Source organism: Microcaecilia unicolor, chromosome 14 (assembly GCF_901765095.1).
Source record: "Microcaecilia unicolor chromosome 14, aMicUni1.1, whole genome shotgun sequence".
Lineage (NCBI taxonomy): Eukaryota > Metazoa > Chordata > Amphibia > Gymnophiona > Siphonopidae > Microcaecilia > Microcaecilia unicolor.
Genome location: NC_044044.1, coordinates 30,764,836 through 30,868,523, shown reverse-complemented (window position 1 = coordinate 30,868,523; position 103,688 = coordinate 30,764,836). Strand labels below are relative to the sequence as shown.

The 103,688-nt window shown below is 45.4% G+C and overlaps 2 protein-coding genes across 2 annotated transcripts; one reads left to right on the top strand and one right to left on the bottom strand.

The window, feature by feature from the left end:
- Window positions 1–10,019: 10,019 nt before the first annotated feature.
- Window positions 10,020–48,288, bottom strand: THTPA (thiamine triphosphatase). Its single transcript, XM_030186753.1, is given in 6 exon segments — window positions 10,020–10,120; window positions 14,690–14,694; window positions 16,673–17,056; window positions 17,058–17,164; window positions 42,291–42,384; window positions 48,173–48,288. Coding segments are annotated over 6 exon segments (807 nt in total).
- A 232-nt stretch (window positions 48,289–48,520) lies between these two features.
- On the top strand, window positions 48,521–82,338 carry ZFHX2 (zinc finger homeobox 2). The gene is given in 9 exon segments (XM_030186752.1): window positions 48,521–50,255; window positions 50,705–51,201; window positions 51,504–51,771; window positions 64,345–64,416; window positions 64,830–64,885; window positions 66,671–66,871; window positions 69,351–69,474; window positions 69,757–74,592; window positions 80,767–82,338. Coding segments are annotated over 9 exon segments (8,787 nt in total). The 3' UTR covers window positions 81,765–82,338.
- Window positions 82,339–103,688: the final 21,350 nt, after the last annotated feature.

The following is a 103,688-nucleotide window of genomic DNA, read 5'->3' as shown; positions in this document are numbered from 1 at the left end:
CAGGGCACAGACTGTACAAATCTGCCTAACTTCAGAAGTTGTCATCAAAGCCCCTGTAAAGCTCCCCTCCTACCCAGCCAAATCTATTCAGCCACTATCAGGGCACAGACTGTAGAAGTCTGCCCAGCACTGGCTTTGCTTCCCAATTACTGGTGTTACTAGGTATAAAAAAAAGATTTGGACAAATTCCTGGAGGAAAAGGCCATAATCTGCTATTAAGATAGACATGGGGAAAGCCACTGCTTATCCCTGGGATTGACAGCATGGAATCTTGCTACTCTTCGGGATTCTGAGTGGAATCTTGCTACTCTGAGATTCTGGAATACATAGTAACATGGAGGGGCATAATCGAATGGCGCCGGCTATCTCCATGGGTGGCCATCTCCAGGGCCGGCTCCGTAAGTGGGCGGAGCCAACCGTATTTTCGAAAAAGATGGCCGGCCATCTTTCCTTTCGCTAATACGGTTGGGGCCGCTTAAATCTCAACATTTAGGTCAAATGTTGAGATCGCTGGGTTTAGAGATGGCCGGCTTCGGTTTTCGGCCATAATGGAAACCGGGCCTGGCCATCTCAAATCCAGAAAAATGCAAGGTATTTGGTCGTGGGAGGAGCCAGCATTTGTAGTGCACTGGTCCCCCTCACATGCTAGGACACCAACCGGGCACCCTAGGGGGCACTGCAGTGGACTTCGGAAATTGCTCCCAGGTGCATAGCTCCCTTACCTTGGGTGCTGAGCCCCCCAAATCTCCCCCCAAAACCCAATACCCGTAACTCTACACCACTACCATAGCCCTAAGGGGTGAAGGGGGGCACCTACATGTGGATACAGTGGGTTTTGGGGGGGTTTGGAGGGCTCCCATTTACCACCACAAGTGTAACAGGTAGAGAGGGATGGGCCTGGGTCCGCCTGCCTGAAGTGCACTGCACCCACTAAAAACTGCTCCAGGTACCTGCATACTGCTGTCATGGAGCTTGGTATGACATTTGAGGCTGGCATAGAGGCTGGAAAAAAATGTTTAAATATTTTTTTTGGGTGGGAGGGGGTTGTTGACCATTGGGGGAGTAAGGGGAGGTGATCACCGATTCCCTCCAGTGGTCATCTGGTCAATTGGGGCACTTTTTTGAGCATTGGTCGTAAAAATAAATGGACCAAGTGAAGCTGGCGAAATGCTCGTCAGACCCGGCCATCTTTTTTCCATTATCGGGCGAAGACGGCCATCTCTTAACCACGCCCCCGTCCTGCCTTCTGTACCCTGCCGGCACGCCCCTTGAAGTCTGTCCGGCTCCGCGACGGAAAGCAATTGGCGCCGGCCAAAATTGGCTTTCCATTATATCGATTTGGCTGGATTCAGATCGCCGGCCATCTCCCGATTTGTGTCGGAAGATGGGTAGCGATCTCTTTCGAAAATACGCTGGATAGTAACATAGTAGATGATGGCAGAAAAAGACCTGCATGGTCCATCCAGTCTGCCCAACAAGATAAATTCATATGTGCTACTTTTTGTGTATACCTTACCTTGATTTGTATCTGCCATTTTCAGGGCACAGACCATAGAAGTCTTGCCCAGCACTAGCCCCGCCTCCTCCCACCGGCTCTGCCACCCAATCTCCGCTAAGCTTCTGAGGATCCCTTCCTTCTGAACAGGATTCCTTTATGTTTATCCCACGCATGTACTGTTTCAGATTTTGCCAGGTACTTGTGACCTGGACTGGTCACTGTTGAAAACAGGATACTGGGCTAGAGGGAACCTTTGGTCCGACAACCCTTATGTTCTGTTCTTGGATGTCCTGTTCTATAATGAATTCTAGGTGCCCAGATGCCATTATTGAATAGGGCTCTGGCCGAGCAGTATCCAGGCACCAAAAAGAGGTCAAAAATCACTGAAAGAAAGAATTAGGAGTGAGACAGTGAAACATATATAAGGACACTATGGTTACCCTATGGCAGGGGTTCTCAACCCAGTCCCCGAAACGCACCTAGCTAGTCAGGTTTTCAGGATAGCCACAATGAATATGTATGAGAGAGATTTGCATGCACTACCTCAATCGTATGCAGATCTTATCTCATGCATATTTATTGGCTAGATGTGTTCTGAAGATTGGGTTGCAACCCCCTCCCCCCCCCCCCCCCCCCCCCCCCCCCCCACCGCCCTATGCAATAAAACCAGAACACGATATTGTATAGAAATTTATATTAAGTGAAGAAAAGGATCCTCAGACAGGATCCCTTTTTCTTATCTTGAGTGTACAGTTCAGTAATAGCAGTGCTCTGATTTTATAACTCGCTAGGGAATAAAATGCATACAGAAGTTCTGATTTATTCTTTCAGGTAGATTAGTTATATCTTTTGTTGATTTCATTCTAGGTTTCCATATTGTTTATCTTTGTAAGTCGCTTTGTTTCAATCCTCTTTGTAAGGGTAGATATAAAAACAAATATGGAATCGTCCCTGCTAGACTGATACACTCAGATGTCTCAGGGCAGCTGTGTTGTTCCGTTAAACCCTCAGTAATCTCCCAGCCCCCCAGACAGCAAGTCGTGTGGCCATGGACTTAAAATATCTACGCCCCATTACTTCCCCGTCCATAAAAAGAGAAAAGGCCAGATTCTTGGACATCGGGGCCTCCAGGGAGTGACTCATCCATCACGGTCCTGTCAAGAGGGGTCGTAATCACCAGAGAAGAGCCCTCGGTGCATGTCACCAAGAAGACCGAGAGAAAGACAGGACTGGACTGAAGGGGAAAGGGATGGCGGCAGATACATACAGGGGATGAGAAGGGGACACACGCACTGCAATGACACATCAGTAGCAAAAAGAAAAGGTCAAAGGTTAGGGAGGGGAAATGTGAAGACCAGACTGACAGGGGGCACAGCCTAGGGTGCAAGTTCACCACACTGCACAGAGATAACATACCATCAATGCAAAGACACTTTATGAGCTGCTATTCCTTCATCTGCCCTGAGGGACCAGAACTGCACCATCCACCGCCCACTCCAAGGTGTAACAAGCCCTGACCTGAGGGAACAGAGAAATCAGCAGCAGCAGCAACACTGCTTGACCAGCAGGAGGCGACACGACAGACAGCAAAACTACAAGAAGGGTAGTAGGTCTTACATATCAAAGTCCAGTGTAGTTCATTCAGAACACAGCATTTTCAGCCCCTGCGCTCTATTTTGCTGGAGTCTCCTCTGGTATTTTCAGCCACTGTGTGCTCTGCACGGAACTGCACCTCATTTTTATTGTTCTGTTTTCATTTTACTGGAGCCTCTTCTAATATTTTCAGTCCTTGCACTCTCTGCATTTTGCTGGAGTCTCTGCTGGTATTTTCAGCCCCTGCGCTCTATTTTGCTGGAGTCTCCTCTGGTATTTTCAGCCACTGTGTGCTCTGCACGGAGCTGCACCTCATTTTTATTGTTCTGTTTTCATTTTACTGGAGCCTCTTCTAATATTTTCAGTCCTTGCACTCTCTGCATTTTGCTAGAGTCTCTGCTGGTATTTTCAGCCCCTGCACTCTATTTTGCTGGAGTCTCCTCTGGTATTTTCAGCCACTGTGTGCTCTGCACGGAGCTGCACCTCATTTTTATTGTTCTGTTTTCATTTTACTGGAGCCTCTTCTAATATTTTCAGTCCTTGCACTCTCTGCATTTTGCTAGAGTCTCTGCTGGTATTTTCAGCCCCTGCGCTCTATTTTGCTGGAGTCTCCTCTGGTATTTTCAGCCACTGTGTGCTCTGCACGGAGCTGCACCTCATTTTTATTGTTCTGTTTTCATTTTACTGGAGCCTCTTCTAATATTTTCAGTCCTTGCACTCTCTGCATTTTGCTAGAGTCTCTGCTGGTATTTTCAGCCCCTGCGCTCTATTTTGCTGGAGTCTCCTCTGGTATTTTCAGCCACTGTGTGCTCTGCACGGAGCTGCACCTCATTTTTATTGTTCTGTTTTCATTTTACTGGAGCCTCTTCTAATATTTTCAGTCCTTGCACTCTCTGCATTTTGCTAGAGTCTCTGCTGGTATTTTCAGCCCCTGCGCTCTATTTTGCTGGAGTCTCCTCTGGTATTTTCAGCCACTGTGTGCTCTGCACGGAGCTGCACCTCATTTTTATCGTTCTGTTTTCATTTTACTGGAGCCTCTTCTAATATTTTCAGTCCTTGCACTCTCTGCATTTTGCTAGAGTCTCTCTGCTGATATTTTCAGCCCCTGCGCTCTATTTTGCTGGAGTCTCCTCTGGTATTTTCAGCCACTGTGTGCTCTGCACGGAGCTGCACCTCATTTTTATTGTTCTGTTTTCATTTTACTGGAGCCTCTTCTAATATTTTCAGTCCTTGCACTCTCTGCATTTTGCTAAAGTCTCTGCTGGTATTTTCAGCCCCTGCGCTCTATTTTGCTGGAGTCTCCTCTGGTATTTTCAGCCACTGTGTGCTCTGCACGGAGCTGCACCTCATTTTTATTGTTCTGTTTTCATTTTACTGGAGCCTCTTCTAATATTTTCAGTCCTTGCACTCTCTGCATTTTGCTAGAGTGTCTGCTGGTATTTTCAGCCCCTGCGCTCTATTTTGCTGGAGTCTCCTCTGGTATTTTCAGCCACTGTGTGCTGTGCACGGAACTGCACCTCATTTTTATTGTTCTGTTTTCATTTTACTGGAGCCTCTTCTAATATTTTCAGTCCTTGCACTCTCTGCATTTTGCTAGAGTCTCTGCTGGTATTTTCAGCCCCTGCGCTCTATTTTGCTGGAGTCTCCTCTGGTATTTTCAGCCACTGTGTGCTCTGCACGGAGCTGCACCTCATTTTTATTGTTCTGTTTTCATTTTACTGGAGCCTCTTCTAATATTTTCAGTCCTTGCACTCTCTGCATTTTGCTAGAGTCTCTGCTGATATTTTCAGCCCCTGCGCTCTATTTTGCTGGAGTCTCCTCTGGTATTTTCAGCCACTGTGTGCTCTGCACGGAGCAGCACCTCATTTTTATCGTTCTGTTTTCATTTTACTGGAGCCTCTTCTAATATTTTCAGTCCTTGCACTCTCTGCATTTTGCTAGAGTCTCTCTGCTGATATTTTCAGCCCCTGCGCTCTATTTTGCTGGAGTCTCCTCTGGTATTTTCAGCCACTGTGTGCTCTGCACGGAGCTGCACCTCATTTTTATTGTTCTGTTTTCATTTTACTGGAGCCTAATATTTTCAGTCCTTGCACTCTCTGCATTTTGCTAAAGTCTCTGCTGGTATTTTCAGCCCCTGCGCTCTATTTTGCTGGAGTCTCCTCTGGTATTTTCAGCCACTGTGTGCTCTGCACGGAGCTGCACCTCATTTTTATTGTTCTGTTTTCATTTTACTGGAGCCTCTTCTAATATTTTCAGTCCTTGCACTCTCTGCATTTTGCTAGAGTGTCTGCTGGTATTTTCAGCCCCTGCGCTCTATTTTGCTGGAGTCTCCTCTGGTATTTTCAGCCACTGTGTGCTCTGCACGGAGCTGCACCTCATTTTTATTGTTCTGTTTTCATTTTACTGGAGCCTCTTCTAATATTTTCAGTCCTTGCACTCTCTGCATTTTGCTAGAGTCTCTGCTGGTATTTTCAGCCCCTGCGCTCTATTTTGCTGGAGTCTCCTCTGGTATTTTCAGCCACTGTGTGCTCTGCACGGAGCTGCACCTCATTTTTATTGTTCTGTTTTCATTTTACTGGAGCCTCTTCTAATATTTTCAGTCCTTGCACTCTCTGCATTTTGCTAGAGTCTCTGCTGGTATTTTCAGCCCCTGCGCTCTATTTTGCTGGAGTCTCCTCTGGTATTTTCAGCCACTGTGTGCTCTGCACGGAGCTGCACCTCATTTTTATTGTTCTGTTTTCATTTTACTGGAGCCTCTTCTAATATTTTCAGTCCTTGCACTCTCTGCATTTTGCTAGAGTCTCTGCTGATATTTTCAGCCCCTGCGCTCTATTTTGCTGGAGTCTCCTCTGGTATTTTCAGCCACTGTGTGCTCTGCACGGAGCTGCACCTCATTTTTATTGTTCTGTTTTCATTTTACTGGAGCCTCTTCTAATATTTTCAGTCCTTGCACTCTCTGCATTTTGCTAGAGTCTCTGCTGATATTTTCAGCCCCTGCGCTCTATTTTGCTGGAGTCTCCTCTGGTATTTTCAGCCACTGTGTGCTCTGCACGGAGCTGCACCTCATTTTTATTGTTCTGTTTTCATTTTACTGGAGCCTCTTCTAATATTTCCAGTCCTTGCACTCTCTGCATTTTGATAGAGTCTCTGCTGGAATTTTCAGCCCCTGTGCTCTCTGCACGTTGCTGCAGTCTCTTCTGGTATTTTCAGTCCTGGCTGCAGAGCTGGGATGACCACCTTCATCCTACGGGAGCCAGCCCTGCGAGAGAAACCCCGCTTTCTACTCCTAGCCTCCCAGGTGCTGGCTGACGCAGTCTTCCTAGCTGCCTCCACAGCAAACGGACCGGGTGTTTTCTCCAGTGCCCCTGGTTTTCTGTGCCCTGAACTTTCTGCTAGAGGGTGCTCTCCCTGCAGGCCGTCTGGGTCACGTTAGGTGCTGTGGTTTTGGACTGTTGGCCTTTGCGCTTCCCAGTTCTTACTGCTCCCCACCGAGTGGCCACAACCATCCTAGGGGCTTGGGGCACAGTGGGGCTTCTGGTGCGTCACTTTTCTCCCACCAGCACCGGAGCTTTCTGCTGGTTGTAAAGAACTGCTCCTGGCCAGATGGCACCTCCGAGTCCTTCACCTTTCGCAAGGTCCTGGTGGGGCTTTATTTTCTCCCTTGCTGAGCTCTAAGCAGGTGTGACAGTAGGGAATGAAAATTAGCTTTGTATTGAAAATTTCACTAAAGCTCTAAATCTAGGGGTGGGTGGCAACAGGAGCGGGATTTAGGATGGGGGAAAAAAGTTAGGAGCTTAGCGGTGATTTTCAGCACTAGGCTCATAAAGCAGTAAATGAACGGCAGGCTTACGTTTTTTATAAGCATAATAACTTTTAAGCTCCTAAAATGAAGATGAATTTTGCAGCCGAAAAGATATGCTCCTAAGTTTGACTGAAAATAGGATGTAAATTTAGCAGCCTATTGGAGTTCAGCTTTTCCTGAATATCAGACGTACTGTAAACATTGCAGGGAAAGTCAATCTAACAAGAAGAACTTTTAATTAAATACATTTAAACGGACTTGCGGAGTTCTAAACATGTGAAGGAGCAACGTCAGCTAAGTGGGTGGTGTGTAGCAACCTCTCCCTGTTCTTAATTTATATGTGGTGGTGGTGGGAGGGGGGGGGGGTCATTTCTCTCTGACCTGCAGGTGGAGGAACAGCCCAGAACCAGGGAAGCCAGGGTTCAAGTCCGGCTTCTCCTGCTGACATCCCTGGTGACCTGGGGCAGCTCCCTGCATCCATCACCCTGGGTGCCAGTTTTACTTGTAATCCATTGGGGAAGGGGCTTCCCCACTCCGCCTGCATTGTAGTTTTCCTTGGCCTGCCCTGTGCTTGAAAAGGAGAAGTGACAAGATCAAGTGTATGTCTTCTGTTCGATTCTGGCAATGGTAGGGCAGGAGAGTACTGGGAAGGTGATGCCAGGCTCGCCCATGGGGCTGCTGTGCAATTTCCTTCACTTGCAGCAGGTGGCAGTCTGTATCCACCAGCCAATGCTTTCCTATCTGTCAGCATGTGGGTGAGAGAATCTTATTCTAGGGAATGTTCCAGTCCACAAGGAGACCTGCCTGTGTCTCTCTGGCATAGGACTGGGTCTTACTGTTTAGCCTTGTGTGTATGAGGAAGTCTTCCTGGGGCAGGGTTAGGTCTTTTATTGTGGAACTTTGTGAGTTTGTGGGTGAGTGCATTATATGAGAGAGGGGGAGGTAGGGGTGTGGGGGGAGCTGTTGGTCTCTGGAGTAGAGCTGGGTCCCATTGCTGGAGCGTTGTGTCTGTGTTTATATGAGAGGGTCTGTGTACGGTAGGGATAGGTCCCCTTGTATATGGTGATATTGGGGAGACCTCTGTAGGGTAGGGATGAATCCCATATGTGTAGCAAGTGTTGGTGTGTCTCTGTTTCCAGTGTTAAGAGTTGAATTTAATCTCTGAAGCATTCTGAGACCGGTATACAAGGGAGTCATTGCTGAAAATGTTTTGTGTGTGAGTGTGTTTCTAGGTTAGGGTCAGATCCCATTTCTGGTGTGTCTGTAGGGTACAGCTGGATCCCGTTTCTGCTGTGTGCATAAGGTGTGGCTGGATCCCGTTTCTGCTGTGTGACTAGGGTACAGTTGGATCCCATTTCCTTAACCCTGTGTATGTGTGTCTATTGAGGGTGAAGCTGGATCCAATTTCTGAACATTAGATGTGTGTGTGTGTGTGTCTGTCTCTGTCTTTGGGACAGAACTGGCCCCGTCTCATGGACACTGTCAGGGGCAGGGGTTGGGTCCCCGTTGCTCTTTTTGATGTGTGTACACTTGGTTTTTCTCTCCTGTTCTCTATTACAGAAAACTGGCTTTGCAGCTTCTTTCCCTGGCCACCTCCACCTCCTGTCTGACAAGGATTCCCTGTGATTTTTGGAGCCTTTTAACACTGTTGTAACACTATTAGGGAAAGTGGAGGGAATCGATGCCATTGATCCCACTGAAAACGTTGTGGGATTTGAAAGTACTTAAACACTGATCAGGACTAAGTAGAAATCCTATAAACATGGGCTGAAAATCAATGGAGTGTGGTTAGCTGCTGAGCGTGAGAGAGAGAGAGGGAGAGGGAAGAGGCAGCGGGATTGCTAGTGACGGATAGGATCGGAGAATTAATAGGGTGGCGGGAGAGCGAAAGAGGAAGAGAAGGATTGCTCATGAGAGCTGATAGGAGGAGGCAGCAGGGTGGCTAGGTAGGAGGGCAAATTGTGTTTGAAATGAATTTCTCTGCTATGTTACATGTTCAGCTACACAAGCTCTTTCACTGCTCAAATTGGCTTTATACTAGTCTAGTTGTAAAATGCAGGGGGGGGTGGGGTGGGATTTGAACCCTGACTTACCTGCTTTGCAACCCACTTGTCTCCCCAGAAAGCAGAACTAGGTAGCTGTTCACTGCCTCAATTTGCTTTTCTATGGAGAGACAAGAGAATGGACAGAGCTGAAAGTAAGGGACGACAGGGAGAGATACAGGACTGAAAACCAACGAAACAAAGGTTAATAAAAACATATAAGTATACTGCAATACCTTAGGATTAGACTGACATAATTCATCGTTTAACCAGCTGTCAGGAGCTAAACCCCTTAGATTCCTTCCTGAAGTCAGGAAGGGGCATTTTAGCTCTTGAAAGCTAACCTATCCAGTTGGCTGGATATTCTGTTTTTTATTGCTTAACCTTTATTTGTACATATGTACGTGTGTTAACACGGCAGCTGCACTACTTTATCGAGTGAGATGGGCACCGAGAGAGATTCAACGGGCATTTTCCTGGTGCTGGCGACTTCTGCGTAATTCTTGGCAGTGCCGTTCCCATGCTGGTTGAGTTTTATATGCTTGGTTTTTATAGCTGATTTTTGTTTGTTTTATGTTTTCACTGCTGAGATTTGTACACAGTGTGGGTTACAACTGCTTTTAAATAAATACATTTATCCCCCAGGCATAGGGCTTCAAGAGAACCACACACACCTTTTCTCAGGCACCCGGGCAATCATTTTTTGAAGAATTTTAGGAGGGAGCATTAAATAGGAAGCGTTCATTGATTGTTTTCATTAAACGAGTGCAGCATCTTATAAGTCTCACGATTACAAGATGCAGGGCTGTAGCTGGCACCTCTCAGGCTGCACACAGAGAGGTACAGTGTGGATCTAAAGGTCGTCTGTTAAGTTGGTAATGACGGGATTAGTGTCAGTCAGAGGGTGGCAGAAGCAGGCCTTGGAAGGTGGGCTCTGAATAAATTTGGAACAGCAGTGGGATTAAAAGCTGGAGTCTTGGGGTCTCACACAGATTGGAAGCTGGGTTTAATCATGGCTCCCGGTTTGGATGGTTCTAACTCTGGTCTTTCCGATAACTCTTTCCTTTGTATCATAAGACTCATTTCAAAGCACACCTGCCTCTTTAAGCTTCTAGTAATGCTCTGCTCAGTACTGGTGCAGGTAGACGGTCATTTTGCCGGGAATCGTTTTCACACTGAGCACCCCTGTGGAAAGAAGATGCCATTGAAAGTTTGGTGCAGGCTCCCTGCAAAAGAAATGGCCCCTAGCAAACCTTCAGGGCCTTCCAACCAGCCTGATATCTCACCTAGACAGATACACCCAAGGGCTTCCTCCTCGCCTGGGACACTTACCTGTCCAGGTACACTTCGGGGTCATCCTTCTTGCCAGGGATGTCACCTAGACAGATATACACTAAGGGGCATTCCTCCTTGCCTGGGACCTTCACCTCCCTAGGTGCACCTCAGGGACATCCTTCCTGCCTGGGGTGCTCACTTAAAATGAGCTATTAATCCCGAAATGTTCTAACAATGCTACACAGTGGACAGCCTTCATATCTCTTGTTCTTTCTGCTTGTGTGCGTCTGTATGCAGGGCCATAAAAAATGGAAAAGAATCATTTAATTCCTTCCCTCCCAGCACCAAGGAGTATGGGGTCAGATGATCAGGCTTGTGGTGGTGGTGGTTGGGGGGGGGAGTTAGACAGGACGAGGACACTCGTTAAGCTGACGGAAGGAGGAGGTGCACTTGTACGCTTTCTGAATATTCATTCGGTTATTGCTTGTTTGACGTGATGAACAGTTCCCCCCCCCCCAACACACATACTGCCCAGCACTGCCAAACCTCATTACCACAGTAATGAAGGCACCCCGCCATGGAATTAACCTCCTAGTTGCTTGTCAGGGCTACTGGAGGTCTGCTGCAGGAGAAATTCTGCTTAAAGACAGTGAGGGGAATATGGTGGTGATATAGTAGGGGGAGGGAGTGAACTGACAAGACCCCCCCCCCCCAAAAAAAAATCCTTTCACAGACTAGCTGTTTCCTTGCTCAGCGGTGACTCTCTCTATTGACTGTCCCTACTTTCCCCCTTCCTGCATGGATCATTCTTTCATGTTCCCTAAGTCTTGGACTCCTCTTCTCATATCCTTTCCCCTGGGGGAGAAAGGGATAATTTGTATTTATACAAGCGAAGCTCAGCCCCCACCCCCACCCCAGGGAGCTGCTGGGAGTGTTAATATCAGACCTAGAGTGAAAACTCATTAACTCTAATTATAACTATGGTGTTGGGTGGGGGGAGATGGATAGAGGGGCAAGGAGAAGGTGAGGGAAGAGGGGAACCAAAGAAGGGGCAGAGGAGAGAAGGAGGGAGTAGACGGAGAGAGGGGGAAGGAATGAGAAGATGCTGACATGAATTTTGCAGGATGGTGGGAAGGGGGTTAGGGAGAAAGAGTGTGTGTGGTGTTCAGCAATATAATTCCATCAGCCAGTGGATTCACCCCCCTCCTCCCCATTCTCTCTCTTCTCTCCTTAAGCCATCACAGAATGCCAGAGACAACACCCCGCCTCCCACTCCCTCCCAGCCCCCGCAGTGCACATTATTGCAAACAATATAACACAATATACAGGCTGCCACAAGCAACACCGGCAAAAAGCAAACTGATACAGTCTAGGGAAGGGCTGTCTTCCACCAGAATCCCTGCTCTTACAGGGGCACTGGGTCCTTGGGCTGAGGCCTCCATTTAAACAGAAAGATAAAGTGACCACTGGTGTCAGATCAAGGACCTCAAGGCCCATCCCTTCTGCCCAATTTACAATGCTTCATCTCTAGCTTTGTTTTCACAACCAGAGACCCTCTTTCTTGCGTTCTGTTACTGTTCCCCGCTCCATCTCTCCACTGCTCTTTCCTTGGAGAAAGATTTTCCCATGTTGCTTCTGAATCCTTATACTGTGACATCTTGTAGAGCTTTCTTTCCTCTGGAAGAGATTCACATCTTGGGTATTAATTTATACTGCTGTGGTATTTGGATGTTTCCTATCTCTGTGGTGTCTCCTGTAACATATACATGTTTAGACCCTCAAGTCTTATTTCATTTAGCTTTTGGTGAAACCTTGGTTGCCTTCCCTGGACCATCCTCGTCTTCCTAAGTCTCTCCGAGGTATGGCTTCTAGAACTGGATGCAGTTCTCCAAATCAAGGTCTAATCAACGCATCACCTCTCCAGGTGCATCCTAACATCTCTATAGCTTTGGTTATCACCTTATCAACCTGTTCAGCTACCCAGATATCACCGGACATTATCACTGCCAAGTCACTCTTGGGGTACCATCTCCAAATGGGTTAGTTTTGCACATTAATCCTAATTCTACACACTACCTAAAATCCATAAAACTGGAAACCCTGGCAGACCAATCATATCTGGCATTGGCACATTTCTAGAGGAAATACCTAGACTAAACCTTTTGTACACAACAGTGGCGATCCTAGGTCGTCTGCCACCCGGGGTGGATCATCACTGCATACCCCCCCCCCCCCCCGGGTGCAGCGGCATCCGTCCCCCCAGGGTGCAGCACGATACCCCCCCCCCAGCGCAAAGACACCCCCCCTCCCCGGTGCATCAAGCCCCCCCCTCCCAGCTGTTTGTCTTGTGTACAAGTGGCGTAGCAAGGGCGGGGCGGTGGGGGCGATCCGCCCCGGGTGCACGCTGCTGGAGGGTGCAGAGAGTAACCTGTTCCGGGGCTGAGGGAGCAGGGAGCCAGTGGAGCTGACAGGTGCACGGCTGCTCTCTGCACCCTCCAGCAGCGTGCACCTGGGGCGGACCGCCCCCACCGCCCCGCTTTTGCTACGCCACTGGTATCACAAGACAAACAGCTTCATACAAGACACCACAGATTTTCTAAACAAACTTAAAAACATCAAGCAGTTACCACCGGGTGCTTGGCCTTCCGACAGCCACTTTTAATTTGAAACAGAAATTAGTGAAAAGTGAACTCCCAAGAGAAGCTCAAGAAGAGGAGAATGGCACACGTCCACGCAATATTCCCAGCTGCAAACTGTGCCAACACATCCTACAGTCACTCACAGAATATGGGGATCATTCACAGGCTCATCCTCTAATGTGGTATACATCGTTCAATGTAAAAAGTGTGAAGAAGGGAAGAAACAAGCCAGATGCTAAAGACATGGCTCAATTTACACTGACACAATATTAAACACTCCAGTGCCAACCAGGATGCCACCTCTGTGGGACAGCACTTTAGAAAACCAGAACATTTCATCAATGATCTTAAGGTAAGAACACTAAAAGGAAATTTTAAGACAATCTAGGAACGTAAGACGTTTGAAGTCAAAATGATGAAATATTTTGACACCCACCAGACAGGACTTAAAAAGATCTGGGCTTTCAATCCCACTATAAGCCATAAAATTCTACTGCTTTGTCACCCTCTTATCAATCATCCATTTCTCCCTGACTCTCATCCACCCAGTCTTTTCTGTTGCTCACCTAACCTACCCCTTCCTTGTTCTGTGAGTTTGTCATTGGAGTGCCTTTGTGTTTCACTTTATGTTCTGATATTTGTCAACATTTGCTGATTTCCAGTCTGAAGAAGGCCTACCTTCGAAAGCTAATGAAAAGATGCATTAAGTTAATCTAATAACAAAGGTTTCATCTTATTTTCTTTTTTCTGTTTTGATTTATTTCCATTTACGACCTTTAAAAGGTGGACTAACACGGCTACCACACCACTTTGCACATTAAACCAAAACTGGAAGAAGTTCATGTGCTGATACTAATATTAAGAAGGGAAAAGCCTCAGAATGCTTGGGTGTACTCCACACCTCTTATGCTTAAGCCAATCACAGGCAAAAGACCTCATTTAAACGTGAATTCTTAAATGAGTGGTGCAAAAAAGCATATTTTAAAGAGTGTCGAGCATCAAACTGTTGTCTAGGTCCAACGGTGGCCAGCGTTTCGCCAATCTGCTTCAGGGAGCACAAAATGATCACTCTACAAGTGCCTATTGGCTATCAACGTTTGCACCTGTAGAGTCATCATTTCTTGGTCCCTGAAGCAGATTGACGAAACGCTGGCCACCGTTGGACCTAGACAACAGTCTTCAAGTGTTCTTATTTACAATGTACAATCTTGGCATACATATATTCATCCTCCCCCTCCCTGAAGCCATCTGTGCCTGCTGCACTGCTTCGGCTGCAAACGATATTTGGGGCCATTCTGGACTGGATGACAAGCAACTTGCTGCAGTTGACTATCTCTAAAACAGAGGTTTTGTTGGTTGCACCTAATCCCGCCCGGCAGACATCTTGCTCTTTGGTACATTATTGCAATTTCAAGTACAGTTCACACTCTAGGTATCCTTTTGGATCTCAGATTCAGCAAGTGATTTAGAACTTATATTTTAAGTTAAGCTTGTTAAGCAAATTACGTCCTTTGTTGCTGTGTACTGATTTTCAGAAAGTGTTACAAGCCGTGATTTTGAGTCGTCTAGACTACTGCAATACTTGGGTTTATCAGCCTCTTGTCTACAACCTTTGCAAGTAGTGCAGAATTCTGCTGTCCGGCTTTTTTATGGACTGTCAACTTCTGAACATGTGTCCCTTTTATACTGGTTACCTGTGATGTACAGAATAAAATTTAAACTGCTTCTGCTTGCCCATTTGAGTTTGTATCAGGATTCGTCTTTTTACTTGAGGAGCAACCTGCATTGGTATGTAACCTTCTAGACCTTTCTGATCTTTACACACTTGCACATGAAGTACCTAATCTGCGACGTGGACAAACAAGGAATGGCACATTTTCAATTACTGGCCCTTGTGAATGGAATATGCTGCCTTTGGAACTGAGACTGCAAAGGAACATATCTTCTTTCAAATTGATGTTGAAGCACTACTTACTTGGCCAGGCCTATGACTTGCCTTGATATCTGGACTAATTCTGCAGTTTTTGTCTTTGTAATTTTGTAACATATGTTTTTAAATATGTGTGTCAGGTTCCCTGCCTTGGATAAAGGCAGGTTACAAATAGATATATTTAAAACAAACAAACAAACAAACATTGGTTCTTATAGAGAACCTGGTAGGCAGGGAGGAGTTTCCTTGATCTTTCATCCAACTTCTCAAGATTTTGGGGGGGACTATAATTCTAAAAACTGCAAGGATTGCAGGTTGATTGATAACTTGTATCTTATTCCATTCTGTTAAAATGCTTTCCAATATTAGTTTGTATTCTTTGCTGATTATTTCTTTCCTGATTTGTGCTTATTTTACTCCTTGTTATGGATATACACCTTCCTGCTCAAGTTTCTTTATGTTACAATCTTCAGTCAGAATGGTAGTTTCAGTTTTGCTTAGTTTCCCTTTGAGGAGGGTTCCCTTGGCACATTTATCCAGGCCAAATGTCATCCTGATGTCATCTGAGAAGTTCCTCTGAAGTCATTCAGCTAAGTCACAGGAATGGTAAAGCTTCAAGTTATCTACAAATAGTGGGTGGGATGTTACCATTCTCTAGCATTAAGACTAAATCCAGAGCCCAAGGGGTTTACCACTGCTCCCCTGGCACCTGAAGTCACAAACAAAGAGCCACTGAGCTTGGAACTCAGCACTGAGGCACAGAGAGATAATATTACCTCCTCCCCCCCCCCCCCCCCCCCCCCCCCGTTCCCCTCTAAACTGCACCAGTGGTGTAGCCAGACAGCCAGTTTTGGATGGGCCTGAGCCCAAAGTAGGTGGGCACAAAATTTTCTCTGCTTTGTTTTGAGTGAACTGAAATGACGGCTGCACGGGGGGGGGGGGGGGGGGGGGGGGGGAGGAGGGGGGTGGAAAGTGGAAACAGATTACAAATTGGCTTCCACTCTGGTCTTGGGCAGCACTTTCTCCCTTCTCCATCCCCTCCCGAGTTTTGCATTTCTCCCTCTCTTCTGCCCGCTCTCCCTGTCCACGTGGTATGGTCATTTTTACTGCCCTGAAGCGCCGTTCTCCCTCCAGCACCGGCGATTCCCATAGCCAGCCTTCTGCCAGTGTGCGTCATCGGGGCCTCTTCTCAGGCATGTGTCCCACCTTTGCGGAAAACAAGAAGTTGCAGAGTAGGCGGGACGTGCCTAAGGAGAGGCCCCAACGACGCACACTGGCAGAAGGCTGGCTATGGGAATCGCCGGTGCTGGAGGGAGAACGGATCAGGGCAGTAAAAGTGAGCAGACGACGGGGAGAGTGGGCAGAAGAGGCAGGAAAAGATTGGAGCCTTGCTTGGGAGAGCTACGCCACTGGTTGGGTTGGGGCTAGTTAGGGTGGGCCTGGGCCCGTCCAGGCCCGCCCGTGGCTAAGCCCCTGCACTGGAGTATTCACATCATGTTTTTAATCATGAGGGTCAGTCAGGACCCCTGGAATCCCACAGAACCTGTCTGATCCTCACTTTTGAAACTACCCCAGCTGGCAGGAATGCAGTTGGAGGACACCTTTGCTAGAGGAAATGTCCTCCCCCCTCCCCCCCAAGGGTCATATATTTAGAGCATCAGTGAAAAAACCTGGGGTTAAAACCACAGCCCAGGGAGGTGAAGTGACTCCCCCAGAGTCATAGAGAGTCCGTGACAGAGCCGGGGACTAAGAAATAAGGCACAGGGAAAAAAAAAGTATCTCACTCTGGGTTACACACAGTGAGTCAGTGGCACAGCCGGGGATTGGAACTGTGTCTCGCTCAGGATCACACACAGAGAAAAGCAGAATCAGGAATTAGAAACTCACCTTAACTGTGCACAGAAGTGGATGATCCTTTCCAGCCCTTCAGGTATCTCCTCCGCCATGGCTACAACCTTCTCCACCTCCCCAACAGCCAAACCAAAGTCAGCCTCATTGAAGTCCACATGAAGCCCTTCTCTTGCCACCACAGAGCTTCTTCAGTCTGTTACGTAAGAGGCAGAGGCCTGCAGTTCTAACTCTGCCTTCACTGCGTGGTGTGCCCCCAGCAACTCCTCAAGGGCTCCTATGATCTCTCCCTCCCACGTTAGCTCCTGATATTGGGTGACCAGAGTACTGGATCTACCACCTTCATGCAGGGAGAAGGGGAATTTGAGCTCTCAGGATCCTTGACAGTCACAGAGCCAGTGGTCAGGTACAGGTTCATTGTTGTCATTAAGTGTCACAGGAAGGAATGGCTCCTTCAGCTTGGCTTCCCAGGGCTTGCAGCACATCCTCTGTGTCTGACTTGTAGGTGACCTTCCGCTCCACCTCGAGGACTCGTTGCTATCACTGATACTTCAGAGAGAGGGGAGAGAAAGACCATCATCAGAGAAGACGAAAATAACAGCCATTCCTCTCCCTCCCTCCTACATGAACTTGATCTTACCACAACATCACCCTGTATTTGTTCACACCGGAGCCTGCAAAGGCCTCTCCGGTACTATGTAAGCCAAATTGAGCCTACAAATAGGTGGGAAAATGTGGGATACAAATGTAACAAATAAATAAATATATCTCATTCCCCAGTATCTCACTGTCCCCTTGTTTACCTTTCTTTCCCTTTTTTGTTCTAGTTACAACTAATAAATATTTATATAGTGCTATGAGGCATATTTAGTGGTTCTTTAGTCTCCCTGTCTCTCTTTCTGCAGTGACATGCTGCGTCCAGGACCACTCAAGAACCCATTGTTAAATTTATTTATGATAACAAGGGTGCAGCCAGGAGTGAAGTAAAGCTGGTGTGTTGCCACCGTTAGCCTCCTGTTGCACCCACTTCACACCCTGTTGTCCCTTCTAGAACTCTTGGCCCAGTGCCTTCGTAGATATTGCTCGTCTGTTTCCTTTCGGATAAATGAAGACGTGAGCAGAACAGCCAAATAAAATCAAACTTGTAGCTATATTCAAAACACGAGGGCTATGCCATCCCCTTCTCCTCTATCTCCCTAGAAAGGCGGGAAGAAAAACTCATATCACATGCCAGTCATTCCTCTCTGAACCTGGCCTGTTCTGCAGGCCAGAGCCTGGACTCTGGACTACAACTCCCAGCATTCCGTAGAGCCCATTGACAGGTCTTCTAGCTGAATTAACAGGACCATGCAGAAAAACAAACAGTCGAACACCAAGCATATCCCCGAGTACAACTAACAAAATATTCTCCATCAAAACATTGTTTTTAAATTAACTCCATTGGGTGTTGTCTCTGTTGGTTATGAATTTTGGGAGTTGTAGTTTTTTTCCCCTCCCCAAGTTAAGTCTGCGGCAGTGCTGTTAGGCCCAGACAAGCTAGGTTGCTATGGAGACCAATACATTGCAACATCAGCACAGAGCAACGAAACAGGCCGATCTTGACCTGGTTTTCTCCCATGACTCAGTCTGTTTTGTAGACCTGGGTCCAGGGATGAGGCTGCAACCCTAACTGCAGTTTTTGCTCCAGATTGACAGAGGAATGAAAATAGAGAATGAGACACAGCAGGAACCACTCTGCTTTCTTTCAGTTCAAATCTTTTTATTAATTTAAAAAGTAACAGTACGTTTGTAAAAAAAAAAAAAAATGATGCAACGACAGAGAAAGAAGTACAATGCAAAACCAAATAAAATAAAAACAACCATGAAATTAAAAGGAAGATACTATATAAGTAAGAAATAAAATGGATAAGCTTCTGTGAATATCAGAGAGGGTAGGAGAAGATCATCAGTCACAGATATCTTGTTGATCATTTGCAAATCCTGTTTTAAATAAATTTCCAAAGGTTTCCAAGTCTGAATGATGGCTTGCAAGTTATTTATTTATCTTTTTCCCAGCAGATTTTAGCTCAAATTCAGATATCATACTGATAAGAGGTCTTGGACGTTTTGACTGTGTATCCTCTATTTTAGAGATTTTCATTGGCTAACGGTACATACATGTATTGATTTTAATATTTAAATTAAATTTTGGTTTAAATTGGAAAGAATAATCCGAATCATAGCTACCTGATGCTAGGGTCCACCTTAGGGGGGTCAGCGCTCAAGAAAAAGATCTGGGTGTCGTTGTAGATAATACGCTGAAATCTTCTGCTCAGTGTGTGGCGGCAGCCAAAAAAGCAAACAGGATGCTAGGAATTATTAGGAAAGGGATGGTGAATAAGACCGAAAATATTATAATGCCTTTGTATCGCTCCATGGTGCATCCACAACTTGAGTACTGCATTCAGTTCTGGTCGCCGTATCTCAAAAAAGATATAGCGGAATTAGAAAAGGTTCAAAGAAGAGCGACCAAAATGATAAAGGGGATGGGACTCCATTCGTATCAGTAAAGGCTAAAGAGGTTAGGGCTCTTCAGCTTGGAAAAGAGACGGATGAGGGGAAATGTGATTGAGGTCTACAAAATCCTGAGTGGTGTAGATCGAGTAGAAGTAAATCGATTTTTTACTCGTTCCAAAAGTACAAAGACTAGGGGACACTCGAGGAAGTTACATGGAGATACTTTTAAAACAAATAGGAGGAAATATTTTTTCACTCAATGAATAATACAGCGTGGCTTAGTAAACAGGGCCCTAGGTTTTTCTTCTCTAAAAAATATTTGGTTCAAATCTATCTTTTTGGGGGCCAGATTATGGATTAAATTATCTTTGAAATTGAAGTTAGCGTCTTCCTATTTCATTTTTAGGGAAATCTTAACAACCTATTTGTTTGAACTATTTTTAATGATTTCTGTTTTTAATTTTAATCTAATTTGCTATTTTTTATAACTATTATTGGTATAGTCTTATAATTGTTAATTCCTCATTATTGTTGGAGTTTTTCTTACATTGTGAACCGCTGTGAACCTTTTTGGAAAACTAGCTGTATATAAAACTCCGATAGTATCGTACAGTATTCCACCAGAATGTAACATCCACCATATTTACATTTTTCCAGTTACCTAAAATCATCTGCAGGGCAATGGAGATGAATAGATCAAAAAGCCTGAGATCTTTCTCAAACACACTGCGTTGAGGGTGTGCTGATCTTAGAACAGTTATATCAATACATAAATTAGTATTATAGTGAAATATGGCCTGGATGTATTTCCAGATTTGCAACCAAAATGATTTAATCATTGGACAGAAATATAACATCTGAATACTTGTACAATGCCAGCAAGAGTTGCTTGGGGAAAGACCTGCTTTCCATTTTTTTCACAGGGGTTCAAAGTGCCCTGTGCAATAAGAAGTAAAGTGATCGAGTCATACTGGTGGAGTGAGTTGGCCTAAACTTTACACCAAAATAGAGACCGTTCAATATTATCGAATTGTACATCCAGACCCTTAAGCCAAATAGCTTGAATACCTACTGAATGTGGAAAAGAGAATAAATTCAAAACTTTATAAAATAAATGACATTAATTTAGTAGCACAAAAATCGTGTAGATCAGATGACTGTGACACAGAAGTTAAATCCACTCTTGCTTCTTTTTAAATGTCTGACGGCACGAGGGAACAGTCTTCTTAAACCACGGATCAGCTTATACTGTTCTTCTTAGCCAGGGGGTCCTTTATGTAGGTGCACTGGCGTTTTTAGCGTGCGTTAAAAATAGGCGTGCGCTAAATGCTAAAGACACCCATAGGAATACATTGGCGTCTTTAAAATGCCAGTTCATCTACATAAAAGACCCTTTAAGTTTTTAAGGCAACTTATTCAAGGGTGTCAGTGACAGACTTTAAAAAAAAAAGAGACTTTTGTATCAGAGTTGCAAAATTACCCTGTTTCAGTAGAGACATTCCCCTCCCTCCCCCGGATTCTATATTGCGCGATTTAAATTGCCTGTGTAAATCCAGTCATATTCTGGATTTTCACGTGCAACTTAATTAGCTAAGAAGCCAATCAGCCAATAATGGACACTTAATCAATTATTGCCACTAATTTGCATGAATTAGAATTTACACGCAGAACTGTCTAAGTGTTTTCTATAACTTGTTGCATGTAAATTCTAAGTTGCATAGTTGAAAAGGGCATGCGGGAGTGGAATGGGCGGGTTGTGGACGTTTCTAAAATCTATGCACGTGGTTATAGAATACACTCAGTCCGTGCATAATTCAGGCGTCGGCATTTACTCCAAGTTTTACTTTGGCATAACTGCCCACGACTAAATTTAGTCAGGTGGATGGGCGCTCGGCATAGTCTATAAATCGCACAGAAATGTAGGTGATCTGCATCTACTGTCTCACCCTGTCATCCCAATACAGCGCAGACAACCCCACAAGTATCAACACCCCAGACTACACCCTCCCTATCTCAGACAGCCCGTCAATCATCGGTGTTACAATGGACCATAACAACATTAGAGAGCCAAGTGAAATTATTATTATTAGCATGGAAACTCAAACGCGTGAAACCATTCTTCCCGAGGGAAACATTTCGCAGCCTGATACAATCAATGGTACTAAGCCACGTAGACTACTGCAATGGAATCTATGCGGGATGCAAAGAACAAACCTTAAAGAAACTGCAGACCGCACAAAACACGGCAGCCAGGCTTATATTTGGGAAAACGCGATTTGAAAGCGCAAAACCCCTCTGTGAAAAACTACACTGGCTCCCAATCAAAGAACGTATTGCCTTCAAAATCTGTACCCTGGTTCACAAAATTATCTATGGTGAAGCCCCGAGATACATAACAGACCTGATCGACCTACCAACTAGCAACACATCCGAATCAACACTAATGTACCTAAATCTGCACTACCCAAGTTGCAAAGGACTTAAATACAAATCAACTTACGTATCCAGTTTTTCCTACATAAGCCTACAACTGTGGAACGCATTACCAAAAGCCTTGAAAACTACGAACGACCCCACCTAAACTTCCGGAAAAAACTAAAAACTAACCTGTTTAAAACGGCATACCCTACCGATCCAACATAAATGCCTGATCTCTGCAAAACAACAAAAGTAAAGTACGTAATGGACATAACACAACTCTTCCATTATATGATTCCCTAATGTGGCTGTGCCACATGAACTTTATCTTACCACAACATCAGTTTGTATTTGTTCACACCGGAGTCTGCGAACACCTCTCTGGTACTATGTAAGCCACATTGAGCCTACAAATAGGTGGGAAAATGTGGGATACAAATGTAACAAATAAATAAATTAAATGCAAATCTCTTTCATTCACATTCATTATGGATATCCTGAAAATCTGACTGCCAAGGGGTACTCCAGGACAGGACTTGGGAAACACTGCAGTAAGGTGCGCTAACGTTTTTAGCGCATGTTAAAAATTTGCAAATGCTAACCGTGTAGGCGCCCAGAGGAATATTATGGGAGTCTACACGCTTTAGTAGCGTGCGCTAAAAACGCTAACGCACCTCTAGCGTGGTTTAGTAAACAGGGCCTTAAGTAATCAGGAACAGACTAAACCAGGCCTAGTTATGCCCTATTGCATGCTGGACCTTGTAGTTCTGATTTTGTTAGGAAAACCAATGAGGCAATCAGAATTACAAATCCTTGCATATAGGAATGGGATATTGGAAAATTGGGGGTGGGGGAGGTGATGGAAACCAGAACTGGTTCAGGATGGACCTCATGAGCTGGAGCCATTTGGTAACCCTAATTTACCAGTATCTCTTCTAGAATTTTCCTCTCCTGTGCTTTCTGAATTTTGCTGGACATTAGGGACGCAAACAAACTGGGCAACATGATAATAATGGGTGATTTCAAATGCTAGGGGTGGGGAGATCACTAAATATATTCAGCGTATTAAAAAAGGAGGACGGAAGACCAAACGACAGCTGGCATGGTGAAAAAGTGAGGTGAAGGAAATTATTACAGCTAAAAGAAAATCCTTCAGAAAATGGAAGCAGGAACCGAATGAAAATAATAAAAAAACAACATAAGGCATGTCAAGTCAAATGCAAAGCGCTGATAAGGAAGGCTAAGAGGGACTTCAAAAAAAGATTGCGTTGGAGGAAAAAACACATAGTAAAAATTTTTTTTAGGTATATTAAAAGCAGGAAGCCGGCAAAAGAATTGGTTGGACCGCTAGATGACTGAGGAGTAAAAGGGGTGATCAGGGAAGACAAAGCCGTAGCGGAGAGATTAAATGAATTCTTTGCTTCGGTCTTCTCCGAGGAAGATTTGGGTGGGATACCGGTGCCAGAAATGGTATTCGAAGCTGACGAGTCGGAGAAACTTAATGAACTCTCTGTAAACCTGCAGGATGTAATGGGGCAGTTCTACAAACTGAAGAGTAGCAAATCTCCTGGACCGGATGGTATTCATCCCAGAGTACTGATAGAACTGAAAAATGAGCTTGCGGAGCTATTGTTAGTAATATGTAATTTATCCTTAAAATCGAGCGTGGTACCAGAAGATTGGAGGGTGGCCAATGTAACGCCAATTTTTAAAAAAGGTTCCAGAGGAGATCTGGGAAATTATAGACTGGTGAGTCTGACATTGGCAAAATGGTAAAGACTATTATTAAGAACAAAATTACAGAGCATATTCAAAAGTATGGATTAATGAGACAAAGTCAACATGGATTTAGTGAAGTGAAATCTTGCCTTACCAATCTACTATATTTCTTTGAAGGGGTGAACAAACATGTGGATAAAGGTGAGCTGGTTGATATTGTGTATCTGGATTTTCAGAAGGCATTTGACAAAGTACCTCATGAAAGACTCCAGAGGAAATTGGAGAGTCATGGAATAGGAGGTAATGTTCTATTGTGGATTAAAAACTGGTTAAAAGATAGAAAACAGAGAGTAGGGTTAAATGGTCAGTATTCTCAATGGAGAAGGGTAGATAGTGGGGTTCCTCAGGGGTCTGTTTTGGGACCGCTGCTTTTTAACATATTTATAAATGACCTAGAGATGGGAGTAACTAGCGAGGTAATTAAATTTGCTGATGACACAAAGTTATTCAAAGTTGTTCAATCACGGGAGGATTGTATAAATTACAAGAGGACCTTATGAGACTGGGAGACTGGGTGTCTAAACGGCAGATGACGTTTAATGTGAGCAAGTGCAAAGTGATGCATGCAGGAAAGAGGAACTCGAATTTTAGCTACGCCATGCAAGGTTCCACGTTAGGAGTCACAGATGATGATACGTTGATGATACGTTGAAACCTTCTGCTCAGTGTGCTGCTGCGGCTAAGAAACCAAAGAGAATGTTAGGTATTATTAGGAAAGGAATGGAAAACAAAAATGAGGATGTTATAATGCCTTTGTATCGCTCCATGGTGTGACCGCACCTCGAATATTGTGTTCAATTCTGGTCGCTGCATCTCAAAAGAGATATAGTGGAATTAGAAAAGGTGCAGAGAAGGGCGATGAAAATGATAAAGAGGATGGGACGACTTCCTTATGAGGAAAGGCTAAAGTGGCGAGGGCTCTGCAGCTTGGAGAAAAGATGGCTGTTCAAAATTCTGCTACATGACTAATATTCCGCCAGTGTCGTTATGCTCATATTAGCCCTATCCGTTTCCGCTTACAGTTCAAACTCCTCTTATTGACCTATAAGTGCATTCACTCTGCAGCTCCTCAGTACCTCTCCACTCTCATCTCTCCCTACATTCCTCCCCGGGAACTCCGTTCACTGGGTAAATCTCTCTTATCTGCACCCTTCTCCTCTACCGCTAACTCCAGACTCCGTTCCTTTTATCTTGCTGCACCATATGCCTGGAATAGACTTCCTGAACCGGTACGTCAAGCTCCATCTCTGGCCGTCTTCAAATCTAAGCTAAAAGCCCACCTTTTTGATGCTGCTTTTAACTCCTGACCCTTATTCACTTGTTCAGAACCCTTATTTTATCATCCTCACTTTAATATTCCCTTATCTCTTGTTTGTCCTAATTAGATTTTAAGCTCTGTCGTGCAGGGACTGTCTCTTCATGTTCAAGTGTACAGCGCTGCATGCGTCTAGTAGCGCTTTAGAAATTATAAGTAGTAGTAGTAATTCAACTCTGGAATTCGTTGCCAGAGAATGTGGTAAAGAGGTTAGCTTAGCGGAGTTTAAAAAAGGTTTGGGCAGCTTCCTAAAGGAAAAGTCCATAGACCATTATTAAATGGACTTGGGGAAAATCCACTATTTCTGGGATAAGCAGTATACAATGTTTTGTACTTTTTTGGGATCTTGCCGGGTATTTGTGACCTGGATTGGCCACTGTTGGAAACAGGATGCTGGGCTCGATGGACCTTTGGTCTTTCCCAGTATGGCAATACTTATGTACTTATATTTGGTATCTTCAGCCCCAGTGCACTCAACATTTTTCTGAGGTTTTCCCTGGTGTTTACAAACCTGTGTGGGCTGCATTTTGATCACTTCTCCGCTGATATTTTCAGACTTTGCACTCTGCATTTTTCTGGATTCTTGTCTTGTATTTTCAGCCCTCGTGCTCTCTGCATTTTGCTGGTTTATTCTGTGGTATTTTCAGCCCTTGCACTCTCTGCATTTTGCTGGGCTTTCCTCTTCTATTTTCAGTCCCTGCACTCTGCATTTTGCTGGGGCCTCTTGTGCTATCTTCAGCCCTTGTGCTCTCTGCATTTTATTGGGGTCTCTTCCGGTATTTTCAGTCCCTGTGCACTCTGTATTTTCTGGGGGCTCTTCTGGTATTTTCAGTGCTTGCATTCTGCATTTTGTTGTTTTCTTTGGTTGTACTTTCAGCCCTTGCACTCTGCATTTTGCGCGTTCTCCTGTGATATTTTCAGCCCCTGCATTCTGCTGGGGTCTCTGGTGGTATTTTCAGCCCATGCACTATCTGCATTTTGCTGAGTTTTCCTCTTGTATTTTCAGCCCCTGCATTCTGCATTTTACCAGGGCTTCCTGTGGAATCTCCAAGCCTTGTGCTCTCTGCATTTTGATGGGTCCTCCCCTGGTAATTTCAGCCCCTTTGGCTTTGCACTTTCTGGGTGTGTGTGTGTGGGGGGGGGGGGGCTCTTCTAATAGTCCCCTTATTCCTGTCTGGGAAGACTGAATGGCCCACCCTCTCTACATTACTTTCCCTTAGCCCTTTTCAAGTTCACACTTCCTCTTATTTTCCTTCCCTTTGCCTCCTTCACAGCATCTTCCTTAGACCTTTCTTTCCACTATGCTCTCTTCTGCAGCCCTCCTTTCTCCACGGACGGTGGAGGAATGCAAGCTGGGGAATTATGCGTGTAAAGTTAGAATCATTTGATATCGATGTATATAAAATGAAAACTTCATATCCCAAGCTTCCTGTTGTTGCACCTGCTCGCCTGCTTCTGGAGCTGTACATGCGCGTTTCTGTGTATGTGTGTGTGTGTGTGTGTGAGAGAGAGAGAGAGCGAATGAATGTGTGTGTGTGTGTGTGTGTGCGCGCAAGAGAGGGAGAGGGAGAGAGAGAGAGAGAGAGTGTGTGTGTATGTATATATTGATTATTCTATTGTGCTGGAGAGGGAGAGAGAGAGGGGGGCAGGCTGTGAATGAATCCCGGAGAGGGAAAGAGAGAGGGAGACAGAATCTTGTATTGTAAATCAATGGCAAGCAGCTTTCTCCTCGAACTGGGAAATACCTCGGCACCGACCCAGAGCCATCGATTTTTGGCAAGGTTTTCCGATTTCTTCTTCATCTTCCTTCTCTAAAAGGAAAGGGGGAGGGGGGGAAAAGGGACAGGGGGAGAGAAAGAGAGAGAGCGACCCTGGCTGCTTCCTCCTCCTCCTCCTCCTCCTCCTCCCGTCGCTCTCAGCCATTCTCCGCTCAGCGCTTCTAACTCCGGCCAAGCTGTAAGTAACATTGATTTTTCAATCTTAGCCGGGGCTTTTTTTTTTAATACTCTTTCTGTCTCTCTCTCTCTCTGTGGTTTCTGGATGAGGGAGAGAGAGAGAGAGAGAAAGGAGTGAGACAGAGGGGAGAAAGAGAGAGAAGAGCAGAGGGAGTCCCTTCTGCAGACTTGTTATAGGAAGGTGGAATAAAAATATATAAATATGTATATATATATATATACACCTGTAAGCAACATTATTGCTCAGCTGTCCGCTCTGTCCTTCTGACTGCTCTACCCTATTACTCTTCATACTTGCCTCTGTCTCTCTTGCTTTGTCTGTCATTCATCCTCCAATCTCCTAAACTAGGAAGCTTTGGTACCCAAGCCCTGGTGTACTGCAGATGCAGCCTGTCACCCTATCCCCCATCTCTGGTGTTGGGGATTGGGGGTGTGGATGAGAGAGGGAGGAAGGTGGGGAATGGGGTACACTAGGAGGATGGGTGGGTGGGTGTGTGTGTGTGTGGGGGGGGGGGGTCCAAAACCTTCTGTGATATTGGAAAATCAGAATTCAGCAGAGAAGTGTATGGCAAAAATTTGTGGGGAAGGGGCGAGGGGGGATGTTTAGACCCAGCTTCTCCCCCACCCCTTACCCTCTGATGCACTGTTTCTTATTTTATATCATTTTAATGTCCTGAATTGATGTATTTGTGTTTATGATATTGGGGGATGGGGGAGAGCAGGAAATCTCAGGATCCTGATGGCAGCTCTAATGGGGTGTTGGAAAAATCATGGGGCTGGGAGGGGGCTGATGGCACAGCGCAGAAGGGACAGGCGAAGTGTAAGCTGCACATCTTGGATTTCACCCCCACCACAGCCCTTTGTAAACCAGTATGATATTTCGGATGGAGCACTTTGGGCTAAAATACCTGAAATATACCATTTAATAGGAAAATGACCTTCGCTATCCCCCTCCCCTTTCTAAAGCACATCCATACTTTTACTGTCCCCCTCCCTTTCTCTGTGCCTCCCAAGGCCTTCTATCCTCTCGCTGATATAAGGCTCATGTCTCCTACCTCGGTCCCTCCCCCCCCCCCAATTGTAATTTGCCTCTGATACACTCCTGTGATATCTTCCTCCTGCTATTACCCTGTAAAGAGGGGGATGGGCTGTGTGGAGGAATGGGAGAGTCAATGTTGTAGGGTGAGGGACTGGATGTATGGGGAGCAGTTACAGGACAGTGACAGAAGAACAAGTGAGAGAGGGCTGTACAGAGGGAAGGAGAGGGGTCGGGGTCAAAGGAGACAGGGTTGTGGGGTGGGGAAGAAGAGGAACGGAGGAGGATGACAGAGAGTCAGAGCTGTGAGGGAAGAGATGCGGGGAGACAGGGCTGTAGGGAGATGGATGGGTGATTCAGTGCTTAATGGAGAGAGGTGGGGGATGGGGGAGCCAGTGATGTAAGGAGGGGCTTTGGGGGAATAATTGTGGGATGGAAGGACTCAGTACTGTAAAGACGGAAGATAAAAGCCGCAACCCAATGATAGTAGATTGTGTCATCTGGGCCCCTATAGCCCATTTTCTATCCCAGCGGTAGGTCTCAGTCTCTCTCATTCCAGGTTTACCCCGGACACCCCATCTCTTAGCATCTTCTGTGGTGGTCCAAGGCTTTACCCCTCTCTCCCTCACTAGTGAGCATCCTCTGTGCCTGTCCCAGATTTTACCTCTCGCTCCCCCACCACTGAGGATCCTCTGTGCCTGTCCCAGGCTTTACCCCTCACTCCCCCACCACTGAGGATCCTTTGTGCCTGTCCCAGGCGTTACCCCTTACTCCCTCATCACTGAGGATCTTCTGTGTCTCTTTTACTCTTTTAGCCTTTACCCACCCCCCCATGCAAGTCCATCTGGATTTATTAGCCACCTTTATGAAGAGATTTGCCCAAGGTGGTTCCATGTGTCTACTAGCCTTTCTGTTAAATATTTCCTTATCTTACTCCTGATTCTACCTTTCTCTCTTCCTCATATCCTAATTTGGAGCTTCCATTCCACAGCAAAATGCTTCTTGTCCATTATTTCTATCTTTGAGTTATTTGAATGTCTTGATCGTATTCTTGCCTATTCTCCTGATTCTGCTCTTTGCTAGGGTACACATGTTCATAGAACTTCTGGTGTAAACCCTGTCCCATTTTGGTTGCTTCCGTCTAGACTGTATTCTTTTGGAGACCTGGAACTCCAGGTGAGGTCTCACTAGCCCCCTGTACAGCCATTATCATCTCCTTTTTATCGCCGCCCTCGCCATACACCCTGGCATCCCTCTGGCTCTGGCTGTCTCCTTGAGGTTCCTCCAATCTCTGGTGGGAGATAGTGCAAGAGACAGAAAGAGGAAGAGAAAAATGGCTGGAGACAAAAGAGAGGTTCTTTTTTTTTTTCCAGTTTCCTCTTTCTGTCTATGATTTTCTTATTCCTCGCTCTCTCTCCCCCCGTCTCTGTCAGTCTCATTCTCAGTGTGAATAGCTCTGTCTTTCTGTGATTCTTGGTGCATGCAGCTTTCTCCATCTCTCTGTCTCCTTCAGTTGATGCCTACCTCTCTCTCTTTTTATTTCTGCCGCTAGGCCTAGGAAGCTGACAGCGGCTGGAAGTGTATTTGGGAAGCTCATATTTTCTAGGCTGAGACAGGCTGTCGACATTTCACTCTCTTAACACACCGTTAGAAACCCATTGTATTGATTTTACAATCCTTCTTCGCTCCCCCTCTCTCCCCTCCCCTTCTCTGTCACTGCTGCTTCTTCTCTAGCACAGCTGCCTATGGATAGAGGGCCAGTCATGTGTGTGTACGCGTGTATACGATTCTGTAATAACATTTGTGTAGAATGGTACATATGCGCTCTGTGTATTTGTGTATGCAATGATGTATGTATGTCCTTTCTACATACATGTGAACAGGAGTATGTGTGTTCTGTGTATTCAGTATCTGCCTTTGTGTGTATTTGTGTGCAGAGAGGTGTATGTTTCCTGTACAGGTATGTGTGTGTCTGTACATGTGTGATTGTGTGTGAATGCACAGGTGAATATGTATGAGGTTTCTGTACCTGCACAAGTGTGTGCATTTCCTGTATCTGTGTGTGCACATAGGTTTAAGTGTATCCTGCATGTGTGTTTGTGTGCATGCCATAAGAACATAAGAATAGTCATATTGGGTCAGACCAGTGGTCCATCCAGCCTAGTATCCTGCTCACAAGTACCTGGCAGAACCCCAATTACTAGCAAGATTCCAGAATCTCAAAGAGTAACAAGATTCCATGCAGAATTCCAAAGAGTAAAAAGATTCTGGAATCCCAAAGAGTAACAAGATTCCATGCAGAATCCCAAAGAGTAACAAGATTCCGGAATCCCAAAGAGTAACAAGATTCCATGCAGAATCTCATAGATTAGAAAGATTCCGGAATCTCAAAGAGTGGATTCCATGCAGAATCTCATCATAGATTAGCAAGATTCCGGAATCTCAGAGATTAGCAAGATTCTATGCTACCGATCCAGGGCAAAGAGTGGCTCCCCCTATGTCTATCTCAATAGCAGACTATGGACTTTTTCTCCAAGGACCTGTCTAAACTTTTTTAAACCCACCAGTTTGAGTGTGTGTCTTGTATTTATGTACACCAAGATGTATGTGTGTTCTGCATATATGTGTGTGGGCACATGCATGCAGGGGATGTATGTCTTGTATAGATGTGTGTGCTTGCATCCTGAATATGTATTGTGTATACACAGGTGTATGTGTATTCTTTATGTGGGTGTGTTTGAACATTGGGTTGTTTTGTAGTTAAAAACAGTAGAAAAGGGAGACAAGAAAATAAAAATATAAATACAAATTCTTTAAAAAATAATAAATAGAAATAAAACAAAACAAAAAAAGGAAATAAAATGATACCTTTTTATTGGACTAGAAATACATTTTTTGACAAGTTTTAAAATACCTTCTTCTTCAGGTCAGAAATAAGCAAAACATTTGTCATCTAGTCAAAAAATGTATTAAGTTAATCCAATAAAAAAGGTATAATTTTATTTTATTTTTGTTTTGTTTTATCTCTGTTTATTTACTTTAAAAGTGGACTAACGTGGCACCCACACCAATTTATTTTAAAAATTCAGATTATGAAGCCATTTTGCTGTCCTAAGGTATCCAGATACTTCTTTGGGTACCAGCGCTGAGTTTTGGCAGTACCCAGAGTGCTAGTTATCTGAATATCAAGTCATATAATTCTTTTAAAGAATTAGTTTTATGTATAAGCGTGTTTATAGATTTGTGTTTTTCTATGGTTTGTGGTCTCTTTTTGCTCTGTAGTGTAGTTCACCCTTTTTCTAGTTGTAGTTAAAGGTGAGTTACATTGAAGTACACTAGGATAATAATTATTAAGGGCAGGACTAACCTAATGCTTAATGCAGTGGCCTGAGAATTGAGAGGGGGGGGGGAGCAAATTGAATTACCACAGCAGCTCATTGTGATGGTGGACAAGTCACTTAACCCTCCATTGCCCCAGGTACAAATGAGTACCTGTATATACTATGTAAACCTCTTTGAATGTAGTTGCAAAAAACACAGAAAGGCAGTATATCAAGTCCCATTAACAAGATTCCAGGCACAATAAAGAGTAGCAACATTCCATGTAGAACCCCAAAGAATAGCAAGATTCCGGAATCCCAAGGAGTGGAAGAGTAGCCTAGTGGTTGCTACTATTGAGATTCTACATGAAATGTTGCTACTATTGGAGATTCTGTTGCTATTGTTGGAGATTTTACATGGAATGTTGTTAGTGGAGGAGTAGCCTAGTGGTTAGTGTAATGGACTTTGATCTTGCAGAACTGGGTTCAATTCCCACTGTAGTTCCTTGTGACTCTGGGCAAGTCACTTAACCCTCAGTTGCCCCCCAGATACAAATAAGTACCTGTATATAAAAGTAAACCGCTTTGAATGTAGTTGCAAAACCCACAGAAAGGCAGTATATCAAGTCCCATTTCCCCTTCCCTATTTGAGATTCTACATGGAATGTTGCTACTATTTGAGATTCTGTTGCTACTATTTAATGGAATGTTGCTAGTGGAGGAGTAGCCTAGTGGTTACTGCAGTAGACTTTGATCCTGCGGAACTGGGTTTGGTTCCCATTGCAGCAACTAGTGACTCTGGGCAAGTCACTTAACCGTCCATTGCTTCAGGTACAAAATAAGAAAGGTGGTATATCAAATGCCATCCCCTTTAACTCTCTATAGGTGGCCTAAAGTTAAGTGTCAACCCAATGTGGGTTAAGTGCAAATTGGATAACAGTAACTATGCACATACCTGCTATTACAGATTCCTAGCTTCAGTCCATGGTTAGGTGTGAGCGCTTACACTAGCTCAGTCTGGTCTAATTGCTTGTGCCTAACTGCCTTGCGGTTGTACACAGATTACTGAATAATGGCACACGCTAAAAACGCTAGTGTGCCTTAGTAAAAGACCCCCTCTTAGTCAGGTGTACGGTCGCCACTCACTGAGCGCCTATTCTGTAACAACGTCTGTACACCAGGAAGCCATTTCTGGAATACTAGCACGTCGGCATTGGTCGATCATTTACACCGGGTGAATGGATGGCGTTGATAGTATTCTGTAAGTTGTGCGCATAAATTAGAGACATGTCAGTGCCCCTTCCACCATGTACAGCCCTTGCAGCTAGGCACGATGAGGCCGATTTTCAAACTGCTAACTCCCGCAGTCAGCCCCGAGTCCGGATATTCAATGCCCGACTTAGCCGGTTATCTTGAAACTCGCCATATTCTACGGTTTCACATGGCCAAATATGGCCGCTAAACTCGCTTTAAAAATTGGCGGGTAGCTGGTTATATCGCGTGATATAATTGGCTAGCTTCTAGCCACTAAGTGGATTCAGCAGGGTTATCCGCTGCTTCATATTGGCGGATAGCCGGTTAAGCGCTGTTTAACTGGTCTGCAGCCATTTTGGCTGGTTAAATTGCACTGACTATCGGGGGCTGTGTTATAGAGTGAGTGTAAGTGGTGCTATTCAGCGCTTACGCGTACAAGGCATACGGTACTGTATGGCATCCAATTATACAATCACCGTTCACTTTTCTGCCCGAATCAGTGGAAGGTTAAGGGTCCAATTCAGTAGACGTCATTTTGATCCCGCATTAAGATGGGTGCAGTGCGCAGAATGGCCTTTACAGAGTACTACCTTGGTTCACGTCTTGCGTCTATGTTTGGGCGTCAGCACTGACACCCAACTGATGTATAAGATTGCGCCTAATGCCCCAGAATTGACCCTGTCCCTCCCATGGCCATGCCCCCTTTGGAGTCATGCGCTATGAAATTTAGGTGCACATGTTATAGAGTCCGCACATAACTCCTAATTACTGCCAGTTAAGTGCTTGTTAGCACCTAATTGACTAACTATATGCACAGATCTGGGATCCGCGCCCAAATTTGTGTGACCCATACAGGAAATTTTTCTTCACTCAATGCTTAGTTAAACTCTGGAATTCGCTGCCAGAAAAGGTGGTTAAGGCGGTTAACTTAGTGGATTTCAAAAAAGGGTTGGGCGGCTTCCTGGAGGAAAAAGCCATAGAATGTTATTGAATGGACGAGGGAATAATACAGTATTTCTAGGATGGGTGGGACAAATTACTTGTTCTTTTGGCCGCTGTCGGTGACAGGGTGCTGGGCTCGATGAACCCTTGGTCTGTCCCAGCATGGCGATGCTTATGTACTTAATTCGGGGATAAGTGACTTCCCATGATCAAAAGAAACATGAGTGGGATTTGAACTGGGTTTCAGCCCCTAGGTAACTCCTCTACCTTGGATAAATATATTCCTCTACCTTCAGCTATTTCAGAATAAGAATGTAAAGTTATACATCTTAGCATTCCAGTAGCAGGAATGTATGTTTACATGTAAGTTACACGGCTAGCTCCGGAACACAGAGTTCTTTATTTGCGTCATGAGACCGAAAATCCGCTTAAGCACATTCAGCCAACCTACACAAGTAACTCCTCAGTTCAAATGCGTAAGTCTTGACTACGCTTTTAAAAATGTGTCGTTCCCCCCCCCCCCCCCCCAATGCATCTGTGCGTGGGTAGGAAGGAGACTCAGTGTGGAGTAAATTAATGGATTCCTACTAAATGTAAGCTAACAGGACCCATGGCGGAGGACACAGAGGGTCCTTGGAAGAGAGGAAATGAAGGGAGGCAGGCTCTCTTTCTTCAGCCTTTCTTGCTGTCTTCAGCACTTTGGCTGTCTTGGGTTCCTTTCGTACATGCTGTATTTTTGGGGCATTTCATCAAACCCTGTGAGGTCTCCATTGAGCCTCCATTCTGTATTCATCCTTTGCTTATCTCAGTGTGCTGCCATCTCCTCTCTTCAGGTTTCTGTTCAGCTGTCCATGCTGTGTTTATGCTCAGGGCACCTTAGGGGGCTGTTTCCTCCATTGAGGTCTCTCTGCAGCTGTCCATGCTGTAGTCACTGTGCTAATTTTGTCAGCTGCTGTTATTGTATTCATGGGATCATAGGCACAAACTTTTCAAAATGATTGGGGATGCTAAACCCCATGAAAATTACCCTTCCCCGGACACAAAAGCACCCACAGAGCTGGCTCCTGTGTATGGGATGTTGCCAATAACAGTAAAAGTGGGTAGAATTCCCTTGTCCAGCTGTGCTACACGCTGCCTTCCATCCTGCGGAGAATACCCCTGTCAGCAGGAGCTCTCCATGCCCAGCACTCATCCCAGGAGCTCCTCACCTTGGCTTTAAGCTAAAATAATGACCATCAGGAGGCAACATAATTCAGCTCCAAAGAGTTTGTCTTCCCACATATATGTATCTTACCCCAGAATTCTATATAAAGCGTTAAAAATCGCTTGTGCAAATTAATTGAATAATTAGCTAAAATTAAAATGTACGCGCTTACATTTTACATGCAAGCCAAAAAAGGGGGGTTTGGAAATGGGCGGGTCGGGGGGGGGGGCGTGCCCTTCAGTTATGTGCATAGTTACAGAATAAGGAGGGATCTGCGCTTAATTTTTGGTGTGAGCGTGTACACTACATTTCCACTGGTGTAAACGGTCACGCCTAAACGTCTCGGTTCCCAGGCATAAACGCTATTCTATAAACTGCGCCTAACTTTAAGCGTGGTTTATAGAAATGCGTTGAGCATTCTTTTTTAATCACCATATGTAGAATTTAGTCCTTAGCGTGTACGTTCTCCGACACCAAAGGTGTGTGCATTTGTGGTTATGAGTCTTCCTGTGTCTCTGTCTACCTTGCAGTGCATGAATGTAATCCTGCTTGGAGTAACACATACACTCAGTATATATATAACCATCCCATGTCTGGTTCCGTACCCACGAATAGCACCATATGGCCCTGTGCATACCGTAAGACCCATATAAACCCAATGCCTTGCACAGCTTGCACAGCGCTCGAACAAAACTGTATAAATATGATAATGCCTCATACAGCAGCCCTGCGTACCCCATCAGAACTGTATAAATATTATAGCACTTTATTCTGCTTTAAGCACACTGTCAGCATCCTATAAACATAATCATGCCTCATACAGCAGAGCTGTATAGATATTATACCACTTCCTGTATAAATATTAAAGACTTCAGCCTGCTCTGAGTGCACTGTCAGCATCCTATAAATAAATATAATAATAATGTCTCTTGTGGTACCACACGCACCATCAGCACTGTATAAATATAACAACATGTCGTATGTCCTCATGCACACTGTCAGTACTGTATAAATATAATGACAACTCAAATGTCCCTGTGCACACTGTCAGCACTACCTTGAATGGCACTATATAAATACAGTAACACCTCATACATCCTCACGCACACTGTCAGCACTGTATAAATAATATAATAGCTTGAATGGCCCATTGCACACCATCAGTACTATATAACACTTCATGCATCCTCATGCACACTGTCAGCACTGTATAAATATAATGACAACTCAAATGTCCCTGTGCACACTGTCAGCACTACCTTGAATGGCACTATATAAATACAGTAACATCTCATACATCCTCACGCACACTGTCAGCACTGTATAAATCTAACAGCACCTGGTATAGCCCTGTATACACTGTCAGCATTGTATAAATACAACCTCCTGTATGTGCCCATTGTAGCATCAGCGTGCACAAGAGGAGCAAGAAGAAAGAAGAGCAGGGGGCAGGCAGCAAACGTGGCTGTGCAGGAGGCTGCGCTGAAGAAGGCTTTGGCTGGTGGGGACCCCCGCCAGCCAAATCAGGGGCCCGGATGGAATTTGCAGGGGCCCAGGCCCCTGTGGCCCCCCCTATAGCTACGTTCCTGGTACCATCATATCAATATAAACATAATAATACCTCTTATATGGCCCTAGAAATTCTATGAGCCCCATAGAATTATAATATCCTCCTATAAAAATAATATCACTTTATAGGCTTCTGTGTACGCCATCATAATCTAATAACGACCCCCTAATTTTATCACTGATCCTCACGATTGATATAATGCATTGCCAGTCGCACACAACACAAGACAAATTGTGGACATCCCCTACTCACTGGAGCTTACAAACTAGTGAAAACAGCAGGACACAGCGAAAAGTGACTAAGAGGATAGTGAGGTTCAATGGAGGACTTTCACTGAGCATGTTCGGCTACGATCTTGGCGTTGTGAACATTTACGGAGGAGAGTTCTGGTTGGACTGATCGGTCTATTGTTATTTACCGCAATAAAGGTTGAACAACGTAGCCGTAGCTCAGACCTGCTAACACAAAAATAAAACCAGGCTGTTTCTAAATGCATAGCCCAGTACCATGAATAACCAACACCAAGCCAGATTTGGGTTAAACAGGATTCTTGATTACACCCTCCATATTGTAAAAATTTAGGAAGGCATTAAACCAGATGGGATTAACTGGAGGAGGGAGGGCAGCTTTACTGAATACAACAGTAAGAATTTAAAGTGATAATTTGCCCAAAAAGTTAAATCTTAGCACATGAACAGTGGGGGAGGGGGGGGGGGAGGGCTAAGGTGAGTGGGCATCCCAGAGAAGCAGGGGGCCTGCAGTCCTGATTTTCAAAGGGTTTATGCTTTTAACTTTGAGAGCTGTGCTCATGAATTGGCCTCTTTGCATGTATTATTACTCAAAATTTCACTGAACTCTTAAATTTAAAAATGGGTGGTACCAGGGGCGAATGTAAGGTGGGGGAAAGGAGTTTAGCACTGATTTTCAGTACTGGGCTCATAAATCTAAGCAAACGAACAGCAGTCCTAAATTTCAGAACACAAAATAGAGAGGCTTTCCGATCCGCACCAAAATGGATGCAACAAACAGCAGGTCAAGAAGTAATCTCAATATAAATATCTTTATTAAAATATCACCCGACGTGGTCCACGTTTCACCCGTATAAGGGTCGCTTCAGGGGTACAATACTATAAAGAAATATGAAATCATATCTAAATAAAATATATAACATGTAAAGTGCCAGGGATTCAGTACTATGTGCGGGAATTGTTAGAGTTTCATGAATGGTCTGGATGAATTTTATTAAAGATATCATTTCTTGATATTTGAGTTATTAATAAGAACGGTAGACTGACCTGCTGTTCATTGCGTGCAGGCCTAAATTTGTGAGCATAACTTTTATGCTCCTAATTTAAGAGGAATTTTCAGCTCAAAATTTAGGCTCCTAACTTTGAATATCAGGCCCTGTGTTTCTAAGCCTATGTCAAACACCTTTCTTGTTTCTGGAACACAGAAGCCCAGAAGGTAGCAAAGAGTTACATGAAATGTGTATAGGCTGCCCAATTTACACAAATCACCCAAAGCAATTTAGAAAAGAAAGTAAAAATACAATACATAAAATGAAAACACACACAGATACTGCAGTACCCACTAAGCCAGCACATCCTACTTCAACCTGACACCACTGGGCCAATCCTGCCCATCCACTTCAGCAAGACCACGTCGTCAGTCTCTTGCAATCTGCAATCGCAGCTCCCCTGGAAGATTATTTAAAAACACTCATCTGACATCTGGTGGCCCCTCATATACCATCATCACCCTGTAGAGGCCTTCTCAACCCAGTCCTATCAGGTTTTATTGGATATCCACAGTAAATATGGATGAGATAGATTTGCATGCCAACCTATCTCATGCATATTTATTGTGGATATCCAGAAAAGCCGATGGGACTTGGATTTGGACCCCGGGAACTGGGTTGAGAAGCCCTGCTACAGACGGATTAGCCTCGTGAGTAGAGCTTGGGCAAATCATGTTACCCTCTGAGGTCTCAGGTACTGACTCAAATTGTGAACCTTCTTGGGAAAGAAAATACCTAGTGTAGGGGAATGTAACTCATCTTGAATTAGCAATAATGGGTGTGTATTTAATATAAATACCACAGCTTCCCCTCCTTGCACACCTGTAGTACTGTGTACATTTACCAACACCTTGGGGTACCATGCAGCGTTGCCAGGGCAGTATAAATATTATAATGCCTTGGATGGCTATCAGGTTCTGTACAAATAACTTGTTATATGGCCCCACATGTGCTGACTCCCTGAACATTCCTGCATAATGCTATGAGAGAGTCTTGCCTATATTGATTGGCATTCTTTTCTTTTTTTATTTAATTGTGAATTGAAGAGTGTTATATTTGGTACTGAGGATAGATCAACGACTGTTGGTAGAACCATGGTCTCGGTCCAGCTGGTTGGGTTTCCAGGATATCCATCTTGAGTAGAGAGGTGTGGTAGCTGTGTTAGTCCACTTTTAAAGGTAATCAATAGAAATCAAACAAAATAAAGCATGGAAAAGAAAATATGATGATACCTTTTTATTGGACATAACTTAATACATTTCTTGATTAGCTTTCAAAGGTTGCCCATCCACAATGAGGTAGATTTGCATGCAAGGGAGGTTAGTGCATGGAAATCTATCTCATGCATATTCACTGTGGATATCCTGAAAATCTGACTGGCTAGATGAGCCCCGAGGACTGGGTTGAAAACCTATGGTTTAGTAAAATTTAGTTGGGGGAATGGAGGGAGAGTAGGCTGTGAGAGTGGGGGTGAAGGGATGGTCCAAGTGGACAGTGGATGTGGAGTAGGGAGTTACAGTACGTTTACTGTCTAGGCCAAGGGTTCTCAACCCAACCCTTGGGACACACCCAGCCAGTCAGGTTTTCAGGATATCCACATTGAATATGCATGAGAGAGATTTGCATACACTACCTGCATCGTATGCATATTCATTGTGGGTATCCTGAAAAACTGACTGGCTAAGTGTATCCTGAGGATTGGGTTAAGAACCATTGTTCTAGGCCCCAGTCCTTTGGACACACCCAACCAGCCAGGTTTTCAGGATGTCCACAATGAATATGTATACACTCTCTCCAGAACCTACCTCATGCTGATTCATTGTGGAGATACTGAAAACCCAACTGGTTGAATGTGACCCGAGGAAGTGGCCAAACAAATAAAAAATATGATATGCCATGCTAGGTCAGAGCACAACTCCATCAATGTCAGCATCCTGAAAGCGGCCAGTCTGGATGGCTAGGAAGTACCTAGCGGATCCCAAGGAGTAGATCCAGTCCTTGCAGCTAATAAATACTGTATTTGTGGACCTTTCTTCAGGGAGCTTGTACATCCAGCTAATCTGGAGATGCCTTGACCACATCCTCTGTCTACAGCTAGATTGTTCTTTGAGTGGAAAAAGGTGTCCTCCATGAAAACAAATATGGGTTGTCATCTGGTCTTAGCACTGTTTGAAAAGGTAAACAAGGGTTTCCTATTTACCTCGTCCATCCCACTCGTGATTGCAAAAACTTCTATCATATCCCCTCAGTTGTCTCTTCTCCAAGCTGAAAAGCCCCAACCTGTTTAGCACTTTTCATGAGGGAATCTTTCTATCTCCTTTGTCATTTTTGTCACCCTTTCCTCAACCATTTTCCATTTCTTCTTCTTCTGTTTTTTAATGAGATGGGTGACCAGAATTGCACACAATACTCAAAGTGCGATTGCACCATAGGTCCACATGTTTAATATTATCTAGATATAAACGCTGCATCTTTGCAGTCACATCTGAAGAAAAGACTGCAGAGATCTTGTCCTACAACTGCTTCTCATGTTGGTGTAATAAAAGGTATGGAACCTCTTTGACCAGTATGGCTCCCAGACCCCCTGCAGTTCTGTAATTAATGCTCTAATAGTGAATCCAGGGAGTTGTTGTGAGTGTTTCTAAGCCTCTTGTTAATCTGTCCTGGCTGCGGACAGGAAACCTTCCTTAGCCCCTCTCATGTCTCTAACTCGGCGCTGCTGTCTGATGTGAAAGGCTCACCCAAGGTCATACAGAGAAAGTCAGCGGCAGAGCCAGGGATTAGAACCCTAGAGTGTGAGATATGGAAAGAAAACAAGGGGAGTGGAAGGGTGGGAAACCAGAAACCACAATTTGTTTTGGACAGGAGTGGGCAACCAGGGCAATTGACCTGGGCTCCCATCTCATAGGGGGCCTCTAAGCCTGAAGTTGAAGGTGGTACAGCCTGCAGACGAGCTTTGGGGCTCTCTCAGAGGTTAATTCTATTACAGCACAGGCATTTTATAAGGGAAAGTAGGCATATCCTTTACAGAGCAGGTATATGTGCTTAGGTGTGAGTGCTCACGTCAGCCATAGGTCTGGTGGAAATGCTTGTGCCTATGTTCTGGAGATGCAGGAGTAAAAGTTACATTTTATATGTGGAAAAATTAGCACCTACTTTATAGAATTATCCCCATATGTCTGACACCTGCCTTCTTACCCTACCATACCCAGTTCTCACATTTTCTCTTATCTCCACGTCTATCCTGAATTATTCTGTCCCTTCATGTTCCCCTCTCCCACTGCCCTGTCTTAGCCCTGCTCCTGTTCTGCTTTCTTCTCTCTGTCTGTTCCTTTGTCTCCCTCTCTTATTCCCTCTCTTTGCCTTTTCTTACCAGTGGTTCCCACTGCCCTCCCCTTCATCTAATAAATCTCCGTTTTATCTAATTACAAATCCATCACCTCCCCCCTTCCCTTTTCTACCTCGTATGCTATTATGCTTCCAATAACCTTATCTTCAAGGGAAAGAGGGAGGGAGGCCAGGCAGAGGGTGTGAAAATTCCCCCCCCCCCAGTCCAATTAAATTGGTGTGTGTGTGCGTGCGTGTGTAGAGTTACAGATGAATTTGTGTCCATGTAAATGTGTATATATGTGAGACCCTGTGTATAGACAGAGAGAGAAAGAGAATGAGATTAGTTCAATAAATGTCTCCAAATTGGGGCATGATCCAGAGATGCGCACGCAACTTCATTGGTTACCATTAGCACTCAACAGTTGGGTGCTAGCAAGTAATTATTGATGCTAATTGGCTCCAGTTAAGGGTTTGCACACGCATCTATATCGATGAGCACCCAACTTTCATAGTGCATATCCCCAAATGAGCATGGCCATGGGAGCGGCATGGGCAGTATTATGGAATACAGGGAAATGCATGCCAGGATTTTCATCAGAGTGCTCTTTATAAGAACAGCGCCGAGTGCGGATTTTTCCACACCATTTACACCCACAGTGCATGTGTCTTCTTCTCTGTAATAGCGAGAGAGATCAGCCGCAGGACATAGAGGAATACTCAATCCCTACGGACGACGTACACACAAACCAAAGAGTAGAGGGTAGGTAGGCTCTTCCAAAGGACACAAGGGAGATGCCGAGATTCTTATATGTGAGGAAATACACCAATATGACTCGACACAGCAGTTGGGTTTCAGTGCACAGGCACCTGCCTGAGGTGTCTAAAAAGAGATACACATGAATAAAACACTATATAAGAACATCAGATATAAAAAATATATAAAGTGACATCTCAAATAATAAATCTTGATAAAAATAAACAATCTAAAAAAGACGATGAAGACTAAAAAATGGGGACAACCATAGATAATGCAATGTAAAGATTTATTATATATTTTATGCTACTCTCAACAATTCATTGTTTATCTGTGGTTGAAACTTTGTAGACAGTGTAAAGGCCCTTATTAGGATGGTTATTGATAGGAGAACTGTGCATTGCTGTAAATTTAGTGACATGTTAGTGGATAACCGTGACATATGTAGCTGTCAGTAGTTTCTAGTGGGCACAGGATTGCGAGGGGTTTAATTGGATGCGGGAACCAAAAATAGTTAAGAACCCCTGACTTATAATATTGAGAAACCATTTCCAAGTCTCCCAGCCCTGTAGCTATGCAATGTAGCCAGAGGTGGCCAGGCATCAGGCCGGCCTGATGGGTTTCTACAAGTTCAGGGCGAGGTTCTTGCTCTCTTTGAGTCTCAGAGTCACACCCAAGATAAGTGGATGCAACCCTATGATCACCTTTGCTAGGGCTTTTCTTAGTTTCTTCAACTAGTTAGGGTGTTTTTGTTTATGGGCTCTTCCTGTCAAACATTTTTTTCATCTGTTGAGTACAGGTTGCCCAACTCCCAGTTCAAGTTGGGTTTTTTTCTGAGCTCCCAAGGTACTAATAAAGGCTTTCAGTTCTAGTCATTACAGTAAATTTAATCAGATGTAGACTTGTGGACCTCAGCATCAGGTATATCTAGACAGCTCAGTGCCAGACACATCTGGACTCTGAAGCAGGTATATCCACACAGCTGTAACTCACTGCCAGGCACATCTGGACTCTGGAGCAAGTATATCCAGACAGCTCAGCGCCAGACACATCTGGACTCTGGAGCATAGTGCCAGGCACATCTGGACTGTGAAACAGATATATCCAGATGGTTGGAACTCAGTGCCAGGTACATCTGGACTGTGGAGCAGGAATATCCAGATATCTGGACTCTGGAGCAGGTATATCCAAACAGCTGGCGCTCAATGCCAAGTATATCTGGACTCTGGAGCAAGTATATCCAGACAGGCCAGCGCTAGGCACATCTGGACTCTGGAGCAAGTATATCCAGACAGCTAGAGCACATTTCTAGGCATATCCAGACCCCTGCAGCTCAGTACCAGGCATTTCTGTATTTGAAGCCTAGAGGCAATATTATCCAGACTGCTCCCTGGAAATCCTCACTCTCCTCTTTCTCACCATCCTGGCAGCCCTCACTCTTAATTGTCTTTCCTGAGCCTACTTGTGTGTCTCTATCTTGTACTTATGAGTGAGTGGTTCACTCAGTATGCAGACCGATACATGTACAATGGAAATAGATTACATCTATAACCCTAGAGCCATGTTTCAGGATGTTGGCGTGTGCTGTTTAAGTCGAGGGTCTTCCTTTGCTGGCACAGAGCATTGCCTCATGGCCTCTGTCCTCTGTTTTTAGGAGAAGGTGAAGCTTTCCATTTTTCTGTCAGAGAGCAGGGCCCCCCTGTGGCATCTCTCATCTGATTAAAGGAGAGGGACATAGGTCGAGGGTTTTCCTTTTGCTGTCAATGCACTGGCCCCTGACCTGTGTCCTATGTTTTCAGGAAGACCTGTTTAGTTGAGTGTCTTCCTTTCACTGTGATAAAACAATGTCCCTGTGGAGGGGAGGTGGGGGGCATAGGTCAAGAGGTTTCTTAAAGTCCCATTCCTCCTTTTTGGGGAGGGAGCGTGAAGGCTCAGAGCCTTCCTTTTGCAGGCAGATAGTGGTTTGGGAAGGCAGGGGCTGAGGCTGTAATTCAGCTGTTGTGGGATTTGATTGATTTCTGCTATCTTCCTCTGTTGGGTGGGTGGAGGGAGGGAGGGAGCAGAGAGTGGGGCATGGGAAGGGTGGGGGTGGGGGGGGAGGCAGTTATGTGCTCTGCTACAGGCGAACTGTTTGCCAAACCTATTGATTTTAACTTAAAATTAAGAGGGGGGGGGAATAATGGATCCTTCTCAGCTGCAATGGCATGCATGCGTGTTGCGAAGACATGCACTTCTTTGTCTCTGTTTGCATGCATCTGTACATGTATGCATGGAGGCATGGCTTTGATGAGCTGGTTTGGGTATTTCTGTCTTCATGTGTGCATGTGTTGGATGTGATCATGCAGGTATGCACACGCAGGCCTCTATGAGCTGTGTGATCCTTTCCGCTCTGCATCTCATCAACTGTGTAGAGCAGGGCACCTTTCTCTGGCCTCCCCGTCCCCTTATTCCTCCCACCTGACACTCCTCATTAATGCTTCCCATACTCATTAACATTCATTAACCCGCTTTGCTCCCTCTCTGATCATCTCAGCTTCTCGCCTTGTAGGAGAAAAGGGGGGGGGGGGTATCGCGAATCGCGTAACAGAAAAAGAACAGGGAGCGTGCCTGACAAAGCTCTTTTGCCCCAGCAAGGGGTAAGAGGAACACAGAACCTCGAGAACAAGAGAGTGAGACAGACAGAGAGAAAGATTGGTGGTGGAGGAGGAAGGAAGGGCGAGACTGTACCCAGTTTCTCCTCGTTGAGTATAGATGAGTGGGGATGAGTATATGACTTTTGGCAAGGCAGTTGCGTTCCCAGGTCGGCCCCCCAGACACATTTTTCTGGGGCCATGTGAGAGAGAAAGTGGCTTCCTGGTCAGAGCAGTGGGCTGAGAAACCTGGGAATTCAAGCCTTGATTCCTGCCTCTGTCGCTAATGTTCCTTGAAACCTTGGGCGAGTCACTTTCCCCCGGATACTACATAGGCGTGTGTCCAAGATGCCCTTGTAAATTAATTGAGTCACGAGCCTTCAACTACCAATATTTGGGTGCTAAGAATTAATTATTGAGGTTAATTGGCACCACTAAGGATTAGCCTGCGCATCTGGCTGCACGCATTCTATTGGGCAGGGCGCAACTGAAAAGGGGGTGTGGCCATTGGTATGACAGGGGTGTTTGCAGAGTTACAGAATGCTGCCTCAGCACATCTAACCTGGGGGCCAATGTTCAGACCAGAGTTCAGCAGGAGTAAGTCTGGTGCCCTACAGTTAGGCGCAGGAATCAGCGCTAATCGCTATCGTATAGTGGGCAAACACCCTTTTTCGAATGGTGCTTAGCGTTGGTTTTTCAGCACCATTTACAGAATTTCTCTCTTCTATCTCCCACCAAGGTTGTAAGATCGCTGGAGAAGGAAATACCTGAACGGAGTCTGATTCCATCCCCTTGAAGTCCCCGTATCATCCGTTCTGGAACTTTCCCACTGCTGAAAATGATTTCCCACTTGTGCAATATCTATATTTTTGAAATATTTCTCTCTCATAGCCCCCCCCCCTCCCATCTCTCCTCTAGGGTATACCTAGTATTTATGGAATGGTTGATAGGAAAAGGATTCTTTTTTTTTTTTTTGCAGAGGACACAAACATTTGCAACAGAGTTAATAGCTTGGAGGGAGCAGACAGGTGGAGGGTAATTGTCACATGAGTCTAGCCAGCTAAGAAGCAGCGAGACCCCATGGGGGATGCACAGGAGCACACTGTGGGGTCTCACTTGGAGAAATATTTGCATAAATCACTAGGGTCTGCATGCAAGACATACAATTACTCATGCACGGGGCCAGACTGGATGCACTGGGGTGACAGTCTACCCCTTCTGGTCTGCTGTTAAATATATCTTAAAATGAGTGTCCTGGGAGGTGTGTTGAGGTCAGGGGAGAAATCTAAATATGTATTTGACAAAGTCCATCATTAGTATCGCAGTCTTGCATGTGTGTGTATCAATATTTTTGTATTTTGCTTATGTTTTATGTAAACTGGTTAGAATGAATTTTTCTTATATTGCATTATATACATTTTCTTAAATAAAATAAGCTAAATAAGACATTGTAGGAGAGGAGCGGAATGGACACGTATTTATTTGTTGAAACCATTTATAATCCGCTGTTCCTAGTTCACCAGATGGTATAAAAATTAATAATGATGAACCCAAGGCTTGGTAATTGGTTAAAAAGTTAGGAAACAGAGTTGGACTAAATGATCAGTAGTTTTTCCAGTGGAGAGAGGTAAATAGTGGAGTGCCCCCAGGGATCTATGCTGGGATCAGTGCTTGACATTCATTAGGATCTGAAAAAAGTGCAACCAGTGAAGTGATCTAATTTGCAGATAACACAAAAATGTTCTGTGGAAGCTCAAGAATGAAGAGGTGCAGGATGGAGGTGAAAAGGGACAGACTTAGGAGCTATCTAGGGGAAAACTTCTTTATGTGGTGGAGACCAAGACTGAATCTGAATTCAAGAAAGCTTGGGACAAATCTGAATTCAAGAAAGCTTGGACGAGCACAGAGGATCTCTAAGGGACAGGAAGGAATAGTAGAAGGCATGGATGGACAGACCGGATAGGCCATATGATCTATGTACCATCATTTTCTCTATTTCTATGTTACTAAACCATGGAGACATTGTGGGGAACTGCAGAAGGACCTGGCAAGATTGGGGGATTGGGCATTTAAATAAGAGATGAAATTTAATGTTCACAAGTGCAAAGAGATGCACAGGGGCAGAGTTGCAGATCCAGAGTCATACCACCTAGGAAAATTATTTTGGAAACAATCAGGTCGATATGCTAAAAACGCAATCATGTCGATTCAATACTTGTTTTCCGGGTGACTATTTAGCTGTAGTGATAAAGCCACTGGCGGCCACACATTGAATTAGACCTGGATATTCAATACTGGGTTATAATCTGGACACTGGCATTGGATATCCGAGTCTGGCTGACCCAGAAGTTATATGGGTTCTATCCAGTATTCAGTACCGACACCCGTATGCATAACCAGGCTGAGAAAGGACTGGTTTTTTTTTTAATGTGGTCCTATCTGGTTAGGTTCACAGGCAGTTGCACTGAAAATTGCTGGTACCAATGTATCTACAGCAGATTTTCACCAGCATTTAAGCGGCTATGGGTTACTGCGTAAAGACAGGACTGACTTTTATGTGGTCCTATTTATGTGGTTAACCTGGCCAGTTAAGTCCAGAATATTAGCACTTAACCGGCCAAGTGCTGGCTCCACCTCCACTCCCCCACAAGAACAGCCCCAAAATAGCTGGTTTTCACTTAGGCGCTAACCGCAAATTTTCAGCAGGCTAGAGCCAGTTGTGCTGCTGAAAATTAGTCCAGAACAACCATAAGTACATAAATATTGCCATACTGGGAAAGAGCAAAGGTCCATCGAGCCCAGCATCCTGTTTCCAACAGTGGCCAATCCAGATCACAAATACCTGGCAAGATCCCACAAATGTACAAAACATTTTATACTGCTTATCACAGAAATAGTGGATTCCCCCCCCCCCCCCCCAAGTCCATTTAATAACAGTCTATGGACTTTTCCTTTAGGAAGCCGTCCAAACCTTTTTTAAAACTCCGCTAAGCTAACTGCCTTTACCACATTCTCTAGCAACGAATTCCAGAGTTTAATTACACATTGAGTGAAGAAACATTTTCTCCAATTTGTTTTAAATGTACTACATTGTAGCTTCATCACATGCCCCCTAGTCCTAGTATTTTTGGAAAGCGTGAACAGACGCTTCACATCTACCCATTCAACTCCACTCATTATTTTATAGACCTCTATCATATCTCCCCTCAGCCGCCTTTTCTCCAAGCTGAAGAGCCCTAGCCACTTTAGCCTTTCCTCAATTTATCTGGTCAGCGGCCTTTTCAGACCAGTTAAATCGCCTTGAATAGCGACCCATTTGTGTCAAGCTGTACACTGCCTTGGGTGAATCTCTTCATAAAGCTGGTTAATAAATCCCAAGAAATAAATAAAATAAAATAAATGTGTGATCATCTCATGGTGGTAAAATGGTGCTGGGATGCTCAAGGACAGGTGTAATGAGGTAAAAGGATGTTGGTGACACCTCAGATTATTGTGTCCAGTTTTGGAGGCCGTATCCCAAAAGGACATAGGAAGAGTAGCAGAAATCTGGAACTTTTGTACCAAAATAGTACAGAGTCTGCAGCATAAGTCCTATTACAACCTGCTGTAGGAGGACATCTCTGAGGCTCTCCACTCATCCTTCTTCCTCAGATTAAACTTCATTTACCATAATCCAGTCCACTGCTTTGGAACCCAGTCTCAGGCTGGTCAGTGTATTTATGAGTTTCCTACGTGGGATCTCAAATTATCGTTATCTTTTTCTCTTTTTTCTCTACCTGCAGGGTCTGGGCGGTGAAGCTGAGATGACCGCCTCATGCCCTTCTCCCCATCATGGACACCCTTAAATCCCTTTCTGTTGCTGGACATGATGAGTGCTTTGCCTCCTTCTGGCCTGAGGATTCCTCCCTCCATTTTCACGATCCACTCACCAAAGATACCCCCGATCCACTTCCCCCCTCCTCCTCCTCCACCTCAGCGAACAGCATGAGACCCTCCACGGAGCTCTGCCGTTCTCATCCTGGCCCTGAGGCTGCCAGCTGTGGGAGTAATGCTGTGGAGCTCACATATGGCCTGGGCTTGGCCTCCTGCCCCCCTCCACCAAAGGAGATTCCTGACCCTACACTCCAAAGCCAGAAAGGGACAGAGAAGGAAGATGAAGAAGACCAAGATGACAAAAACAATGCTGAAGAAGATGCACAAGATCTCCAAGACTGTGTTTACTTCTCCCCAGATGGTTCTGCTTACCTCCTGGACCATGCTGATAGAAGCGGAATGGCTGGCTTGCCAGGACTCTTCAACCAATGTCTACCAAAGGGCTCGCCCAGAGGAGACCTAGAGCTTGCTGTGCCACCAGCTGCCATCTCTACTCTCCATGTCCACCAAGGCTTTATTACTGACCAAAAATCCCATCATACCTCAGCCAGGGGAGGAGGCCCACCCGCCTTCTACACCCTCCATGTGACCAGCGTCCAACTCCGAAGCAAAGAAAACTACCTAAAGCAAAGCAAGGCTGCCAAAAACCAAGACGATCCCAAAGAAAACCATGAGGAGGAGGAGGAGGAAGAGGAGGAGGAGGAAGAGGAGGAGGATGATATGCAGGAAGAACAAGACCAACAGTTGACTCTTTGTGGGGGGAATGTGCTTCCCCGTGGGCTGAAGCCCCTCTGGATCTGCCTGCTGTGCAAACTCTCCTTCCACCACGGTGGTTCACTGGCCACCCATGCTACACGCCTTCACCGGCTAGAGGTGTTGGAGGAAGAGCAGGAGGTCCTGGAGTCTGGGCAGACCTCGGCCATGGTGCAGAGCCTCGGGAATGGGAGGGGGCCTCTCCTTAGCTTTCTTCTACCAAAAACAAGCAGCCTCAGCCCCCACTCTGCTGAAGCTGTCTGGGAGCTACCAGGCTCCACCGGAAACCTCAGTGACGTAGCAGCCGAAATGTTCAACAGATCGGTGAATGTAGTTGATGCCAGTGCACCTGGCAAGATGCCGGCTAACCAGACCTCCTCCAGTTTGGAGTTAGGGGTCCTCAGTGGCCTCCTGGCTGAGGAGGACCAGGATGGGAGTGCAGGAAGCCCTGCAACCCTTTTTGGGGAGCTGCTCCCGAGGACTGCACCAGACACCCACCTTGACCCGAATCCCCGGAGCCCCAAAGGATCTGGTGACCCAACTGAAGCCAAAGATTTGACGGTTGGTGAACTGGACTGGATTCCTCCCTTCGATGGGGCTAGCCTCTGGGGAGAGATGGGAGAGGAGGAGACGGTGGAGCCCGAGGGGGCTCCAGTCCCTGAGCAACTTCTTACAAACCAAAGTGTGTGTGAAAGTCCAGTGTTACCTGTGCAGGCTCACTCCCATCCAAAGGAAGATCACCCTGTTCTCCCTGCCTATTCTCACCATGGTGACGAGACAGAGGACCAAAGCAACAGCCCCAAGTCTGTCAGCCACCCCAGTGCGAGGGAGAAATTGTTAGCAGTCGAAGACCCCACCAAAAGTTATAGCCCATCCGAGAGGACCGGGGCACTTGGGGGCCCTTCCGGCTTCAGCATCTTAACCAATGATGACTACATCCCGACCTCAGGACCCAACGCCTTCCAAAGTCTCTCCCTCTCCAACCAGATGTCCATGCTGCACTCTCGCAACTCCTGCAAGACGCTCAAATGCCCCCGCTGCAACTGGCATTACAAGTATCAGCAAACCCTAGATGTGCACATGAAAGAGAAGCATCCAGAAGCGGGGAGGAACCACTGCACCTACTGCAACTCGGGCCAACCTCATCCACGCCTGGCCCGGGGTGAGAGCTACAACTGTGGCTACAAGCCCTACCGCTGTGAGGCCTGCAATTACTCCACCACCACCAAGGGCAACCTCAGCATCCACATGCAGTCTGACAAGCACCTGGCCAACTTGCAGGGCTTCCAAGGCCCCGGGGCCGGCCAAGGGCCTGCTGTATCCAACACTGGGGGCAATGGCAGTGGGACTGGGAGTGTCAGCCCCCCTGAAAGCAGCCTTCCCTCACCCCAGGACAAGCAACCCAAGCAGAAAGCTTGCTGGCAGTGTAAAGTGTGCAACTATGAAACAAGCATCTCCCGGAACTTGCGGATCCACATGACGAGTGAGAAGCACATGCAGAATACACTGTTAAGGCACCAGGGCATGCCTCTTGGCCTACCAGGGCTTCTGCAGCCAGGGCCTGACCTCTATCAGTACTATGGCCCCCAGGGGCTGCGTCAAGAGAAAGCCTCCATGGATTCCCACCTTCTTCTCAATGGATTCCATCTAAGCACTGCCAACAGGAAAGGGACAGCTGCAGTCGCAACCACCAGCCCCCCAGGTGAGATTCTACCACAGCATCTACCATCACAGCCAGCCCCCCAGGTAGGACTCTACCACTGCAGCTGCTACCACCATCACTCCACAGGTAAGATATTGCCACTGCAGCCACCTGCTCCCCCCTTGAGTAAGGTTCTGCTATAGCCATCAGTTCCAAATTCCAGGGAAGATTTTGTCACTGGAGCCACTCCCACCAGCATTTCCACCTAGTAAGATTCTACCACTGCAGCCACTACTGTTAGGACCCCCTGGGTAACATTCACCCATTGCAATCAGCACTATCAGCACCCCCAGCTCCCCTTCCCCTAGCTAAGCTTATATTACTACAGTGCTCCAAAGTGAGGGCCTACCTTGTGTATGTGAATTTGTATCTATATCGCTGCTTCACTCTCTCTCTCTATGTCTCCTCAGGCTGCAGCACTTCATCCCTCGAGACACGCTCCTCAACAGGGCAGCACCTACCCAGCATACCTTCCTCTGCTGGCCCTCCTCCGCCATCACAGGAAACCTCCTCTTCACCTCCACCCCCAGAGGACCCCTCCCTCAGAGTCTTCCGCTGCCTGGTGTGCCAGGCCTTTACCACAGACAACCTGGAGCTGCTGCTCTATCACAGCAGTCTGGCTCGGAGCCTGCCAGAGCATGAGTGGAAGGAGGTGTCTGGAGATACGCACCGTTGCAGGCTCTGCTCTTACGGCACTCAGTTGAAGGCCAACTTCCAGCTCCACCTCAAAACCGACAAGCATGCCCAGAAGTACCAGTTGGCAGCCCATCTCCATGAGGGGGGCGTGGCTAGTGCCACTGCTGACCTGCAGCTGGCCGGTCTGAGCCCGGCCACTCTACCACTCCACTTGCGCTGCAACCTCTGTGACTTTGAATCCAACAGCAAGGAGAAGATGCGAATCCATGTCCGAAGCGGGGATCATGAGGAGAACTTCCACATCTACAAGGTACTTGGCGTGGTAGGGATGCAGGAGACTTCCAAGACCTTCCTTCTACAGCCTACATGCTCAAACTTTGCAGCCAGTGCTATTCTGCTGTACACCCTAGCATATTAATGAAGGAGCAGGTCTCATAGGTCCCTTTCCTCTACAACTCCTGCCGCGTCTCCTCTCGACAGCTGTGCAGAAGGGCTTCAAACCCACTGTCTCCCCTTGCCCATTGGGTTCTCGTATGTGTGACAAGGTGATAGGGCTTTGGAAAGCTGTTCTTGGCTTCTTGTCACTTTTCCTTGTCTTTGTCTCTTCTGCAGTTCCTGATGGATCTAGAGGGGGCCTCCTGTGGAGAGCCTAGCCAATACCGCTGCGCACTCTGTGACTTCCAGAGTGGTTCCAGGCTAGGCGTGCTTCAGCACCTACGTAGTCCCGTGCACCGTGAGAACCAGGCACAATGGAAACTTAAACTGCTGCACAGTGGGAGAGTGGCTGAGGAGGGACTGGCTGCCCTTGAACGAATCATCAGCATTGCTGACCCTGCCCCGAAGGAACCTGGTAAGCTTTCAGATGCTCTGCAGTAGCTCTGTCTTTTTTCCCATCCATGTCTTTGTCCGTTTCCACCTCTTCACTTCCTTTTCTCTTTCTCTATTGCTAAGGTGTGGAGTTAGGATAAGTTAGGCTTAAAAACCAAACAAGTGGAACTAAAGTCACCTATGACCCTGTTCAAGAAGGCTTACCTTGCAGACTCAACCTAAATTACTTCTTCTTTGTTACAGCAAAATTCATGGACTTTATCATCTTTAATTATCTTTTATTATCTTTGTTGTCTTATACGTTGCATATTCGATTACTATCTTATTATTACATTGTTAAATTGTATTTTACTAACTGTAGCCTACACTACGGTATTGTGTAAGCTACATTGAGCCTACAACTAGTGGGAAAATGTGGGGTATAAATGTGTTAAATAAATAAAAAAAATATGAAAAAATTGCAAAAGCAATGACCAAAATTACCTTCTCAGTGTTCCTCACTATAATTCTGTTTTCTTCTTATTTTACTTTTTTTTTATGTTTTTTATTTAATTTTTTGATAGAACAATATAAATGATATAAGGAGGAAAAGAGCCTCAGCAGTCACAAGCTTATGCCCTGGAAACAATATCAAGTCACTATGACAGAAATACCACAGCAGCCTGTTGACTACGACCAATCATTGGCAACAACCTCCCAAGAACATTTCATCACAAAAATTTTTTTTTAATGTATTTTGCAAATATGATATTGTTTTCCAGGGCATAAGCTTGTGACTGCTGAGGCTTTTTTCCTCCTTATAGCATTTATACTGTTGTATCAAAACATTAAATAAAAAACATAAAAAAAGTAAAATAATAAGAAAACAGAATTATAGTGAAGAGCGTTGAGAAGGTAACTTTGGTGATTGCTTTTGCAATTTTTTCATAGGTGACTTTAGTTCCACTCGTTTGGTTTTTAAGCGTTGCTTGATTAGTGGAATTGTTCTATGGATTTTGTTAGGATAAGTTAGCACATACCTGTAGGTAAGTAGCTTAACCTTAGCTGGTAGTTTTCAGGAAGATAGGTTAATGTTAATTGGCCATGTCCTGCAGGTTCCATTTTGCCAGTAGCTGATGAGGTTTCATGAGTGTTAGATTTAGTTTAACTGGCCAGGTCTTGCAGAACTTAGCTAAGCCTTGTTTTCTTTTCAGCCTGGCTGTTTTCTCCTTAAAACCTTAGCAAAACTCTCCAGGAATTGTTCCCCCTATGTCATAAACCCTCTCACTAAAATGACAGCCTTTGGCTGAGGACCACTCGAGGGTTCCTTTTGAAACCCTGCCATCATGGGCCTTAAATCTGGCCTCCAGGTGTTGCTGTTGCACAGTGACCGAGACTCTCTAAGCTTCTGCAGCATCACTCGTCCCAGCCAGCCCAGGGAGTGGAAGACCCAACCAGGCAATCAAACCAAGGTTCTCTGCATGAAGCCACTTGGCTAAAGCTTGTCAAGAGTTAGGTGAACATTAACTAGTTCAGTATTGTAGGAGCTAACATTAGCTGGTTAAGTCTTTTGAAAATAAGGTTAACATTAGCTAAATCTTATGGGAGTTAAGCTAGTGCTCTTTTGGGAGTTAGGTTAACATTAACTAGTTAAGCCTGGTGGAAGTGATAACTGATCCTTGCCTTCTCTTGGCTGCTCTCCTCCTGTCAGACTGTGTAATTTTATTCTAATTAAAGATTATAATTGCTGGAAATATTACCATGGCCTCAGATTGATGGAGCTGTCATGGATGACTGGAGACCCCATCTGCACATGGACATACATTAATGAATATGAGATGAGATCTGGGAGTGGTGGAGCACTTCTGCAGGGAAACATGACCGTCTCTGTGCATGTATGTCTGAGGAAGAGGCAGCATGTACATATGTGTGCAAAATAACAAAGGAAACTGACAGATTCTCATCCATCTATCACACCATAGCTTGCATCCTCCCTCTCACCCCCTCCATCTTTCCCTTTCTCTTCATTCCTCCTTCCTATCCCTCACGTCCTTGCTGTCTCCCTCTCCCCCTCCCTCCCTCCCTCCCTCCCTTCCCCCCTCCATTCTGCGGACTCCGTGTTTAATTTTCACAGCTCAGGGTGGATAAATTGAAACTCAGTTCCCTGCAGGAGGACAGGCCTTGCGCCTGCAGAATGGATTGTGACAGAAACACCCAACACGTCTCTTAGCAACCTGGGAGACAGCCGGGGAAAGAGAGTGAGCGAGACAGAGAGAGGCCGACATGGAGAAACAGAGTAGAAATGGCAACAGAAAGAGACATGTGCAAAAGAATTTTAGTATTTTTATGGGAAGAAGCTCAGTATGCTTGGTTTAAAGAGAGAACAAGAGAGGTGGAGGGGGGGTGAGAAGAAGAGAGAAAAGGAGAGGTGGAGGGCAGAAGAGAGATAGAGAGAAGTGTACAATGAGAGAGCTGAAGGCAGGTCAGACAAAGAGCTGTTTTTTCCTGTGACAGAGACACATGTGCAGCGTGAAACTGGGTTATGAATGTGGTAACAAAAGGCCCCCCCCCCAAGCTCAGCATTTAAATCTGCAGGCATCTGCTAGGGGAAGGCTGCTTGGCTATGTGTGGTGAATGGGAGTGTGTAACCCTGTTCTGTGAGCATGTGGTTCTTCATGTCTGCCGCTGCTGAGTATGTTGTATTTGCTGTGTTGTGTATATTGATGTGTTGACGCTTATCTCTTTGTACTGGGTATGTGTTGATATGTGGATGTTAGTTTGTCTCAGCTGTGGGTCATTTTCTTTGTGTCTGTGTTTAAGAGAATGGGGGGGGGGGAAGAGATAGGACAAACACAAGATCGAAAGGCGCAGAAGGATGAACAGAGAGATAGCATGAAAGATGGCTGCACAGGTGAAAGGAAGGAGAACTAGAAAAATAAGGATTGCTTGATGGAGGTCTTGTACCTCATTTTGATGGATGGGTTAATATTTAGAGGACAGCTCTGAAGGCGATTTATGCAAATGAAAAAAATGCTTCGCCTGTATTAATTGCTGTCGTAAAAGTGCTAAAAGTCTGCGCATAATTTTGCTTTGTGAATTGGTGCGACGTCCACAGGTAAAAAGTATACCTGCCTGTTTGCCCCCAAAGTGGACAGTTTGAAAATTGCTTCCTTATCGGGTAGGTCAATGGATGGATGGAAAGAAGAGGAAATGGAGAGGTGGATGAAGATTGACTAGATGGAGGAATGGATAGCTGTAGGGGTGTTGCATAGACAGGAGGCTGGGGGAATTGGTAGCTAGAGGTTGAGTAAAACGATGGATGTAGTTTAGGGCAACGGATAGCTGTAGGCGAGGGCAATGTGTGGCTAACGTGACAACATGACATAGAAGTCTGGAGTAAAAGATGGATATTGGCTAGGGGAATGGATAGCTACACATTACGGGAATGTATGGTTAGAAGGCTGGAGAAACAGATGGATAGAGCCTGGGTAAATGGATCATTGCAATCTAGGGGAATAGATAGCTACATGCCACACTGCGCCTTTCACGCCAAGAGAACTCTGAAAATTTACCTGACTAGAAGGATGTCTTTTCATCTGAGTCTGGGGGGAAAAAAACAGGTATATGGCTTCCAAGCCCACACTATGGAGGGGGCTAAGGGAGGTCTCTTCAGCAGCAAGTCTGTGCCATCCTATTCTGGAGGGAGATGATAACTTCATGGGTACAGTCAACTTCTATTTTTTCTCTGAAGGGCTTCTATACAGACCCATTCCAAAGGTATTATCGTCAGATGTGATCTTTGACAGGAGACTCCATCCCCTGCAGCTCCCCGTGCCTTGGCTAGTGGTTCTCAACCTAGTCCCTGGGACATGCCCAGCCATTTGGGTTTTCAGGATATGCACAATGAATGTCTTTAAATAGGAGGTTGGGATATATATAGATAGATAGAGGTAAAGTAAGTAGATGGACACAGGCTATAGGCTTGGATAAATGGGGAAAAGTGGGTGGGAATGAATATATATAGAGAGGTTGGATGGATAGGAGATTGTAGGAATAGATAGTTAGAAAATATATTCATAAGAGGTTGGAGGAATGGATACATAGGAGGATAGGAGGATGGATGGAAAGAAGCTGAATGTTGGAGAAACAAAGATGGATAAATGGATATGTGGGAAGCCAGGTGAAAAGATGATCGAGTTGGACGACGGGAAGCCAGGTGGCAAGTTGATTGAGTTGGATGGAGGTATGTTGATGCATCTTTGCTCAGATTCTGGTTTTTTTGCTACTGGTAATAAATAGATAGCAAGTGGATGGATTAGCATCTAAAGTGATGAAGGATGAGCTTATGGACAGATAAACTGGTGAATTAAATTCATGGGCCAATGGACTGATGGTCAGATAGACTGAAGAATGATTGGATGGACAAATAGCTGAATAAATAAAATGAAGAAAAGACCGATGGACAGACTGATAGATATTTAGAAGGGCCAGTGGATAAATGAACTGATGATAAGATGATTGGATAGATGATCAATGCTTGGGTGGATGGATAGATGAATGGATGAACTGATGGATGGATTATGGATGCTGAAAAGACAAGGAATAAGCTGGTGGATGGATTGACAGAAGGAAAGTCAATAAGATTAAGTTATGGACAGGTGGATAGACAATGGCTAGAACGATTGTTGGATAAATAGGTGAGTAGTTGGAAAGAAAAATGAACCAATGGATGGACTGAAGGGCTGATAAACAGAGGCTTTGGTTGTGAAACAAAAGGTCGTAGAAGCTGAATAATGCTAATAACACTAATAATATTTATTCTGCGTATTCCAAAAAATTTAGCTCAACGCGGATAACACAAGTAAGATAACTGGTACGTTCCGTGAATACATGAAACATTCAAATATAAAAGATAAACAGCTTACAAGTCTATATCTTAGTGCAGTACATTACTATTGCAAAACAAATCATTCAAATGACAACATTTTAAAATGTTTTCTAAAAGTTTTATAGTCAGTAACTGACCATAACTCATTAGGGAGGAACTTCCAACATGTATCTGCTTGATAAGGAAATAATGTTTCAAACAAACATGAGTTGCTTCAGCCCCTTTGGGCTTGGAAAAGCAAAAGGACTTGATTGATGTAACAACCTGAGGGGCCCCGTTTACTAAGCTGCGCTGTAGGCACGCTAGCGTTTTTAGCGCACGCTAATGCTAGAGACACCCATAGGTATATATGGGTGTCTCTAGCATTAGTGCATGCTTATTTTTAGCGTGCGCTAAAAACGCCAGCGAACCTTAGTAAACAGGGCCCTTAGGGGTTTGTTTACTAAGGTGTGTTAACGTTTTTAATGCGCCTGTAAATTTAAGGTGCATTAAATGCTAACGCACCTATACATTTCTATGGTCGTGTTAGCGTTTAATGTGCGTAAACTATTTATGCGCGTTAAGGGAAAGGGGGAATTGGGACTTGATATACCGCCTTTCTGAGGTTTTTGCAACTACATTCAAAGCGGTTTACATATATTCAGGTACTTATTTTGTACCAGGGGCAATGGAGGGTTAAGTGACTTGCCCAGAGTTACAAGGAGCTGCAGTGGGAATTGAACCCAGTTCCCCAGGATCAAAGTCCACTGCACTAACCACTAGGCTACTCCTCCACTCCTGTTAAAAACACTAACGTGCCCATAGCGTCACTTAGTAAACCTAGCTCTTAGTTTGGAAACAGAAGTAAAAATAAATAGAGGATTCATATATCGAAGAGCTATCCAATTTAAAAGCTTAATGTAAAGATCACTCTCGACTCCATTGGAAGCCAATGGAGACAAATATAATAATGGAAAATACATTCTGATTTTGAAAGTGAAAAAAATTAACCTGACTCCTATGTTTTGAATCCTTTGGAGTTTTTTTTTTTTTTTTTTAAAGAAGGCTCTTAGAACAATTCAAGTAAATCAAGTTACAATAATCGAGTTGAGATAAAAGGAGAGACTGGACGAAGAGTCTAAAATGTACAGTATCAAAATACTTGCGAATTCTATGCAACCTCACCATTTAATAATAGAATTAATTTGTACGTCCAGAGATAGGGACCGATCAATCATTATTCCTAAAATCCTAATTGAGGATGAAAGAGCATATTTAGGAGCCTTCACTCTGTGGCTTTGATCTTTTCATCACTCTCTCATCCCGCACCCTTCATGAGTGTGAGACAGGAGAAGAGACTAGACATCATGGAATGGAGGAGGTGGTGAAAAACATTCTATCCCTGGTGAGGCAATCTAAAATGTATTTCCTTGCATATTTATTGAAATTGCTTATTTACCGTGTGTGTGTGGGGGGGGGGGGGGGGGGGGAGGACAAGCCAAGGATGGGAGAGACCTCAAAGGATGCTTGTGGGCTGGCAGGAGACAGGAAGGGACTCCTGCCATGCTTTGGGTATGAGAGCAACAGAGCTAGAGACAGATGCCCTGTGTGACTGCAACAGAACCGGGGAATGCATCTCTCTTGTCCCCTGCACTGTATAAGAAAGAGACAGAGCTAGGCAGTGACCTCTCCTGACCCTGCAACCTGAACAGAAAGATTCAAAGCTGAGGATGGACCCTCCTGTCCCTGCAGCATGTGTGTGTAAGAGAGAGAGACAGAGCCGGGGAAAACCTCCCATTGACTGGAACTTAATTGAAATGCCGATACAGTGACTGAAGCTAAGAGCCTGAGGGGACCCCTGATCAATAGCTAACGATTTTGGCATGTGCTGGTTGCTCTAAAGAACTTTAACACGTTAATTAGGCATAAATTCCAGCAGACCTGTCAATTTCACTCCAGCAGCAATATCCAGAAGCCAGAGCAAGATTTTGTGCTCAATTCTTCTCTGTCTCTCCCTCCCTCCATCTTTCCTCTTCTCTCAGATTCAGATACAGGACACTCTATTGACTTGACTATTTGTACATGGGTTACCCCAGTAATTCATACAGTGGTTAATAGTAAGAGGAGAAAATATATAAATACCAGTAAAAAAAAGTACAATACAATTACAGAACACAGAAAGGACAATAACAAGGTCCCTGTCCCTTTTCTGTTCCATCATCTCTTCCTCTGTCTTTCTCTTTTCTATGCTCTCTCCCTTCGCCAGAAATTTTCTGTGCCTTGTGCACTTATTCACTGAGACAATTGTCATTTACACGCATAACTGCAATATACACTATAAGGGAGCGCATGTGTTAGCGCGTAACTGCAAAGGGCGTACACATGGGCGGGGCATGGGAGAGTCCTGAGTATGTCATCACTTATGTGCATAACTGCAAGGGAGCGAATACATGGGTGGAGCATGGGAGGGGCCTGAGCCTGTCGCCACTTAAGTGTGTAACTGCATTGGGGTGTAACCATGGGCAGAGCATGGGAGGAGCATGGGCGTGTCTCCACGTGTGTAATTGCAAGGAGGTGAAACCCCCACACAAACTGGGGATTAGAATAGAGGCACATGGGACATCTTGGGTTCAAATTTGACCCTGGAACAAGTAACTTTGCTCCATGAGTGGCAGGAATTACCAACGCCTGTAAATACAAGGAGTGAGGCAGGAGCCACATTTGGTCACAGCCTGTCATAGTCACTGTCAGGTGGATCTAGATCAGGTGGCATTGCCAGAGGAAGGGGTTGAAAGCCAGGACTGGATTTCAAGAAGTCTATTTTTGTCTAACTCCACATTCCTCCTGAGAACCTCAGTTTCAGGTCTTGAATGGATAGAGTGACCAGCTGGCTTCAGGTCAATGATTTCAGACTGAGCTGGTCCTAGCTGTAGTCTTCCTGCATTTATGGACTTGAAGTTCCAGTTTCTGTGAGAAAAGATGAATAATAGCAGTCTATAGGGAACTGGAGCAAACCCTATTAACATGGTCTTCTGGCATAGCACTAGAATAGCCAGACCATGGATTGTCCTCCTGCCCATTAGGTGGAGACAGAGCAAATCTCAAGCTGAGACTGCCTTCCACCTTAACGAGTACGTTCTTGTCCCCGTCCTCTTCTGTCTCAGTTGTCGTACGTTCTCAAGCTGAACAGAACCACACCTCTCATTACCACACAATAGATGACACATTTGGGCCAATATTCAGGTGATGCAGGGACCATACTAAGTTAAGCACTAGCACCAGGTTCTATCTGATTCGGTAATGCTGCTGAGTATGGCCAGTGATCATGCCATCCATTTAATTTAGGATAGTATATAGAAATAGCAGTGGGATATCGTAGAGCTATTCAGATATGTTTGAGGACCACCTTCTGACTTTAAACAGTCTGATAATATGTATATGTAACTTCTGAAATTCTATGGCTAAGCCAATTATGTGTGTGTTGATTGTTGGCGAATGCTATTGACCTGATTAACAAAAGGTAGAAAAATGACATTTTTATTTATAGCCAGAGTGTTTTTGCTAGCAAAAAAGGTGCCGGTACTCAAATGCTAGGCCATCCTTCAGGGACCCACCCCACAATAGCCAGGACCCTGCAGCTAGTCACAGAATCTATGTCAAGGCAGAATTGGTGTGTAGAGACTGAACTCTTTCATTAAAACTTGGGGTTCATGGGTCAATTTTAGCAGACAATGGAAAAGGTGCTGGTATTCAGTACCCCCAAGTACCCCCCTCAAAAAAAGCCCTGTTTATAGCTAACCTAAGCTTAGCAGTCACATATCTCCCCTCCCCCACCCCTGGGCAATTTTCCTGGAACTCAGAGAAACTTCTTTAGCGGGTAAGAAGATTTCTTTTCTTACATGTTCTACCAAGTATATCTCAGACTGCTGGTTCTCAGCCCAATCCTTGGGACACATGCAGACAATCGATTTTTCAATGCCATCACTGTCTGCACGCTTAATATTCATTGTGGAAATCCTGAAAATGTGAACGGCTGGGACAGGGCTGAGAACCACTGGCCAAGAGCTGCAGGGACAGACTGCATTAGAAGATAGAACCTTTGCAAGGAGTGTGTATGGAAGTCCATCAGAGAAACAATGGAAGCTGAGCTCTACTCAGGAAGTTACCATCTCCCGCCAGAATGATGGCACAGAACCGCTGCTGAATGGGCATTTCTTGGTCTCTAACAGCCAGGTATACATTTTTTTTTTACAGATGAAAACGCCTACTAGGTAAATTTGACCTTCTGTTCCAGAAGAAGTGGGCCAGAGAGAGAAGGGGAGAGAAGAACTTTCTCATGACTGATGTAGAATAACGATACCACTTTCAAAACACAGTAGAGGAAGGAGACATGAGAATTACCTTTTTTCTAATAAAATATTGCACAAGATTCCCTGCAGGAATGGGCCTGAATTCTGTCCGCCCTAAAGCAAAAATTAAAATGTGAAAGGAGAATCTTAAGTGGTATGTGAAAGACCAACTCATCAGGGCTTTCTAGTTATAAATCCTACTTTGGGACAGGATCTTCCCATGAAGGCCTAGCCGTACCCACTCGGTCTCAGAAACCTGACCATATAAGAATAATAATCACTCAAGGGTTCATGGAATTTCTCACCTCAAATGGTGCTGATAGTAAAAGTTTGCTCTTGTAACATTTCATCCTTTTTATACCTCTTCTGTAGAAAATCCAAAGGTTGGAGAATATTAGCTCCTTCATAATATACCACCTACTTATTCTGGAACAGGCAAAATTGGTGAAGCTGTTCCTGGACTACAAAATAGTTACCATTGCTTTATTTTCAAATCTTTTTGGTGCCAAGGCTGCCTTCTAAACAGAAATGTCAGAGCCACACAACCTGAGCCTGAAAGGAGAAGTGACTCTTGGAGTCCCAAATTCTCCATCAAGGGCAAGGTAATCAGTCCAGGGAATGGACAGGACTATAACATTGGTGTACTGAAATACACAAAGCCAATTAGTGAGAGCAGTATTAATTGCCCTCTAAAGGCTATCTTTTTGAACCATTTGAACATTGTCAGGACTAGGGAAAGGCGAAGAACATAAGCATTGCCATACTGGGACAGACCAAAGGTCCATCAAGCCCAGTATCCTGTTTCTAACAGTGGCCAATCTAGGTCACAAGTACCTGGCAAGATCCCAGAACAGTAAAACAGATTTTATGCTGCTTATCCTCCCAAGTCCATCTTAATAATGGTCTATGGACTTTTCTTTTAGGAAATTAGCCAAACCTTTTTTAAAACCTGCTAAGGTAACTGTCAAGTGCTGAGAAGGCATCTGTCATTGAGGCACATGGATAAGGAACTCTGATCTTGTAGAGAAGGAAGTTTTGGGTCCAGCTGAGGCTTCTACTTGCTTTCCAATTTACCATTCTACTTTTGGGTTCTCCTATTCAGTAGGCAACCAATGTCACACTATCTGATCTGATATGCTTTCCGAATCCTTACAACACTCGGAACATGGCTCTTCTCTCTAGCCAATTTATTCACAGTGTGGATGCTCTAAGACAGTGTTTCCCAGGTCCAGTCCTGGAGTACCCCCTTGCCAGTCAGGTTTTCAGGGTATCAACAATGAATATGCATGAACTTGATTTGCATACACCGCCTCCATTATAATGCAAATCTCTTTCATGCATATTCATTGTGAATATCCTGAAAACCTGACTGGCAGGGGGTACTCTGGGACCAGACTAGGGAAACACTGTACTAAGAGACCATACTTTCAAACTGACTTCTGTTATCAGTACCCACTGGGTGAGTTTGTTTGTTTTTTGTAACCACAGGGGTGAGTATTTGGCCTTTGTAGAGAGACTTATCAGTTGATACAAGTTTTTCTCTCTTCTGTCCTGACACCAGGAACAAATCAGCTGGCCCCCATGCTGTTCTGCAGACTGCATAAGCCCCAATCTGTGCAGACATTGTCTTCCGGTTGCTCTTATTGGTTCCCCGCAGCTCCTGGACTCCTATCCATCTTGTATCATGTTAATGATGGGATTGTGTTATGTAGACGCCCTTGAAACTGTGTTTCTTGTGTTAGAGAAATACTTATTTTGAAACTGTTTCTGAACCTGGTGTTTTTATATCATCCAGTTGTCCAGATATAGTGTTAGGTTTGGATTTTCTTCCCTGTATGGAACTGCTATAGGCTTGGGTGAGAAGGCTGAATCTTGTCTGAACTGTAACTGAACATGGAGACCTGGCATTGCAAGCCCAAGGTATTTCTGGTGCCTTTGCCTGAATGGAATATGCAAATACTTGTGTTTTGCATTTGTTGATGCAAAAACCTCTCCACTCTGCCCACTGACTGCTGCTAGCAGTTTTCCTTTCACGTCATGGAATTTCAGGTCTTGATGCAGCTCTTGGAAGAGTGCCAGTGTGTTTTTTCTAGTGAAAAAGGTGCCGGTACTCAAATGCCAGGGCCACCCTTTGGGGTGGGGTGATCACTGAGGCACACACCCTACAATAGCCAGGCCCCCTGCAACCAGTCACAGAATCTATGACAAGGCAGAATTGGTGTGTAGAGTCTGAGCTCTTTCATTAAAACTTGGGAACCATGGGTCAATTTTAGCAGACAATGGACAAGGTGCCGGTACTCAGTACCCCCAAGCACCCCCACAAAAAAAAGCCCCGTGGAAGACACACAGCAGAATGCCTTACTCAACAACAGTTTTCTGACTGGAATCTTCCTCTCTTGCTGGGAGGGGATCACTCATGTTTATATGCAGAGGCTCATTGGGGAATCCCTCCAGCACTGGTTTATGGCCATGCTGACCTAAGAGATCGTCTCAGTGTTAACCCCCTGCAGACTGAATCCGGAGAACTGGAGAGGAGGAGAAGCTGGGGTGGGTTTTGAACATATTTCACCTCCACCCAGTTGGAGATGGACCGGAACGCAGGCAGCAGTCATACATACGTCCTTCATAGAGGAAGAAGGCCTGTGTCTGACTGTTAGTTTCTTTAATGAAAGAGAGCAAAGTAAGTCATGGTTTGAGCTATTCTCAGTGGACCATTCAAGAAACGAAAGATGAAGACTCGTGTGTTCAGATGGGTTAGTTGCTGTGTGCACAACGACTTCCCTATGAGGAAAGGCTAAAGCGGCTAGGGCTCTTCAGCTTGGAGAAAAGGCGGCTGAGGGGAGATATGATACAGGTCTATAAAATAATGAGTGGAGTTGAACAGGTAGACGTGAAGCGTCTGTTTATGCTTTCCAAAAATACTAGGACTAGGGGGCATGTGATGAAGCTACAATGTAGTAAATTTAAAACGAATCAGAGAAAAATTTCTTCACTCAACGTGTAATTAAACTCTGGAATTCATTGCCGGAGAATGTGGTAAAGGTGGTTAGCTTATCAGAGCTTATCAGAGTTTTAAAAAGGTTTGGACGGCTTCATAAAGGAAAAGTCCATAGACCATTATTAAATTGGACTTGGGGGAAAATCCACTATTATAAAATGTTTTGTACTTTTTGTGGGGGTCTTGCCAGGTATTTGTGACCTGGATTGGCCACTGTTGGAAACAGGATGCTGGGCTTGATGGACCTTTGGTCTGTCCCAGTGTGGCAATACTTATGCACTTTGCTTGGGTATGTTGCAGATGGTCTCAAGACTCTCAGATTCACTGCTAATGTTTGTTTCAACGCTTCCTTCTGGGGTTCATAGGGTTTAATGTGCACAGCCAGTTGGTGTGGGAGGTCAGATGGTAACCAATTCTCTATTTCTATTACAGTGAAACCTTTAACCTCCCCGGCAGAGCCTCCAGCACCAGAGAAAGAGGATGATAAGAAAGGTGAGACCCTTGGTAAGTCCCCTTTGCCCCATTCACAGCCAAGCACAGGAATCAAAGACTTCCAGAGAAGAATCGAGGGTGGGGAAGACACAAGGAGGAGAGAAGTCATACATGATGGCTTCTTGATAAGAGCCAGGTGGGGAACATTTGAGGATCGGAGTCAAGCACTTTGACTCCCTGCCAGGAATCAGATGGCAAGAAGAAGCAAGGAGGGTTCGCTCTATGATTCCCAGATGAGAGCCGGATGGGAATAAGAAAGTAAGAAGGGTATTAGGCATGGGCTGTGCATAATGGTGAGATGAACCGATAGATGAGGTGAAAAAGGTTCTCTTTTTCTGGTTATCACAGTACTTGACTTCTTGACAGTATAGCTTGAGGTCTACCGATACCTTCAGCCTAATCTTTTGTTAACCATTCCATTACAGGTTCAGAGAAAAGCGAGATCAGGTCCAACTCTCTGGATGGAGGCAGCCAGACCACGGTAAACAGCCTGTTTCAGCCTTCACAAGTCCACATTCCTACGTAACCCCCCCCCCCCGCCCCCACATAAGAGCAAAATGGAGACCTAGCCACCAAAGAGAGTTCATCCTGACTCAAGTCAGCCATATGCAGGAGGTTTCCAGCCTCTGCATTCTTCTCTGGTATATTCAATCCCTATGTTCTGCATTTTGCTCAAGGCTCCCCTAATATTTTCGGCCCCTACACACTCCACATTTTGCTGGACTCTCCTCTGGTATTTTCAGCCCCTGTGCTCTCTGCATTTTTCTGGAATATCTCCTATGATTTGCATTTTGCTGAAGTAGTCCCATCTGATATTTCAGCCCCTTCACTCTTTGCATTTTGCTGGAATCTCCTCTGTTACTTTCAGCCTGGCTGGCTCTGTGTTTTATGTGTTGGTTTGGAGACAGTGGAATGGGTTAAAAGAGGCCCCAGCCTTTCATTTGCCTGTAATCTGACACAGGGAAGAGCCAGAGAAGCCCAGCAGGAGGAGGAGGTGTTGGGGGGGGGGGGGGGGGGGGGAGAAACCAGAGAGAAGGAAGAGGAGGGTCCCATTTACAGCCATTGGGGGAGCTGTAGGGTTTGTTTACAAAAAAAAAAAAGAGAGAGAAAAAGAAAGAAAAAGAGAAAAGAAAAGAAGGAGCAAATCCACAGAACTGAAGTCAAAATCAGAGGAGGGAGAGTGCTGGGAGCAGGAGGGGTTGGCTTTTTTCTCAGCTCTCATGGCGGTGGTGCAAAGCGAGGAGAAATGATTCTCCAGGCCCGGCGCACGGTAAGAAGAGAAGGCCCAGCTCAGGCTTTCAGGGGGTGGAGGGAAGAGGAGGTGGAGAGAAAAGTTTAGGCTTGTGGCTTAGCTCCCTTCCAGAGAGCTGGGCAGTGCCCCCTGCCCTCCTCAGAGACTTTTGGGAGCCTGCGTGTGTTGTAGGCAGCAGGACAGAGGGAGAGGGCATTGCTGCTGCTGCTGCTTCCTCCCTCACTGGGCCTGCCCGGTGCCCGCAGGGAGGGATGGTGGAGCCCAGCCAAAGCTGCACCTCAGCCAGGAACTGGCATCCAACTTTATTCTGCGGCTGCAGCCGGGGCCTGCGGCTCCACAATGCCGAGGCCTGGGGGGTTCTTGGCATCTACTGACACCAGAACTGTTCCTGCAGTACCCAAGGTCACAGTTTTATTCAGGAAAGGCTGATCCAGTCCCTTACCGCATGCAGGGGAAGCTGTAAAACGCTTATATATACTATTGATTTAGTGGTATATAGCAAATAAAGTTGAAATTTGAAATATTGAAATATGCAAACAGGAACTGCAAGGCTCCGCCAGGCTCATCCTGCCAAAAGAATGCTGGTGTTTACCACTCTGCTCTCTCCTTCTCCCCCCTTTCTCCTTCCAGATGTTGCACCTCTGCTGCAGGGGCTTCTCCTGCCCCATTCCCCTAAGCCAGTGATTCCCAAACTGGGTTCTGTGAACTCTCTTCAGTCGGGGCAAGAGTGATCCCTAATCGCTCCCAACAATGTTGGCTCTGCTGACAAAATGGTTGCCAGGATCTCCCACTCCTGCCCCCCCTCTAGAACACCAACAATACAATAGGCCCAGGAGGTGGGTGGGGCTCTACATGTGGTTCCAGGAAAGGGGGGGCTCCTTGTGTCCAGGGGGGAGGGGAGAACGTGGGGTTTCCTCGGTGTCCGAAAACTATTTTAGGGGTTCCGCCATAGAAATAAAGTTTGGGAATGGCCGCCGTAAGCTACCCCTCTCTCTTTCTCTCTCTCCTTTCCAGGTGTTCTGCTGCCCCTACTGCAGCTTTGTTAGTCAGGCGATTGAGCAGGTGCGGGCTCACGCCATATCCCAGCATGCACTGCAGCCCAGATTCCACTGCCCCCTATGTCAGGAGCAGCTGATGGGAAGAACCAACCTGCGCTTCCACCTTACCCACATCCACAACGTGGTCTCTGAATGCGTGGAAAAGCTACTGCTTGTGGTAAGACACTTGCCTGTATAGGAATATTAACGCAGGGAGCAGCCATGTGGATGCTAGGCAGTCCTTCCTTCTACGGTGTGAGGGAGACCTCTGTTTGCATTCCTACCATGGGGGAAGGAGAGATGGGGCAGCAATATCACAATTTCAGTTCTGAAGGGCAGGTGAGTTCTGAAGGACTCCCAGGTGACCATCCTGCTTATTTTTGAAGAAGAAGGCCGGCCTTCTTCCGACACAAATCGGGAGATGGCCGGCCGTCTCCTAATGCCGGCCAAATCGGTATAATCGAAAGCCGATTTTGGCCGGCTTCAACTGCATTCCTTCGCAGGGCCGGCCAAAGTTCAAAGGGGCGTGTTGGCAGTGTACTGAAGGTGGGATGGGGGCGTGTGGCTGGCTTCGGCCAATAATGGAAAAAAGAAAGCCGGCCCTGACGAGCATTTGGCCGACTTCACTTGGTCCCTTTTAGTTCATGACCAAGCCTCAAAAAGGTGCCCCAACTGAACAGATGACCACTGGAGGGAATCGGGGATGACCTCCCCTTACTCCCCCCCAGTGGTCACCAACCCCCTCCCACCCAAAAAAAAAAAATTAAAACACATTTTTTTTGCCAGCCTCTATGACAGCCTCAAATGTCATACCCAGTTCCTGGAGCAGTTTTTAGTGGGTACTGCAGTGCACTTCAGGCAGGCGGACCCAGGCCCATACCTCCCTACCCTCCAAACCCCCCCAAAACCCACTGTACCCACATGTAGGTGCCCCCCTTCATCCCTAAGGGCTATGGTAGTGGTGTACAGATGTGGGCAGTGGGTTTGGGGGGGGGGGGGTTGGGGGGCTCAGTACCCAAGGTAAGGGAGCTATGCACCTGGGAGCAATTTCTGAAGTCCACTGCAGTGCCCCGTTGGTGCCCAGTTGGTGTCCTAGCATATGAGGATGGACCAGTGCATTAGAAATGCTGGCTCCTCCCACCACCAAGTGCCTTGGATTTGGCCGGGTTTGAGATGGCCGCCATGAGTTTCCATTATTGGGGAAAACCAATGGCGGCCATCTCTAACGCCGGCAATCTCTAAGGCCGGCCCAAATGTTGAGATTTGGCCGGCCCTGACCGTATTATCGAAACGAAAGATGGCCGGCCATCTTTTTCAATAATACGGTCGGGAACGCTACTTTACGGGGCCGTCCCCGGAGATGGCCGCCCATAGAGATGGGTGGCCCCGTTCGATTATGCCCCTCCATCTGACCCTTGCAGTTAGAACCGTGATACTGTTTCACCAACCTCCCATAACGCTTGCGGGAACATAGTAGAGGACTCCTGCACACCCTAGTGCAAATGGCTGTCTGCACAATGACCATGTGTGATATTAGTGCAAACCACAGATACACACCTGCTGTCAGTGAAGTAACATGTGCGGTATTACTGAAAGTGCCTGCCACAGGGACACATTTACTGTCAGTACAGTGACTGCTTGCGATATTAAAGCAGGACTTAGTTATGTGGATGTGTTTACTGTTAGCACAGCAACGGTGCACTAAATCAATAGTACATGGTCTGGCCACAGCGGCACAGTTACTATACAGTATTAAAGTAGGGCACAGGAGAAGCGTAGCAGGTTAAAGAAGTGGGCTGTGAACCAAGGAGTTACACTTCACCCTCCATTGCCTTGGGCACTATTTAGATTGTAAAGCCAATTTGGATAGGGAAATAATTCGTGCACTTGAACATCTAACTTGTCTTAAGCTCATGTTTGCAAATGGGCTAATAACAAATCTGAAATTCAAATACAAATGTACTCTCAGCAGAGCAGCTCTGTGTGGTATTAATCTAGAACCCAGCCACAGGACACATTAACTGCTCACACAGCAGCCATGTGCAGTATTAATCAAAATCCAGCCAGCCACAGGGACACATTTTACTGTCCACCCAGCAATCATGTATAGTATTAATCCAGAACCCAGCCACAAGGACACATTTACTGTCGGAGCACGACTGCGTGGTATTAATCCAGAATGCAGCCTCAGTACAGTCCACACAGCAATCCAGAACCCAGCCGCAAGGACACATTTACTGTCAGAGCAATACTGTGCACTATTAATCCAGAACCCAGCCGCAAAGACACATTTACTGTCCCCACAGCAGCCATGTGCGTTATTAATCCAGAACCCAGCCACGGGGACAGGTTTACTGTCAGCAGAACAACCCTGTGAGGTATTAATCCAGAAGCCAGGCCTTGGGATGTGTTCACTGTCTGTAGAGTACGCCTTTGCAGTACTAATCCAGAACCCAGGGTATAGGGACACCTTTGCTGTCCACACAGCAACCCTATGAGGTGAAATATTAACTCAGAATGTGGGACACGGTGACAGATTTATTCTCTGCATAGCCATTTTGTGTAGTGTTAATCCAGAGCCCAGGCATGGGGAACATTTGCAGTGTTAATGTAGGACCATGCCATGAAGCTGAACTGGTGGTTATTTTCTCTTGCAGGCAACCACTGTTGAATTAACCTTCACAACCAAAGTACTGCCAGTTCCCAACCTCACAAAGGATGAAGAAAGCCAGAAACTTACTTGCTGTATCCCAGACCTCAAGCCAGCCAAAGACCCTGATGGTGAGTGATGGCCTGGAATTCTGGCTTCATAACAGCTGCTTCTGTGTGCCTATCACACTCAGAAATATCGCCAGCTTTTGCTCTCTCTGTATTCCTGTTCTACCCAGAAACTGGTTCAAGGAATAAATCCTTGGAAACTTCAGCCCCGCCGTCTCTTCCCCGGTATCTCTGTCATGCACAGAAATAGATCTAGGAGATAGGAGACTTTACTAGAATAGTCCACAAGATGCTCAGAAATGTATTGTTTAGCTTTTCCTGTCTCTTTTTATTCCTACTACACAGATGAGCCCTCAAGCAGCATGCCTAGAATTCCCCCCGAGTCCTCTCGTAATAACCACCACACTGAACCTGGGGAAGAGGAAGTGCCACCGGACAAAGACCTCCACAAAGACCATGAAGAACCCGATTGCATTTCACATGATGAGGAAAAATGCCAGAGTGACCCATCAGTTCTCTTGACATGCCCCTGGTGTCAGCAGCGAATGGAGAGCCTTCCCGAACTGAAGGAGCACTTGGAGAATGAACATGCAGAGCTTGGTGGCTCCGAGATCCAGCAGCTATGCTTGCCCCAACTCGAAGCAGCCAGCCGGGTCCCCGAAGATGAGGATGAAAGTTTCAGCAGTGCTGGCTGCCCTCCAGACCCAGAAGGACTAGAAGACAGACCAGTGCTTGTTGACCATGAAGCCACAGCAGCCACCGCTACTTCTAGCTTCCTCATTGACCCCCGCCAACCCCTCTCCTACCGTAAAAGCACAAACTTTGCCCTAGACAAGTTCCTAGACCCCTCACGGCCCTACAAATGTACTGTGTGCAAAGAATCCTTCACTCAGAAGAATATCCTTCTGGTGCATTACAATTCAGTGTCCCACCTCCATAAGATGAAGAAGGCAGCTATAGATCCATCTCTCCCCTCCAGAGCTGAGGTCTCTGGTGCCCAGGACAAGCCTTTCAAGTGCACCACCTGTCGGGTTTCCTACAACCAGAGCTCCACTCTGGAGATTCACATGCGCTCTGTACTGCACCAGACTCGATCCCGAGTTGCCAAGCTGGAGGCAGCCAGTAGGGGTGCTTCAGACCAGAATGCAGGGCATGAGAAAGCTGACATTGAGCCCAGCAGCAGGAATGACTCCCCACAGAAACTGGATATGCTGCCCTCCACTGCATCTCACGAACAGGCAGATATACCAAGTGCTCCTCCTGTTGAGGAACCACTGACAACAGAGTCCACCAAAAAGACCTTGGAGACCCAATGCTTGGCAGGCTCAGGACTTCCATTCATGCCCCCACCAATGCAGATGACGTTAGACCTCCACCGGCATGCCTCTTTGCTTCAGGCCCCACTTTTTACACCCCCAGTCCTTCCTCATTTCCCTTTGGTGCCAGAGTCCCTGCTGAAACTTCAGCAGCAGCAGCAACAGCAGCAGCTCCTCCTGCCCTTCTACCTACATGACTTGAAGGTGAGCCCAGAAATGGGCCTTGCTGGGGTTTCACCTGTGCTGTCCATCCAAAGATCCTCCCCTATGGCAACTGGTGGGGGTGGTGTGCCCAAAAAGTCTCCAGTGCCAAAGGAAGAGCCACAACTGGTTGTCCCATCACCTTCCACTTCCAATGTTCAGCCCCAGCCTACCCCTGCTTCCAGCACAGAGTCAACACCTCCCACTGCTGAAGAGGAGGAGGAGGAGGAGGAGGAAGAAGATGGAGAAGGCACAGCAGAGGAGGGTAAGACAGAAGTTGAGGGGGAGCAGGCAAGCAACCAAGATCCTGGGCAAACAAATGATGGTGCCATGCCACCACCACGAATCCCCACAGATGTCTCGCGAACAGCAGCCAAGGCCCTGCTGGAGGACTTTGGCTTTGAACTCGTCATCCAGTACAATGAAGGGAAGCAACCACTACCACTTCAGCATCAGCAGCATTCAGCCCCAGTACTGCCTCAGCCACCACTACAAACAGCACCTGTCCAACAGCAGCAATCCACCAGCAGAACTAGCAACATGGAAAAACTAAAGTGTGAGGCATGTGGCAAACTCTTCTCCAACATGTTAATCCTGAAGACACATGAGGAGCATGTCCATCACCGTTTCCTGCCATTCGAGGCACTCTGCCGCTATGCCGCTCAGTTTCGCAAGAGCTACGACAGCATGTATCCTCTCAGACAGACAGTCGCTGCCACATCCACTGAACCACCAGCTCCCCCTACTAAGCCATTACCACTGGAGACTGCTGTGACCCAAGCTGCACCTTTGTCAGTTCCTCAGTTACCCATTCCACTGGACTTCTCTGTCTGTTCTCCATTTCTGATGCAGTCCATACCCCTGCAGGCATTGCCTGCTATTCTTCCATCACCACCACCGCCACAACTCCCAAATATAAACACATTGGTGACCACGGGGCTGGCTAAGGTGGGTGACTCAGCAGAAGCAGAACTGATGGTGGAGAGCAGAAGCCCCCGCACACGCATCACACCAGAGCAACTGAAAATTCTCTGGAACTACTTTGACATCAACAATCTCCCATCTGAGGAAACTGTCCAGCAGATGGCAGAGCACACAGGACTGGCAGCCAAGGTGGTAAAGCACTGGTTCCGCAACCGTCTCTTCAAGGAGCGCCAGCAAGACAAGGACAGTCCTTACAACTTTAACAATCCTCCGGCCTCCTCTATGCCACTGGAGGAGGAAGAGGAGGAGCCTGGTGACTCAGCCACTGTAACCTCACTGCGTCCTGACCGCCTGGGCAGTCGTCGTTTTTCCAGGACCAAGTTCACTGACTATCAGTTCCATGCTCTGCAGTCCTTCTTTGAGGCCAGCGCCTATCCCAAGGATAGTGAAGTGGAGCGACTCTCGCAGCTGCTGGGTCTACCCAGTCGTGTGGTGGTTGTGTGGTTCCAGAATGCTCGTCAGAAGGCACGGAAGAATGCTGCTGAGGCTCCTTTCCAGTCTACTGGGAAGGGCCAAGACTTATCTTTTGGAGGAGACCGCTGTGTCTTCAATGGCAACAAGCAAAATCTGTGCAAGAAGTGCCATATGGCCTACCCTTGTATATTCCAGCTCATTGGGCATCTCAAGAAGTGTTATAAAGACCAGCTCTATGATGAGGACTCTGATGAGGCCCCAGGTGAAGGTGCTGCTACCACTCTTGAGTCAACTAAGTGTGCTTCTAATGACTCACAGAACCACGAAGCCAGTCCATTGATGACTACCATCCAACTGTCAATGGCTTCAAATACCCAGGAGGACCCAATCACTTCTGTCTCTGACATCCAGGCACAGGCCACCCCAGAAACCAGTGAGTGCCAGGAGAGTGCCAAGGGAGTGCAAGAAGACAAGAAGGATGAAATGGCATCTCAGATGTCAGAAGTCACCCCAGCTCAGACTGCGGTTGAAGAGGAAACAGATGACCTAAGCAAGCCTCCACCTAAAGATTCTATAGAGGAAACAAAGTCCTTCAGCACCACAATGACTGTCCCAGCAGAACAACCGGTGCTGTCTCCCCAAGCCACACCAGTGCCACCTCTAACTGGAGATGTCAGTAACATGTATTCATGCGAGCAATGCCAGGCCACTTTTGCTAACCCTGAACTGCTGGGCAAACACCAGAGTCTACACATTTTGGCCTCCACTCAGTTGCCACGATCCTTATTGGAGCCATCCTTGCTGATGTTTGATCACAGTGGCCCATTACTGCAAGCGCCTCTGTTGCCTGTAGGGCCTCTGACCCTGGCCCCATCTTCCCTTACTGACAGTAGTGCAGCTGCACAGACCACTCGAAAGCGGAAGCTGGAGGAGGAGGGCCTTTCACCAACAGACAGTGAAGCTGGCTATCTGGGGGATGAGCCACCGAAAGATAAGAGATTGAGGACCACCATTCTCCCTGAGCAGTTGGAGATTCTCCACCGCTGGTATATGCAGGACTCCAATCCTACACGTAAGATGTTGGACTGTATCTCGGAGGAGGTGGGGTTGAAGAAGAGGGTAGTCCAGGTGTGGTTCCAGAACACCAGAGCCCGTGAACGAAAGGGCCAATTCCGCTGTGTGGCCCCTGCTCTTCCACCTGCCAAATCCTACACCAAGTTTCTCCCCCCAGTAGGAAAGGCAGAGATGGTACGGGAGACCCCAAGGCCCTCCAGTGCTGACACCTCACCTGTTGGGCCCCCCCTGGCTCACCGAAGCCCTGCTGTTGGAGCTCAGGAAGGCTTGAAACGAGAGACAACTACTTTCTATGGTGCAATAGGAATGTCACTGCCCTGCGCCCTTGTAGGTAAGACAGAGGCATCTAGTTCTGGGAACGCATCCAATGCTACTACAGCCCCATTGTTGGCAGATATCAACACCAATTCTTCCAACCCCCCACCCGATACTCAGGAAGCAGAGGAGGAACCTAGAATGCCACTGGAAATGGAAGACGCTAGCCGCAAGAGGTCCCCACCATTACCACCAGAGATGGAAGACCTCAGTGACTCATCCAGCCTCGCTGACCCCGAGTCACCCAACCCCAGCATGACAGCAGCTTCCCGCCAAGGAGATGGATCTATGGACTCATTTGGCCAGCGGCGTTTCCGCACACAGATGAGCAGTCTGCAGCTGAAGATCATGAAGGCATGCTACAGCAGCTACCGCACACCAACGATGCAGGAGTGTGAAGTGCTGGGCAGTGAGATTGGGTTACAGAAAAGGGTCATACAAGTATGGTTCCAAAATGCCCGGGCTAAGGAGAAGAAGGCCAAGCTGCAAGGGTTGGTGCCTCCTGAGGCCACTGCCACCACTGAGGCTGCCTCACCCCCCCGTGGTGAGTGTGCCATCTGCAATGTGAAATATGACTTCTACGTGTCCTGCCGCAGCCACATCTTCTCACGACAGCACATCACTCGGCTGAAAGAAGTCATCCAGCGACAGCTGAGCAGCGAGGTCAAATACTATGACAGTTCCTCTGCCAGTTCTGCCACACAACTGAAGCCCCTGGCTGCTACAAGCAATGTCTCACCAGGGTTCTCCCCTGCAGTGGGGTTCCAGAGCACTGGTGGGCCAGTAGGGGCCACTTCGCTCCCTAGGCTTGGCCCCCTCCTCCTGTCCGGACAAGGGATCCCTGCTCCCATCGGAGGGCTGACACCTTTTAATTCAGGTGAGAGGGTTGGGGGCTGATTCTAGTCAGGTGAGTGTGAATAACCTGGGAGGGATTTTAGCTTTGTACAGGAACTACACAGCTACATAGGGGAAATCTGAAGAAGCGGGCATGGAGGGGGTCTAGGAAGTGTGTGTTCTACAAGGTTCCTCAACCTGGTCCTGGAGGCACCCCAGCCAGTCAGGTTTTCAGGATATCCACAGTGAATATTCATAAAAGAGATTTGCATGCACTGCCTCCACTGCATGCAAATCTCTCTCATGAATATTCATTGTGGATGTCCTGAAAACCTTACTGGCTACACACAGGGTACAACCTGTTCACACTTTCTGTGTGCATCTGGATTCCCTGCTGGCAAGGCACTCTGGACATGTGACCACAGCTATCAATCTGTTGCCAGAGAGAAGAATGAACACAGACATTGTTCTTGTTCTTTGTGAACAGAATTTGGAAGACCCTGAGCTGCAACAATGTTGTCCATCATTTTCAGCAAGCTCTGGTGCCAGTGCATTCCTCATCTGCGTTCTGTCCGTCATCACTGAGGACATGGATCGTCTATCTGCCACTTCATAGCAAGTGGCTGATTGGCTCTGCCATCACCAGTGACTTGTGACACCTTCAGTCAGAGAAGCTGTTATCACCTGGCAGAGACAAAATGAACAATGGCTGTATGTATTCTTCCCACTCTGGCAGCAGGTCTTTAGCTTTAGTAACAAGTCCAGAGTGCCTTGTAGCAGGGAATCCATGACGGTTGGTTGAGGCCTCAGATGCACCCAGAAATGTTGAACAGGTTGTACCCTGCACTCTGTCAGTTCAATTTTCAGTAAAATGTCTTGTGAATAATTAGAAATGTCTAATCTAGAGATTTCAAATTATTCCTATATTCAGCGGCACTATGGGTCTGATATTCCCATGTCATATACCCCGGACTCTATACAGTGTGAATTAATTTGCACGCACAAATCCAGTCGTATTCTGGATTTGCATTCACAACTTAATTAGTTAACAAGCCAATCAGCACCGATAACTAACAAGCAATTGTTGACACTAATTGGTATTAAGCAGAATTTATGCGCACAAAGTGTATTCTGTAACATGATGCGCGTAAATTATAAGTCACATAGTTGAAAAGGGGGCATGACCATATGCGTGGAATGGGTGTGTCGTGGGCGTTTCTCAAATCTATGCGCATTATTATAGAATACACCCGGTCCACACCAAGTTTTACTTGACGTAACTGCCCATGACTACATTTAGTCGCACGGATGGGTGCTCGACGTACTCTATAAACTGTGCAGAAATTTAGGCCTATTCTATAAAATACGCCTAGGCATATTTTTTTTCCATGCGGATTCTTCAGGCTCCTGAAAAATTGTCGCGGAAAATAGTTCCACCTAGGCGTGTTCTGTAACCACGACTAGATTTAGCGTAACAGGGTTATCGAATATGCTTAGCGGCCATGCCTGTGCCTAACTCTAGGCGTACAGTAAAACTTGGTGTAAATACTGGCGCCTACGTTAGACGCAGAGCAGGTGTATTCTATAACTGTGCGCGTACATTTTTGGAATGCTCATGGTCTGCCCATGGCCACACACCCCCTTTTTGGCAGCATGCATTAGAATTTACATGCACCACTTTACAGAATACGCCCAGTGAGTTGTGCGCATAAATCCTAATTAATGCTAATTAGTGTCGATAATTGCTTAAGTGGCAATTATCAGTGCTGATTGGCTTGTTAACTAATTAAGTTGCACACACAAATCCAGAATATGACTGCATTTGTGCGTGCAACTTAAGTTGTGCTGTATAGAATCCGAGGGTATACGTCTAACTCCTACATGGGAAAATCAGGTTAACTTGCGCCATCTGAACCAAATCTATAAGACAATATTTGGGAACTTATATCTTAGAAGTAGAAGCCCCGATATTCCTATATTCTGTGTACACAAGTAGTTAATTTTATCCTACATAATTAACAGGCGTTAGCTATGCACATAGGACCCGATATTCAGCTGGTGGCGATTGTTTTGCTGTCTGCCGCTGGCATTAAACCTGGAAATTTAATGCCGAGTCACGTCCGGACCATGGCATTGAATTTCCAATTAGCATCTAATATAAGAATTAAGTTATATACATACCCAGCAGTATTCTATAAACTGGGCGTGCAATTTTGCACACTAAATGTGAAAATGGACACACAAGTTTAGTGAATTAGAGGCATTATGTAGACAAATAGAATCCAGCTGTTACAGGAATCTTTAAAAGAGTGAAAAAGGATTGTAAGGCATAGATCTCTCTCTCTCTCCCCCCTCCTTTATTTTACATTCTCTGTGTCAGGAGCATCTGCGCAGATGCTCAAAGTTTTACTGATTAACCCTAGAGGAATCACCTTTGACACCAGAAAGTTGTGCATGAATTTTTTCTGCCTTGCAAACTGTCCCTAACGCCCCCCCCCCCCCCCCACCACACACACACACACAAACACAAACACATATGCTATGTGCAAGGACCCAGGGGAACTCCAGTACAAGAAGTCATAGCTTAGCATCAGTAACCTTAGGAGATGAAGCCCAAGGTCCTAAATACAGATCTCCAGGTTACCCATTTCCATCAGAAACACTCATTGGCCAGACTTAATTTTGAACTTGGTTCCAGTGCAGTCTGCCTCGGGTGTATGCAATAATGGGGTGTAACCAACCCCTTTTTCTCTCTCTCAACCCTAGGAGGAGCTGCTGGACTGTTGGGGGGGGGAGAGGATTGAAAGAGGGGAAGCTGCAGGATCATGAGGGGGGAGTAGGGGAGCTGCTAGATCACAGGGGGACTAAAAGAAGGGGGCTGCTGGATCATGAGGGGGAGTTAAAAGAGGGAACTGCTAGATTGCGGTGGAAGGGTTTGAAAGTGGGGGAAGCTGCTGGATCATAAGGGGGAGGATTGAAAGGGGAAGCTGCTGGATCATGGGGGGGGAGGATTGAAACAGGAGAAGCTGCTGGATCATGAGGGGGAGGATTGAAACATGGGAAGCTGGTGGATTGCGGTGGAGGGGTTTGAAAGTGGGGGAGCTGCTGGATCACAGGGGGGGTTGAAAGTAGGGGGAGCTGTTGGATCACAGGGGGGTTGAAAATGGGGGAAGCTGCTGGATCATGAGGGGGGAGTTAAATGGGGGAAGCTACTGGATTGCAGTGGAGGGGTTTGAAAGCGGGGGACCTGCTGGATCACAGGGGGACTAAAAGAAGGGGGCTGCTGGATCATGAGAGGGGAGTTGAAACAGGGGGAGAGCTACTGGGTCACGAAGGGAGGGGAGTTGAAAGAGGGTGGGGAGCTTCTGGATTGTGGGGGAGGGGGTTGAATGGGGGGAGCTGCTGGATTGCAGGAGGGGAGAGTTTGAAAGTGGGTGGAGCCAACATGAGGGAGGTGTTTAAAATGATCCACTTCAATCGTCAAAGATGCAAGGTATGCCACTGCTTGTACCCCAGTGCACTGCAGTAGCTGCAGCTTCAATTGAAATCAGTGTTGCGAGGCCCATGATGCATCAGAAATTCAGGACCAAACTCTCTCTCCTGGAACTGGATAACTTGGCAGCTCTATAAATGTATGAATGTGTATGTGGGGAGGGGGGGTGAGCTTTTCCAAAGGGATTCCTTGTGGGTTTAGAGGAGTTCACCCATGGAGAATGTCCCTGTCTGGGGAGTAGTAAACACCCTGTCGATAACACATCGGGTAAGGAGACAGAGGTGTGCAGGGCCGGTTCAGAGATGCAAACAGCCTTTCATTTTGAAATCTGTGCACGTCATCGGACTTACACCCACAGCATTGCGGCCTGTGCAAAAGAAAGATTCTGACCCATAAATACGAAGCGGGGCCAGCGGAAGGGTAATCAGCCCCTTAATTAACTTTCAGCCCACTAGCAACCCACTCACCGACAAGTTTATGTTAAATTTAGCAATTATAATTACATCCACACCAACCCTCCCAGAATATTCCTGTAAAAATGTAGAATTGTACATTGTACCTTTAAGAGTTAAATTTTTGGTTCCTTTATACAGCCCGCCGTAGTTTTCACCCTTTTTACTTAGCCAGTTAGCGGACTGAATATTATGTTTCTGCCCAGTCAAACCCCTTTGAATATTAGGCCTATTAAAAAGACAGTTTGCTAGTCTCCCTGGTACTAAACACCATGCAGACATCACAAGCCTCTCTGATAATGACCATCATATACCTTAAAAGAATAGGATGTTTAACAGAAAACATTCAAGAGCTAAAACAAGAAGCTGCTCAGTAAGACATTCGAAGGGGTAAAGTTGGGAGTAACAATTTATAGACTTGCGCCAATGAGGCTCGGAAGGTTTCAGCCTTTGTCATATTCCTTTGCTAAATGATCTCAGCCTGATCCTTACAAACCTTTGACCTCCAATACATCGCTAGAGGGTCCAAATACCCTGCCCAAAATCTGCTTGCATGAATGAATGGCTGATTTGGGATTTCCATCCCCAGCAGCCTGTGGTTGACAAGGAATAGACGTCTACACTGGGGAACATGCAAAGGAACTGCAGGCCATTCCCTGCTGCTCCAACCACTGGCATCACAGCAATCTGATTCGCTCTTCACTCTGCCTTTTATATCAACTTCTTTCTCGCTCTGTCTTTCTCTCTCCCTTCCTCGGGAGTAGCCTAGTGGTTAGTGCAGCGGACCTTGATCCTGGGAAACTGGGTTTGATTCCCACTGCAGCTCTTTGTAACTCTGGGCAAGTCACTTAACCCTTCATTGCCCCAGTTACAAATAAGTACCTGTATATACTATGTAAACCACTTTGAATGTAGTTGCAAAAGCAGAGAAAGGCAGTGTATCAAGTCCCATTAACAAGATTCCAGGCACAATAAAGAGTAGCAACATTCCACTACTACTACTACTACTACTTAGCATTTCTATAGCGCTACTAGGGTACATGCAGAACCCCAAAGAATAGCAAGATTCCGGAATCCCAAAGAGTAAGGAGTGGAGGAGTAGCCTAGTGGAATGTTGCTACTATATGAGATTCTGTTGCTGCTATTTGAGATTCTGTTGCTACTATTTGAGATTCTACATGGAATGTTGCTAGTAGAGGAGTCGCCTAGTGGTTAGTCCAGTGGACTTTAATCCTGGGGAACAGGGCTTGATTCCCACTACAGCTCCTTGTGAGTCTGGGCAAGTCACTTAACCCTCCATTGCCCCAGGTACAAATAAGTACCTGTATATACTATGTAAACCACTTTGAATGTAGTTGCAAAAACCTCAGAAAGGCGGTATATCAAGTCCCATTTCCTTTCCCTTATGACATCACAATATCAGAAGTGAGCCAAGTATTGGGCAATCAAGCCATTGTGACATCACTGATGAGGTTGGCTCTTATTGGTGGAATGAGTGGAGGAGTAGCCTAGTGGTTTGTGCAGCGGACCTTGATCCTGGGAAACTGGGTTTGATTCCCACTGCAGCTCTTTGTAACTCTGGGCAAGTCACTTAACCCTCCATTGCCCCAGGTACAAATAAGTACCTGTATATACTATGTAAACCACTTTGAATGTAGTTGCAAAAAACACAGAAAGGCGGTATATCAAGTCCCATTTCCTTTCCCCTTTCCCTCTGACAAAGACAGGCAGAGGAGAATTCACAGAGGGAAACTGCAGGAGTGTTGAGGAGGCAGGGAGGAAAGTAACAGGACAAAAAAAAAATGTAGAAAGATATTTTTTTCATGCAGCTCTCAATTGAGTCCTGTAATCTGTTGCAAGAGCATGTGGTGAAACTGACTAATGTAGCAGGGTTCAATAGAGGTTTGGACAAGTTCCCGGAGGAAAAGTCTATTAAAGGTTATGAGCCAGGTAGACTTGGGAATGCCATTGCTTACCCTGGAAATGAACTATGAGAATAGATGTACTTTTTGGGATCTGGTGGGTACTTGTGACCTGGACTGGCCAGTGTTGGAGACAGGATGCTGGGCTTGATGGACCCTGACCTGTCTCAGCATGTTCTTGTCCTGTGGAAGAGGTGGAGAGTCAGATTATAGTGAGGGGTGGGACGTGTGTAATGATGTGGAAGAGCATCAGATATGCCATGAGGCCAGAAGGATAGTCCTAGACCTGTAGAAGAGGTGACCATGAAAGGGGGGCTTCTTGCTAATACTGAGATGTGAATTTCTTCTAGGTCCTCCATCAAGCATTCTAGGAATCACTGCCTCCGTGGCCCCCGCTCTGCTGCCTGTGCCATCCCTCTCGAGCCGTCCTGTACCTCAGAAACCTACGCCAGACCAAACCAGTGCTGATCCTATTGCTGAAAGCTCACCAGAAAAACAGCGCAGCGAGGGACGGGTCCCTCCATCATCACTGCCATCACCTGGCAAGCCTCACAACCTGCCGGAACCGCCAGCCACAGTAATTCCAGTGTCACGGTCCAAGAACCTCAAGTCTGTGAAAGCCACCATCACCGGGGGTGGAGGAGGGGGCTCAGGATGTGCCCCCCTCCTGGGGGGGCAATTTCTACCCTTCTCCCTCCCTGGGACCCCTACACTTTTTAGCCCTCAGATGCAGGGGGCGTATTTTCAACAGCTTTACGGGATGAAGAAGAGTTTATTCCCAATGAACCCTGTCATACCTCAGACTCTCATTGGCCTCCTCCCCAGTTCTTTACTTCAGCCAGAACTGTCCCCAAAGCCGATGCCAGAACCTGCTTTGCCCTCCCATGCTTCCCCCGCCGTGGATGACACTCCGTCAGCCCCTTGCCAGCCAACCACCGGTGGCCCCCTCCCGGAGGCCGAGACCAAAGTTATGGGCGAGGACCCCCCGCTGCTGCAGAGTGCAGGCATATCCACGGTGGACATCGCCCACAAGTACCTCTGTCGCCAGTGCAAGGTCGCATTCGAGGAGGAAGGAGCAGCTGTGGCTCACCAGGCCTCCTCCACCTGCTGCTTCTATGGGGCGATGCCTACGCCCCCACCACTCCGAGTAACGGTCTGCACGTACCATTGCCTGCCATGTGAGGTGCTGCTGAATGGTAGGGAGGCGCTATCTGAGCACCTGCGGTCTCCCGCACACCAGCGCAGCCAGCTCCGCCAGAAAGACTCCACTTTTGCCAAAGAGGACGTGAAGATACCTCATACAGACTCCAGCCCAAAAAGTGTGTCTACCTCTGCGATTGTGGCTTAAGGGAGCCCATCTCAATATATAAATATATATGTATCTATATATATCTGTCTTTCACTCACTCACTCACTCACTCACTCAAGTCACACACTCACTCAACTGCCCAAGATTATACATCTCTAACACCCAACATATGGCAGACTCTTCCCTTTCCTGTTCATTCTTCTCCTTTCTCTTCCTTCTGTCTTCCTTTACTTCTCACTTCCAACCTCTCTTTTCTTCTCTGCTCTTTCCCTCATGTTTCACCTCCCTTCTCATCTCTTTCCCTCTCCCGTCATCCTTTTTCTTGTCCCCTCCGCTGCCACCTCACACAGTGCTCACTTTTTCTCCTTCTTCTTCTTCTTCTTCTTCAAAAAACAAAACAAAAGGCCAAAAATAAGAACAATCATAAGAAAATCAACACAAAGACTTCCCAAAGTATTTTCCATCTGGTTTTCCTCACTCTTGTGGAGTATATAAGTTTGTTGTTTTTTTTTCTCCTTGTCTGGGGGTGCCATTTGAAACAAAAAAAGAAAAGAAAAAAAAAAACCTCTAAGACGCTACAGTGTTTTAAAAGAACTCTTGTAAAAAAAAAAAAGTTAAAAAATTTACAAAGATAAGAAAAACTTAGAAAAGACTTCTTCAGGACATGTGAAGAACTGTGATGATCATTTTTTATTTCCTTGTATTGGGAAAATTCAAAAGAAAAATTTTCAGACTGCATTGGGGGTAATGAGGGCATCTCCTCTCTTCCTTCCCCTCCCTGAAACTACGCTGGCTGCCAATGCAAACTCCTCTTCCAGAACTGCAAATTATAGGGACAAAGAGGTGGGGGAAGTTGAGTAGAATTTATTTATTGTCTGTTTATGGGGGAGGAAAGTGGGAGGAGGCGATATATTTATCTGGGGATTTTTTTCGGAGACTAGGAACTTTTTTTTTTTTTTCGGTCATCGTAACCGTCTCCCGTTTTCTTGTCTCGTCCCCAGTTTTCCTGAAATGAGAGATGGACATCTTGGGGACAAACAGAAAAATCAAACTGTGCAAATCTCTCCCACCAGCAGCTGGGAGGGGAATAATGGGGGAAGGATAGGATTTAGGGGGGTTTAATCCCCTCCTCCTCCCATCTACATATGGCTTTAATTTTCTCAGCGGAGCATCTAATTTCTCAGTGGAGCTTCTACTATTCCTTCTGACTTTTTTCAGTTTTTTTTGTGTGTGTTTTTTGTCTTGTTGTTTTTCAGTTTTGGTCTGTGTATATTTCTTTGCCTCTTTCATGGTTCCATCTCTTTTTTTTTTTTTTTTGTCTCTCTCTTTGCCTCTGTTTTTGTCTCTTTCGCTCACTCTTGGTTTATGTATTTTTCTGTCTTTTACTATTTAGTTCTCTGTTACTCATTTTATTTTCTCTCTCTGTCTGTCTTCCTCTCATTCACAAGCTGCCCGGTGCATGCACTTCCTCCCACGCTCGCTCTTTTTTGCATTTATGTGGACTCGATGCATTCCCGTTGAGAGACTTTGTTATTACTGTTATAAATTAGGTTATTTTTTTTCTGGGGAATCCAAAGTTCTACAGAAAGGAAATGAAACAAAACAAAACTTTAATACTGCACCAAAAATAGAAAGGGTTTAAAAACAAACCTATACCAACATGGTTCAAACTTTAAAACAAAGAGGGAGGGAGGGGGAAAAAGATACAAGTGTGTGTATGGGGGGGGAGGGGGTTGTGTCATGTGCTCAAAATATTTCTTTTTCTTTTCCCTCTGGTTTGATCTATAAATATAAATATATATATATAATTTTGAGGGCAGGGTTTTCCTTCCCCCCCCCCCCTTTTTATTTTGATTATTCTTTATTTACTGTTTTCTCCTCTAACAGAGGCATCATGGGAAGGACTTTTGGTGGGATAGGGTGGGCTTATTCCACAGTGGTTAATATTCCTTCCCCCGAATGTCATGAAGAAAGTATGGAGACTGTTTTAAGCTTATTTAAAAGTGAAATAAAAATGACAGATTTGGGGAAGGGGAGAGAATAAAGTGAAAAATGTGAAAATGGAGTGTTTACTCCTTCCTGAATGCCAGCCACCCACCACCAAAATCTTGCTCTCCAGGAGACTCATTGAGGAATATGTGGACAAGAAAAACCCACTGACTTCTACTCATTCCTGGGGTGGGGGATATGTATGTGGTTTTCAAATTTAAATCTCCTTTCTTTTCTCTAAATCTCAATACAGTCAAATCTGTGGACTCCTCTTCCCATCCTCGAGAGTCCCATTTGATTGATTTGATTGAAAATTAAGATTTAGAGGGGAAGTTATCAGTGTGAGCTACCGTGAAGATGTGTTATTTTACCTGTAACTCTTGCTATTTTAGCACAGGTCCCATTTTATGCAATAAGACCTAATTACTTATATCTGGGGTTAACAGTAAAATAACCCATCTTAAGATAGCCCTCGTTGAAAACTTCTTCCCTTAATTAAAGGAAAAAACAACTGTCTCTGGAAATCAAAATCACTGCTCTATGTAATAAAAGTGAGCCAAGCATAGGACAATCAAGCCATTGTGACATCACTGATAAGGTTGGCTCTTATTGGTGGAATGAGACATTATGACATCACGATATCAGAAGTGAGCCGAATATAGGGTAATTGAGTCATTGTAACATCACCGATGAGGTTGGCTGTTATTGGTGGAATGAGGCACGACATCACAATACCAACTCTGGTTACCAGACACTGAAACTTCACACATACATAGTAACATAGTAGATGACGGCAGAAAAAGACCTGCATGGTCCATCCAGTCTGCCCAACAAGATAAACTCATATGTGCTACTTTTTGTGTATACCTTACCTTGATTTGTACCTGTCCTTTTCAGGGCACAGACACACACTAAGGGAGGAAGTTATTTACATGGGCTACTGTTAAGGTGGGTTATTTTACCACTACCTCGTGCTGTTTTAGCACGTCCCATTTTATATGATGACATCTAATTACTAGTAACTGGGATTAACAGTCAAATAACCTATCTTATTTATTTATTGCATTTGTATCCCACATTTTCCCACCTATTTGCAGGCTCAATGTGGCTTACATTATTCCGTAATGGCGATCGCCATTTCCGGGATGAGAAATACAAAGTGGTATTGCGTTAAAGTTCATAAGTGACAGAGTAAATTAACGGCAACCCGTGTTGATAACGTCCCCCCTTAACTACTAATCTTTCTAAATTCAAGTTCAAGGTGAGTTACATTATGATACAGCTGGTAGGTTACTGCTCCGTCCTCATTTGCTCTCGCACCTCTCCACGTTCTGTTTTCTTTTACCATGGCATTCAAGCAATTATGGATTCTGACACCAGAAGGCAAGGGACCTTCTGGATGAGCGAAAAGGGATCTCTCCCCATTCTATATTTATTTTTTTTAATTAAATCATCTTCCTTTGGAAGAGATTGACAAAATTAATTTGATCACATCCTAAGGGTGAAATGTTTGCATACTGAAGGTTGTGTTGTTGTTTTTTTTTATGCAACAAAAAGCGGAGAGGAAAATCCTCACGCAAATCAAAGACAATGAAAACGAAAAAGTGAGGACTAATGTTGAGGAAATCCAAAAACCTTTATTAATAATCAGATGATGACCCGACACGGCCGTGTTTCGGCATCAAAGCCTGCATTAGGGGTCAAACAAATCTTTTTCGGTTGTCGGTCAATTATAGACAAACAGAAAATATGTACGATTGACGTCATTTCTGTGCATTGCCGTTGAGGCACTTCATAGTTGATCGCTCAATTTTTGAGTCTGAAGGAAGTCCCATTACCATATTTTCTGTTTGTCTATAATTGAACGACAACTGAAAAAGATTTGTTTGACCCGTGATGCAGACTTTGATGCCGAAACACGGCCGTGTCGGGTTGTCATCTGATTATTAATAAAGATTTTTGGATTTCCTCAACATTAGTCCTCACTTTTTCGTTTTCGTTGGTTTTTTTTAAGCCATGTGACCTCTAATGAGACTAACAGGACTGTGAACCTCAACTTGATTGGGGAAAGAGAAATAATTGTTCAAGCCAAACTTCAAACCTAGTTAAGACACAGAGTTGGAAAATAAGGTTACTGCCTCACCCAGGTCCACCCAGAGCAGCTCATGCGGTCTAGGTTCTGTCCCGTTGCATGCATGGAGGTGCGGTCCTGCTTTTCTTCTGGGAAACCAGAACCACAAAACCATGCATTGCGGTCACTGTGGCCATTACATTGAAATTTTCAGTCCAGTGTGCCATAGCTGTTAAAAAAAGCAAATGAACTGTTAGAGAGAACAGAACTGGGAATGTCATCAGGCCTCTGCTTAGGTCCCCGGGATGTCTGCACCTTGAGGGTTGTGGGGACAGTTGTATAAATGGCGTTAAAACTTAAGTGCCAAAAGACTGGGTGATAATTTAAAACAATTATGATTTATTGATCTAATTTATCAAAAGCATTTTAGAGTGTTGATGCAATCAGGTCTTTTACTAAAGATTAGCTCGAGTTATCTGCAGCAGGACCCATAGCAATAAAATGGGCCCTGCTGCAGGTAACTCAAGCTAATCTTTAGTAAAAGACCCCCTCAGTGATTTTATTGTTGTTAGATTATTGCAATGCTTTCTAAACTGGGTAATCAGTGAAGCTTACGAAGAAGGTTACGTTTGATTCAAAATACGGCAGCAAGATTGATATATTGAAGATCTAAGTGTGACCATGTGACTCCTTTGTTTTTGGATCTGCACTGGCTGCCAGTTGAAACACGGGTTAAATTCAAATTTTGTTGTTTAGCATTTAAAACACTATGTGGTGATTCTCCTGAAAATTTTCCTCTTTTGGTTAGTTTGCTAGGTAGTCAGTCCAGAACCCACAGTTATGAGCATTTGATGTCTTTTCCACCAGTTAAGGGTATTAGATATAAAAAAAAGTCCATTTACGATATTATTCACAAGAACATAGGAGTAGCCATACTGGATCAGACCAATGGTCCATCTAGCCCAGTATCCTGTTTTACAAACAGTGGCCAAACCAGGTCACAAGTACCTGGCAGAATCCCAAATAGCGGCAACATTCCATGAAGAATCTCGAATAGTAGCAACATTCCATGTAGAATCCCAAAGAGTAGCAACATTCCAGAAAGAGTAACAAGATTCTGGAATCCCAAATAGTAACAACATTCCATGCTACCAATCCCAGGGCAAGCAGTTGCTTCCCCATGTCTACCTCAATAGCAGACTATGGACTTTTCCTCCAGGAATTTGTCAAAATGTTTTTTAAACCCAGATACGCTAACCGCTGTTACCACATCCTGCAGTTGAATCCTGAAATGTATTACCCTTGTACGTTCGCCAAAGTCCATCTTACAGTATCTTTAGAAAGAGACTGAAAACAATGTTTTTGCAACATATTTTTGATTAGGTTGTATTATGTATTATGAACAACGTATGTTAGTTTTGGATGTTTTTTTTTTGTCTAATATAACCTGCTCTGAACCTGCAGTTCTAGGGATTTTGCGGGATATAAAGACTTTGATAGCATATTCCAGTGGTTCCCAAATGTGGTTCTGGAGGCACCCCAGCCAGTCAGGTTTTCAGGATACCCACAATGAATATTCATGAGAGAGATTTACGTACACTGAATATTCATTGTGGATATCCTGAAAACCTGACTGGCTGGGGTGCCTCCAGGACCAGGTTTGGGAACCACTGGCATATTCTGTAACTGCAGAGTCGCCCGCCAGATCTGTTACAGAATACAAACAGAAGCCCACAGTTTTGTGCAAAACTTACACCATGTCTATGGTGGCATAAATGCAGCACTTGGGCAAGAATAGACTACTCCTGACATGCCTGTGTCCCTGCCATGTTAATGACCCCTTTGCATTGGTGCATGACAGAAGTTAGACGCAGTGTTTACAGAATAGGAGCTTGTGATATACACACAACAGCAAAATAGCACAATTAACACTTGTTAACACTATTTATCAGCAATTTTGTCCCAATTAGCTACATAAATACATAAGTGTTGCCATACTGGGAAAGACCAAAGGTCCATCGAGCCCAGCATCCTGTTTCCAACAGTGGCCAATCCAGGTCACAAATACCTGGCAAGACCCCAAAAATGTACAAAGCATTTTATACTGCTTATCACAGAAATAGTGGATTTTCCCCAAGTCCATTTAATAACGGTCTATGGACTTTTCCTTTAGGAAGCCGCCCAAACCTTATTTTAAACTCCGCTAAGCTAACCGCATTTACCACATTCTCTGGCAACAAATTCCAGAGTTTAATTACACGTTGAGTGAAGAAAATTTTTTTTTCTCCGATTTGTTTTAAATTTACTACATTGTAGCTTCATCACATGCCCCCTAGTCCTAGTATTTTTGGAAAGCATGAACAGACACTTCATATCTACCCGTTCAACTCCACTCATTATTTTATAGACCTCTATCATATCTCCCCTCAGCCACCTTTTCTCCAAGCTGAAGAGTCCTAGCCGCTTTAGCCTTTCCTCATAGGGAAGTCGTCCCATCCCCTTTATCATTTTCGTTGCCCTTCTCTGCACCTTTTCTAATTCCACTATATCTTTTTTGAGATGCGGCAACCAGAATTGAACACAATATTCGAGGTGCGGTCGCACCATGGAGCGATACAAGGGCATTATAACATCCTCATTTTTGTTTTCCATTCCTTTCCTAATAATACCTAACATTCTATTTGCTTTCTTAGCCGCAGCAGCACACTGAACGGCTAATTATGTTATGTTCGCAACTCTCCGTATTGTACACCCGTGTACCTCACTTTGGATGCCATTTATAGAATTTGGGGGGGGGGGTTGCAGTTTTGTCGCCCCATCTCAGAAAGAATATATTGGAACTAGAAAAGGTTCAGAGAAGGGTGAATAAATAAAAAAAAAAGGGGGGGATGAAATGCCTGATGAAGAGAGGCTAAACAGGACATTTCAGCTTGGAGAAAAGACAGCTGAGAGGGGGATACAGTAGAATTTAATCAACTCATGAGTGTGGTAGAATGGTTAAATAGGGAAATGTTTCACCTGTCAAGCACCACCAAAACATAACATACTAACATAGTAGATGACAGCAGAGAAAGACCTGTACGGTCCATCCAGGCTGCCCACAAGATAAACTCATATGTGCTACTGTATGTGTATACCTGACTTTGATTTGTACCTGCCGTAGAAGTCTGCCCAGCACTAGCCTCGCCTCCCCCCAACATCTCTGCCACCCAATCTCCGCTAAGCTTCTGAGGATCCCTTCCTTCTGAACAGGATTCCTTTATGTTTATCCCACGCATTTTTTAATTCCGTTACCGTTTTCATCTCCACCACCTCCCGTGGGAGGGCATTCCAAGTATCCACCACTCTCTCCGTGAAAAAATACTTCCTGACATTTTTCTTGAGTCTGCCCCCCTTCAATCTCATTTCATGTCCTCTAGTTCTACCACCTTCCCGTCTACGGAAAAGGTTTGCTTGCAGATTAATACCTTTCAAATATTTGAACGTCTGTATCATATCACCCCTGTTTCTCCTTTCATCCAGGGTATACATGTTCAGGTCAGCAAGTATCTCCTCATATGCCTTGTAACGCAAATCCCATACCATTTTTCTAGCTTTTCTTTGCACTGCTTCAATTCTTTTTACATCCTTAGCAAAACACAGCCTCCAAAACTGAACACAATACTCCAGGCGGGGCCTCACCAATGACTTATACAGGGGCATCAACACCTCCTTTCTTCTGCTGGTCACACCTCTCTCTATACAGCCTATACACGAGGACATTGCATTAAACTAATGACCAACAGATTGAAAACAAATTCTAGAGAAGTTCTTTTACACAGGATATCATTTAGCTGTGGAATCTGTTGTTGGAGGATGTAGCCAAGGCGACCAATATACTGGGATGCAAAAGAGGACTGGATGAGTTCCTGGAGAAAAAGTCCACGAAAGCTTGCTAGGCCAGTAAACTGAGGAAACCCATTGTTCAATCCTAAGAACATAATAGCCTCACTGGGTCAGACCAATGGTCCATCTAGCCCAATATCCTGTTTCCAACAGTGGGCAATTCAGGTAAGAAGGACCTGACAGAAACCTAAATAGTAGCAACATGTCATTCCTGGAAACGAACTATGGGAAACATCTTCAACTCCTCTCTCTCCTTCTCTGCACATACAGTATTCAGCAGACTGCTAAAATCTGTCGATTCTTTCTCTATAATATCACCAAAATTCGCCCTTTCCTTTCTGAGCACACTACCAGAACCCTCATCCACACTCTTATCACCTCTCGATTAGACTACTGCAACTTGCTTCTCACAGGTCTTCCACTTAGCCATCTCTCTCTTCAATCTGTTCAAAATTCTGCTGCACGACTTATATTCCGCTAGTGTCGCTATGCTCATACTGGCCCTCTCCTCAAGTCACTTCATTGGCTCCTTATCCATTTTCGCATACAGTTCAAACTCCTCTTATTGACTTACAAGTGCATTCACTCTGCAGCTCCTCAATACCTCTCCACTCTCATCTCTCCCTACATTCCTCCCCGGGAACTCCGTTCACTGGGTAAATCTCTCTTATCTGCACCCTTCTCCTCCACTGCTAACTCCAGATTCCGTTCCTTTTATCTTGCTGCACCATAAGCCTGGAATAGACTTCCTGAGCTGGTACGTCAAGCTCCATCTCTGGCCATCTTCAAATCTAGGCTAAAACCCCACCTTTTTGATGCAGCTTTTAACTCCTAACCCTTACTTGTTCAGTACCCATATTTTATCATCCCCACCGTAGTGTACAGTGTGCTGTGTATGCCTGGAGCGCTATAGAAATGATAAGTAGTAATAGTAGAAAACATCAACTTTTAGAATCTGCTGGGTACTTATGACCTGGACTGGTCAGAGACCCAGGGTGCTGGGCTTGATGGACATTGGTCTGAGTCAGTATGTTTATGGTTTATTTAACATTTAAATATACTGCCCTTCCTGCAAACATCACAGAGTGGTTTACATCATAATAAAATAACTCTCATGATACGAGTAAAAGAAAAGAGCCAAATTAAATCAGGAAAGTAACCATTTACACCATACGAGAGATTAAGGTAAGAAAAGGAAACAAACAATATAAGTGGATCCACGGTGCCTCGCTGCTGTCAGCCACTACTTCTCCAAATGCCTTCTGGAACCAGTATGTCTTTAAGGGCAGAGCAAGTTTTAGCAGACGATAGTTCTAAACCAACTTGGGAAGGGAGGGCATTCCATCGGGATGGGGCAATACAGTAAAATGCACTATTTCTGGTTGATTCTGGCATAGCATATGGCTGTTCTTATGTATTCAGTGGGGCAGAACTAAGACCGGATCAGCTTGCTCGGGTAAGGTGGCAACCTTTAAAGGAGGGAGATTTTAATCTGAGAATTAGAGCTGGAAAAACTTTCTGGAGAGAAACATGCAAAACCATTGAATATTCGGGTAAATGTCGGCATACCAAATTCATTTGGGGTGGGGGTGTGGAGTTAGGAAAACTGGAATACTGTACATTTTAAAGTGAGTGTCCCTACCACCCAGGGCCAAGGGAAAATATATTACTGGTATCCACACTGTCACCTCTTGTATTGGAAGGGTATGTCTCAGTGATGATCAGAGGGTCTGGATTTACACCCAGTGCATCTATGGACTTAAGTGTTACAAATGTCCCAACTAACTTGAGGAGACCTAGTTTTGTTTTGTTTTTTTCTTAACATGTGGAGATCATATCTGTGAAAAACTGCTACAGAATGGATGGAGGTGGTCCAGACAAGGGATACAAAAATGGTACAGGGTTTACGCCAAAAGCTGTAGGAGATGAGAGTGGAGGACCTAATTCTGTATAGTCTAGAACAGCGTATCACAAACATTTAGAAGCCCAAGGCACATCTAGGTTTTCAAAAATATGTGGTATGCCTACCTCAACACAAACTGTGGACACGAAAGAGGACTCATACAGCCAAAAAAGCTAGGTAAGCACCAAAAGCCCCATCAGGGGGTGGAAGGACTCAAAGGGGGAAGCTCAGGAGGATGAGGTATTGTTTGCAATATGTATGCTGGATAAAGCAGGGCCTGGCTGTCCATGCCCTACAAGCCTGTTAATTCCTATACTCTAGGCTCATGCTGTCATTAGGATGAAGAGGGATATGTGTGAGTACACATTTTCAGAGAGGAATGAGCTCCTGCACATTGAAGTGCCACTGCTTGTGCTTTGTGGCTGCAAGGTACTAGAGCACAGCATCAGAAGTATACCATAGTGTAATGGTTGGGAAACTGCTGCAGAGGAGCAGATAGATAGTAGAAATTACTGCACAAGAAACAAACTTTTTATTTTTTTCCCAAGGGAAGGAAGATGCTAGGATAGGATAGGGTGTGAGATTCCAAGGGGTCAAAACTCAGGGGCAGCATCAGAAAATATTTCTTTGCAGAAAGGGTGGTGGGTGTGGAATGGACCTCCCAGAGGAGCTGGTGCAGACAGAATGCTTAAGGTATGCACCGAGGATCCTTACATGTAACAAAAATGATATCAGTTGGACTTTGTGGCTGCTCACCAGGAATAAATTAGGACAGACTGGACAGGCTTTATAGTCCTTATCTGCCATCATTTTCTATACAATAAGTACATAAGTAGTGCCATACTGGGAAAGACCAAAGGTCCATCTAGCCCAGCATCCTGTCACCGACAGTGGCCAATCCAGGTCAAGGGCACCTGGCACGCTCCCCAAACGTAAAAACATTCCAGACAAGTTATACCTAAAAATGCGGAATTTTTCCAAGTCCATTTAATAGCGGTCTATGGACTTGTCCTTTAGGAATCTATCTAACCCCTTTTTAAACTCCGTCAAGCTAACCGCCCGTACCACGTTCTCCGGCAACGAATTCCAGAGTCTAATTACACGTTGGGTGAAGAAAAATTTTCTCCGATTCGTTTTAAATTTACCACACTGTAGCTTCAACTCATGCCCTCTAGTCCTAGTATTTTTGGATAGCGTGAACAGTCGCTTCACATCCACCCGATCCATTCCACTCATTATTTTATACACTTCTATCATATCTCCCCTCAGCCGTCTCTTCTCCAAGCTGAAAAGCCCTAGCCTTCTCAGCCTCTCTTCATAGGAAAGTCGTCCCATCCCCACTATCATTTTCGTCGCCCTTCGCTGTACCTTTTCCAATTCTGTGAAACAGACCAAATTTGGGGTAAATAGGTTTAAACAAGGAGAAATAAGGTTAAGGGGCATCCATGTGCCTTCACCCAGGTCAATTCCTAAAGGCTCAGAGCATGTGTTGCAAGCCAAATGGTAACCGATTTCCAGAAGGCATGGGACAAGCACAGAGGATTCCAAGTTCAAGGAAACATCACCTAGTCACATGCATTTTAAGTGCACTGCAGGAAGAAGCCTGAAGGGTGCGAGGGGAGGTGCACCTCATGAGGGAGCCCAAAGAGTGTGAGGGTAGGGCACTACAGAAAGAAGCCCCAAAGGTGTGAGGGGAGGTGCAAGTAATGATTGTTGGGGATTAGAATTGAGGTACAGGGAGGTAAAACCAGAGAGTCAGTGACACTGCTGGGGATTAGAGCTCAGGCACAGGGAGATTAATTGACTCCCCAGGTTTACACAGAATCAATGACACAGCAAGGTATTAGAACTGAGGCACAGGGAGATAAAGTGATTAGACATCACATGGCAGGTCTGTGACAAGAACCAGGCACAGGGCGATAAATCGTTCACCCAGGATCATATGCAGTTTGTAGCTGAGAACTAAGAAACCCCCACTCAGTCTCATACATGTAGACTTACAGACTGGTCACAGAGAGAGCTCAACTAGCTGAATGTTAAAAGAATAATAGAATTCTTCATGCCACCAGCAAGAGAACCAAAGTCTGATAAGACTCTACATCCCATGAGCTAAATGAGGTCAGGGCCTTATAAAAACAGATTACACCTACTATCATGGACCTGCAGGCCTTTTCAAGGTATCATCAAAAATGACCTGAAGCTCTACACAACAGAAGGAATGAATGAGAACCCTCAGCACATGTAGAGAAAGAAGAAAGAAAAAAGAATCTCCTTAAATAGTAGAAGCGGCAAACATAAAAAGTGATACTTCAAATAAACACAAACTATATGGTCTCCAAAACCCAACACAGGAGAGCAGACTGCACACAGTACAGCTCCCAGTAAGCTCAGGAAAAACAAATCCATGCGGGTTTGTATGTCTGGAACAGGGCAGAGCTGCTGAGAGAGAGGAAACCAGGCCTGGGGCAAACAATCTTCAGGGGCCCACCACTACCCCCCTACAGCAGACTGCTCTGTCACTTCTTCCTGCCACATCCCGCCTCCTGTGAAGTACCTTCCTGTTTACTTATAGGTGGGACGTGGCAAGAAGAAGAACCCATGGCTGCAGAGCAATCTCGATTGCCACTACCTGGCCCTCCTTGAAGGCCCTGCCCGGGGAATCTTGCCCCTCTGCCCCCCCCCGTCAGTGGATGATTTCCCAACTCTTTGACATGCTGTTTTCAGAAGGTCCGTATACCGAAAGGCACAGTAAGGTAGTGCAGCTCATCCACTGGAAATTTTGTAAACACTAACATCACTGTACCAAAAACAGAACAAAACAAAATAAGTAAATAATAAAAAAACCACTACAATAACAACCCAGACAAAAGTATGGAGAATGAAAAAGTTATGATCACCTGCAACACTCGTAGAACGCTTGAAGCAAGACAAATTGGATGCACTGGTAGAAACGTCAACCACAAAAGGAACATTGCTAATACTTGTAAAGGGTCGGTACCAACGCATGGAAAGAAGATCCCCAGGTACTGAACAATGCACTAGGAGATAAAGAAAAGGTGGTGGAAATACTACCAATTCTCTAGGCAGCTTGATATGTTGCCTGTGCTGTACCATACCATATGAGTTTCAAAAGGAGGTTTTATTTGGCACAATGCAAGTATTTCTTTGCCTGATGCATATATTTAACTTCTAGCAGAACTGGACCCAGAATCTCTTGGACTACGGCACCTCTTCATTCACAATTCCCCAGACAGTTTTCTATAAATAAATAATCCCTCTCAGCTCAGCTCTGCTATCAGAACAACAGTCTTCAACCAAGGGCCACAAATTGTGGTTCTATCAGGAGCTGAGCTAATGTGCATCCCAAGTCTGGCCACTAGGCATCGCTGTTGGGTAACTGCAGAGATTCCCTCCCCCAGGGACAGTACAGAGAGGAGTCCTAATGTGAGCAGCCCATGCCTTTGAGTCACCAGACCAACCAAATGCTGCTTACAACTGAGCTTCATTCCTGTCACTGTACATACTAACCCAATGTTTTTCATTCCAGTACTACCCTCTAGCCTGGCTGGCTTTCAGGATATCCACAAGAAGACAATGTGACATCCTGAAAACTCAACTGGCTAGAAGGTTCGCCAGGGCTGGGCTGATAAACTACGCCAAGCAAACCCATTTGGAGACACAACTCTGAGAGTCAGTGACAGAGTCGAGGATTAGAACTAAGCCATTTAACATAAAGGGGGTCGAGGAGACTCCCCAGGGGGTTATCAACAGGGAGGGGGGAATATAGAGAGTTTTGTTCTATGTTGGTCTTGCTATAATAGCTTAGCTATGATGACTAGTTTTGTATTTCGCTTGTTTGTTTCGTCTTTTCAATAAAGCTTTTTCACATTAAAAAAAAAAGATAAGGGGGATCATTCTGTACAAAGTTGCCTCAATTTAGGCCATAAGTACATGAGTAAATGCCTGTATTCTAATCATTTTCATGCATATGCAAATATATACACACATGCTGACAATAATCTGGCCATAGCAGTACACAACTATCTTCAACATAAGCACTGCCCTACTGGGAAAAGACCAAGGGTCCATCAAGCCCAGCATCCTTTCTCCAACAGCGGCCAATCCAGTCTTCAAGAACCCGGCAAAACCCCAAAAGAAAAGAAAATAATAATATTTTTTAAATAATGTTCAATGGACTTTTCCTTCAGGAATCTGTCCAAACCCCCTTTAAACTCCGTAAGGCCAGCCGCTGCCACCACATTCTCCGGCAACGAGTTCCAGAGTTCAGTTACACTCTGAGTAAAGAAAAACTTTCTCCTATTTGTTTTAAATCTACCATATTCTAGCTTCATCTTGTGTCCCCTGGTTCTATTATTGTTTGAAAGTGTAAACAAACGCTTCACATCTGTCCGCTCTACTCCGCTCATTACCTTGTAGACTTCTATCAAATCACCCCTCAGCCACCTTTTCTCCAAGCTGAAGAGCCCTAACCTACAATGTGGGTGGGAATTCATGCAGGTGGAGTTTGGGCAGAGCATGGGCAGGGTGCACACACGTGTGGCCTATAGAATGCTATGGGGTAATATTCTGCCTGCGGTGGGAAGGGGCTTGTAAGTTGTTGACATCCGCTGACTAGACTAACCCTAGATATTCAATGCCAGGCCACGCATGAATCCTGGCATTGAATATCCTGGTATGTGTGTTGACCCAGACGTTAACTGATCGGTGCCCGGTTGACTCAGTGCATACAAGGACTGCTTTTTTCCTGTCCTACCTTTATGCACTTACTTAGCCAGTTTGCGGAATGAGTACCGTCGCTTAGCAGCTAAGTAATAGCTCTGGCCAAGCTCCACTCCTGGACTGCCCCTAACTTTTACACGATTGCATTTTGTGTCTCCTCTGCTTTTCTGTCGCTTTTCAGTTTATTTCGATGGAATTCCTTTCCTTCATGTTTTAGGTGCAAATGGCTTTGATTTTTGTTTTTGTTATGGAGGGCAATATAATAAGCTACAAGAAACATAAATATGAGCGAATTTTCTTAGTGGAATAGTCTTAAAAGTGACTCCCCCTGGGTTACAAACAGAGGCTGAGTAGGTGGGGGTCAGAGATCTGGCCTAAATCAGGGGTTTATAATAGTTGGTGGAATTACAGGTGTGGCTAAGTGACTGGGGTGGAGGGTGAGATTACAGGTGTGGCTAAAGGGGGTGAGGTCAGAGGTGAGTCCTAAAGGCCGACATCTATGAAGGAGGGTGGAATTAAAACTGTTGACTAAAGCCAGTTTCTCTGTAAAGGTGGGTGGGGTTAAAGGTGTGAATGAAGTAGTGACTTTAATAAGGAGTGAGATTAGAAGTGTATCTTCAAGTCAGTCCTCTGTAAAGGTGAGCAGGGCTAAAGGCATGTCCTGAAAATGGACACGGTTCATGTCAAGACCTAAAAATCAGCTACCCATACATGTGAAAAGAGGTTAGAGCCTGGATGCACTAAACTTGTCCGCAGTCATTCAGGATCATTAGACACACATGATCCCACACCGGCACTCGAATGCCTCACTTAGGCATCCAATCGATATTCAGGCAGAGTTTCCAATGCCCAACTAGTTGAGATGCATCTCCTGCAGCTTCTTGCATGAAATGTCACGAGTAGACTCATATCTGTGCATTTATGGGAATTCAGCCTCATCCATTTAATCGGGAATGTTACCTTCTATCAGATCAAGAACATACGCTTATGCATATTCATTGTGGATATGGGTTGGCTAGAAGATACCAAGGTGTTTCTTTCCCTTCTATCTCATTGTTTCACAAATACAAGGAATATGGACCATTCCCAGACATTTCTATCCCTTTTGTAGAAACATAGAAACATGATAGCAGATAAAGGTCAAATTGCCCATCCAGTCTTCCCATCCACAGCATCCAACATCTCCTCCTCTCCCTTCATCATAGCACATGGTGCAAGGACTAAGAACCATACCATCATATCATATCACACAGTGCAAGGAATATGGACCATCCCCATGTGTTTCTATCCTTTTCTATGTCCCTGTATCACATGGTGCAGAGAATAAAGGCCATTCCAGGCATATCTATCTCACCATATCACAGATGGCATGAAATAGAGCCCATCTCCAGGTATTTTTACTCTTCCTATCTCTCAGAATCACACAGTGCAAGGAATAATGACCATCCTCAGGCATTTCTATCCATCTCATATCATGTGGAACATATCCCCAGGCATTTCAATTCCTTCTATCTCACTGGACCATACGGTGTAGGGGGCCAAAAGCCATTCTCCAGTGTTTCTATTCACTCAAACTCATCATACTCACCATATCACATAGTGCAGGGAATAAAGACCATCCCAATACATTTCTATCCCTTCAATCTCATCATACCACATGCTGCAGGGAATGGAGACCAACACCAGCCTTTCCTATCCCTTCTGTCTTATTATATCACATGGTGCAGGAAATAAAGGCAATCTCAAGCCATTTCTATCCCTTCAATCTCATCATATCACATGGTAAAGGAATAAAGGCTGTGTCCAGCCATTCTCTCTCTTCTATATCATCATATCAAATTGTGCTGGTAATAGAGACCATCTCCAACCATTCTTATCCCCTTCCACCTTATTGTTTCACATGGTGCAGGGGATATAGATCATCCCCAGGTGTTTCTTTCCCTTCCATCTCATCATACCACATTTTTCAGGGATAAAGGCCATCTCCAGCCATTTTGATCCCTTCTATCTCACTGTATTCCATGGTGCAGGGAATACAGACCATCCCCAGGCATTTCTATCTCTTCTAGCTCATCATATTACATGATACAGGGAATACAGACCCATCTTCAGATATTTCTGTCCCTTTTATGCCATTTCATAGCACGGCATATCTTGTGAACTAACTGATGCTTGCAGAAAGTTGATACTGCCCTCAAAATCCTAGTCTGTGAAAGACTCTCAGAAAGGCTCAGAAGGATGTTAAGCCTTCAGTAATATAGGTCAGGGAATTTTCACTCACCCTTGATGGTGTCTCCCAAGCTGTCTTTGATGGCAGATTACTGTCCTCAAATCTCCTTCATTGCTCTGCCTCCCACGGAAGTGGATGCTCTTCAGGTACCTTTGAGGGAGAGTTAGGTGTTTGGAACTTTGGCCTGATCAAATTTAGAGATGGCCGATAGGCCGAATTCCTGAAAGTAAAGGAGATGAAGTGTCAATGGGTTACCCCATCTCCCCCTGGTTTCATCCCTCCCTCCGCACTTTATTCTTCCTCTCCTGCATGCTGCTCCCATACTCCCTGCCCTTATTGCTTCATCCTAACCTTCATTCACACACAATCAATCCACTACCCCCACCCCCACCCCGCTCCCTCTAATACACTCACAACACTTCTTCAGATCTTCATCGTCTTCGCACTCACATACAGTGCTCTACGAAACGTCCTCTTCCTACCCTCCAGCGCCATCACCTATTCTTATGCACGATCCTCTTCCTCGGCCATCCTTTCTCCCAATCATCCCTAGGCTTGCTCATCTACACACTTTCTTTAACCCACTTCCTCTCTTCTTCTTATCCAGTGCCCTATCTCACCCACCCCTTCCTCAAAAGCAATTTCTTGTCCCCTCTTCCTATCATTCCTAGCCTCCTTCCATGAACCCCTTATACCACACCCTATATCTTCCTCACCATCTCTTCTTATTCTTCTCATCACAACTATCCCCCCCTCCCAGAGACAGGGAGAGGGGTATCTGGGTCTGTTACCTTTCTTTTTGGATGGCTGGAATCCTGAGTGCCACCTGCTTTTCTTCTCTCTTTCCCTCTCTCTTTCTCTCCGGTGCCATCTGCTATTTCGTGCTGCTGCCACTGGCATCACCCTGGCATCTTCTTGTTCTCGTGCCAGTGCCATGGAGTAGCACCCTTGGTGCTGCTCCGCGGAGAAAGGATATCAGAAAAAGAAAGAGAAATATGGCGGGTCATAGAGGCAGCAGTATCTCTGCCAAGCCGGGCCTTTCCCTTCTCTCCCTCTTTCTCCCTGAGCACAATATGCCACCAGATGCCAGCTAAGAGCGGGCAGCTCTTTCTGCCAACACCTCTTTCCCTCCCTCCCGCATCCGACAGTTCTGACGCAGTGCCATGGACGGAGAAGACCATCATTCCTCTTTTTCCTCTTCCCTCACTTGCAGAATTCCAAGAAATATGTATTTTTTTTCTATTCTCCCACCCCTTCTGCATCACCATCTCCTCTCGCTGTCACCCCCTTCCAGTTGTGGAGCCTCTCAGACCCCTGTGTTCCCACCTTCCTTTTGCTGCAGCCCCTGGCTGAGACAGAGAGAATGATGGAGAAGGGAGGGGTGCCAGCGTTTCCAGGGTGGCACAGAGCCGGCAGCTGCCATGCCCTGACTGTACCCAGCAGACACTGGAAAAGGGAGAAAGAGAGAGAGAGAGAGAGAGAGAGAGAGAATGTGATGATGGGGAGGGGGGCACGAAAACACACCATAAGCAGAGTGGTAGGGTGTGAAGATGATATGCCAGGATAACAGTGGCATAAGGAAAATCTCTCTTCTCCGTTATGCCCCAGGCCTGCGCCGCAGTACCAGCTGTAGCAGCCGATCCCCACCCTCTTCTTCTCCCCATACCAGGGAAGGCGGGTGGACAGGGTGAATGCTGGATGAGGGGAGACATAGCTTTCCAGGGGATGATTGCCAGCAATGACAATCTGGGGAGAAAAATCAAAATTGGGGGGAGGGCAGGAAATAAAAGGAGGGAATAAGTTACATGCTTCCTCCAATCTCCAGATAAATTCTTCAATCAGCTTTCCCCCCTCCCCATATATCCCTATCCTTATCTGTCCATCTCTGTCTGTATCTCTCTCTCTCTCCCCCTTTTAGCACCAAGCAGACAGAAGAATCTTATCACCATCCCTCCCTCACCTGATGCCGTTTCACAGCTGAGATTTTATTTTTGTGCTTTCTCACTAGAAAAATAAAAATACCTTTTTGCTTTTTGTTAGGGTTTTTTTTTGGGGGGGTGTTAGGGAATAATTTCCACCCCACCCTGTGATGCTCCCGATGCATAGAGAGCAGAGGGAGAGAGAGGGGGGGAGGGTATCTCGAAACCCTGGGTGCCCACCGATCTAGTGCCCTTCTCCGCCAATCTCCCACACGCAGAGTATCTCTGAGGGCGAACCTGTCCATCCGTCCGTCCGTTCATCTGTATATCTATGCTGTGACAATGCATTTCACCTCGTCTGTCCCCCTCAATGCCCCCATCCCAAGCACCCGCACATCCCCTCCTATATTTTTCTATTTTTTTCTTCCTTTTTTTCCTTTCCGCAGTATGGAGAAGAGCCGGAGGGGGCGAAGGTGGCACCATGCCAGCCAAACCTAGGACCATCTGCGGTGCCTGCTGTCTCATACTGCCATGCGGCCCCCCCCCCCACTGCCCCCACTCTTCATCTCCCTCCCTTCTCCTCCGCTTTCCTTCATTAATTAGCTGCAGAATTAATTAGATCCTGAGTCCTAATTAACATTCCTACGGGGCAGCTTGCCAGGCTGGGAGAGGAAGCGAAGCTCAACTTCAGCTTCCGGGGAAAGACGGAGAGACGCAGAGACGCAGGGAGAAAGAGAGAGGGATAGACGCAAAGAGAGAGAGAGACAGAGAGAGAGAGAAAGAGAGAGAGAGAGAGAGAGAAGGAGCAAGATGTAGACAGAGAAAGAGGGATGGATATACTGTGATAGAGAGGGAAGGATGCAGAAATAGAAGAGAAATATATATATAATGAGAGGCAGAGCAAGATAGAGAAAGAGGGATATTCACAGGGAGGGAAAACAGATAGAGAGATAGACATACTGACAGAGGGAGAAAGAAAGAAAGAAAGAAAGATAAATCCAGAGAAAGACAGGCCAGAAATGGGCCCCTGCCAGATCCCATATATAGTATTTGGTATTTCTCCTCTATACTTTCCCTTTCTTTCGGTTCGCTTCCACATCACAAAAAACTGTTTAACTATCCATGATATCCCCTTGGATCTCAAGAGATTGCAGAGAGCAAGAGAACAAGAGAGAGACATCAAGAAAAAGAAACCGTGGGCTGGATAGATCAAGAGCTGGACATAAGAAGAAACCATTCATCCTACGTGAAAGTCTGAGGATCCTTTCTACAATGGAAATCCCTTAGACTAAATCAGGGCCTAAATCTATACCCTTGATAGGAAAGCCAGGGAACATTCCTTGGGCAGATTTACAAGGCCCACACTATCACTGATCAAGCCATAACCAAGCTAGACTCCAAAGAGATGAATGCCTTGATGGTCAAACCCTAATCTTACACATCAGACCACAGGCAAATAGCCCTGTACATCAAGCAACAAAGAAAATACCCCAACATCAGCACAAATGTCCCCCAAGTGAACATGAGCAGAATAGTAAATACGATGAGCAAACAATTACTAATTACAGACACAGGGAAATGAGGAAGGTGATCAAAAACCCTTAGACAAACTGGCCTGACCAGCACTTTATTGACTCAAAACTACAGCCAGGCCCCTAAGGATATTGATAATGTTTTTCCAAATTACCTGACCAAACTTAACATCAAAGGTGGGAGGGGGGTAAGGAATGTAAAAGTCTTAAGGCAAAAGGTGAGAAAACTCTCTAATCTGAAGCTCAGGGAGCTCCCTGGGGAGGATTTATGCAACCACTACCAGCCTACACTGTGGGATGACAAAGCAACACTTATTTATTTATATTTATTTATGAACATTTATACCTCACTTTTTTCCACATAAAGCAGACTCAAAGTGGTTTACAATGTACAGATTAATCAATTCCAATTACATTGGATAAGGGGGAAGGAATAGGGTAAGAAGGAAAAGGGAAAGGGAAGAAAGACTAAGATGGATGGTGGAAATCCAGATGCGGAGATGGCCCAGAGTGGTTTGAACAGTTCACGGCAAGGCGATCCACAATTGGGAGCTGTAGCAATACCCACTTAGACAAAGCTGTCTAAAATAGAAGAGGTCGTAGGTAATAATTCCTTCTGGGAAATGCAGAGAGGATTTAAGCCCAACAGCAAAATTAATTTTCTCATCCTACAAAGCTGAAGGGAGGAAAAGATGGCAAGAGAATATTTTTTTATTGAACAGGAACAGACTTCCAAGAAAAGTGATAGAAGTCAAAGCAATAGTAGAATGAAAGTACATTTTGGACAGACTGGAAGAGACCTCATGGCAGAGAAGAGCCGTGACAGCAGAGTATTGGCACAATGGGTAGACTAGATGAGCTGAGAGGGTCTTCAACTGTGGAAATTTTCTTAGTAAATTCAGAACGGTCAACTCTACAAACAGATCAAACCTTAAGATCTCAGACAAATTCAACAACACATCCAAGAGAAATTAAAGCCATTGGAAGGCGTATTCAAAGCTGATCAAACATCATCAAACACCCCTGAAAAAAGTTTGAGGAATGCCTCCACTTAAGAGATTGTGACCCCAACGGGGCACTAAATCCTCAAATACAGCAACTGACAAATCCAGGAATCACTAGCAAAACCATTTTAATGTGGCCTTTTCCCTAAGAGATTGTCAGAGAGGCCAATTACACCTATTTATAAACATGGACTCCACTAACCCAAATAATTAGAATTGGGTGATCAGTAATGTCAGCAAACTGCTCTGTCTGTCTTGAAACAAAACACACTAACATTCAGAGCAGCAGAAATCTGCAGAGGGGTCAGACTGGATTTCTTCCAAAGCACCAGACCACTGACCACATCTTCACTTTCCAGACTCCGATTAACAGACAGGTAAAAATACAGCTCCACCACAGACTATCTGCACGGGTCATTGGCTTTTCAAAAGCATTTGATTCCATGTGGCACCCTGGCCTCAACCTTAAGCTACTGCACACTGGAGGGGGGGAGGGGAACCCTGATATTTCACATTTCATCTTTGACGTACTGCAAAGCACACACAAAAAAATTTCTACATGGTTTACAGAAATAACAAAAGCACAGGGAACAAGCGAAACCTACAAAGGGAGGCCTAGGATATAGAACCAGCTGACAAATAAAAGAAAGCGAAGGGAACAACATAAATAAACACAGAGATCGAAGAACG